The 121,431-nt window shown below is 39.7% G+C and overlaps 1 protein-coding gene across 11 annotated transcripts; it reads left to right on the top strand.

Annotated features, from left to right (window-relative positions):
* Positions 1-774: 774 nt before the first annotated feature.
* Positions 775-119,250, top strand: INPP4A (inositol polyphosphate-4-phosphatase type I A). 11 transcript variants are annotated; one of them, XM_082278868.1, is made up of 30 exons: positions 775-822; positions 3,951-4,032; positions 6,988-7,126; positions 45,636-45,696; positions 67,814-67,898; positions 70,235-70,297; positions 72,626-72,844; positions 73,676-73,720; positions 75,182-75,300; positions 75,415-75,531; positions 76,520-76,599; positions 78,028-78,139; positions 79,079-79,169; positions 79,846-79,993; positions 82,828-82,958; positions 83,299-83,403; positions 84,176-84,284; positions 85,926-85,943; positions 88,451-88,634; positions 90,120-90,338; positions 91,458-91,728; positions 94,480-94,512; positions 97,416-97,588; positions 99,330-99,453; positions 100,281-100,407; positions 100,788-100,928; positions 102,266-102,363; positions 105,906-106,018; positions 106,367-106,521; positions 116,330-119,250. In XM_082278868.1, the coding sequence occupies exons 7-30, from the start codon at positions 72,739-72,741 to the stop codon at positions 116,460-116,462; spliced, it is 2,952 nt and encodes a 983-aa protein (XP_082134994.1). In that variant the 5' UTR covers positions 775-822; positions 3,951-4,032; positions 6,988-7,126; positions 45,636-45,696; positions 67,814-67,898; positions 70,235-70,297; positions 72,626-72,738; the 3' UTR covers positions 116,463-119,250. The 11 variants fall into 11 exon arrangements, with proteins under 11 accessions (XP_082134994.1, XP_082135000.1, XP_082134991.1 ...); XM_082278874.1 differs by lacking the exon at positions 67,814-67,898 and adding an exon at positions 51,653-51,799 and having other exon boundaries at positions 91,458-91,596; XM_082278865.1 differs by lacking the exon at positions 67,814-67,898 and adding an exon at positions 51,653-51,799.
* The last annotated feature ends 2,181 nt before the right edge of the window (positions 119,251-121,431 follow it).

The raw sequence follows: 121,431 nt of genomic DNA, 5'->3' as shown, positions 1-121,431 counted from the left end.
CAGTGGAACTGGTGAATGGTCTGGAGCACATGTCCTACGAGGAGGAGCTGAGGGAGCTGGGGCTGTTTAGCCTGGAGGAGGCTCAGGCAGGACCTTAGTGCTCTCTACAACCACATGACAGGAGGTTGTAGCTGGGTGGGGGTTGGCCTCTTCCCCCAGGCAGCCAGCAACAGGACAAGAAGACACAGTGATAAGCTGTGCTAGGGGAAATTTAGGTTGGACATTAGGAAGAATTTCTTCACAGAAAGGACGGTTAGACATTGGAATGGGCTGCGCAGGGTGGTGTAGAGTCACCATCCCTCGACGTTCAAGGAAAGACTGGATGCAGCACTCAGTGCCATGGTCTAGTTGACATGGTCATAGGTTGGACTCGATCTAAGAGGCCTTTTCCAATATAATTGATTCAGTGATAAAATATTAGAAAACAAAACCAAATCTGGATTGTTGGCTCAAATAATTTGGCTCAAACATCATAGCCGTGGTGTGGGTGCTTTGCAGACCGGTGACATTTTCTTTCTCAAAACCTCCAGTGCTTGACTGCAGATGAACATACAAGAGAATCCTAGTTTCTATATTTTTTGGATCCTCCGGAGCCGGAGTTGACACCCTGGCTCGGGCGGCCGGCGAGGGCAGCCCGAAGCACTCCCGTTCCAGCCCCGGCGGACCGAGCGGGCGATGCCGGCCCGGCTGAGGCCGCAGGGGGCCGGGCCAGGGCCGGGGCGGGGCCGCCGCTCCCGGCGCCGTCAGAGCGGGCGGGCACCGACTGGGGCGCGGGGCCGGTGGCTGCCGCGGGGCGGTGCCCGGCGAGCCGCGGCTGCGGAGGTGAGCGATGGGGTCCGGCCGGGCGGCCGCGGAGCGGGGGGCAGCGGGGAGAAGGTGCGGGGCCGGGCGGGGGCGGTCGCCGAGCGCGGCGGGGTCGTGCGGCTGCGGCGGGAGGCGGCTCCGCGCCGGGCGCGCACGGCCGAGCCCCCATCTTGGGGAGGCCCTGCCCGCCGGGGTTCGGCCGCCGGCGCTGTCACGGGCAGCGCTGCCGGCTCTGTCGGTGCGCGCTCGGCGCTCACTGCGGCTCGTCCCGAGCCGTGCCGGGCTGCGGCGGTGCGTGTGAACAGCGTGTGTGGATGGTACAGCGCGTAAACAGCCGCGTCCGAGGGGGGACGCGGGAGCCAGACATCGAATACTGTGATGATGTTTAACCTCCCTAATTTATTACAGGCCGGGTTTCATGATTCCTTTCCTATGTTGAGAAGCCTTAAAAGGAAGCAGATTGTGTGTTTGGTTTGGTGCATATTTCAGATTTTTGTCCCTTTATTGAGCTGGAATATGGTTGTGAAATATGGTAGAAATGCCTTTGCAGTACGGATGCACCCTCATCCGTCTTATGTGGGTTTGGCGGAGCAGCGTTAAGAATGAACTTGAAGCTTTATCCCAGTGGCGTACATTCCCCCCGTACCATGAACAAAGTCAATATATGCTGATCAGAGCCCAGCGTGGACTGCAGAGACACTAGAGGGGCTTTTACCTGGGTGGTCCAGCACGGTGTTGACGGAAGCTCTCCATCCCCAGGCCGATATCATCCTTCTGCAGAAAGCCTCTGGTGTTGAGCTTGTCTAGGCCGGCAGCAGAGACCCAGCTGGGAAGGTCTTGCTGGGTTACTTAAGCAACAGAGGCAGAAACTCATCTTTGCCCTCAAACTCTAAAAAACCCTGTTGTGCTGAAAAAAAGATTACTTTGCAGTTTCCCACTGCAGAACAACTGTGTGCTGATGCTTTTCATAAAAGCTCTTAATTAAAAGCTTAAGTTTTTCTTCCTGCTTCTGAAGATCTTAATTCAGTGGGCTGCCTTGCTTCTAGGAACTCAGAGAATGCAATATCTTGCCAGTTTTTTCACAAGTCTCTGTGACTCTCTATGCAAATGTTAGGTGGGAGCAAATGGCAGGCGGGGGGGGCATATGTATTTTTGGCAGGAACTTGACATTCAGTGTTCTTAAATTTAGAAGTTCTGGCACTTTCAAAGTTTGAGGTGGATGTGACCTCTTTTACTCACTGTTCCCTGCTGCAGTACTAAGTTGATAGAAAAATATGATTTCAGGGCTGTTTTCAAGTATCTGTATCTAGGCTGTATGCATTTTGCTAGATACATGACAACTTTGCCTATGATTTAATTTATTTTTAATAAGCTAATTTTAACTTAATCTGTAGTGGGTGGTAGCTTGCAGGGAGCCATGGAGAAAGAAAGAACCCTGCCAAAGTGTGGCAAAAGAGCCATGTCATCTTCAGAGGGTGTTTGGCTCCCTTACTGAAGACAATGATGACACCTCTGAAGAAACTTGCTTACATCTGTCTCACTTGCTGTCAGCTGAGACTGAAGGCTGTACCCCTTCTCAGGTAGCAGAATTTTCAGTCTTAAGGTCTCAGATATATTGAGGATTGGATGTCATTAGTCATCTCTTAGACCTATTAAAGTCCAGTCTGATTGTACAGATGCTGTATTAAATGGAAGTTCTCCCTGTGGAGTGAATTGACTGCTAGGAGAAATGACTGCTTTGTTTCCTGTATGTTCTGGTTCCTCAGTCTCTGTATTATTTTACTAGAATTAGGAAGGAAAATGAGAAGGTCAAGGATCCCCTTTCACTTCTTGTTTCCTTGTTAAGATTTAATTCAGGTTTCTGGGCTGTGCTCTGCTACAGAAAATTTTAATTGCTCAGTTGCTAGTGTGTAAGATGCACCATTAGAGTATAATGATATCTCTTGGACCCCATTTGTAGATGTCTTTGTTGGAAAAACTTCCCCATTTCTTGACTGGATATGAAGAGAAATTGCCTTGCTTGGAGATGAAGTTTGAAACCTCTACCTGTTTTCTTTGGAGGTGGGAGATCAAATAACACAGGCACCACAGCTCAGAGCTCGGTCTTATGCGCTCTTTGCTTCTGCTTGCCACTTCCCTTCCTGTTTCTTGTCTGACAAACTGAATTTCCTCTCCATTGTTGGATTATCTACCTAAATCTCAAACAGACATCCTTTGCAGAAACACTGTTGGAAAGTGTTGACCTTGGAAGAAGAAAGCTTTAGGGTGTATCTGCTTCATTCACATCTGTTGGACAGAGAGGCATAGCCTCAAATGTGTTTAAATCACACCTATTGCTGCTTTATCTAATATGATAATCTCTTTACTACAGATGAAGTTGATTCTTCTGGCTCTCAGATAGAAGGAGGCATTTCCCTTTTCTGCGTCACAGGCAGTTCCTGCTACCACTGCCCTCCTTCCTTTGCTTCCCATGTTCTGTTCTCTGTAGAGCTTTGCTTATTGTGAGGGAAGCATCACCACAGACTGGTGGCATGTGAGGCAAAACCAAGGAACAACCAAGACAAAGCAGGTCGAGAATGAGGAGCAGATCAAGTGAAGTACAGAAAATAACAGGAGCATTGTAAATTAAGGACGTGACTGAGAATAGGGCATATGTCTTGATGGCACAGGGGAGTGGTAGGGTCATAGCCAGTGTTTGTGGTTTATGAGGTACGTGGTAAGGGAGGTGTACAGGAGAAAATGGAAGGCAAACACTCCAGGCTTTCCTGGCAGTTACTGCTCTGTTTTACCAGAAACTGGGGTTAATGATGTTCCATGAGCCAACACAGGTGGACATTGTGCTTCTGTCAGCCCATTGATCCACCCACTTCTCTGTCTTGCAGAGGAAAGACAGGTGCCAGTACTACAGAAATACGCTAGCACTTCCTGAAAACAGCAATTGAAGCCTTCAGTAAAGTATATTCACTCAGCAAGAAGGCTATTTCTGAACTTCTACTGAGTGTGAAATTATTGAATTTATGATAATTTTACCAAATATGCAATAAATAGTGAATTGGGAAATTGAAGTACCAAGCTACATCCTGACTTAGCTAAAACTGTCTTGATGATATATAAGAGAGTAACATGTTTTTTCCCCTAATTTCCAGGCAAGTTGAGATCTTGACCTTAGGTGAAGGAGACTTTCTGCCCAGCTTGTAGTATGTGACCAAGGATTTCTCTGCAACAGAGGTTTGTGAATGTGCATCAGTGTTCACTAAAAGTACTTATTATGTACAGCAGTGAGATGCTGCTTAGACCTTATATGAAACCAGCAAGATATTTTCAAAAAGACACTGACATTCTTGAGCTGTTAACGTTTAGACCTGCCCCACTCATGCAAGTATGAGCCCTTTGATGTGCTTGTGTATCTCATGAATGCCTGCATCTTGTTTGTGCATCTGTTACTGTGGTGTGCTCACAGAGAAGCGTGTTGTGGGTGAGTCGCTTCTCTCTAAATACAGCTGTGTTCTTCCAGTTTGTTGCAGACAGAACAGATCTTGTGAAGGAGGTAACTGACTGAGGTGAAAGGGCATAGCATAGGAGAAAAGGAATGAGGATGTAGAGGAAGGATGTGAAGGGAAATGAGTGTAGAGGATAAGAGAGTACAGGAAGGAGGATAGAAAGAGATACAGGACATAGTGATAGAAAACTTCATCCAGTATGCTTCTCATCGATGTTACGTAGCATTTGGCAGTGGAGCACTTTGGAGTTGTAATTTCTGAAAAAAATCTGGAAGTATTGCGAACCTGTAGCTCTAGCTGGAGTGGGCTTGGGGAGGATGCAGAAGCTGGGGCTGGGCTTTACAGCTGGACTTCCCTGGCAGATGCATCGTGAATCTGAGCATATGGGAAGCAAATGGGGCTGTGTCACTCTGAGTGAGAACCTGCAGACTAAGGCTTGGTACAAGGTTTGCATGCTGCTAACTCCCACTGCTAGGTAAGACGTTTTAGAGCTGTTGGGGTCATCAGCTCTCACAAGCATGGGTATTTTAGTCTTCCTTAACAAAATAATATGTTTTACCATGCATCTGAACTTTTAGAAGAATAATTTTTCTTCCCACCATATGACTAATTATAGGAAGCATATATGTACAGATGTTGCAAATCTTTGGAAACAGCACACGTCAATTCCTTGGGGCAGTTTATACCTAAGATACCCTTACTGCAGTGTTGCAAACTGTGCAGAATCCTGCAACTGCAATCAGTTCCTGGGAATGTCTCTGCACATGCTTGGTTCCCTCCTTTTATATGAGGCCAGGAAGTCCAGATTAACTCTATGCATGAAAAACTGCTTTACCTGGCTTTACCCTGTTGTATCCCTGAGTTTTCTCTAATTTCCTTCCAGCAAAATGAAATGTGATTAGAAAGAGTCTGATGCCTGGAATTTCTCTTTGCCATGAGTAGAACAAGTCTCTAAGGTGGAAATTACAGCTAGCAGTGGAGGCAGAGAGATTTGCTGAGAATTTGTTCTTCCACTGATACTGTCTTGTTAAATCTATTGTGTTGAAATGCAGTGCTGGGTTTACTGCTAAGGTTAGGCATTGGACCTTTCTATAATTGTGGTTTGTGTTTGCTTTAGGTCTTAACCCTTGGCAGTCTGAGGCTTGGATTCAGATTTAAGAAGAATTTTTAAACAATTGTTCAGTCTTTAAGAGTTATAATAAGACTTCAGAATGAAATGGCTTTGTATCAAGAATTTTAAAAATACTTGGCCTGCTTGGAGTCTCTTCTGTTCTTTTTCCAGATCTTTTTCTACATTTTCTCTGTGACGACCGGTGTTAAGGGAATAATTTTTCATAGTTTGCTGAGCCTCTAATTTTTCACAGTGCTTTTTCAAAAACCAACATGTGGGGGGTATTTTTTGTGTTGTGCTGAATATAGTAGGTATTGATCTCTAAAAATCTCTAAAGATTTAATTTTTTTTAGTTTTTTTCCATTACCCACTACATTTTGTCTTGCCCCTAACAATTCTTTCAATCCTGTAGCTACTTTTTACATTCTTTAGGCTGGAAACTACTGCCTCCCACAGCAGGGCAGGTGGAACGAAATGTGTCCCTATGCTTCAGCAACTTTAGTGCAAAGTTCAGCAGCTTAATTTAAACTGTTGGCTTGACATTTCTGAAGAGTGTTCACTTGATTTGGTCCATTGACTTTGCTTGGGAGGTCATAAACTTGAACAGCACTGTGGTAATATCTTCAGTCACCAGAGCTACTTGCCAAGCTCTTTGTGCCATTTTTATGTTAAATTTTTTACCATAAAGTGCTAAGTGCTAGTGCATTGTTAATTCAATAACAGTTCTGTAAATATTAAAACTTACTGAACATTGTGCAATTTCTTTTAAAAAGGGTTCTCAGGTATTTCTTGTGGAAGATGCTACACATAAAATGTAAAATCTGGGATACGTCTTCCTGTCCAGGTCCAGAAGTCTGTAGAGCATTTCTCAGCATTTCCATTTTTGAGAACAGACGTTATCTGCATAAGGAAATTATCTTATGGCTGTCTTACCCCTTCCAGGTTTTATGGGTCAGTTTTTAAAGTTCAAAATTATATGGTATCACACAGACAGTTACAGCAACAATTAACATAGTACCAGTAGATGATAATGTCAGTAGAAAAGTCTTGTATATATATATCTATGTTTAAAAGTTGGTGTCACAGCTAGAAGCTGGAAACTTTTGGCCTGTGACACTTAACTCCCTGTAGACTCAGGAACTTGCTTTGTTGTCCGGTCGCATATTTCTACGAACATGGATGATGAACATGGTCCTCGAGGTTTTCTGGTGATCTCATAACTTCTGCTCCGGAAGTGTGGGTGGACCATCCATCATTATTTCTGAGACTGGGAGAGGTGTTTGGAACTGGTTCCCTGCCGAATGGAAAGCAGTGCTGCTCCATATAACCATGACAGTTATAGGTATGAATACAGCATTTTAAACTGCAAATGACCTACACTGCTGTCAAAATAGCTCTCTTAAAAGAGCAATCTATGTAACCACAGTTCGGCCTCATGGATTCCAATTATGCTAAATCTTTAGTTAGATGATCTACTTTTCTCTTGTTATTTAGCGCACAGGAGGGGTCTAATCTGGGAATGAACTGTTCAGTAAGGAGCATGAGTGAGTGTAACAGCTTTATTTGTTGCAGAAATTGGAAGTTGTACAGCGATCAAAGCAGGAGATTAAAGGAAGAGGAGGACAAAGTTGTTTTTTTAATTGAGAGCTGCATCCTTCCAGAGGCCTGTGACACGACCTTACCACTCCCCAGAGTTTCTGTGTGGTGCAAGGCAAGTCTTTGAAAATTTTCCTTTTGCCTTTGGTCAGTACAATATTTCTCAGTTTTTGTGTGCCTGATTTAAGATCTGGTTTCAGTTTCATAGAAAAGGCTAAGCCCTCCTATCTATTACTGCATATATTATGTAAAAGCCCTCCCATCTATTACTGCATATATTATGTAAAAGGCTGTATACTTGCAAAGTTGAATTGTGAGTGTCTTGAGTTGGACACCCAAGTTAGTTGGTACTTTATTCTTTCTGCAGAAGCTGGCTGGTTCTCCCTTGAAATCTGTGTCCAGCACCTCTCCCCTTCCCAGAGATGGTTCCCAGTCTCCTTGCACCAGTTTAGATTTCTCCCCTTGGTTTTTCTCTTTATGCTGCTCATCCCACCTCTTGTCTGCCCATTCTTGGCAATTTCCCAGCTCTTCACTGCAATGTTTCTTCTCAGCCAAGTTGTTTCTGACCTTATTTCTACTTCCAGATGTCAGTCCTGGTCTTCTGACAACTTGCCAGTATTTCTCTTCAGTTACTTCTCCTGTTCCTTTGGTTTGACCATTTTTACTTATGTTATTGAATTTGATATTTCTTTCTTATTCCTGAAGACTTGTCATAGAAATACAGTTTCTGTTGTTCACGTTCAATATTCAGCCAAACTGACAAATGATTATTAAAAGGAACTGTCTTCTGCAGCCCTTGAGGTGTCTGTAAGGCAGTGTATGTGCAGCTATGTTACATGTGGAAATCAAGAGTACTCATTCTTCTGGCATCTCTGGAGATTTAGTTGTGAATTAGCCTCTACTGGATCTGTGTTTACTGTGACTTTTTAAAGGATTAGAGTAGAACAGAAAGGCTGACAGTTGTTTTGGGGGTTTTTTTCATATTATGCAAAACATTTTTTCTTTAGATCTTATTCTTGGTAGTAGCTGAACTGTTTGAGCTGAATCTGATGATTTTTCTTTAAAAACCAGTCTGAGACAAACACTCAGCATGAAAAATTTCTGGGCACACACTTTGGAAAAATGTAAGCAAATGAAAATAATAGTCTTTTAAGAAGTGGTGTTGAGCGGGCATAGTTACAGGTAGAGATGCTACTGGTCCCAGCTTCTGACTGCTCCTCCTTGCTGAACAATTAGGAAGTGCTTTACAAACTGTTCATTCACTTAATGGGAGCCCGTGTATCTCAGCTATCATTCAGTGGCACGGCAGCGTAATGTTTGACATGCAGTAGCATATAAGAGGTTTTTAAAATAATGTGGGACTAGTGATGGCATTTAAATGACTTGGCCATTAGAAAAATAGGGGAAATCTTGTGTTAACAAGGAACTGCTTTCACTGTAAATAGAGTTTTTCCTTCTCTTCCCCTTTTGGTAAGAATAGTGGAAATGTTGAAGTGCATCTTTGCTTTGCTGTATAGCAAAACCCTTTTCTTCCCAAGCAATGTACCTTTTCTCAAACAACTGTGAGGAAACATTGTTGAGCAATAACCCAAAGTGTATGGTTGCTGCCATCTAAGTTGTCAGCATGACTTAAAGGTTTTTTAATTCAAGTAATAGACAGACTTCATCTTACAAAGTTTATAAGACTTGAGAAAACTACATATGCTCTGACTGAATCTTTTTCACAGTATGTTTCTTTTGGCAAGAACAGATTACCCAAGAATAAGTGTTCCTGTTAGTTTGACCCAGTCTATATTTTAGTGAAATTACTCTTTCCAAGAAGTATCAGTAAGAACTGTATTTCTGCTGGAAATACTAGTGGCTGTGGTAGCACTGCTAGAGACACAGATATCCAACATGAGGTATGGATTTACAGCTTCACTTGATCTAGACATGGATATGGAAACAAGCCCTCTTAATTCTGTATCAGGTTCTCAGTTTGTGATTCCTGTGTTGTGGTGTTTTGAAATGTTCTGTACTTAATATATGAATGGCAGGTTACAGTTCTGTGTTCCCAAGAGGCTTTTAAGCTGGAAGCAAGCAATCTTTTATGACCAGAAGATTACTGACCACTCTATAAAAGGAAAATACAGCAAAATACAGTCAGTCAAGAAATCCGTGTGAAGGCCCCTGCAGAGAGTTTGCAATGAGAGTTTTGGATGTGTGCGCTCTATGCAATTTTGAGGAGATTTCAGATTAAATCTCACTAACATATCGAATGAACCTGCCTATGTAAAATATTTTGCAGTTCTGTTGTATAACATAGGTAGCCCAGTTACAGCAGAGCAATTAAGTGTCCAGGTGCTCTCAGAAACTGGGATCTTCAGCACCCTGCAGGCTTGGATGTGAACTGAGCAATTGTATTAAAATCTCATAGGTAGAATGAGCGTACTGCTAAAAATGGACTGGTGAGATGTAAATAAAGCCATTAGAAGTCATCACAGGGCCACTGTTTGCTCTTGGTGTACGTATTGGGCTGCTATATATCTGTATCTATATCTATATCTGTATTTCAGTGAGTGTATAATGTCTGTTACTTCCCAGCAGGATAATAGTGCCCTGGGAGAAGAGATGCTGTTGGAAAAGCAGCTCAGCAGTTAGACTGGCTGCTAAGCCCAGGGAGACTTTGAGAGCTGTTCTAAAAATACTGCTTTCCAGTCCTAGCAGAAAGCAGGTACTTGGGGCATCAATATGCGGGGAATGAATTGTGAGGATCGGTGTTTTTCTAGAGATTCCCCCTTCAGGAAGAGCAGCGAAAACTTCTAATGTTCTGTTACATAAATGTCACATCTCACATAGACCTGGCATAGGAATAGAAATTCTTTATTTCTGTGGTTAAGTTTCCTCCTTGTTCTCTTTCTGTCCTGTTGCTCTGTAGGGACAAAAGCATGTGTTCCCCCTCATTTCCCTTACCTAAGAGTTAACTCAGGGTTCTACAGCTTGGAAAGTAACATGTTAATTCTTACTCTTGGAACAGCAGAGTGCCATTGTATTACCATTCTGTTCTAGCAATCCAGGGTTGCTTTGAACATCTCCTGTTTAGGGCTGAAATGCTACCATTTCCAGAATGTGTTTGCTCCTGAGGCATCTGCTGCTGTATGAAGAAAGAAGGCAAACAACATAGTCCTCTCCACTGCTGTGCGTATATGAACAGGATAGTTCATCCCAGGAGTTTCCACTTGGATCTGTCTTCCACACCATGTCTGGCAGGTAGGGGCTGGAATACCTCTGCACCGTGGTAGAGTAGTTATTCTGCAAGGATGCCTGTGAGAGCTTTCAGTCTGAGAGTGGAGGTTTATAAATGCACCTTTTTACCCCTCCTATTTCCACTTCTTACTCTGTAAATTTGCGTTTGGCATGGGCACCTGGTGAGCTGTACTGGTGAGATTGATGTGAAGGAAAACAGTTCTTTGAAACTGGTTGTCAGAATCCAGTGGAAGTTTATTTTAGGAGAAGCCATAGTAGACATGTCTCAAGTAAAATAAGTCATGAGCCTAAGTTTTACATGCAGCATTTAAAAAAGGGTATCAAGAAACATAAGTGGCAGTGGTATTGTCAACTTTGGGCATTTGGAAATCACAGGAAGCCTTCGAAATTGTGAGGCTTGTTGAAATAATCTTTGCCATAAACTTTATATTTGTCTCCCAGCTTTGGGAGATTTTACATAGCTCTCCATTAAAAATAGTAAAATAGCATGCTGTGTGATCACCTGAAATTCTGCTCTTCTGAAACCCCTCATGTCTTCGATTTTTTTATGCCTGTGAATGATGCTGGCTCATGCTAATGTGTCCTGCCCTCTTAACAAGTTGACTTGGCAGGCATGTTTGCAAAGTTTATTCTGATACCAATAAGGTGAATGGTTTTGTCTTTCCTATGTGTAATACATGCTGCAAGAACCTGTGACTTTCAGGAGAAGGCTGAGGATTTTGAGACAGGTAAAATTATCAGAAGCACCAGTGAATCCTGAGTGAATATTTATTGCAAGTTCTACAAAAGTTCTGGATTTCTCTGAGGCCCTTCACAGTGGTTATGAGAATGGACAAACCCCACTTTTATATGGGCTTCTAAACATGTCTGGATTTGTTTCATTGTATGTGGTTCATTGTCTTAAGGATTCATGGTGCAAAATTATGCGAAGGATACTAGCTTGGTGCTGACATCAGTATCTGTATGTATTGCATCTCCCTGGAGTGCTTAGAAAGTGATGAGTTAGTGGAAAGGAGACAAGTCCATTTTGTGGTATTTCTGCAGCAGAGCAGAATCAGGAGCTATACAGTTTCTGAAATAAAGATTTTGAGACAGGTGTTTCATGGAAAAAATTTAGTTTCAGGCTGCTCTGATACCGTGACCCTTCCTGTCGAGTGCCCTCCCAGAAGCATTCCAAGGTTCTAAAATATGGTGTACTTCAGCCATTTGTGAGGCGGTGGTTCCAAGGAGAAAGGTGTGGAGAGAGCAATGTTGTGGCAGCCCCGTGTTCCCCTTGGCATGCCTTTTGTAGTTCCAGTGTCCCCGGAGCTCTAGGCTTTATGGTTTTCCCACGCCTAACCCTAAGCATAACCCTAACCCTAAGCGGAGTGTTAAAGCAGCCTTTTGCTGAGGCTGAGGTTCCCAGCACGTGGGTAGCGCCAAGGAGCAAGGTGCAGAGGGAGCAATGTTGTGGCAGTGCTGTGCTCCTCTTGGCCCAATACTTTCCACCTGAGACCTGCTGCTGAGATTTATAAATTAGCAGTTGTGAATAGTTGGTATAATTTAAACTGTGAGATCTAAGGATTGGAGGAAGGAAGAAGTGCTAAAAATCCATCTATTTTCTTGCCTTTATTTTTGTTTGTTTGTTTGTTTATTTTTAGCATCCAGGTTAGAGAGTCAGTGAAGTCACCCTCTGGGGAGGGTAATGGCTGTGTGGCTCTGGAAAGAGGAGAGCCTCAATTTACCTAAAATGTTGCAAGACTTTGGGAATAAAAAAAAGAAAATATGAGTGTTACGGGGCTTTATTTTCGATGGCTGATTTTTCCTCATTGCTGCAGTTATGATTCCAGATTGGGATTAGACTAGAATTTAGATAAATTGAAACAGGGAAGCCATGAAGGTGGAAAGAGATATATACCTGAACAGAAAGGGTACTTGCAGAGCCCAAGTTGAGAGGCATGGGCTGCCTGTGAACTGTTGACAGGATTATATATGGGTTCTAGGCATACAGACTTTAAAAGACCTTGACATTAATTTATGGAGAAGATAGGGAAAATATCTGTCATTTTGATGATATTGCTGGGAAGGAGATAATGGAAGACACTTTAGAACTGGGATTGAAGATCAGGAGAACATAAAGAACTGCAAGAAGGAAGATTTGAAAAAGCAAAAAAAAAAATCACCAAAACAACCCTCTAAAAAAGGGAAAATAAAAAAGAAACAGAAGGGGAACTGTGAACTCTGAGGGAATTTTGGTACTAGGGCGTTAACAGAATTAGCAGTCCAAAAGTGAAAGTACACAAAAGTTCAGAAGTTGGGAGATTTGCATTTCTCAGAAAGAAAATGAAAGGAGAAGCAGCCCTCTGCACAATAAATTTTCAAAATACTGAAGTAATGCTTGAAAGGAGTACCTTCAAGGTTCTGTGTGAACTGAAGGCCCAGTACAGAGGCTGTGTAGAATTTTAAGTGATAAGAATTTGCTCTACTTTCAAAATTAGCATGCTAAATTACAAAAGGAAGAAAGAAAGCTTTTTACTTTTTAGAAGTAAAGCATGATGTTCCCATGTTGACTACTGTAGATACCTAAATCAAAGAAAATCATTAATTGTAGCTGATGGGTATAGAAATAATATTTCAGTTTGCATGGTTATCCTAAAATACTTTCAGCTACTTTGATTTTAGTGATGAAGATTAGTAACATGAAAACTTCTTTAATGGCTACTCTGTGGGTAGAAAGAAGTATGCAAATGTAATTAATTTCCAGAGAGGAAGAAAGATGACTTAAAAATAAAGCTATAGTTGATAGTTGACTATGTCTTCAACAAGACATTGACACCAAGGAAATGGTTTGTTATATTGTCGGTAACTGCATTCTCAATCTCATCTTTCCTGTTTCCATCAGCTGCAAGATACTTACCACTTTTACTCTTTTGGTCCAAACAAACAGCGTTTTACTTCTGACAGGGTGTTTCGTTAGGCTGTTTGTCAAGGTGAAACTCTTGTGGCTGAAAGTTTGTGTTGAAGCTGGAAGTTTGATGCGTTACTAAAATGTTGGCTTGCAATCCTTCCTGTCAGGTGGCTCTGAGTACCATGGTATATGGGATATTAAGGGTGTTTTTGTTTCTTACTGAACTAAAATTAAGCAACATCCCACAGGTAATGAGCAGTTCTATCCTCCTGGAGACTAGGCAGCATGAGAGGTGGTTCTAGTCAGCCTCTGTCTCTGAAGAGCTGCTTCCTGACCTTCCCAAAGGGTAAGCCTTTCCAAGGTGTGGAATGGCAGTCAGTCCCCTTCCCCATCCCATCACTTGCCTCCCTGTTTGCTTTTGAACAGGTGTTGTACCCTTTTACAAGGTGAATGGGTGTTTGTGTAGGAAGGGTTTGGTTAACAGTGTTTAAATGCATTGTGCAGGTGGATAACTCTAGAGAAAAGTTAGGGGGTTTTTTTTGTTTGCTTTCTTTAGTGGAGATACTTTGTAATAGAGTCTTGCATTTATCTGAGATTAGTGTTTGCTGACGGGAGTGGAATGATAAAACGGTGCAGGGTGTATTTGTGCTCTCCTGTTGTGCTATGTGTGGTTGGAAATAATGTGGGTATAGGCCTGGTTTTCTCCTAAATGATGTGTTGCACACGGCTGAGAGCAGGCGCTGTGAGTAACATAATGGGGGAGTAGGTTGAAAGGGAGGTTGAAAAGGAAGATAAAGCTACATGTTTCCTTGTTGTCATTAAATAGTTTTGTTGGGTTGTTTTACATGTTTTTGGGCATTCATTTGAATATTCTTCAATATGATTTAGTAAAGCTTTCTGGGAGAAAAAGGGACTGCACCTCTATGTGTATATAGAATGTGCTTACATTTACCAAAGTACCAGCATAGTTGATAACTCTTCTCTTTTTCTGACGGCCCAGCTAAAGCCATTTTCCATGTTGCCTTTCAGGCGCATGTCCTGCTCTTTTCTGTCTGATTTTTACACAAAGAAACCCTGCCATATGCTGTTCAGACCTGTTATTCTGTGTCTGTGTGCTTCAAATGCTAAAAAAAGTTCCTTTCCAGAGACCTTCTGTCACATTCACATTTGAAAGTGATATTTTGGTACTGGTGAGTGTGTATGACATTGCATTTATCAGATATTGAATTCCTCTGCATCACTCAGCATTGGGTGCTACCAGGGATGGAAATGAAAGCAGAATTGAGGCTCAAGAGGTGTGTTCCTGGCAGTAATGATCAGTGTGGAAATCCTTAAAATTACAGACATAATGACTAAACTTGGTAACATGAGTAGTAGGGAAGTAGTAGGGCCTGAACAAGAAGGCCCTTAAGCTGGAGTGGGAGCTCTGTGATGTCCCCATAAAGATGATTTTTACTGCAAAACATGATGGTGGGTGATGAGAGGGACATGCAACACATTGGAAGGCTTTGGAAATGTGATACTGTCATTTGTTTGCGCTGTCAGGCTGACTGGCTTATTTTTCCTCTGGAAAGGATTTGCTAACAACTGTATGTGTGAAAATCCTCCAAACAAAGGCATAGCCCCTTATAGCAGCTGTAGTCGCTACCTGTTGAAATTGGAATTTCTCTCTTACATTTGCTTGAATCTAAAATCTCTTGCTGTTTGACCTCCAGGCTTTAACTGAATTTCCATATTCAGAGCACTAGATATTGGCTTTCAGGTGGAAGTGGAGGCAACTTCTCTCATAAAGAGTCACAGAAAATCTGCTGCTGTCTGCACATTCACTTTGCTGATAACACAGCTTTTAATATCATGCTCTTAATTAACTTGATACCCTGCTTCCATTTCTTGGTGTCAGAAGAATGCTTGAAGCAAAGTGTGTTTGCTCCTGTCATTGGAGAACAGATTTCAGGCAAAGTTGAAAGGAAAGAGGAGTTGTGGGGGAGAAACATTGTTGCAATTTGATAACATATTTAAATAATTAATGTGAGAAGGTGTGTTGTATCGAAACCAGCTATCTATATTTTTATAGAAGTCTTAGTTTTTAATTTGTTAATGTAAAATGCAACACTTGAGTTTTGCACAGAGTATCTATTTTTAATGCTGAGTTTTATCCTCTCTAGAACAGGGTATTTGCTTAATCATACCCTCTTGGATCTTATCTTCTTCTTTTCCAACCCATCTTTTTCAGCCACAGTTCAAATGGCTGGCTGAATATATGTTCTTTGGATGCATCAGCATGTAGTTTTGCAAATGACCACCTGTCTTAATACGCATGATGCTGTGATCACAGTTTTCTAAACAGTGCCAGGGATGCTGAATTATGTTTGCAGTATTGCCAAATCACTTTAATCAGTCTTGACTGAAAAAAAACCATGGCATAAATCCCAGATTACTAATGTGCTTCAGTGAGTCATTAGCAGTGGTTATATAGATGTGATTGTGAACACAAGTGGGCCAGGGCAGGGCAGTAGGGGAACTGCTATAGTGTAGCTTAGGTAGAGCCATTTTTATGTTTTTGGACATGTAGGAGGAGAAACTTCTCATGTAATTTGCTCAACATAGCACTTCGTAGCTGGGATCTGGACTACCATGCTCTCTGCTGAAAACAAGTTATAATTCAGTGGGAGCTGTTTTCCTGTTGTTGGACTGGAGCCGAGAGGAGAACAGTGGTTTAGCCCATCATCCTGGTGGGGTGTTAATTGCACAACCCTATGGTCCCACTAACCCCAGCTGAAAAAGCTGGCATCCAGTTTGCCATGGACTGCATGTGCACATACGTTTCAGGTGTAGGGGTCAGTGTGGGGGACCATCCTCCCTGTCCCTCCCTTGCCAAGAATAGGAGGGAAAGGGAAAGGGCTGTTTGTGCACTGCGGCAACACAGGATGCTACCTGCTCCGAGTGGAGAGCCCCTCTCTGCTGCTGACAGCATGAGCAGGCACCAGGGCAGTGTTGGGCCATAGCCATGGGGCACAGCAGAACTGCTTGATACTAAAGCAAAATAAAAATGCTCACCTGGAAGGACTTTCAGATCTGCAGTGTTATCTCCAAAATGAGCGTCTCAGGGGATGTTGTTTTCAGGCTGGCGATTAACTGTGTAAGAGAATTGTCCATTGGAGAAAGGCTTTTGTGCCAGCTCTGATTCTAGCTAGGTCTCCCTTGTGATCTTCAAGGTGTTTGTGAATGTCATCTTTTTCTTTTGATTGAAAGTTTGAACTGCTGAGAGGTCGTGTTTTGACAGCTCAGAGGAATTAAGTCTTCAATAACATATAAACCTTGAGCAATAACAGTGTGTTTTCCTTCACACTGCAGGCCTTGAACTGGAAGACCCATTTAATGAAAAAGTTGCCTATAGAGAAAAAAGGCCTCTTTGTTTAGATCACCTTGGTTTCATACCAACATTAGAAAAACAATTTTCAAAGCTCCTGTCAAAAATGTTTCATAAATGTGCAGGCTTAACTGTGCAAAATGATTAAACCTTTTCCTTTATTCAGATTAAGACCTTTGTTTGAAGAACGTGAAGCTTGTGTCTTCTGCTTGGACTTACTGCTTCAGCTTTTAAAGCAGTCATTCCTGCTCACTAAACAAGAAACAGGAAAGTGAAACATGCAGTGTTTAATTCTATTTGAAAACATTGGGATGAAAAAAAATTCTGTACATTTTCTTCTGGACTTGTACTGAAGTTGTAAGAGAAAGGAAAGAATAATAATTTTACTTTCAGTGGCAATGATGCATCACTTATTTGTCACATTGAATCTTGTCTGGAAACTTTGAATAATGTTAATTTTTCTGCATGCAGACATGTATTTTCTAGGATGTTTATTCAATGTTTCACTCTTCTGATAGCTAACAGATGTACTGCTAGAGAAAGAAAGTCAAAGCTTCAAGATCAATACTAATGAAATATCAATATTTCATTGAATGAAAGTTCCAGTGATACCTGTGCTCTCATACACTTTCCAAATTCTTTAGCAATTGTATGCTTCAGATCTTGAAAAAAAATTTTTTCTCAGCTAAAATTGCAGCAAAGCTAGAAATTGCTGATATGGATATTATCAATTCTGTTTTCTAACATACCTCATATAAATGAAATTTCACTAGTATTTTGCTTGTGTTACTTTAGTAAAAATCATCTATTTAGTATGCACTCTCTAAAATCACTGATTGTTAAGTCAAAGTAAGATGTCTTGGAGAGTAGAAATACTTGGAGATCTCAAGATGGAAATCTTTCTCTCTGGGGCTTTCTACAAAAGTAGATGTAAGAGACTCTGGGTTTTTTTGTTTTCATTCCTCAAATTTATAATTGGAAGACAAATAAATGTACCATAAATATGGCAGGATGCCTATTTATATTTTGTGAAGAAAATATTTTTCTGAAGACATTTCTTTTCATGATTTAAGTTACCATTTTCACAGATGTTTTTAGAAATTTGCAGAATCCTCATTTTTCTGGTAGCATTTTCAGATTTTCTTTGACTTTAGTTAGTGAAAAATAAATACTGAAGAAAAACATTCAGTTCCTGGGGTCTCTATAAAAATACATTTATCAAGATGTATTTGACTGTGGGATGTTTTCTTGATGAAAGAAAAGCAAATCATTTCAGACCAAGGCAACATCATCTATAAGGTAGTCAAATTCCTTTTAGTTCTGAGGGGCTGTAGATCAAAAAGAAGGGAAGAACTATGATATCTATTAATTAGGCATGACAGTGATGTCCATTATGTACAGTGATCATTTCTGCATAAAGTAAACATACATCCTGTACTCTGACTTTGGGAAAGTTCTGTATTTCTCTGTGTTTTTATTTTGGTGTGCTGTAAAACTCTGGATTTCGTTTCAGATGCTGAATTTGCTCAGATCATTCTTTTCCCTAGACAATTCTAAATGTAATTAAATATATTGCACTGTATGATTTGATTTTTTTTTCTTTCTTTCCAGCATCATCCCTTTTTAAGAAAAGAAAACAAATCCCATAAAATTAATTTCATATTTTTGGATTCTCACATCTATTTATGGCTACTTGCATCATGGGGGAAAAATGCAACGCGACTCATAGGAGGATGACATAAAAGGCTAAATGTGGCTGTTGACTGCTGAGATCCAGTCCTTTTAGAATATCCCAAGAAACAGTATAAGCAGAAACTTCACAAATAGTTCTTCGAGTTTTGGGGTGGTTTTGTTTATGTTTTGGTACAAGTTACCACCTGGTTTAGAATCTGCAGGCTTTGCTTTCCTTTGTTGTTGCTTGTTTTGTCCAAAGAATTGCTGATAGAGGGAGTGAGTGAGTGGCCATGGGTGGACAGAACCCAGAGAGATGTGAAGTGTGTTGCGGTTGCTGATAGTTGCCGTGCAATCAATAACGATGTTGCTTTGGAAAAAAGTGTGTGTTCTTTCCCAGGCAGGGTGAATGTAGGCTTTGAGACGGAGAGTTTTCTTAATGCTTGAGAAATTAAAATCAGTGCTTTCTTATTGCTCAAGGAAAACAAAGTCAAAAACCAGAAACAACTTGTGATTCTAAGTTATTATGATAATTTGTTTGCTGGACAGAGTTGTTGCTACCCTTGAAACTGGCTTTTAATTTCAGTGAAACAGAATACAATTGGTAGCTGTCTCTTATGTAGTGTGTTATTCAGGAGCTCTCCAAAAACAATGGAAAGGCCAATCAAAATATTATGTTTTTTTCTTTTGACCTACTGGCCACTTTCCTCTTTGAATTTGACCTAGTAATGACAGATTTGCTTAAGGTAAAATTATTTGAACATACATTTATTGTTTTTTTGGCTATGGGCACAGTGAGATAAGTGAGACGTCTGTAGATGGTTTTCTGCTCAGAAAAAGGTGTTTGTCTAAGTATCTGTAGGTGAGAAACATTTGCAAATATGCGATATTACATATGCATGTAAGTTCCATATACACAGAAGCTCTTAAATTTGGCTGTACAGAGTGTGTATTCAGGTAACTATGGTCAACAGAAACTTTTGTAGGTAACAGAAGATAGGATGAAATGATGTAATATTTTTCTGAGGTTTGGGGAGGGGTTTTCCCTTTTAAAAAAAGGATTTCAAGTTCTGTTCTGTAGCAGGAGCATAAGTAGGTTGCACTGTGCAAATGGAGTTCATGATAAGTACACAGAGAATGAAGACTACACAAACCCATTGTCTCTGCTTATGATACCTGCCAGGACTCCAGCTGAGGGAGTCTTTGTTCTTGGCACTTCTTGGTGTCATTAAAAACTGCAAAAGCCAGACATTAAATTGGTCAGAACAGACCTTTTACATTCTGGCTATTTCCCTCTCTTTATGGTCTGACTTGTCTCTTCCTCTGACATCAGTGGGTGTTGGATCAAACCTTTCCTTCTGTGGAAATCATCCAGACTGGAGTTACATTATAGAATCGTAGAAAGGAAAGAAACATCTGTTTGTTTTTATAGCAGGAGAAGTAGGACAAGCTGACATGAGGAAAGGTAAGAGGCAATATACAGAAAACAGAAATGCTACTAGAACTAATAGCTCTTTAGTTTTAGATGAAAAAAGTAATTCCTTTTAAATGAATGGTGTCATGTTCTGGTTCATCAACAAAACGTGAAAGGTTTAGCTCTTGCAGGTGGGAGTTCAGGTGGCTGCCTGTTGCTTCTTTGAGGAACAGAAAAGCACAGCTTTAACTTTGTTGTTTTCTTTCTACTTTGCAAACCTTTGGAAGTGAGAAATGATTAGGTAATGCAATTAAACATAGTTTAAGCAAGGTTAAGGGTTTTCTAGGTAACTGTTTGAAATGAGCTGAAACAGGATGTTCTTGCTTGCATCAGCACTACTGTTTTTGTAGAGGCTTTTGTAAGAGCGCTTGTGTTTGTTTGGGCTTCAGCCCAGTTGTCTGCATGCTGAGAGATGTGAGCCTGCTGTTGGAAGTAGGATGGGAGTGAAGGGCTGGCTCAGATTGTTTTTTCTGCAGGTTTTGCTGGTATAACCAACACCAGTCTGGCTTGAACTGACTTGCTGGGGCCTCTACAGGTAGACATGGTAGAATGTCTTGTAGCACAGAGGTGAAAAATTATATGACCTATTAGTGGCATGAATTCATTCTGTTGAAGGGTTATGGGGATAACAAGTGTGAGCCAGAGGCAGGATGAGGTCTAAAACACCAACAGACTTCATTTTGAACTTGGGGATTGCTATTTGAAAGCAGCAGATGTAGTCAGAGGAACCTGAGGTATCTGCAAAGTTAAATACTTTTGTTTTCTTAGTGCTTTTAACTTGTGTCACTGGAATACTTAAAGTGGTTTTCTGTTTTAAGCATGAAACAAGGAAACAGTTACTAAGAAGGATTTCTCAAGTAGTTTACATTTTAGAGTAGAGGTTCTCCAGTTTTGCTGTCACTTTTGCTTATACCTGTCAAAAAACCCCAGAAACGTGGATCACAGATGTGTTAGGTTTTGCTAGTCTCGCCTTTGGATGTGCCTTATGTCCTTACAGATTCCCTGACTTTTTTTTATTCATTGCCAGATGGATTACTTCAGCCTTACACAAAGTGAAGCAATTCAGGGTTACATATAGTTATTGATCAGTGCTTTCTAGCAGTTTTAGTTCTAAAGGGGACAGGTTTGCACAAGACATCTGCGACACTCATGACTGATAATGTATGGCTTTCTGCTCTTCCTGTGCTCAGAGGCACAAAACTCACGCCTTGGGAAACTGACTTCTTCCTGTTTGTCACCCAATCCTACATATTGAAAACAGCTTGAAGTCGAGCCGTGGTGTCTTTCTTGTGCTGAGTATAGTTGTACTGGCATTGGCGAAGTTACTTGCAGAACAGGAAGTTATTTGCCTGGAGTCAGTGTTTTAAATAAGTTCTGTGAAAGAAATTACCTGTAACCATAGGGAAAACTGCTTTGAGCATTTTTTAAAAACAAACTGAAAGGAGTTACTAGAGGGAGAAGGGGAGGTGGCTTTGCTGCTTTGCTTGTGGATGTATAGCTATGGAGGCATAGGGCAGGCATAATTGAGCAGAGAGCACCCTGCAATGTAGCGATGGACAGAAGCTGGCTTTGACTTTTTAGAGGGAAATCTCACATTGGTGAGATTTTGAGAGAAAAGCACTGTCCTTATGGAGGGAACCAGCTTACTTTTTTAGTGTTTTGTGCCAACATGCATCCTTCCTTTTGCTACTTGAACCTGGTCTAAATATTTCTGCAGTGTTCCAGTCCAAGTGACTGTGACTGGGTGCAGCTACCTTGCTGCCAGTGGTCAAAACTCACTGTTCAAGCTAGGTGTAAACATTGATGAGGTTTCAAATAACCCTAAGGTGGAGGTCCTTGTAATAGTGTTCTTGCACTTGAACTTTTGTGGTTCAGGTCTTCAAAATTCCCTCTGCTAAATCACAGAAGAGTAGAGATTAATTTTACTTAATTTTAGGAGTCAGATCTGAGACTTTTACCTAGTCTTGCAATGTTAGGAATTGGGCATTTGGGGAAAACATTGAATATCACACAGTTTATAACTCTGATACACTATGTATGTCCATAGGTGCTTTAAAACGTCTGACTCTGCCCCAGCCTTGGGGCAACATAATGACAGAGGGTATATCTTGTCTACGTAATGCTTCTCGCAGTACTTTCATCCTGAGATGTTTTTCTGCTTTAATTTTCTTTGCAAACATGCCTTTCCTTGGCTTGATCTTCAGTCTCTCCGTGCAGCATTGAGCCAGATGTGGATGAGTATGTGCAGTAAGATGGGTAGGCCCGTACCTCTGTACTGTCCTTTTGAAGTATTTGCTGAATGTATCCTAAAGAGATTCAAGTTTGATTGTCCATGTAGCTTCGTGTTCTAAGTGACATTTTTTGAGAAATATATTAAAGGCTTTCTCACAAATACAAGAGTAACTTCTTTGGCACAAATTTTACATTGCTTAAAAGCATACCAGGAAAAAACTGTTCTGCTTTAACTTTTTAAAGTTACACCTGTCTATAGGGATATTTTTCAAGCAGATACCTTGCTCTGAATGATTTTGTAGCAGCATTGTTTTAATAATTTGAAGGGTGACAAAGCAGACAGACTTGACAAAATAGAGCAAAATGACTAAAAAAACTGGCTGACTAATTTTGTGTTTTCACCTGCAAAGAAAGGTAAGTGCTTGATTATGGTGCATGTGTGCATAAGTGTTGACATTACCTTTAATTAGTCCCAAGTGTACAAGTCTCATCCTTTAGTACCCATGACGATTGTATAGTGCAAAAATAGATTATATTTTGTTTGTTCATACAGGCAACAGGATAAAAAATATCTAGGAGATGGAAAATTTTTTTGGATATTTAACTGGGTAATCTGTCTAAAATAAGCCCTACCAGTCTAATTACTTACCTAAAAAATGATTTTGTCTTTTTTTCTCCTTTTTCTTTCTTATTAGAGTTGTTAGCTTTCAGGCTTGAGAGACTGAGGGAAGAGAAAAAGGACTAACTGTAATTTCCTGAATTGCCTCATTTTTGTGCTTGCAGATGTTAGTAGGAGCACTCTAGGACTTGGTAACAGTTTAGAGATTAGCTTGGAGACATGCTGCTCTGCACCAGCTGCTCTTAGTGCTCTTCCAAATTGAATACTAAGGATGCTATCCAGTGGCTCATGTCTTGCTGGGATTAATTTTAGGCTATTTTGAAAAACTAGGGCTGGTCTGCTTTGGTACACAAATTGGGATATGTTGAGTGTTGTGTGAGCTAAAGACAGTTTTTCATTCTGTTGGTGCTGATATTCTCCACAGTGCTGCATTTAAGCCAGATTTGTCCTGTATTTCAGCTGGTAATGTCTTTAGTTTTTAGAAACTAGGCTGAGACTGGAGTACCATAGTACTGCTCCCTATTTATCTACCTTTTTCACACCTGCCTTCATCAGTGTTCTTTGTACTTAGAGAAAACTGAGGAGTAGCAGATTTTGGAGGAAAAAGGATGAGCAGCCCCCAAAACTTGCAAGATGTAAAAAAGCAATCCTGTTAGTTATCCTTTCCTCCTGTATTTGACGTCCAGCTCTTCAAGAAGACCCTGTACTAAGTAGCTGCTCAAAGTACAAAAACTAGTGTGTGGACTTAAAGAGGACAATAAAAGGTAACTGCTTCAGGTGGCTGTGTTACAAATTTCAGGGTGTTGATAACAGAGTATCATAAACTTGCAGTATCATTTTTCCTTTTTCTGTGTGGCTTCTGCAGTATTAGAGGCCACACCTGCCATGGTGCCTTTCCAGGCCTGAAGCCCATGCAGTAGAATATCCTGTGGAGGCTCTGCACAGCAGTTCTTCTGGAGGTACTGATATTTTTATTCTTATTATGTTGGCTTTTTTCTCGGTGCCACACAATTCTGAAAAATGGCACTGGTGCCAATTGGCAAAGCGACACTTGGAGAAAGCTGTACTGACAATAAAAGAGTATTTCTGTCACGAGCCAAAAGACCAGGAGTTTCAGGGATGAGTGGTCCAAAACAGCATCCAAGCTCAGCCTGTCATATGTTTTGTGTAACTGTGCTCCAGCATGGTCAGAAATCCTGGAGGATTTGCATAGCTCCGTATTGCAGCTTCAGGAGCCAAACCTTTGAGGACTGCTTAATGCCCAGCCAGGAGTTTCTGATTGAAGCACTGGAAACTTGCATGGTATTGCTTTCCCTTTATTCAGTATTATTGCCTTTATTGCATTAAAGAGGCTAAGCAGACCTTAAATACTTAACGTGAAGTAGCACTTGCTTTGATGTAAGAATTTATTGCCTCATAGTAAATGGTTAGTCCCTTGAACAAGGAAGGAAGTGACTTTCGAAGCCTCTGACTAAAAAGAGCTTTGTTGGTAGTGTCTCACTTGGGTTCCTGACAGTCAGACTCAAACTTTCAGGGAATGATATGTTCATCAGAAAATGCCGTTGGACCTTTTTCCGGACTGAAACCTACAGAGATCTTCATGGCTCTTCAGACAGCTGGGTCAGTGGAAAAGGCCTTGCTACTGTCAAGAAACATAGTTAACTACAGCAAAGTTTTATGTACAGCCTTAAAACTCTTCTGCCTAAATTCAAAATGGGAGACTCAGCTGGAAAATTTGGGTCTTTTCCCCCAGAGAATTAGCAAACATTGTTTTTATTGCCAAATAATACTTCTGTGAAACTTCCTAATGATCTCTTCCCAGGTCCTTTTGTCTCCTGTTTCTCCCTTTACTGTCACAGCTTTCCCAGGCATCTCTTTCCTTTTGTTCTGAGCAGTCTGTCAATCAGTCAGCTCACTCTTGCCCGGGGAAACGTATGCCTGTCTCTGCCTGAATTCCTCCTGTCCTGAATCCACCTCTTTGCATCTTTCTCCATCAGCGTTAACTGTGCTGTTTTTCCTGCCCTGCCACACTTTCCCCTAAGATGACTTGCTGTACACTTTTGCCATCGCGTCTCCATTTCCTCTTCTCTAAACCGGATTGCCACATTAGTGAGCCACCACAGTGCTATCAAGTTCTCTCCTTTCAAGACCATATGCTAAGAACTGCTCTCAGGTTGGTGTTTTAACTGAAACTTGTATCCTGTTGATGGTAACATTGATCTTTACCTTACTGAGAGTCTTGATTCCCCAGCTAGGACATTTCCTCCGTTTCTTATATTATCTTGTAAAAAATTTCATCAGAGATTCTTCCCATCTATGTTCTATTTTGAGCTCTGCTTCTGCTGGATGGCTGTTTGACTTAAGCCACTGCAGCATTTCTGTATATCTTCTGTGGAATTTTTTATTTGTTGGTAGGCCTGATTGGGGCATATTAGCACCAGCAGACTTCATTGCCTGTGTGGTTTTCAAGGGAAGCAATTGCCTTTATAGAAGTGATTCCTGATAGAATCTAAGTCAGCAACATATCTCCTGCTTAGCTTAGGTGCTCTGAATTGCACTCTTCCCATCTTCTTGCTGAGAAAGTAGAGAATACAGTGTATTTCCTGACTCTCCTGGACATTCTTGTTAATGTAGTCTATTCATCCTCCATTTTGCATGTAAGAGGTAGCGTGAATTGTAGTAATTTTCAACCTATTAAGATGGTAAGAGGCATTGCAGAATTTTAAGTCATGACTTTTTTAGCTCCTGTTCTTAAATATTCCTTTATTGCTGGTTAGCAGGCTGCATCTGTAGGAGGAATAAATAGATTTGTTTCTTTAATGAAGTACTTTAAGTTCCCACTTTTTATTTTCCTTTTTTTTTCCTTAATGGGACATTTGTCAATGAAAAACTTTACCTATTTCATCTTTTTAGTACCTAAATTACAGGAACTTGCACATTGGAATAATAGACCTGGAAAGGCTTCTCTTAAAAACAAACAAAAAGATCATAAGTAAGATACCAAAAATATGTTGCTTTCCTGTGTGGAATTATTTTCTATGTGAGTAAAAAATTATTATTTCCTTTTCACTCTCTTATAGGTGCTGATTGCTACCAGTTTCATGCAAAGTTTGTTACTGTCTGTAAAAGGGCTCATGTCTTAGTTATATTTTTAAACCTGCAATCAGTTGTTTTTTGGGAGGAAGGGCTTGGGGGGAAAGAGCAGGTAGAAGAAATATGCCCCATTTTTGTGCAAGAAAAAGGCTTGTGTTGTCTACCTATTGTAGTCTATAAAAATAAATTTTAAGCTTATTTATATAAAGATGACAAAGCGTCAAGTCCTTTTGAAATAGTGTTTAGGCAGTATTTGTGTGGTTTTAGCCTATTATTGGAATTCCTAAAAAAGGCAGGTTATTTAGAAACTCTGCCTAAAACAGGTGCTGCTTAAACCTTACCCTATTTTGGACCCACTTCATAAAAGAAGACACCCATACTTTTGAAACTGGTTTAGTGTGAGGATAGCTTTTACTTGTCTTTAATTTTAATATTTCTGTTTCCTTTTTCATCTTAACTACAGCTGTAATGCTGAATTACTGCCTGTGTATTTTAAGAGTCCTTCTACAGTTATGGGTGTGGATCACATCATTTCCATGCTCTGTGGTGTTCTTCTTTGCTCAGCTTGCTGTCTCTGTTCACTATTCATATAATCAGCAAATATTAATGTACTGTAGCCTATTTTGGAAGGCTTTGAATGGAGGATTACTAGAATTGTTTTTCCCAAGAAAAATTAACAGAGAATTAATGCTATTTTGAAATATATAGCAATTGATGAAGTATTTTTATACTACCTGTCTTTATGGCTCTTGCTGACTTGTACTGGTGGTTTTGTGTTTATAGCCAGCTCTTTCCTGTAAGTCTTCTTTATCTCTAAAATGATTTGATGAGTTTTTGAAATCCTCAACTTGCAAAAGTGAATGTAGTTTGGACTGCACCTTTCTAGGAATGTGACTATCATTTGTTAAATAGTCCTTTGAAGAGTTCTGCATTGACTAGAGTCAACCTCACAAGATTTGGATGGGAGATAAATGGATATCTTCCTTCCAAAACTAAGCTTTATCCCAGAATTATTTAATAATACCCTAAAGAAAGTATGTACAGTATTAAGTTCACTAATTAGAGCTTAAGATTCAGTTCCCAAGACTCTTTGCATAATGTCAGGCAAGTAATGAGTAAAATCATTACCAGCTAAATGAGGTGGGCCCTGGAAACTTGTGCCTCTGAGCCTCAGACTCAATCTGCTTCATTCTGTCATTTGAAAAGAAAACCAAAACAACAAAATATAGCCATCCAGGCCCACACCTTCCCCCCCAGAAAAACCCAAAACGCGGTGGGGAAGGAAAACCCGACTTCCTCTGGTCTGGGTTAAAAGCTCTGAGGTGATCAAGAGAACAGGTAATGAGGATAACCGTGACCTCATCTCCAGGTGCATTCTTTTTCTCTACCCTCGCTTTCTTTCAGATGCAAAATGCCTGCCAACAGACCTGTCCTTTTCACCAAACTAATCTCTGTGTGAAGGAAGCCTTGGTTCTGTGGCCCAGCCAGGCTGGAAAGGACAGCTGCAGCTCCCAGGGGCTGCAGTGGCAGGACCTGTGGGCTGTGACCACTGTGACCATCATCAGGCAGGTTCAGGAGCAGCCATCAATTCCAAACAGCTGAAGTACATCACAGAATTAGAAGAAGGTGGAAGTGGGAGAGAGCAGGTTGATAAAAAATACTCATTTTATTGTCTTCGTAATATAAAAAGACGATGCTAGTAATCTTACCAATTTAGATTGGTGCAGTATAATTATAAACAAGAGGTTGTGTGTTAACATAAAATTCAAGGACTCAAAGTCTTTTCCCTAAACACTGTATGATGCAAACATCTATAATCAGATGGTCTCACCCTAGTCATCCCAAGCCATCCCATGCCAAAAGCCTTTTACTCTACTAGAAGGTGCAAATAATCTAAACATACAGCAATATATTATTGCGTGCTTATGGATTATACATAAACAAGGAAAACTCATTGAAGAGAAAAACAGAAACCCATCACAGCACCTGCTCTTCCAAGAGATACATGGAAAAAAATGTCATAACTGGTGGGTCTCTTTGGGGTCTGTATTTTTATGTACCTGCCAGAAAAGAAAATGGTTTCATTAATAAGGAGATTCTGAATCTATTCTTTATTTTAATCATTATTACTTGCCTTCTTTTTCCATCTCTGTAGGCTTCCTGGTTGGAGGTAACTGTTCTTAGAATAAGATATGTAGCCTTTGACGTAAAGATTTTTTGAAATCCCATTAGAAACACCACAGTGCTACTTTTAGTGAACTTTTTCTGTGACCTAATTTTAGGAAAAATCCCAGATGATCTCAAGTCAATTAAGTTCTGAATGTCAAAATTTAGATTAATCATGAAAGAAACACTTCCATTATCAACACTTTTAATAAGCTTTTCCACCTTGGGCTCCCGCTGGATGCACAATTCAGTGTGTACAGTACCTTAGTCTTTGAGTGGTCCCATTGATTATTGGGTGGAACTAATCTGGAGAATAATTTGCAGTGCACCACAAATACATAATGACTTAAAAGTTGTGAGCTTGCAGATAACTTTATGATTGGATTGTTTTCTAATGTATTTTGAAAGAAGAAATAAAGAATTTTGAGAGAGATGAAAGATTGTTTAACTCCATGGCCTTTCATTTTATTAGGTTTCTACTGATCAGCTTACATTTGGGGATCCTCTTAGCATTTTGTGAAGTGCTGCACTGTACTGAGAGCAGGACTTTTTTTTTTTTTTTTTTGCACGATGGAGGCAAAGAATGCCAAAAGTAGGAATAAGAGAATGAGGCCTGTAAACATGTCTAGATAAGCAGTTACTTTTCATGGCCTTACTAATTAGGAACCTATCGAAAGATGACTTCCCTGCTGAAAATAGGGACCGGTTAACTTGCAAGGGACTACAGATGAGTTGGGAAGACAAAGCATTAGAAATCTGTTGTGCAACCACAGAACTCTCTCATTACAGCTGCTCTTTCTTTGTGGAAATGAGGAGTAAATTTTATAACAAATGCTGCAGGAGTAGTTATCAAAAATGTCCAACTTTGCATTCAGTGTTAGAGGGTTTTGATTTGGTTTGCCCAGTGCAGCAGATGGTACTGGGAAAACAATAAGTCTTTGCATCCACTTTCTCCAGCATTGACAATTGTTCTTTCTGAGGCATTTGAAGAACCTACCAGTCATAGGTCACCAGCATGAGACCTGCAAGTCATGCATTGTGAAGACAACAAGAAAAACTTCGGTTTGAAAATGTGTAGTGTATATTGAATGAGCAAAATGAGTGGATTTAGAGAATATCCATGAGAGTATAGAATTTTGTTTGACAATACGAAGAACCATGATGTATAAGTCAGACATGCTTGCCTCAAAATGAGTTTATGCCTGGGTTTGTTTGGGTGTCTCTTTTCTTAGGATTCACAGGATTCAATTGAAGTGATTGTATGAGTGCAGAAAATGGGCATGCTGCTTTGTAACAGAGTTACAAAGGTAGTTGTGCATTGTATAGAAAAACAAAGATTGTTTGGAATAAGAAATTTGTGTCTATATAGATAGAACAAATTTTAATGTTCTTGCAAGCCTGGTGCGACCAGGTATGTTCTGACATGCTTTCTCTGTTATCCAAACTGAACTCTGTGGCATATATGTCAGATTTGAGATTACAGATTCTTCTGCACTTGCCCTGTATTGGGATTTTTTTAGGAAAAAGCAGAGTTCTGAATATAAGGGGAATCGGAGCGGGCACACAAATTGTAAATGGTGCATTGCTTGATTATCAGGTTTAATGTGTCATTAGGGTCTTGCTGACCTTTTCTGTCAATGCAAAACATGGGCAGATGTTAGCATTAGAGAGACAAAGAGAGCAGAAGCGGATAGATGTGAGCAGGCCGGCTGCCAAAAGATCAGCTGACACTGCTGACATCAAGTGCAATCTGGAGAGTCCTTCTTACCCAAGCAAGCCTTTGCTATGTATTGTTGTCTATATATGCAGTGTCTGTAAACCAGTCTCTCATCTGGTCAGTACATCTTTCTTGCTATGAGATATATTGTCCTTGTCTTGTTTACCTCATTTATCTTAGTCTCTGCAGTTTGTTGTTTCATTTGCTGAGAACAGACAATAAAGAGGAAATGGGCATTTAGGTTGTCTTTTGCATTTTCACTGGATTTGCAGAACTACTTCCCTCCGAGATCTGCATGCAGTGTGTTACTGACAGCTTGTCACTTCGTTGTCTCTTCCCAGTGCAGTCTATGTAGCTCTGGATTGTTACGGAGTAATAAAAAATACATTTTACGTGGGTCATAGCTGTAGCAGTAACTTGAGGAGGTGGTCTCAGTGAAGAGATGTACTTGTGTGGTGGAAATGGTTTCCCACAGCCTCTTGTGGTTTGCTTTGCTAACTGCTTTTTAGAGAGGACTGCAAGATGCTACAGAGTGGTGCATGATGTAGTGAAGGTAAAAAGTTCAACTGCTACAGTGTGTCCTGTTACTTATCTTCAGAAACTTTGAGATAACTGTGGTAAGTGCATCATCCTCTCCCCTCCCCCCATACCCAATCACTAAAGATCTGCTTTCATGTGTGGCTTCCTCTGTTCACTGTCTATGCACGGTAAAGATTCTGGTTCTGACACTTTTCCCAGCAGGAGTCTTAATTTTCCTGAGAAGCAAACAGTGCTTTTGTCACGGCATATCAAAATACCCAAGAAAGGTAATTAGATGGAAGAAAGGGACCTGCTAGGGAGATGCACCAACAGAGATGCCTGACAGTCCAGTGAGCAAGACACTGAGATCTAGTTTCTGCATTTTGCTTTGCTGTGGACATGTGTCAAGTCAGTTAGCTGTGTTTGTAAGATAATGCAAAAAATATATATCTTCTCAACTTTTTGCCTATATATGTTTTCAAAATACATGCTCCTTTTGCAGTGGATGTCTTCTACTCTGTGTGTGCATAGTGCTCACTTCCATGTGCGGCTGCTCACTGGTACTTTGGAAAGTATTGTAATGCCCATATCAGTGGTAAAGGGAGTATGAGCCTGTTCAGGAAATTAGCTCTGCTTTTCATCTTTAAAATGTGTGTCAGTGCTTCTCAAAAATTATTATCTCTGAACTCCTACCTTTGCACAGGGGTCAGAAAAACAGGATTATAAAACATTAGGATGCAACAGAGTGTGTAGCTGTTGGAAAGATGACTGGAAAGCTAGGAGGTGAGGGTGGACGGAGGCACTGTGAATATTGGCAGTTGTCCTCAATCTGCTTCTGTTGCTGTACTGCATCAGGAGCCAGGTCTGTCTTTGAAGAAAATAAATGCTTTTTAAAAATGTTTTCCATTCCCTCCCCACCCCCATTCCCAGACAGTATAACCTAAGAAGAATAAGGCTCAGAAACAGGAGCAGAGATTCATGTTCTCAGTAAGGACAATCTTGAGATTTCATGAGAAAGCAGGTTAATAAGAAATTTGACAATCTGGAATAGGCTGTGGGAAACCATTTCCACCATTGCTGGCTTAATGATGACTTTTAAAAAAATTCCAAACAAATTCCTGGAGACAGGGAGGTGAGGAGGAGGAACAAGATTCTTGAGCCTAGTAGCATGTTGAATAGGTACTATAAGAAAAGCCTTTGCTTGTTTGTTACCTAATGGTGAAAAGGGAAAAAATATTGTCTGTAGACCTTAAAGAATATATAATAGTCTACCCTGCCTCTTAATGCAGAATCTCTTGCAGGAGTGTTTAGTTCAGCAGGCTGTCCTAAATTTCATCCACATCTGTGTACATTTACTTCTGCTGGGTTAAGAAGCTTCAGGTTTTCCCACTTTTCAACCCCTGACCCAGCCCCTTTCTACTGCAGAAGATCCAGCAAAAAAGACTGATCAATTAAACAACAGGAAACTGCTGCCTACAGCAGCTAAATCACATCTGATTTGTAGATGAGGTCTTTTGCAGCTCAGGCAAGTATATGCATTTTACACAGTGGGTGTTTGCTCTTGGTGTGCTTTATCTCTTTGAGGCCTTTAACAGCTCTTTTCTTTGAGTCAGCTTTGATCCAAATCTATGCTCTTAGCTGGACAGCAGCACAAAATTGAATGTAGATATACAATTGCATGCCATATATTTTAAAGCAGACAAACAGAAAACCACAACTCCCCACCTCCCAAAAGCAAGCAACCATCCTCCAAACCCCCAGACATGAGAAATATCATTCAGTTTTGTCTTCTTCTCTGCCTGTGTCATAGATGCCATTTGGACCATGTTAGTTTTCCTGATTAAAATCTCAGGGGTCTAGGTTTGTTTTTTTGTTGCTGCTGTTGTGTTTTTTGTTTTTTTCTTTTCCCTGACATGTCATGGTTCTTAGCATTCAGGCATTTAAAACACGAAAATGAAGCCTTGGAATCTTGACAGGAGCAAAGATTCACTGTCATCAGTAAATTGGGGGAAAGGATGGGATTCAACATGAGATTTTCCAAGCGATAGAATACTAGTGGTTTTAGGGGAAAGAGTTCAATTCAGTGTATCTTCATAGATACCAGCTATTCTTTATCCCCCTTGTTTATGCTGTCTCCATGACCATGTTTCAAAGATTGTTTTATTCAGCTTGGTTCCTTCTCATCTCTTGATCCCTGCCAAAGCAGTGTTCTTGGCTGCTTTGAGATACATGGAGCAATCACTTGCCACCAGTAGTACAGTTTGTTGAGCAGTTTTAACAACAAGATACCATACCGAAGAGTGCTGCACATACTTGGATTGAATGGGCAAGGGTACCTTTCATTTGACTGGGCTTTGAAAAAGAAGGAATTCTTTAAAATGACAAAACACGCAGACCCATGAAAGTCATGCTTTGATATTAGCCTTTCCATGAGAAATCTCAACACAAATCTGTTTATCTGGGTGATAGCCAACTGGACATTTGCTAAGCATGAGGAAAGATGTTCAGCTGTAAATGCTTTGACATAAACCAAGTGTTTTTTCCCCGAACTATCTGGGATGTTTATATGAGTGACTGTTAAGCAGGTCTACGCATTTTAATAGCATTGTTCCTTCAGCCAGCAGCTTCTTTTGACAATACTTGCTTGATTCATCCCACCGTAATTCGTTTCCATGTGCTTAACCTGATGGCTCAGTACTAGTTGGATTCATCTGCCTCTTTTGAAGGTTGGATCTGTTAAATACTGCAACTGCTTGGTATAATATATGAAAGGTATAACCTTTCAGAAATAAGTGGGATCAGTACAGCATTGCATATCAAAAGTGTCCAACATTAAGTACCTAACTTTGGATTCATGATGCCTGTTCTTGCCTTTTTTGTGGTGGGGAGTCTGGCAGGCCTGGGAAATAAATACATGATCAGAATGCTCCTTTGACTAGGTTATCAGTGCCTAGTGAGATGGATAGCTGTGGGGGAGGCTGCCAGATCAACTCAACCCTAAACCCAGATGCACTATTCCTGTTTATAATGCAGCTGTTCTCTTTTCCTATAGGCTCTTTTCCCTGCTAAACTGGTGTTTAGCACAGGTAAACTGGTGTTTACGACTGGTAAAAGGCCCACAACATTTCTACTCATGTGCATCCCTTCCTACAGTCATTCCCACAGTTCTTTCATCTCACTGCATTTAAGACCAAATTTGCCTTGCCCAGAGTACTTAATGAAATCAGAGACACTTTGCTATGAAGTCGTCACAAATAAATGGATGTTGCCCAGACTCAATACTTTTATTTTATGGTCTTTCCTGGGTTTTTTGAGTTCTGCCCCTAGTCTTGATGAGATACGTGAGCCCACAGGTATCTTGCAGTAGCACATCACCTGACGTACCATGGTGTTAACTTGGTCTGCAGAGCAAGCTTTTGCATTCACAATAAATATATTTGCAGCGAAGAAGCAGAATTGCTATTCTGGAGTAAAAAAAACCCAAACCCCCAAACAAACAAACAAACCAAAACCACCCAATTCTCCAAGATTATGCAGAGGATAAAATCCAACTTCTGCTGAAAGAACAAGCTGGGGTAGTGTGCAGGTACACAGAGACATGGGCAGGCAGTGAGTGCCTGTGTGACAGGGAGCTGGAGCAAGAGGAAGCCTTGAAACTTAAACTCCTCCTGCAGCTCTGCATCTGCTCTGAGTCACTGGTATGACTCACACTGACAGTATTCACGTTAGCTAGCGTTCAGATGGAGCAGCTCTGGCAACAGAAGAAGCAGGTTATATTATTGATTACCTGCTGCAGCAGACAGTTGCACCAAGATTTTTTTTTACGAGCACAGATGAAACAGAGGAGGCTCTACTGAGCACTGCTATTATTAGTAGCATTGTTTTCTTAAGGTAAGAATGCCTGCTTATTTATATACATACAAAAGGGAATTTGGAGCTTGTGAAGTCTGAATTTCTGTTGCTGTTGTTCTCAGAGGATGCTGATCTTTGGAGCTGTGTTACTGCACAGCTTTGTCTGGACTGTGTGCTGTGCCATATGGAGAATCATATGGCTAATGGGCAGTGCGTGTCCTAGGAAACAAAATAACTTTCTCATTCATTGGTGTTATGTAAGGCATGGCAGCCATGTTAAGGACAGAAGACCTCTTGAAGAAACAGTACTGCTAGATGGTAGGGCAAGGAAAACAAGTAGTTTTTAAGCAGCTCTGTTCTTTGGAGAGTGCTGCAGTTCTCTAGTTCTTGCTTACTGAATTCCTGTGTTAATAGAATAAAAAAAGCAGTTGCATTAGAAGTAGCAAAATAATTGTTTACCTTTAGAGTCGCTGTGTTGTTTTGCCTTCAGCATTCAGGCTGGGACTGTGCATGTGATTCTTCAAATACTATAAATGGTACTTTCAGATATTGGGGTGATTTTCATCTTGTGCCACTAAAAACACATAGATGTATATATATGTCCTGTTCTAACAATTAGTTATATGCAAAAAATGAGACGTATTCTAGTTAGTGTTGACATATTCAGAGTCGGTGTAACCTTTGTTTGTAATGGTTTTACTGCTATTTTACTCACTTTATTGCTATAATTTTAATGTAGGTTAGACTAGTATCACTTGTTAGGTTCACGTAGAATCCATTGAGTCTTGGGCATTTGCTGTATTCCCCACAGGAGATTTTATAAGCTAGGGATTCTGGTTTTGAACTGCAGTAGTGAATTTATCCTAATTTCTTTTTTTTTTTTTCTTTTCTCTTTTTTTTTTTCCCATTAATTTTGGATTTGCAGAGCAGTGTCCTTTTAAAGTGCATCTTACAGTGAGGTTGGCAGCTGCTTTCAGTAATAAGGGAGCCAGATCATTTGTGTTTGTTTTGCGAATGAGAGCATGAGGGTATTTTCAAAACCTGATAATTTACTAGGTTGCTTTCAGGTACTTCGAATTACCACTCATTTCCTTGTAGAATTTACATAAAAGGGACCACTGTCATCTTCTCTTGATGAAATACAGTGCTGTAGTAATAGCATTTAAAAATGACAGCATACTTTAGGTTCTGTCTTGGGGTGACTGCACAGGTTCTTCTGTTTGCTAGTTTATAGCATTTGCTGATGTACAGTGTTTTCATTGCTATGACTTAACCAGATTTGGTGTTACTCTCTCTTTTAAAACAGATTAGTTTTCGTAATAAAATGGAAAGTAAGGTCTCTTAGTGCATTTGTAGTATCTTTTTACTTCTGGTGATATCCAACTTGGAAAACTACAGTGTGAGAGGCGCTTCTAAAAACAGTGTCAGTCATGGATGCCCAACTCCCAGAGGAAAAATTTTGTTGACTAATTTTAATAACTTGTGTTTCTGATATTAAGTATTTCTCATGTTGCAGCATTATAAATGCAGTTTATACTACAGTAGTATAGTATAGTTTAAACAGTGTTAGGGTTGGTTTTGGGACTGTTCACTAACAAAGTTCTGGCGCCTGTCAGTCTCCTCTTCCCAAATCCAAAAAAGTAGAAATAAAACATTCTTTACAGTCTTAATTTTCCCACTGATTTGGATCTGAATTATTGTTTTTTAAGATTGTGTCGGAACTGTGTTTGCCTTCATGATTGCCATTAAGTATGCATTTAGATATGAATTCTGTATTGTCACAACAAATAATTTATTATAGTAAAACTCCATTATCTTCAGTTTAGTTTACATAATTTCTTTATTGTAATGCATTGTGGATGCAGTTAAATAATTAATGTTAAAGTTCATGTTTTCAAAAGACATTTCAAGAACATGCTTAACATCTGAAAAACAGGATGACAGCCTCTGAATCAACACAAACCAGAAGAGGTCCTCTCCACCCTGTTTGTCCATAGACTCTTTGTGTAAGAGCTGACCACCAGAGAGAACTCCCTCTGATTCACATCGTTCTTGTGCTGCCTGCTGTGTCCCTCTGTCTGCTACAGGGATGCCACTAAGGGAAAAAGAATGTCAGCTGAAAAAAGAACAAAAATTCCAGTCATGCAAGATAGCTAGACAGTTTGCGCTATGTGAATTGGAGAGCTTCTGGGAAGAACTAATGCAATTCTAGCACTGATTGTTGTGATACCATGTCAATAATTCCATGCCTTCTTTGGGATATATTAGCAAGTTACGACTGAAAACATAAATATCAAAGGTAGGAGAGATTTGTGCAGGGAAGTGAACATATCTATGTTAAGTGCAAAGGAACCAGCTGCATTTGATCCTTCCATGCAGGGATTTTGTAGTAAGTATAATAGGGTTTGTCAAAGCCTGCTCTCTAGGCACCCTGAAAGTTGGGGTTTATCACCTTAAGTTGGCTTTGCATTAGGCTGCAGAGGTAACAAGTGGCAGAAGCTATTGGGATTATTTCACTGGTACTTTTAGCAGGACTTGAATTGTGAGAATTCATTATCTCCTTGGCCTTTCATTTCTGTAAACCCAAACAGAAGATCCCAGCTCTCTGTTCTCCCCTCCTGTTCCTAACCTACAGGATATCACAGCTGTTTTTCTTGTCTTTGCATTGCTACAGAGCCATGCTTTGTTATGTTTACCCTCTTTAAAGCTTTTGTGAATGTCTTGCTGAAATTTAAGCCCCCTTTTTGATGCTCACTTGAGCTGCTCTGGTGTGGATTCTCTCCCTTTGGTAGGTTTTCCGCCTGGGAAAGCCTTGAGTGGCACAAAGCCACAAAGATGATGTAAGTTAGCACTTCCCTTTTGCTCCTTGTGCTGCTTGTGTTGCAAACAACAGGTGGGGGGTGTTCAACTGTCCTTTATCTGTTTCTTCCTTTGTAAAACCTCCTGCTTTTTTTCATGACTTCTTTTGCAGCCATGCTCTGTGTTACTCTGAGCCCTTTGTCAGCCTTCCTGGCCATCAGGGAGCAGTGCTGCTGGATTAAGTCTGATCTCTTGGGTGTTCTGTTCTCTCAGTCCTTGAGCAGAAGTTTCAGAACAGACAGTAGCATCATCCTTGGGCATATTCTACCTCTCCCTGCCATGACAGTGGGAAATGACTGCAGGAAACAGAGCTGTTGCTGTGGGTAGTAGGTGGAGAAATGAGGGCCCTAGAGAAAATAAAGCATTTCTCTGAAATTCTTTAGTGGGAGGAAGCACTCTCCTATTTTATGCAAAAGCTGCATCAGCAATGATTTATAACTAGCCTCACCTGAGGGAAATCTGATCCTGTCATTGCAATTAATTTATGTGAGTCATCTTTAATATGAGGGATAGTTTTTTACTGTATTACAGTTTTAATTAATGATCAACCCAGACTGGACCACTGCTGTATCAGAAGCTTTTACACAGAGCAAAAGATGGTTCATGCACTGAATAAGGATTTTTATCTTTTCCCCAGAAAAAATGGTTGCCATATTTTCTATAGCGACATGCTGTTTGACATTAGACTTCCTGAAAAAGGACTCTGCCGTGTATGAAAATGCAGCATATTGGTGTTTGTGTAGTGCATCTTTGTCACAGAACAGCACAGCATTTCTATTTTCAAATAGCAATTTGAAATGGAGGGAGGGAGGGAAAAAGTTTGTATGAGTTGGGGTTTTTTTACAAGTTTTCGTTTCTTTTTTTGCATGTTTGAAATAGGCCCATGTAAACTGGAGTTATATTGGAATAAAATCCTTGCATGTGAGCAGTATGAATAGCACCATTTGCAATACTGAACTATCTTGTTTGCCAGAGAACTCTTCTTTTTATTTGTGTAATTTTTAGAAATGACAATTTTTATGTCAGTTATTTATTAGTCAGTTATATTTCTATATGTGTAGGCATCTAGAGGGCATCACCTTGGCCCCTTTTCCTGTTTTCTGAAGAAGTCTTCTTGTAGTGATTAGATTTGTTGCCTTGTTTTTAAAGAGGTGGGGGAAAGAGCTGTTAAATCTTTGTTTATAGTGTGTCCTGAAAAGCTCTTCACCTAATCCTGGAGCAGTTCAAGCAGGGGGACACAGAGGGAGGCAGTGAGCATGTCCTGTTTGCCCTGGTAGGCCTGAACTGCTAAGAGGGGCTCCACCTCATTGTGTTGCACAAGCTTTTGCATCACACAGAAAAAGTCACGGTCTCATTTTTTGTCTGCTTAAACCTATGTGTATTTTTAGGCTTGTGCTAGTTTAAATAAACAGTGAGGGGTACAGCCTATGAGTATATAACAGTGGTGGTCCTTTCATTTGCCTTCAGGGTTGGAGTTTCCACTTGGCTTCATGACTACAGTCCCCCTGTCCTGCTCCGGAGTCAGAGCCAGTGTAAGGATGAGGATAGTTCATTTTGCTCTGGTTAAATGAGGTTATGGCCTAGATTACGATGGCATGTTATTTCTGTGCAGAATTCTCCTTGTATTTTATAGGGACGCAGAAATCTGGGATTAGCTCAGTTTTCATTTCAAATTGATGCTTAGCCTTTCAAAGCAGCAGAGTACCTTTGACTGCTGTGTGAGCTTAAATAAACAGCAGCTAATTGGTAGGTTTGATGTCTCGCGTAACTGTGAATTGACCTTCTATGTTCAGGTGAAACATAGTTTAAAGGGAGTGGGTTCATGATCCTTAATTCAAATTTACTTTTTAGATAAATACCTGATAGTGCCAGATGGCAAAGCAGCTACAGGCAGAGGTGAATAACAGAGCATGCAGGTTATTTGGGCAGTAAATATGCTGTTAAAAAAAAAAAAAAAAGACAGCACTGCAGTATTTTGGATTGCACTAAACGCCAGTAACTTCATCGGGTCTCCTGTGTGTGATAGGTGAATGTATTATAAGTCCCAGATTCCTGAAATACAAACTGCTATAAAAAATTTCTTCTGTCTCATTTCAGAAATAGACACAAGTGGTCTGACTTTACAGCATAAGATTTTTTTTTTTTCCTGGCTTCAGTCAAGCCAGGAAAAAAATTTTATGTCTCTCAAGCAATTGGGAGGGCTTCTCCTGAAGACATAAAGAGCAAAATGATAAAATGTTGATTTGTACAATACACATACAAGGACATGAAATAAATAGTACCATGTTGACAGTGTCCTTTGTTGTTTCAGGAAAACTTGGAAGAAGAGCTCTTTTGAGCTCTTTATGATAGTATGGTGGATTGGTATGAAAAGGATTGTGTCACAGGTATTACTATCACTAAACCTTAGTATCGTGGCTCTAAATACATGACATAAAAATGCATGCAACTGAGCTGGCTAGAGTGAGCTCTTTCTGTCATAAACTCTCTCAAATGTGGGTGTCTGGGAAAAGTTACTTAAATTATTCTCTGTTCCTGAGAGAAATAAATGGCTTTCAATTGTGTTTTGGTAAATAGGAGGTAGTGAGTAATAGGAAGAATGTGGCCTTTGTAGTTCTGCCTACATAAGAAAGATTTCTCATCATTGTCCCATAGCTTTGTAGATTCTGATGAGAACATGAAATTATAACTCTGATATGTCTACAGGACACTGATTTTACACAGAAAAGTTGCATGGAAAAGTGACTACTCTTTTGCTGGTACATGGTAAGAGAGGCAGATTTTGCTGGTACGTAGTAAGAGAGGCAGAGTGCATGGGGATATTGGAAAGAGATGAGCACCTTCAGGGTACAGAGAGCAGTGAGGGGGGGGCCTGGTTGGGCACATGGAAGGATAAACTTCCATTTGCACAGTGAGAGTGTGAAGGAAGCAGCTCCTTTTGTGTGTGGAAGTGAGGGAAGGCTGCCAGTGTCTGTGTGTGTGTGAACTGAGGAAGGGAGGGGTTTGGCTTCAACACCCACATCTCAATTTTGACTTCCTTGTAAATGCTTTGCCTTTTTGTGGGATGCAAATATTTCCTAATAGCTCAAGAAGAACTGCATGTTCTTTCCTGTGCTTGTTAGTGGGATTTATATTTCAGGTATGTAAACATCACCATAGTCTTTAATTTCATGGAAAATCAAAATGTCACAGGGGGCCACCAGTAAGATTTTATCGAGGGCTAGAAAAAATTTGGCACAGGTAAGAATTGTCTCTTTAAAAACCAAGGGTGTCTTTAAATAGCAATTTAATGTAAAATTTAGCAGAAAGACAAGTGGAGGACAGAACACTTACCAGTGAAGATCTGCTTAGCTGGTGTTATATTTGTGATAAGCAGGAGACAAGAGCTCTCCTACTCATTTGACTCAATTTGTGTGAAGATTTGATCCCCCTTCCGGTCATGAGCAAGGCATCCAGGATAAATGGGAAGAGCTGTTTCTTCCTAGCACAGTGCATTATTGTCACTAGCAACATTTGCAGACATCTAAAATTGATTGCTGAGAAGGTATGTGTCAAATAGGCATTTGGGAGGGCTGTGGTAGCTGATGAAGGAAGAATGTTACAGTGTGCAGCATTTATTTTTTGAAAGTATGACATCTTTCCCAACTTCCCTAGAATTTGCACTTTTTTCCCCCACTCCTTTGTGATTTATATTTCTGAGAAAAGAGCCTTCACAGTAAACATGACTATTTATCTGAAAAGTTAATAATGCAGCCTAGATTTCTCCATATTGTGCTGCATGTTTCATGGCTGAAGTACCCAATGTTCCCATTTACATGAGCTCTCAAGCTGCATTTGGGGGCTCATAAAATGAACATTACAAGGTCAGTGCGGTAAGGAAAACCCATTTTTATGTCTCAACATCTTGGGAATTTGTGTAAAACTGAACATCTTCAGAAAATGATCGGTTGGTTAAACTGCATGAATATAATTTCCAGCCATTGTTCCTTGGATGTTTAGTTTTACAGTGGAATATTACCTGGCTTGAAAACATTGCCTCCCATGATAAAAAAAAAAAAAAAAAAAGAGAGGCAATGTAGGCATTTGGTAGCTAACTAAAATGTGTTTAACTGTGACAATGATAGAATAAATGAGAGAAGAGAGTAAGAATTTTAGGTACTGGACACCATTCATTTACTGTCAATACTATTACAAAACTGTTCACGGTTGGTGCATCATGGTCCTGGGTGTCATCTCATCTTTTCTGCATAAACACATAGCAGATGGTTGGGTCCTTAATGCTTGCAAAATGGAACTATGTCTTCTCTTTAGTGAATAGAAATATGGAATAGAATATGTAAATTAGAATACGGAATAGTAAAATAGAATATGGAATACAGGATCCACTTGTGCAAACTGGTTTGACCTTGAGACTATCTTTTGTAATTTTCTCTTCCTGGCTTCCCATTTTGCAGGACTGCACTCTTTATCTAGACTGTGGAGGTGTGCATTTGACAATGTTGAGGAATGGACCTAATGCTCTGGGTTCTGACTCCATGTGTGTTCAACCTGGGGAGGTATTGCTGTGTGCTGTGATTTTCTTTTAATAAAAATCAGGTGCAGAGCAAGGTAAATTGTACCTGTGTTTCTGCCCAACTCATTCAAATTGTGAAGTTGTGACTCATTCAGGAGCATGGCCTAGCATGAGGAATGCTAAAGCACTGCTGCAACCAAGTGATATAGAGTTGCAGACGTGTGTTTTATTTCTTCACAACCAGGAGCTGAGAATAGATGAAATTTTAATGTTGTGTACATAATGCGCACAGTACAGGTTGCATACATAATGCAAGCAAATCTGAAATAATTCTGGGGAAGTCAATGAAGACAAGGCAAATTTCCTCTTTTTCTGGAGGGTGTATTTTGATGTAATGGTGATAGCATCTTGTCTAATTACTGCAAAAAGAGGTGCCACATTGATCACAATAATGATTTGCTCAGAATGAAGTGAGTTTATCTTCTTTATGTTCTTATGTTCCTGTAAACTGGTATTTCAAGATGGGGAATGAAGAAAGAGTTCAGGAAATCATATATAATTGCAAAAGAGTTCAGAGAATGCAGTATTTTATTTGCCACAAAGCAAAGGAGAAGATCAGAGCACAGCAGGACACACTGTATATTCTGCTTTCTCCACTAGGAATGGAACATGCTGCCTGTGTTTGTAGGCTGATTATTGGAACCTTGAGCCTTTAAAATATGTTTACAGGAAATATCTTCTGAGCTACACTGGATCTAACAACTTGTTTTGAATGAGTGTTAGTTTGCAGCTTTGCTGTCATGTGGTTCATCCTCAGCTTCTTGTCCACTGCAGAGGTTCTTGCTCCTTAAATTCGCCAGTGTAATCAGCAAACAGTTCTTCCCCGTCTCGATCCTGTCAGCTTTGGTTTTGCATTGTACCTTTCTGTTTTGCTTTTTTTCTGTCCAGTTATTCTGGGGAGAAGTGGGGTAGGGTGATGGAGTCATGTTTTTGTTTTGTTTGCTTTTGATGTGGTGTGCTTGGAGTTTTTTTTAGAAGAAGTTTAGGTTATAACCAACATGTGCCATTTTGCTGACAGATGGAAGGGAAAATTGAGGACAAGCAATGGGAGACAATAGTTTAGATTGGCAAAACTCTCGAGGGAATATCGCATCTGTTGGACTGTACCTGGATAAAAGCTATCAAGGCTAGCCTCCAGTCAAAGTGGCTGTTTTTCCCTGTTTAACTAATAGACAGAATTACACCTGCTGTCATGGGTTGCAGGTACCTTCAGAGGTGTTGACACCATATTTAATTGCAAAGGAAAAGTGTTAGTTGTGCCTTCCTTCCTGGAACGATTTAGCGGCTATTCAGTGAGTCAGAAAGAAGGAAGAAGGGAACATGGAGGAGAAAGTGAGGGATTTTCCAGTGGGAGCATGTATACTCCCTGTTATTTTTATGTTATTTTTATCACACTGATGTTTTTCTGCAGAAAATAGTGTCATGTGCTTCACTTTCTGCAGTACTTTGGAATAACAGTGTGGCAGATTTATTTGAGAACTGGTGTTCTCAGTTTGTGTAGTAACCCTGGATGCAAGTATAAGTGATTGGGGAGGAAAAAAGCCTCACTGCAGATAATTTCCTTATAGTGAAGGATCTCAATTGGTTTTAAAATCTGACAGCAAGCTCTCAGGTTTGAATTGCCATCAGCAGTCGATTGCAAAACAATTTCTATATGGTTTTAATTAAGTAAAACCGTGCTGCAGTCTTTAATAGAATCTTTTTTTTTTTCTGTCATGAAGATGTCTTAGTGCAAAAGGCCAGAGGCAGAACATGTCAAGAAGATGGTCCTATGGTGCGGTTTACAGTAGTACGTTACCACACTCTGCTATGGTTTTACGGCTATTATATGGCAATATAATTAAAAAGCTTTACAGTGTAGGGTGCAAAAGGGTGGCTGGAATTGGTGCACAGTTAGAATCGTTCATCTGCAAGTGCCACTGGCATCTCTGGGAATGTAATACCTGGGCATATGCTGCTGGTCTTCAGTTTAGTTGTTATAGCTAAAGCGGCACTTTGACAATTCTTAATCAGGTACCAAAGTGCAACAGAACTGGAATGCAGTGAAAAACTGTGGTTGTGTCAAAGAGGAGAATTTAAAGATGGACTCTAGAAATGTAGTTGAAAATCCAAAGTTCCTTTCAGAAGGGGGTGCAGAGCAGGAGGGCATCTGTGGAAGGTCAGAACTTGCAGAGACATTGGTATGTAGGTCTTGCCTTCTCTGCAGAAGTTGCAATATTTTTTAAAAAAATCTCACTGATGGGCTGATTTTAGTACACGTTGCTAATCTCAGTGTTGCTTTGCAAGATGGGTGTGACTTCCTGAAGGTAGTGAACAAGTTACGAATATAACTTGGCAGCAGAGAAGCTCGATGTAGTTACATCGTCTCTATTTTACAGATACATGAGCTAAGCCACAAAGTTGAAAAGGATTTTCCTGTCACCATAGAACTAATCTGTTTTTTGTCACAGTGTTGTAAATAGAATTTTTAGATTCCTTTATCATCTCTGCCATTTTAATTCCTTCATTTAAATGAAATGAATAATAACTGACCAGGTTTAAGTATTTATATTAGGTGTCCTGCAGGTGAATGGTGGTACAGTATATTACAGGATTATAATGTAGTAGGTCCATGGTATCAGCCCTTGATCTTGTAACTGTGACTGGCAATGACTTGACTTGGGAGTGGCTTTCATGGTATCTGGGAGCTTTCACAGTACTTGGCCTGCTTTTAGAGTGGAAAAAGAAAAAAATAACCATTCTAAATAAATACAGTTGAAGTTATAAAGGGTATTCAATTGGAACTTTGCAACTGAATTTGATGAAATAAAAATTATTTTAAATAGTGTGTGACTATTTTTTCCTGAAAACGTGCATATCACACTTACCCTGCACAGACCTCCAATATAATGTTAGATGTCTGTCCTCATGGAGGACAAAAAGCCAGGGTTACTTAAATGCTTTGTAACTTCTGAACTGACAGTCATAGAAGTGAACCTCGAGTTTGTTCTGCCTTCACCTTGGACAATGAAAAGAGAACAAAACCTAAGGTGCTTTACAGGCCACTTCTGTGAAGAGGTATAATTTTGTAAGAAATATTAGATGCTTTGCTGATGAGTCCATGAAAGCACAGGGCTGGATGGAATTTCCTGAGTTGTTAAGTCTCGTTTTAACAGGGGCATAACACTCCTATTATATGGGAAACAAGGTTATCCTTGGCTATTAGTCCTATAAATCAGGTTAGGTTTGTTACTTTGTTAACATCCTGTTTATCTTAACACTTTCTTCACCACAGTGGTGTGAGCCCTTGTCATGTATTTCTGAAGAGCAAATTGTAACTCAGCTGGGCTTCCACTTTGCTGAGTTTAACAGTATTTTTGCAGAAGGTGCCTCTTCCTTGTCTGCACAAACCTTTCTCTACAAGTTGCAGACTGAGCTGGACGGTGTTCAGCTTATTGTAGCAAGTGTTCCTGAATTAAGTTCATTGCTACTTCTTGTAGCAACAAGAGCACACTGCCTGCTACACCCTAGTGCAGCTCTCACCCTTTTTGTGGCTGTCTTATCTGACTCGAAGGTCTTCTTTCTTCTTGTTTTTTTTTTCAACTGATAAGGTCCCAGTTGGTAGCAGAAGTTCTTGTTAGTCTGCAGTGTACTGTTTTATCTTAGTACTCTTTAATGTCTTTCTTTTACTTCAGTCCTTGTTCTGCTTTGCTAGTTTTGCTGTAAACTGATGAATTGCATCTTGATTACTGCATCACAAATTTGAACATTGCTTTATGTATGAATCTTCCCTGAATTTAATGTTTTGAGGAGTGCTTTGCTTATGACTGATCAGTGCATTTTTCTGTGAAATGAAGATCTACCTTTCTTAATCTTAGTGTATATATTTCTGTGTTTGCTCCATCTGTACATTTTGATAGTGAAGCATCTTCTCCATACTGGAACCTGCTGACTTGCCACAGTTTTGTGGTACCACAGTCAAAGATTTCTAACATACTCTGTTGAAGCAAACTGGCAGATATTTCAGGTTAAAAATCACACTGGAAAGCATACTAGTTGAAAAAGCTTGTGTTTTGACCTTAAGATAAATAGTTCGATCCATAGAGTTATTTGCTACGTCCCAGTTATGCAGTTAATGACTTTGTTCTGTAATTCTGAGTGTAAATAGAGAGGTGAAGGTGTGAAACAGAATGAACAATTTTGTTTCAAATGGTAGAGAAGCTGTGTTATAAAATGTTAACAGTCTGCATTTTTTCACATGTTTTTAGTGGGGTTTTGTTCCTATATTTATTACTTATCCCCCCCCCCCCCAAAAAAAAAAAAAAAAGATTCAGTCAGAAGTAATTTGTCCTTTTTGTGTCTTTCAGACTTCATTAAAAAAAGAATTGGATACACATGCTGAATTTCATTTGTGAAAGGTGGAGTAAGGTAAGATAATTTTAGTGATTACTGCTGTAATGTGTGATGATCTGTTGACACTGAATGCAAGAGTTCAAAGATTCATCATAAATTAGGGGCAGACAAATCTGAAGTAGCTTCAGCCTGGGAAATAATGAAGCTGACAAGATCCTGTGTTCTGGTACCAGTGTCATGCTTTTACCCTATGGATTGTATTGGGGGTAGTTCATTATATTGGCCAGAGATTTTCTGCTCTTATTTGGGTGCATTGTCCACAGAAGGTGAGGTAGTTCAGTAGCTAGTGACAGTGTGATATGTTTGTATTTGAACCAATTTGTGTTTCTGGAAGTCTGTGAGATTTCAAGTACAGCCTGTGCTGAAAGGCCAATATTTGTCACCTGTTTCTACCATAGGAACAAACCAGTCATTCTTTAGTTTTCCTCCTTAAACATCCTGAGATGGAAGAAGGCAGGTCTGCCAGTCACTGAGCATTGCTGTAGCATACAGCAGTATCCTTCAGGATGGGGAGTGAACCCTGTTGGGCACTTCACAAACCTTTGTCAAGTATTTACTTCTCCACAGTGAAAGAGCTACTTTATGTCCTGTGGTGTGGCAGGGTGCAGAGGCTGTTGGTCACATTACTAGGACCTGAGAGAGAAATCTGTGTCCTGGTGGGGTTCCTGTTAGCAGAACTGAGAAGACTCTTGGCCACTTGTTTCTAACCAAAGTTCAGTCATAGGACTCCTCTTGCTTCCTGTGTGCAGAGCAGCTGTATGTTGAGCTGAACAGCTGCTTCTGGTATTCCTGAGAGTAAGAGAAGTTGGGCCACATGTCCTGATGAGATGGGGGATGTGGCCTGAACTGCAAGGCAGTATGAAGCAGACTAATAAAATGAGTCTTCTGGTAGAGGCAGGAGGTTTTTCTGGTCTGGGAGTAGGAGGTAGAGAGAGGTGAAACAGGATGCTCTTGGTCAAATGTGATGCTTATGGTTGCATGCAGAAATTAAGGGTGAACCTCAGTGGCCTTGTCCCTGATGTAGTGCCCTCAGTGCCCTTTTACAGAGTTCAGCAAATAATGAATGGTGGAGTAGAGTCAATGGTGAACAGTATTGACTTCTCAGAGATGTTATTCCCCTGCTCCTGCTAAGGGAGATCAAGTTCGTTCGTATGATCAAACAGACAAAGTCAGCAGATGCACTTTCTCCTGCAGCATTGCTTTTCTTGTGTCAAGTGTGTGTCTTAATGCAGACTGAGGATCAATTACTGAAAAGTCTAAAGAGGTGTGCTGCCATGATTGTGCCTACATCTGAAATTAAAGCAAATGGTCGATACCATGGACTCGGTTATTTAACTGGGGCAGAATGGAATAGAGTGCACAACAGGATGCTCTAGAGGCTTTTGTGTAATTTTTTTCCTTTCACCATCTTGAACTGTTCAGTGAAGATCAACTTGGGAGTCAGGCATGCACTTAGAGATCTTTCTCCATCCCAAGAAGGCCAGGATAAAGTTGCCAGCAGCAAATTAGCATTGCCAGCATTGTTTGCATTGGAAAAGAAATGCCTGAGGCAATCCTTCATCTCCATCCAATTCAGTGCAGCTTCTTGCTGAAGAAATTAAAAAAGAATTGTCATTCTGCCCCAAGACAGTTATGACTTCTCCCATGTGGGGTCTGTCTCCACACTTGCAAAGAAATCCATTACAACAGAGCTAAAAACCAGCATTTGGGGCTGCCCTACAGAGACAGCATATCATCCTAATTAAGTGTTTCTCAAATATGGCCCTGGCTGTGCAACCCGCTCCATATTTTGTCAGATCGCACTACCTGCTTGAAGCTTTGTGTTAGAGTAGGTCTGGAGAGAAAATAGGAGAGAAGGAAAAGAGAACGCCACCGCTTCTGTTTGCCTGCTCTCTTGCTATTTTGGTGCATACTTGCTTTCCACTGATGTAGATTTAGTGGCTTCTTTATTAGGAGTCAAACTCCGTGTTGCATATGTAAATCTCCACACAGTTGTTTTGATTGAGGCTCCTTAATATGTGTACGACAGGTTATTGTCACCCTTTTTAAGTAAGAGTCACAGCTTTCTCTTCAGTCAGTTCTCTGGGTGACATCTATAGAAAATGTGCCCTGCTAAATTATATGCTGCTGTAGATAATGAGTGGACAAACAGCATGGGTGACTAAGGAGAGGTGATCATTAATATAAGCACAGCAAGCTGCTTTATGATTGTTGCTGTTAGGTTTTACTGCAAGTTTACTATCTGCTTTTACAGTTTGGGCTTTTTTTTAACAAAAACCACCAGCATTTGCTAGTTTGTTCCTTTTTCCTTCTTGCCAGTTTCTAAAGTATAAATTCAGAGCAGGCCATGTGTGACTCTGTGGCTGTGTTAAATGTGCAGTGATCCTGTTTCTTAGAGCGTAATGTTCATCATCCTCTTGTTCATGCTAGATCAATTCATGCCCCATGCAGACACGGCATGTATAATTGCAGTAACTACACGTGCAGTCATTACATAATGTGTGGCACTTGGCCTTTCTGTAATATTCTGTATTCCATTAGGGGGTTTTCTGACTGCTGGCTTTGGTATACAGAGCTAACCATGACTTTTAACAGTGAAGAGAGGGATGGAGAACTGAGTTTGAGTAACATGTTAAACAAAAGCATGATGATATTGAATAGAGCCTGAATGCAGGGAGAGGGAAAGAAAGAAGAGTAAGAGGACATGATGTCACATAGCTAGTGAGAACAGCTGTCGAGGGCACATAGTCAGGGAGAAGGCAGAGGTAGAATTTCAAATGTTTGAAGTATCTGGAAACAACAGTGATCTGTGGGCTGTTACTTTGGTTCTTTCTTATGACTGCTGTCACTTTTTACAGATACTTTATTTATATTATGTTCTGTGCAAGCACAAAAATTAAGCTTTTTCTGGAATTAAATGTTACTCTTACATCAAGCCCTTTAAAGTGTTCAGAACTTTATCCTGTCCAACCTTGCAATCAATTCGATAACATTAATTTTACTCCTGTGTTTGCATTTTAATTATAAAGCTATTACAATGTTTAAATTACAAAATGTCCAGTACCTATTGTTAATAATCTCAGCATTATCCTTGGGAGATACATAGATGAACTACCACAGAATAATAATGAAGATTTCAGTAATAATTGTTTCACTAAAACTTACTGAGAGAATTAACACTTAATGTGAACCATCTAAACCAACTTTCAAAACCAGCTGCCTACCATGCTACTTTCCTTTTTGGAGACTCTGCATATGGATAATTTCCTACTTCCATTCGTATTTTCCATTTAGCTAGGAAGATAAGAGAGAAAGTGAGTGTGTAGGTCCTCAGGTACAGACTTCCATACATCAAAAGGTCTGGACTGTGCAGTACAAACACTTGCAAACGTTCTGTATGGTCCCCATACATACAGACTGCAATAGCTTGAAGCACTGCAATAAAAGACAAAAAATCTGCAGATTGCTTCAGACTGAGGCATTACTAGCATGCTATTCTCTGAAGAATAAGTAGCAGAATAGGCTTATAGTTATTTTTAACTTTAGTGCAGGATTTTTCATAACTTTGGGGAGGGCAGGGAAAATTTTCCAATTAGTATCTTTAATCTGAAGTCAGACATCTCGATAAAAGTCCTTTGTAGACACTGGGGAGCTGCAGCCCTTGGTAAAGTCAGGAGCAGTTGTCAGTGATCTGAGGTCTCCCAAAAAGTCAGGTCAGTCTTAAAATCTACACCAGGAGAAATCTTAAATTTTCTGCTTGCTTCAATGGAACTGAAGCTTATAGTTATGCATCTGCTCATGTGCTGCCCCTAAGCTGGGTTGCCTTGTGGAGCCAGAATTTATTTGATCATAGAATCTCCTGAGTTGGAAGGGACCCACGAGGATCATCAAGTCTTAACTCTTGGTCCTGCACAGGGCAGCCCCAAGAATCCCACCATGTGCCTGAGGGTATTGTCCAAATGCTTCTTGAACTCAGTCAGGCTTGGTGCTGTGACCACTTCCCTGGGGAGCCTGTTCCAATGCCCAGCCACTCTCTGGGTGAAGAACCTTTTCCTAATATCCAACCTAACCTTACCAACACAGCTTCATGCCATTCCCTTGGAATCCTGTCACTGGTCACCAAAGAGAAGAGATTGGTGCCTGCTCTCCCACTTCTACCCCTCCTATTGGATGCCCCATAGCTATTAATTTAGCACAATTAGACAATTTTAGCCATGATATTCAGAGGAAATCTTAACTGCTTACCTATTTTGACTATTGTGTGACATGTGCAGACAGCTGCAAACCTACTTCTAAAGCACCAAGATGCACAACTCACGCTTCTGCTGTTAGAAGAATGAATCAACAAGTAAGTATATTAAAATTCAGGCCAAATTTGTCTGAAGGAGGCAACATATACAAATACCACCTTTTAACAAGATGATTACTTTCAGCTCAAAGCGGAGAAATGCAAATGTGGGTCAGAAGAAGAGCTTAAAATTGCAGACTAAGGAAATGTTTTGTGCTTTTAAGGTTTTTTTTTTGCATTTGTATGTCAAGCTGGTAGAGATACCAAAACGTTAAAACAAGAAGAGGAAGAAAAACAAAAGACATATTTTTACAGCATGTTGAACCGTTTTCTTGAAATGAGTAGTGTATTTATTCTTTTAAAAAACCTTTGAATATTATCGAGAAAATCATCATGCCTTATAGCAGAAACATTTCCAGATGTTGCATGCTTGAGTGACCCAAGTAATTGAAAAGTCCACATGAACATATTCAACAGTTTGTGAATATAAGAAATTGTACTGCATAATGAGAGTTTAAGGTACTGTGCAACTCTTAGAGGCTTGTGTAACGGAATCCCGCAAACATTTCAGATTTGCGCTGGGATTTCCCATAGAATCATTAAGACTGGAAAAGATCTCCAAGATCTTTGAGTCCAACACATATAAAGGTATACAAGGGCTTTAGCTATATCCTGTATTTTTGTGGTCTCAGGAGGTTTCAGAAGGTCTTGGGTGTTTTACTCATGATTTTACATTTCTGAGAAGAAGCATCCAGTTTTTCCATGTCTCATATTTTAAAACCCATCAGACTTTCTGGCTGTCAGAATGACTTTTTAAGTTGCTCCATTGGGAGTTTCCAAATTGGGAATTTTTTAAAGGTACCTTTTTTTATATGTGATTGAAATATAGATCCATTACTAAGATTTTTTAGAGAATTTTTATTCTTCATACTATTGAATTTTATATTTATGGAAAATGTGATCTAGGCAACTTCAGGCTTGTTAATTTGACCCTAATAACCTTAAAATTTTTTTCTAAGGAATGAATAATTAAAGACATGGGAGTTGAGTGGAGGGAGGATGAAACACAATCTATTTCGCTAAGATAGGTCATGTCAAACTGGCCTAGTATCTTTTTTTAATAAGAAAGTAGGTTTTCTAGAAAAATAAATGGGCTAGATCTGGTCTCTCTGGATTCTACTGAGCCATTTAACATGGTGCTGCATCAAAATTATTGTTCAAGGTGGAGGAAGAACAGGTGCATGCATGTAAACACACCTGAAGAACTGGCACAGGAGAGACAGAAGGAGCTAGATATAAGTGATGAATTACTCTCTGGGAGTTGACTTGTTTAGTTTTCTTGAGGCTTTTTTGTTTGTTTTGTTTTTTCTCTGGTTGATATTGTTGGCATGCTTTATTGAAAGCAAGCTGTTGAAACTTGCAGATGCGAGGAGGACGTTGATTTCTAGTGTGCAGTTTTAGGTGGAATGACTATACAATTAATTGGACAATTAGATAATACTAAAGGGATGGAATTCAACCCAGCAAAGTGTCAGGCCACACATTGTCATGAATTCACTTACCCAGTTTAACCTTGATGTCAAAATTAGCAGTATGACAGTCTGAGCTCTTATGTAATCAGTGGAAAGAGGCAGATTTTTAATTAGGCACCCAACTCCTGCTTTCTGTCTTGACTGTTAACAGAGCCTGGGCACCTGACTCTGGCATCAGTGCTGAATGCCTGAAACTGGATGGTGCTACAGCCTCAGCTTAGGAAGTAATGCAACAACTTTTCCTATGAAGAGAGAGTTCAGCAATGGAAGACTTTGAAGGAGAAAGGCCTATATGAGGGTAAGTGGGTTCAAGTTTGTCTTTAGTCTGTCAGTTTGACACCATCATGAAAATGATGTATGGGTTACATGGAAGTGTCAAAAGAGGCATTTCCAGTTGAGGGAGGGCATCTCAGCTGGGTGCATCTGGGCTGGGACCTGATCTGGAATAAGTGTGCAACGCTTCTTTCAGTATCTGAGAAACTTCACCTCACTGTGTAGGAGAGGCAGAGAAAACTGAAAGAGGGTAGATTAGATACGAAGAAGTAATTCTTTACAGTGTGGGTGGTGAGACATTGGAACAGGTTGCCCAGAGAAACCGTGGATGCCCCATCCCTGGAAGTGTTCAAGGCCAGATTGGATGGGGCTTTGAACAGCCTGATCTACTGGAATGGCAGGGGGGTTGTAACTAATTGGTCTTTAAGGTCCCTTCCAACCCAAACCATTCTGTGAAAAGCTACAGTGAAGAAGTACTTATGTTACAAGAGGAGTCTGAGACAGCTGTGTTGGATATGTCAGGAAGACTGGTAAAATGGGAAATGCAATTGCTGCAACTCTGCTTCTGGAGTCATGGGGAGCTTTGAAATGTGGCTGATATCAGCTAGGTGATAGCCAACAAGCAGGATTTCTGCAGACCATTGGAGGACTAGTGCAGGTCTATGTGTCACAGTATGGTATTGTAGGAAGATTATGATACCAAAACAGAAGTGCCTACTTGTGTGATTTAGAGGTGATGTGAACTGAATATATGGCATGTCTTACTGATTGAATTTGTGTGTGCACCTAGCACATGGATAAAATATTTAACTTATGTAGAATGCATGGTGATAATTGCATAATACATGACAGTAGTCAGTAGGAGAATGCTTGATGTACAGTTAGGGACAAGCTTAAAGATTTATGAAGGGCAATGATTGCTTGGATTCTTTGGATTTAGGCTGTTTGGCAGCTTGTGCTTTTTGATCACTCCTACAGAGTGTGATGCTTACTGTCTGCTGTATTGCCCTGCAGTTGCCCTGCATTACACAGGGAATGCTATGTGATAAATCAGGCTTTGAGTGAATTTGTAGGGCTGGACAAAGGCATGTTAAGTTTAGCCTGTGACAAAGATACATTTAGAAGCTGACTGCTGGATAGCAAACTTATGACCACTGAGAGAAAAGCTTGCTCTGAAGTGGAAGTTGTGGTTGTAGATCTCTGATGTGCCTGTAGTGACAAATGATGGGTACAGCACTTACAGTCAGTGACAGCCCTTGTCCCAGATACCTCCTCAGTTTGATAAACACTGAAACTTAAAACTGTACATTAGTGAAGAGCTGTCCTTTGCCTGGATGCTGGTTTGTCCCAATACTGGGTTCAAAAAGGAGCTGAATCCTTTGACCAAGGGTGATTAATGTGCATTCTAATGTCTTGCAAATCCTTAGTTGCTCTAATTGACTTTGTCAGCTATTAAGATACTGATCAGGTTGCTCTTTACCCGAAATCTTCATAAAATAGCAGGAGGAAAATACCACAGCCACAAACATTTTTGATGTACTTCTGGCAGCACTGTGTTTAGTTCTCTAGTTATTTGTTTATTAATAAGTGCTCAGCGTGGGACTTGGAGGTTTTTAAGTGCCCAGAAGAATATCAGGAGAGAGTAGTATGGCTTCTCTTTTTGTTTCTTCTTCTTCCTAATTAATTATTGTGTGGTAGTACTAAGTTGTTATTGTTCTGTGATAAAAACAACTGTATGATGATCTCATAGTCCTTACTTGGAAAGTTGCCACAGTGAAGAAAAACTCTGTTTATGGACTGAATTGTCAGTAGTTTGGAAGGGGGTTGTTCTTTTGGAAACACAGTGCTTTGAGTGACAGTCCAAGAGGAGGGATGACAAGGAGGGGAGGATTCAGAAGATAAGTGTGAAAATGTGTCAGGGCTTTTTCAGGTTTATTTTTTATTAGAGTCATGGTCAACTACCTTAGATTTAGAATCTGTCCCAGTTTAGATATGGCTTTTCTTCCCTCTGTATTCTAGGTTTTATTTAGCTCCAAGTCATGTTTTTCTGGCTAGTAAACTGGGGGTTTATTTTGAAAATCTGTCTAAGCCTCTTCCTGAGAGACAGCACTTGGAGCATCTCAGGCCTGCATGGCTGTCACTTATAAGGATGCCCAGAAAAACTGGAACAACATCACTTGAAGACGTTTCTGTAAAAGATTATAAGGTCTGAGGGAACCCACCTCTAAATTTCAGGAAAAAGACATCTCACAGTCATATTGGGGAAGAAAAAGAAACAGAAAAATTTCCAGCAAACCCAGATTCTTTGTGTGTGGGGAGGGAATGAGGGGTGAGGGGGATGGTGGTGGATCAAATAAGCACAATCTACTGTTGCAGATCATTACTAAACATGAGATGTTGGAATGCAAATTTAATCTTGTTTCATAGTCTCTTAAGATAGCTGTTTGCAAGTCAGAAAAAATGACCTTTTGAAGATTCCTATCCCTCCCTATGCAGTTCTATCCAGTTGCCTATTTTGCTTAACTTCAATACAGTTCAGTGAAGTAAATCCCATCCAAAGACTGTGCACCTTGCTTAACCTTTTCATAGCATGGTGTTTAATCAAGGTAAACACTGTCCTCATGCTTTGTTCACGCAGATTCTTAAACAGTAATAAAAACCTAAATATTTTTATACAATACAACGGGATCTACGTGAACTCTATCTCTGCTGAACTGTGCGCAGTACAAGAGAGAAGGTTGTTCCAACTTATTTGCATATGATGTTTTTAATAGTATGTTTGCTGTTAGGATAGAATATATGCTATAAGAACTAAAAATAAATTTTGCCAAGGTATTTGGGGGGTTTGTAGTCAAGCATGACAGAGATGATTTATTCTTGAAATGTGTTTATGTTGATTCTGTTTTGAAACAAGAATATATTCCTTGTGGAATATTTATGTTCAAGATCATTCTGTAATTTCTGTATTAGAAAAACCTTACACTTAATGCAGTTCCTGCTAAATTTTAACCCCGGAAATGTCTAGAATGCAAAGATAAGATAGTCTGAAAGACGTATTATAGCACAGGCCCTTATAAGAGCATAGTCTTTGAAAACGTTTTAGTAATAAGCTGTCTGAAATGGTAGTTTTGCCTTTTGTCAATTTTACATGAGCAAAGAAAGAAAAAGAAGAAAAAAAGTGCTGCTCGGCTTTTAACACCGAGCTATTTTTAGTGGGACTTTTGAACATTGATCTGGTGTTTCTAAGTGAAGGCATTTTCACTTGTGGTTGTGCATGTTCACTGTGGAGACTTTCCTTCAGTCAAATCTGCTGTGGTCTGAGATAAGGTGATTTTTGGAGCTGTCCCGGGTAGCTGCCAAATACCATCAAACATTCAAACTGCAGGTGTAGAGAAAAAGAGTTGTGTGGAGGAAACTCCAGTTATGTACATATAAAATTTTGGCATAGTGTCCTGGAAGCATCTTGGGATAGTGGGGTTTTGACCAAGGCCTAAAGTCTGAGGTTCAACGAGGTGAAGTGCTGCCTGCCTGCACTTGGGTCACAACAACCCCAGGCAGTGCTGCAGGCTGGGAACAGAGTGGCTGGGAAGCTTCCAGTAGAAAAGGACGTGGGGGTGCTGGTCCACAGCAGCTGAACATGAGCCAGTGTGTGACCACGTGGCCAAGAAGGCCAATGGCAACCTGGCCTGTGTCAGCAATAGTGTGGCCAGCAGGATGAGGGTAGTGATCGTCCTCTGTACTTGGCAGTGGTCCGGCCACACCTCAAATCCTGTGTCTAATTCTGGGCCCCTCAATTCAGGAGGAACACTGAGGTGCTGGATTGGGTCTGGAGAAGGACAATGGAGCTGGTGAGGGGTCTAAAGCACAAGTCCCACGAGAAGCAGCTGACGGAGCTGGAGTTGTTTAGCCTGGAGAAAAGGAGGCTCAGGGGAGACCTTGTTACTCTCTACACCACTTGAAAGGAGGTTGTGGCCAGGTGGGGTTGGCCTCTCCTGCCAAGTAACGAGTGACAGGACAAGAGGAAACAGCCTTGATCAAGTTGTGCCAGGGAAGGTTTATATTGGATATTTGGAAAAATTTCTTCACTGAAAGGATTGTCAAGCACTGGAACAAACAGCCCAGAGAAGTGGTTGAGTCACCATCCCTGAAGGTATTTAAAAGACGTGTAGATGTGGCACTTGGGGGACATGGTTTAGTAGTGGACTTGGCACTGCTGGGTTAGTGGTTGGACTTGATCTTAGTAGTCTTTTCCAACCTACTCTTAGCAGTCTTTTTCAACCTATTCCAATGATTCTGTGATTTTTCAGAAACTTGTAGATCTCCACCTTGAGGTGTTTTTCATGTTATTCAGCTGGCACTCTTAATGTTTGTTAATCCCATCCCATAAGGTGACCCACGCTCTACCTAATAAACATGACGGGTCCCTTAGTCTTCAGTGAAGACTGTTAGTACTAGATGAACAAGACCTGACTTTATAAACTAAACCTGTAAGGCACCAACTGTGATTTTTATGGGTGGTGGGAGGCAAAGCAGCCAGTGTGAGCTGCTTTTGATTTTCCTTTTTTTAAGGCTTTCATTTTGGTTTGAAGTGCAGAGTAAAGACTTTGTCTTCAGTTTAGAGAGAAGGGAAACTTTTTCCCTAGCTAAACTGCCACAGAAACTAAAGGAAAACACTCCTTTAAAATATTTTTCAACTGCTTTCTTTCTTAAATAAATAACTGGGAGTCTCCATGTATTCTGGTTTTTTTTAATGCATGAGCCCAGGTTAATACAGGAAGTCTATAATTCTACTGTGAAGGAGATTTAATAACCTTTAAGAACAGAAAAAAAAGTTAACAGCTTCCTCACAGAAATAAGGTAACAGCTTTTGGAAAGAAGATGTGAAAAACAAGTTGAAGGATGTCAAAGTAGTGATTGAAATGCCATGGTAGTAATCTGTTGGTAGTAGAAATACAGAAAAGATGGTAAACAATCAGACTGCAATCTGTTTTGTGCAATACCATATTTTGCAGTAAAATCTACTATCCACTGTTATTGGGAAAAAAGGTCTTACTTTCTAATTGTTTATATAAATAGTTTTGTTTGCTGCTCTGAAACTTTTTCATTATATTTTTGAACATTTTAGCAGAAGAGTTATGAGTATCTTCACATGCCAGTATAGCAAGGTTAAAACTTGGCATAGAATTACAGTTATTTATCAACATAGTGATTTTGATGTTTCCATTGTTACTGAAAAAAAGTTATCACTGTTTTATTTTGTTATTGTTTTGTAGTTCATAGGCCGTAGAAATATGAAGTAGGTAAAAATAGAAATTAGTGTTCAAGGGCATTTAAGTCAACAATGATGCACTATCAAACAGATGAGCTGTTTGCTAGTTCAAGGATGAGTTCTTTAACAGTGTACTTAAATGGCTGTTAAGGATAGATTCTGAAAAAAAGTCTTTTGTAAACATTTAAGACGTGGCACTTATCTATAGCTTGAAAAGTAGCATTTAGTTTCTGAATTACTTTAATAATAATAAAAAACTTCAGTAATTTCCTGTTATTTCTCCATGAATCATCTCTGAAAAACATATACTACCAGAAGAAAAGCTTTTTCTGTTTTGGACTCAAAGTATGACAAATCAGCATTGTTTTGTGTGGTGCCTGTTGGTGCATTTTATCCTCAAACAAAGGGTTATATGTGTTAACCCGTTTGCTTTGATGGGTTAAGTAATAGTTATGAAGTCAACCCTGCCACACAAGGTCTTCTATTTCATTGAGTAGGAATGATGGGAGATAAATGCTTTCAGATAGTATTTGATGTGGAAGGAGGAAAAACTTGAAAGAAAAAGTTGTTGAGGACTGGTTTTTTTGAGAGAGCTCTGCTAGGAGCAAAAGTGAAGCTGAGGGGCAGTGGTTATGGATACCAAGGACAAAACAGATGCCCAGAGCACTGGGAATGAGTGCTTTTAGTTGATTGTGTTTTACTATGTGTTTGTTGATATTTATTCTTGATTGTACTCCAGTTTGTCTGTAATTGAGTTTGGTTATCTTGCTATGCAGTGGAGGGAAGAGGCAAGTGCAGACAAATAATGTCTCATGATTTTTCTTCAAGTCTTAAAGCAGCTTGTAACTGTCCCAGTACAACTCCAGTCGTCTGGTGCCGCTCTTGTAGGTCTTGTTTAAAAACTGTCCTTTTTTCCCCTTCCCCAGGAGCACCAATAAGTACCAATAAGTACTTGGCATCCATTACAAAACATCTTTCATTAGACTAGACTAAATCCGTTTGCTAAATAGGAGCCTCACAGAATAGGAAAGGTCTTTTCTATGTCCAGCTGCATCCATCACAACAGAGATGACACTGGCATATTGTAACTTAATGTTTTGGCTTTGAAATCATTTAGCACTAAAGGAGTAAGATATCTTTTGTCCTGAGGTCAGTTTCCATATTAGTGATGAAAAAAGAAAATCTGAACATGAGAACTGAAGGGATTTTGGTTTGTAAAAGTGCCTGAAAAACAGAGCAATTACCACATGGTCACTGGTTTCCTAGAACTGAGGAGAAATTCACAGTGTATTTTGCCCAGTTGAATCCTGCCTTCCGAGTTTTAATCTTGGCAGGTTAAGGAGTCCTTGTATAATATGACAGAACACATTAGGAAAATCCATTTGGATAAGTGCTTGCAAATTCTATTCTTGCTTATGGAGGATGGGCCTGGGGACTCTCAGCGGGGAGAAAAACTGCATATGTTTTAACTCTAATTATTTGGATGCTGCTGTTGTCCACTCCCAGGCAACCTAATTTTATCTGCAGTTGTAAAAGGCAGATATAGCTGCAGTTTCATGATACATGCTTTTATGCAAATGTTAATAAATATGTTAACTTTTGCATCTTCTACCTGACTGTACAGTCAAACTTTTATACCTTCTCAACCCCCCTGGATCTCTGAAAGCATTCATCCATTTCTAAGATTGTAGTTTACAGTACCAATCATTTAAATTAGCTAAACAATTTATGGGGCTTAGGTCATACAATAACTTGTAGAGTGTAAATGAAGTATAGAGGACAGTATTTTAGTGACTTTCACAGTCTTTACTGTGAGCTGAGGCGGCATATCTGACGTTCTCTAGCACTCAGATAATTTCATAGCCAAAATAAGGATGCAATTTGGTAGCTTGTTGCCTGTAGAGTTCTTAAAATCTGGTCTGTTACCCCAGAGCCACCCCTCCTAAGGTACTTGGCCACAGAGATATTCAGAGTGGAAGAATTAACAAAGTCCTTGTTGGATGCACACTAATACCACTTTTTCTGCATCATCCTTTAGTAGCTGGGTTTTCACAAGGCTTTGACACTGTTGTTGCTTCAGTATTAAAAGGTCGAGGCTACTCTCCTGCGTTTCAGCCACTGGTCCCTGACTTCTCCCACATAGGTAATGCCAGGCTCTGATTTTTTTTCTAACTCACTTTTGTTTGAATTAGCAAATGTACAAATTATTTGTAACTGTATACTTTATAAAGAACTATTTGTTCTGTAGGGTTTCAGTTACACTTTGTTTTTGTTTTCTTGGTCGAAAAAAGTTTACATTATTGAAAAAAGATTGCTTTCTTTTTTTTCTTTCTTAGTTGCATAAAGAAAGTTATTAATAGACTTTCCCTTTTCAGAACTGGAAAATACCCAGAAAGACATTTGCTCACACTTTCCAAATACAAATTTGCTTCTAAATTAAGACCAAGCTTGGAAAAATTTAGAATATTAGGTGAATATTTTGTGTAGTTCTGAGCAGATGGAAACAACTGTTTATAATGTTTAAGTTGATGGTTATAAATTGTCCATGAACTATGCAAATAAAATTGGTGGGAAGTGACTGGGGAATACAACCCACGATCAGTAGCTTTAAATTAGCTTGTTCTTCCACTGGAAAATTTTCAGGGCGTTTTCAAATCAGAAAAGATTGAAAGCTATTGATAACTGAGTTTAATAATGTTCCATTTAGTTTTGTCAAGCAGTTCTAGTTTATTTCACTTCTAACAGTTAAAAAGCTGAGCTTTGTGACATTTGCTGTTTTAAAAAAAATTATTTGACAAAGATGTCCATGATTCACAGTAGTGTCTCTGTGGGCAGACAATCATGTTATGTTTTCAGTGGAAGCAAATATATTGTGCTTGTAACTTGGAAGTTATCCAAATGATCACAAACTGTCCTAACTAGCCTCTTATAGCTAGCTCTCATTCTTGCATCTTTATTCTGTAAAAGCTCTGTAAATGAAGCTGTAGAGTGGAGATGAGATCTGCAGGACCTGAAAAGTCTGGAAACAGTAAAATTAGTGCTCCTAACTGTTGAAGAAATTATCTCACAAAGCACGGGACTGCAGCATCTGCTGGTACATGTAAACAGTGAAGAATGGCACAAAATTCCACATAAGTGCTGTTATACTCAGAATCTTTTATTATATAAGTGAAAAGATGAAACCCACATTATATCTAAAGATAAGTAGTTGTTGTTATTATAATTAAAAGTCATTACAGCCTGATCCAGGAATCACTACTTGGCTGGATCCAGTAATTACTGTAAAAGAAATAATGCTTCTGTATAGGGGAAAGTCTCGACAAGTAACAATGCAGTTAAATTCATTGTACATGTAAAGTGTCTACCTTTATCACGCTGTAATGCTCACCTTTTTCCTCCTCCCCTGGACTGTAAGGTGGTTTCATTCTGATGGTGGGTATGTGGAGGTATTTCAGCAGTTGTCAGCATCCAAAGGACTTCAGATACTGAAGGATCTGAATATCTGAGGATTATGATGTTCACGTTGGTAGTTTCTTCTTCTCCACTCTAGGGTCCACTTGGGATCATTTTTATATTTGCTGACAAGCTTTGAAACCTCGCTCTTTTTTCGTTGGTCTGCAGCTCCAAGTTACATCTAGATTTACTGTATGTGATACCATACATACACTTGATCACTCTAAAACCAATTTTGTGCAGTTTTAAGTCTGCAGTTCTTTAAGTGACCATGAGTGAGCTATGGCCACAGTGCCTCCAAGTGCCAGCTCCGTACCCTCTTTTATGCTATCATACCAGGCCTGTATTTTTCTACACTACGTCATTGTGTTGAGTTGTAAAATGGTGATGGTACCATGCAAGTATAAACAAAAATAAGAACAAATCAGCCACAGACATCCGTGCAGTTGGAAAAATTGTTGTCACAGCTGAACCAAGTTTAATTGCAGGCTAAAACAAAGTTGCAAGCAGGTCAACAAAAGTTCAAACAAAGCAAGCCTGAAAAGCCTAAGTGCTCAGCATTTGCAAGCCCCACTGCAATGCTTCTGGCCAGTCACTGGTGATGGCAGTGTGGTATCTACAGGGCTACAGGGTAACAGAGCTGCAAGGGCCAGCGAGAGACACTGGTGACACATTGTCTGTCATGCTACCTCCAGACCTTAAGTACGGAGGTCTGGGTGTGATGCCTGGCTCAGAAGTTCTCAGGATGCTTGTCAGCTGAATATGGGAGTGGCACACAGAATACCAGTGCTTCTCATTATACTGTTTTTCTCAGTCTCTAGTATTGCCTGCTCTCAGAAAAGACTCCAGGCTTGATTAAGCTTTTGTTCTGACCCAGTCTTTGGCCAGAAGGTACTGCTTCTCCAGCAGAAAGAGTGGATGTAGGACCATGTGCCCACACTGTGACACAGTTCAGTATCTTAGTTTAACCTCTTGCTGAAGGGGGCTTTGATGAGGTGATGGACTGTAAATGCAGTGTGGCTGAAATGCAGCTGCTCTCACCAGGGCCTGAAGAGCAAGACAGGTAGCTGTGGGCAAAATTATCATTTCTGCTGTCTTGGTGTGGAGGTTTCACTGCTGAGATAGGCAGCATGCTTATGAATTTCTGATAAAGTGTGGTGGGAGGCAGCAGAAGTTAGCAAAAGTCGGCATCACTGTGGCTTGCCTTAACATGAAAAAATTGGAAGTCAAATATATCAGTCATGAGAGTGAGTTAGTCATGAACTTAAGAAAGGAAAGTAATTTGGGATACATCCTTCATATTTTCAGGCTTTTTTGTATTCATGCAAAATTTGCTTTTAAAATAAGTGAGATTCAGGTAAACTTGGCCTGTAGTATACCAGTTTTAGAATTCATGCAAGTGCTTAGAAAACTGATGAAACTCTGACATTTAAGTTCATATTTTTAAGCACTGAGTGCTGCAAGGAGCTCAGCATTAATATACTCCCTTTGGTCTTTGCATACCATTTATATATTTTTTTGTGATTGTTGCTATCATCCCTGCAGCACTTGTTATTTTTTTAAATAAATTTTTGAAGGCCACTAAACTGCGCCAGTTCTAAACATTGATCAGTACTAGCTGCTGAAAACAAACCAGTAGATTGTGGTTACAGTTACTTGAAAATTGTTTTTAAAAGCCCTGTACTTCAGAAATCCGTGGCCATACTCTATAGGAGCCTTAATTTTCTTTGAATTCTTGGAATTTTGGGCTGAAATGTTTATTACATCTGGTCTGTTAGTAGCTGAGAGTGAAAGAAAAGAATGTTATAGTGGAATAAAGTGTCGCACAACACATACTGCAGTTGCACAAGTACTTGCTACCTTCTCTGTATGAATGGAGCATTTTAATCCATAATATGTTGGAGTGAGGAGACACGAACCTCTGAAATAAGTACCTGCAACATTTTTATTTATCCTCAGGTGTTCATATGTTTGCTCATTTTGCACATGCAAACCGTCGGAGCAGTAGAAATACCTTTTGTTACTCTTACCAAACTTTACTTTTTGTCTTTTCTGTCTCAGAGCTAACATCATAATATCCAGCTGTTATTTTCTATAATCGCTCTTTTGCTCAATCATACCTCAACAATGAATATAGTATTTTGGTAAGGCTGAAAGTCAAAACTGGGAAACCTTACAGGAATTTTCACAAGTAGGGAACAATTGTTGAAATACAGTATTCTGATAGAAAGCTGTTGATCTTAGATACTGATTTGTAATAAAATTCATAGAAATATGTCAGTGACATTTGGTCTGATTTCCTCTTATGATGATGCTTCAAAGACAGGCACTTACCTATTCTCTTTGTAGGTTGTGTTCTTTATTCCAGTTCTGTGCTGCTGATTTAGGCTTTTTTAATTTAGCAGCCAAATACAGCCAATTTCGATATATTCCAGATATTATTCCAGTATGTTTTAAAGTGATTGATGATCACTAATGTCATGATTGGAAGCTCTACATGATTGGGTTTCTGTTGCTCTGCTACAAGTTAATCGCAGAGTCACAGAATGGATCAGGTTGGAAGGGACCACACTGGGTCATCTAGTCCAACCTCCTGCTCAAGCAAGATCATCCCAGAACACGTGGCACAGGATTGTGTCCAGATGGTTCTTGAATATCCCCGGTGAGGGAGACTCCACACCCTCTCTGGACAATCTGTTCCAGTGCCCAGTCACCCGAAGATTAAACAAATTCTTCCTCATATTCAAATGGGACTTCCTGTGCATCAGTTTCTGCCTGTTGTGTCTTGTTCTATTGCTTGGCACCACTGAGAAGGGCCTGGTTCTTCACACCCTGCCTTCAGATACTTGTATACACTGATGAGGTCCCCTCTCAGTCTCTTCTCAAGGCTGAACAGGTCCAGCCTTCTCAGCCTTTCCTCGTAAGAGAGATGCTCCAGTCTTTTAATCACCTTTATTGGCCTCCCTGGGCCTTCTCCAGGATCTCCATGTCTCTCTCGCACTGAGGAACCCAGAACTGGGCACAGCACTCCAGATGTGACCTCACCAGGGCTGAGCAGAGAGGCAGGATCACCTCCCTCCATCACCTCCCTGCTGCCAATCCTCTTCCTAATGCATCCCAGGACACCATTGGCCTTCTTGGCCCCAAGGGCACACTGCTTTCTTATGGACAGCTTGTTGTCCACTAGGACTCCCTGGTCCTTCTCTGCAGAGCTTCTTTCCAGCAGGTCAGCCTTCAACCTGTGCTGGTGCCCAGGTTTGTTCCTCACTAGGTGCAGGACTCTGCACTTGATTTTGTTAAATTTCGGGTGATTTCTCTGCCCATCTCTCCAACCTGTTGAGGTCTTTTCAAAGGGCTGCACAGCACTCTGTGGTATCAGCCACTTCTCCCAGCTTTGTGTCACTAAAACTTGCTAAGGAGGCATCTGCCCCTTCATCCAAGTCCTCGATGAATAAGTTGTACAGTAGTGGGCCCAGTTGAACCTTGGGGGACACCACTAGTGGCAGGCCTCCTGTAACTTGTCAAGGAAACTATTTTGAGAAATTGGCAGGAAACCAAAACAGCATACCTCCTCCATTCTGTGTTACAGGGTGATCTTACTGTTTACCCACAGGGTAGTACTGGCATTAAAAAGGATTCCTTTCACTGGGACAGCTGTTCCACTGAGGCATTGAAATGGGAACAGTGGTGGGAAGCATAGACTGTTGTTGGCCTCAGTGGAGTTAGATGCTTATGCTTGCAAACTGCCAGCATCCCACCACTTGTTCACATGACTTGAGAAAGAAATGCAGGAAAGAGCCATGCAGTCAGGAGCTTGGCCTGCAGCAACCCTCTCTCCCATTGACTTAGAAAGGTCAGTGTAAGCAAACAAATAATTTTATTTTCCAGGAAGATGAAATAGAAGAAATGAAAGTAGCACAAAGGAATCAGATACTGGAACAACATAAAATTATTTGAAAGGATATCCAGTACTGGAGCCACGAGGCATAGTTTAGGCATGCACTGTGTAAGAAAAAGAGTTACATCTATCAGAAATACATGCACAAAACACAGTTCAAGAGTACAAAACAAATGTTGATGGAGAACATCAGATTTGAATTAGTAGCTTAAGACTAATTAAGACGGTTTTGCTGTGCTGCCTAAATCTTAGTAATAACCTTTGTGGAATACAACTCCTACACTAACATTTATTTTTAATTTTCTAAATACTTGATACTGTTTCAAATCCTGAGTCAATTAGTTATATCTTATTGAAAACCCATATATTAGAGAAAGAATTCATGCATTGCTGGTTTGTCTTTGGGTGCTGTTGTTTATTTTTCATTTATATAAATGTTTAAAACAGTAAGTGTAGGAATCACAGTGAGTCCGAACAATGCCATGTGGAAAGGAAGAGTGCTTGGAAGATTTTTTTGTTGTGCCTGTGACCTAATGGGTCACTCCTTCCATGTGGGAAAATGTGGTGTCAGGAAAATAAAGTTTCAGCTGTGACTCTGAGGTGCAGTCCCATTGCACAGGTGAAGCTCAGTGATGGCAGTGCAGACAATCAGGTCCCATCACACACATAGAGGACAGTGCTGTCAGTACACTGTGATTCCTGGGCTGTTTTGCCCAGTATACACTAACTTTAATTAGTGCTATGTTAGTCTGTGGAATGGATGAATATTATAGGCAGAAAGGTCAGATAGTTCCCTAGACATTTGGTTGTAATCCAGACTTAACTAAAACTTCTGCTGACAGATAAGTTTCAGTGCTTTTATCCCTCTTTTTTTGTGTGTGGTGCCCTTCTCACTGCCTGTATGAGGGAGAATATGTTAATGCCATTGATCTGTTGTCAACAGCAGTATGAAATCTTTAGCAAATGTTATGTGTGTCTGGTTCATCTCCATTTTAGGTCATAAAGTGTTGGGGTTTGGATTTGTTTTTGGTTTCTGTTTTGTTGGAGGTTTTTTTAGAGTTTTTTGGGGGGTTTTTTGTTTTGGTTTTTTGTTTGTTTGCTTTGGTTTAGGTTTTTTTTGTTTGGTTTTTTGGGGTTTTATTTTGGTTCATTGGTTTGGTTTTTTTTTTTCTTTTTTTTTGTGTGTTTTGGGGAGATGGTTGGGGTTTTTTGTGGGTTTGTTTGGTTTTTGTTTGTCTTGTTTCATTGGGTTTTTTCCCTGCCTTTGTTCCCCTGCCTCATTCTTTCTTGCAGCAGGAGAAGCTCAGAGAGGGAGTCAAGCTCTTTGTTTTTTTCCAGCTGGAGCAGTGCATTTCTTCATTGTTAGCTTCATGGTTATGATGAAAGGCTGCTCTAGGAGAGGCAGGTGTTGGGAGGGCCATCAGATTCAGGGAAGTGTTTCCAGTCCAAAGTCCTCAACAGAAAATGTGCCCCCTGTTCTCATGGGCTTTTCCATGTCTCTGTAGGCAGTGTGAGAACCCCAGGTCATGAGGAGAGAAGTCATCCCGTGCACAGGAAACTTTACCACAAAGTGCCCAGCATGTTTCTTGTGAAGAGGATAAAGGTTAATTTGGAGTAAAGACCATTTGTAAGCTGTTTCAGTTTCTGCTGGTAAAGTGACAGAGGAGACTGAGAGGGTTGGACTTCAAACAGCCCTGTAGCAAAACTCAGCATTTTCCATCGCATTGGGCTGTGTTCAACTTGGTAAAAGCTGTTCTGCAAAGTGAAACAGAGCTGTGCTTTTTCCTTTTTAGCTAACAGACGTGTGTTACAAATGCTCGCTTCCACCTCTGGGTTCGCGTATTTTTGTGCTCACAGAAACACTAAAGGAATAAAAATACTGCAATGACAATTGAAATTAAAACAATATCTTGTTAAGAAAAATGCTAATTGTATTTCTGTTGTGAAATAGACAAATAGTTTTAATTTGCACAAAGAACTAAGTGGCCTAAATTGCAGTTTCCTATAAAAAGTACTCAAATATATTAAAGGGGTAAAATTAGGTTTTTAGATTATTTGAGTTTGCTGAAGTTTCATAGTGGGGAAGGATTAAGAAGAAATTTTGTGACTTACAAACGTACCTGCAACTAAGTTGGATCTGTGGACAGGAGAGCAAAAAGAAAGAAAGCCACTTCCTGGTGCTGAAATGTCTTTTTATCTAAATATCACTGAAAGGTTGCATTCGGGGATTTCCACATTGCACAAATACATTTGTTGTATCTTGTGTTAGTTGATTTCATTTTGTCATGGAAGACTTTTCCCTGTTCACATTGCAGTTACTCACTTACTCAGAATCCTCAGGTGAGCTTCAGAGAGTGACAAGAAGGTTCTTCAGGCCAAACATAATATTTTTGTCTTTTTTAATCAAGATTCTGGTGTGTGGGAGAAGGGGGCATTTAACCAGCTTGCGCGAGAAACCTAGGCTTAGGAAGCAGACTGAGGGGGGGAGATAGAGCCTTTTTGTGGAGCTGACAGATTAGCGCCTGCTGAGTATGGATTTGTGGGGAAGTAGTGTCAGTGGGAGGCAAAGGTTCATACTGGATGCTGGCATCACTTGCAGTCTTTTGCCTTCCCAAGGCCTAGACCATGGAATGAGTGGACTGAAACTGTTGTCAGCCTATGGATCTGCAGTAGACATACTCTGTGTTGCTGCCCCCATGAGTTTGGCTGGAAGAATATGACTCAAGGTGCCAAATTCATGGCTTTGACTTGTCCTGGTTTGATCTGTGCGAGATTCAGGACATTCAGTCTCATTAAATGAGACAGAAGAGTGAAATGCATTTCAGACTGTAAAGAAAATAGCTCTTAATTGAGTTTAGCAGGGTTTAGGTGGGAGCTGCTGTCCTTTGAGCTGATGTTCTGCTCTTGGGCTGCCTCTGCAGTCATGAGTGACAAGGTTGGTCCCGACCTTCGCCTCAGATCTTTGCATGGTTAATAAAGTTCCTTGTATCCTCTTTGAAACAGCTGTTGGAGGTGGGTTGCTGGAATTGCTGAAAGATTGGGTTTGAGCCAAAATGGCAAATCTTGTTTCACTACCAAGGTTTTCTATTGTTGGAGGTAATTAATAAATAATGAGACACTCCCTGCATGCTAGTTATACTAGAGATGGTGCTCTTACACAAAAGGCAACATATTCATAACTTAGCATAATCTGGCATTTCATCCTTTCCATTATTTTGTCCATATTGGTATAGTTAATAGAATGTTAGTTGGAAACCAGGCCATGCTGCAGATCCAAAATATAATTAGGCAATATTCACTTTCATAATTTTGTGTATTGTTAAAACATTTTCAATTGGAGAAACTATTTATGAAGATGATGTTTGAAGAATGCAGTTGGCTGAAGGAGCCATCTTGATGTTTCAAAATGTATTTTTTAGGAGCAGGGAGCCTAATTTGTAAGGTTCGGGGAATGGTTCCTTACAGTCTGGAGAGCCTTGAGACTCTAAAACTAATTGCAGTTCAGTAAGTAACCCACACCTACTTTCTCACACCCTCTTGGAGATGATGGTAAACTTTCAGTAGGATTACATCTGCTTTTTTTTTTTTTAAAGCATTAAGGAAACTGTCACAGTCTCCTATTTTGTCTGTTATTCTCTTTGTGTAGATGTATCAGTAACATTTAGCCTTCTACTGCTGTTGCATTTTTTGCTTTGGTATGCCTCTTTACCTGATCGAATGCCATAAGCCCAGAGCACTACGGCTGTAGCAAAGTACAGTCTCAAAGTAGACTTTGATTCAGTCAGTAATTGGAGTATCCTCTTTCTCCTGCTTATTGATGTGTGAAAAATCCTGTTTCCTGCAGTTGTGTAAGAAGTGTCAAAAAAGTAGATGTTAGGCTGAAATAAGGTTTGATCTTACCTCACACGTTTGTTTCAAGGGGTACTTTAGTAGGAGATTTTTTTTTTTTTTCAAGAAGGCAACAGACCAAAGCACTTTGCCAAACAATTGGTGAGATAAGGAGAGTGTTAGCTTGTAGTTGTACAAACTAATCATCAGGGGTTTATTCTAGGGCTGAGATGATTGATCATCATTTTTTCTTGAGATCTTGCAAGCAGAGTGAGACCAAATGTCCCAAAGTTTCAGTCCCAGAAGACATGAGGCCACATAGCTGAGCAGGATGGCATTTGCTTTTCACAGCTGACTGACAGGACTGAAGGTAGCAGGGCAGAAGTGAGATCAGATGAAGACCTTTTCTTCTGGTCATATGCTTTTGTACTAATAGAGTGCCAAATAAATATTCACATAACAGAAGGGAGGCTTGTTCAGAAGCCTTTTCTGAGCTGTGGACGTGGCCGTTACTGATACTGGAGGTGAACAACAGTTTCTCATGTGTCTGTTGAAAACTGGGCTTGCAGCAAAGCTTCATGAAGTGCAAAGCTGCACATCTTGCCAACATCCAGTGTCTGCAGTATTAGTAAGGGCAAAGCCAAAGACTAATGTGTAGATAAATCATGCCAACTTCAGAAGAGGTTGCCTCGACATGAATTACATTGCCCTTTGGCATTGCTGTCTGCTTGAGTGGTACCAGTCTTTGGAAACTATCCATTTAAGGATAGGTACCATCTAAGGAAACTATGTGATCTATTAATACTACCTTTAATTTGGTAAGAATGCTACCTCCGTTGGTTTTTATCAAAAACATGATTGTAAGGTTGAAATTGTTGAAACAATTGTCATTCAGAAGAGGAATCAGAGCAACTGTTGTTTGGCTATGAATTGAGTAGAGGGAACTCACCCCTGCCTGATCTAGCACAACAGTGGGAGGAATCCAGTTTGCCCAGCTGCAGCATCAGGACTAAGCTAGTAATCTAAATAATTTTTATAATTAGAGCGTGGTATCTCCATGGGGTGACTCATCCCACCTACCTTGGAAAATAGTGACTCGTTCTCCAAAAGTCCCTGTGTCTCACCATTGACTATACAGCGAACCTGAGCAGTGAGCTGAGATCAGATACCTGCCTCCTCTGTTATTTAGGTGAGATAAAATCTTTCTGTAAGTGATAAGAGCTCATATTAAATTCCTAAGCAGCCTTGGGTAATTGGTAGGGCTGGTGATTAAATCAAGAAACTGAGACTGGAATTCTGTGTTTCTTTTACTGTAATATGGGATAGATGGGAGGTCTTAAAACACATAGCTTTTTAATATAAATGTACTTGAATGAGATGGTAGCATTATCAAATACAAATCTTCATTTAACCTGTAGTAAGCTTAAAAATAATTCACTTTTACTGTATGCTCATTGCTAGCTGTTCATAGAAGCCTCCCTCACATAGTATTTTCACACAATGGAGTAAGAGACATACACCCTGATCTTTTGAACTTCTGTGTTTTGACACAGGATCTTTTCTTCTGACAGTAGCAGTTATAACTCTTCCAAACAACAACATTTTAAAAGTTTAGCTGTAGAAAAGCAAGTGTAGTAACAAATGCTGTCTTATTCTCAACATATCATATATATTCCTTTATCTTAATAGCACCAAACCTTTTGGTAAACATGTTAACATATGTTTCTTACAGCTGTTCTACCCACTCACCAAATGCTGACTTGAAGTCAGTTCTTTTCAGCATAAGCTAATTTCTTTGTGCTCCTACTCTGACTGGGTATTGCCATGACTAGTGCTGGGTGAGGTCCAGTAGAAGATACAGTTTTTCTATTTTCAGTCAACTTTATTGTGAGCACTGGTAATCAGAAGTTAAATTTACAGTTAATCTGAGAATGGTACCTGCCCACTGGTTGTTATTTATGCAGTATATAATGATTGTGCATTTATGATGATTATTTTCCTAATTCTTTTAGATGTGGATTTAACTGATATTATGATATACAAAATCCCTCCCCACATGAGGAAAAGAGCCCTCTGTAAGTATGATACTTGTAAGTAATGTAAAGATGTATCATTAGATGGTAAATTAATATTGCAATTTAAATGAATAGTTGAGATCTTAGCGAGCCTTGGAAAATTACTACATTCAGTAATATTTAAATAGGAATAGGTTCAAAACAAATTAGATACCTGGCCGTCTTTTAACTTATCAAGGATTGTCCGTTTTTAATGATGTCACCAACTGCAGAGATTTTAGCTGAAAAGCAGCTGGGCTGACCTGTACCTTGGTGAACATGATAGTTATTCTCTGATATATTATTTGTAGATTTTGGGGGAAGGGACTATGGGATCCTGTCTAAATCTCTGCAAGGACATTTTGTACATCTTTTCATCAGGCAGGTAGGTTTAAGAGACTTACATACTGTTAAACATCACATTATATAAAGAACAAACCAAGGAAAGCCTATTGCTGAAAGAAGGGAAAAAATAGGAGAATGGAAAGCCTTGGAAACTGTCAAAGAGTTTTGATGGAAGTTTTATTTGACTAAATACTAGGACATTCAGTACTATTTGAGAAAGGTTGGTTGTTCACTAGCCACTTAAACACTAATAAATACAACAAAGCTTTTTTACTGTGTGTGATCAAACCTTGGAACAACCAGGTTGGCCAGAGAAATACATTCTTGTCCAAAACCAATTGGATGCAGTCCTGAAAAGCTTCCTTTGAACAAGGGGATTGGATTAGATAAACTCCAGAATTTATCCTACCTCAACTATTAAATATGAATTGGAAAACTGCCTGCTTTTATTTTTGGCTGTCTGAAACTGTATCTATAGGCAGAGTGTTGTTTTGTATGTTGTCACTGAGTTTCAGAGCTTTTGGGGATGGGATGTTCAGAGATCTCAATTTCTGCTTCTTCCATTCAAGAATTTGTTTATTTTTCCTATGTGGAATTGACTTGTGACATATTATATAAACCTGACTTGAATAGAATTCTTAGTTCTGAGTGGCAACAGACTGGCCTGTCTTGGAGATACAGCCTGAATTCCTTCCTCCCTAGAATGAGGTACTAATTTAAAATCTAATTCCTAAGCTGATGTAGATGGCCAGGGCTGCATTCAATTCAGTTGTCTTAGATGCTTAAATTGCATCTTAGATGCTTAATTTGAATTTTTGATGTCCAGTGAAGCAGTGGTAGTTAAGAAGAAGCTTGGGTACCCCGTGGAGAGGGGAAGATTCTTTTGAAATCCTGCAGAGGGAGATGCTGATTAGTTAAATTCAGAGACTTAAGTTAAGCAGGTTGAACATTCCTTTGGAGGCCTTCAGACAGGTTTAAAGTGGCATTTTAGAACAGAATATAAGCTAGGTGTTTTATTTAATTAGAATGCATCTTGCTCATTGTTAGGTCCATCAACCTAAAAGGAAAATAAATATTCTTCCATTTTTGCAATGTGGTTCAAATGTTTTGTAGAATGAACAAGGGGCTGCTGTGAAGGTGTTAGTCACTCTATTAGTACCTTTCAGGTTTATCAGATTTTACTCCTCACTTCCTAAATTAATGGATTTTGTCACAATAGTATGAAACAAATAAAAAAGTTCCATAACTGCAGTGCTAGCACGGCTGAGTGAAGGAACATCCATATTTAAAATCATAACCAAATTTTCTGTAGGCTTTCTTTCCTACTGTAATTTTTCACTTCATAGGCATTGTGAGGGGAAGAACTGTCATGGATATCTGTGTAGTGGCAGAGGAAAAGCACCTGATGCCACACCACATCAGCAGGCATCCTTTTTTGCTTTTTCTTTCCACCACCATCCCAGAGTTTCAACCTCTCTCTGACCCAGTAGGCTTTATTTATAGTTTTCATTATCCCTTTCTCATGGCAGTAGAGCCTAGAACAACACAGTGTGCTGACACTAACAACATTTCCTGCCCTTTTGTTCTGCACTCTACAGACCTGTTGTCCCTTTGTCCTTATCCCTAGTCCTTCCTCTGCAGACAGAGGCCCCATCTGACAGATTTACTTGTGCTTACCAGGGATTATGAAAACCAGGAAACTTCATGGTTTAATAACTTAGACAAAGGAGAAGAGCAGCTGGTCTGTTAACATGTCTCTCTCAAGCCCCATTCTCTGACAGAAAAGCTTTCTTGCATGTGGTCCAGTTTTCTGCAATTTGCTGTAAAATGCTATAGATGTACAGTTCATGCAAATGGAGTTACTGTGCATTGGATCTGCCTTGAGCATTTTATTTGAATGACCTGAGGTGATTGTATGGCAGTAGGTTTGCTACTGTTGAAAAGAACATTAGCTGATAGTGACCTGAAATGTTGGTGTCTGTTTTTGCTTTCTCTGTTGCTTAGCATGGTAATGTTAGAGGAATAGCAGTTGGAGACAACCTGCTGCACTCTGCTACTCTGTGAGACAAACATCAGTAAAGGCAAGCAGCAAGAAAAGAAGGGCTCTTCATGAGAAAATGACAGCAAGAGAACACAGTCCCCGCCATGGCGCCAAATCCCGCACTGTGCAGAGGGCCTCCACCATTGATGTCACCTCTGACATGGTTGGCCTTTCTCTAACAGGTTTGTACCTTCCTATCATCTACTGCTCTGTTGCTGCTCCTTTCAGAATCTGCCTTGTACTAATGTGGGTTTTTTTCTTTTAATTGCTCGGAGATTTAGACGTGTCTGGTTATCTGGAGGTAATGAGATAAAGGAATTATACTAAAAAATTTTTAAAATCTTGAATTTACTACTTTTAAAATAGACAAATCATTAAAATCAGAGAAGGATTAAAAAAATAAGCTAGATTTTGTGTAGTTATGTATATCATTTAAAAATAAGCAATGGGGAGAAAATAACAAAATAATGTCAAGGTCTAGGAAGAGTCTTGGCAACCTCCTTGTTTGACATTGTATAAAATTTTCAAGAGAGTTCAGGGAGCTGAGGTTTATCTCCTTTATCTTTTATGGTTAGTAAATTAGGATTGTAACCCTCAGAGACTTTATTTCATTAGTGAGAGAGACAGGTACTTTCAAACTTCGTCCTCTTAATTACCAGTGAGTAGACATACCTGATTTAATAATTTGGAGTTAATAGTGGCTCAGGCTTTAATCCTATTGTTTTCTATTGAGATTAAGCATTTAATATTCCCATATTGCATATAATCTCACATAGCTTTACATATTTTAATATGTTTTATAAACTGAGATCATCCCAGGTTTTCCAAATAATTATTAGATACCAAGGATTACCAGATAAATTTTTTAGATACCAGCCATGGCTCACTTAATTAAAGAAAAATATTTTTTTGTATTAAATGTAATTTCTTTCTCTGCATGATTGCAACTTCAGGAAAGAATTCACGTGGCAGTGATGTTTGGCTAATCTTGTGTTAATTTTTCTGATTTACAGGAAACATTCAGGATCCAGATGAGCCGATTTTAGAGTTCAGTTTAGGTAGGCTTAGTGATTTTTATGCTAGCTTTAATGATGCATGATGTTGAATATGGGTGGGGTTTTTTAAGTGTTGATTTTGAAGTGCATTTCATATAGTAAGGTTTGCAGCTTTGCTCTGATTTTTATGGAGATGTGGTACAGTTTTCACACTGCCTGTACAGTATCTTTTGATAAGCAGCCAGCAGTTTCATTTCGTGGAGTTTCTAGGAGTCTATAAGTAAAACATCGGTTTTAAAAAATTTTAATGTTTACTATGTGAATATTGTTATTAAATGTTTACTTTTTTATGTGAAGATGCAGTGAAACTGTCTTCAGTGTCAGTATGTCAGCAGTTCAGGTCTTCAAGCAGACTGAAGATTTGCTGGAAACACCATTTTAGGGCAGAATGTTTTCTAAGAATTGTGAATTATGCATACCTTCTTTCTGGGGTCTTTGCTGTCAAGTGATAATGCAAGACACAAGTGACCTGAATCCTGAGATGGTTGAATTTGGACAAGAAGCTTGTGCATTGACTCACCTCACTTGAAGAACAAGTGAAAAATATTTTCTTCATGAAAATTCAGTCCACATTTTCAACTGCAGGATGGTTTTCTTGGCTTAATAATGGACTACTATTTGGAAGGTTATGCTCATAACAGTGTGCTAATGAAAAGTTAGAAAATTTCTGTAGATGTGTGTAATTGCATTATGAATAATAATCTTAACAAGCACTCTCAGAGCTGAATGAGGTACTTCAATTATTTTCAGATAAATCAAAAATATCTAGAATTACAGAGCTGTTTAGGTAAATTTCAGAATTAACTTCCTGCACATAGCTGAAGCAGAGTTGGACCACACTGTGGTTAACTGTATCTATCTAGATTGAATTTGGCTCTGAAGTTTAATGTAGTTGTGTAGAGTCACTCACTGAAATTTTTGAAAGTTGTTTCCTACTCACCACAGTCCTTTCCCAGCAATTAAACTCACAGTAACATTTCAGAGGAAATAAATTGCTGTCATTTTACAATTACAAGCTGGTTTTCCTCAGTAGTGTTTGCTGCTTGATCAGTGTTCAGGTGCTTCTGTTGGTTCTCCCTGGGCAAATGCCGTTTGATAATGGGCTTAATGGAGCGTGACTTCGAATCAAATGCAGCCACGCTCGTGAGATTCCCAGGGGAAAACCTATGCATGTAGGCTGTTAGAACGAGCTTGCCAGGGAGTGGATAGGCATGTATTAGAAGAGAACAAGTTTAAATTGCAGCTCTAGAGCTTGGAGCCAGACTGATCTGATTGCATGTTTACTGTTTGCATGCACAAAGGTGAGTCATGTCTGCTTTTACGGTGTGGTGGTAGAATGAATTTTAAGCCCTTTGTGGCTTGATTGCTCAGAGTATATAATGTAGTTTTATAAAAATGTGGAGTCTTACAGCAATGTGAAAAAGATCCTGAATCTAAATTTATTTATCTGTTGCATACCTAAAGCTTGCAGTGAGCTGCTAACTCCATCGCTAGATCGAAAACCAAATAGTTTTGTAGCAGTGAGTGTAACTACACCTCCCCAGGCATTCTGGACGAAGCATGCACAGACAGAAATTATTGAGGTAAGTGCTGAGGTACTTCTAGATTAGATTTAAAATTGAAGGTAGCACAGAAATCATTTCTTCCTAACAAATATCACCTTACATTAACTTTTGGCTTTTTGTTTATGATTACAGGGAACGAGTAATCCTATCTTTCTAAGCAGCATTGCCTTTTTCCAAGACTCTCTTATCAATCAAATGACACAAATCAAACTCTCCGTGTATGATGTCAAAGACAGATCTCAGGGAACAGTAAGTTTTCTTTATTCTGTTGCCTGCCTAGTCAGTGTGGAGCAAGGAAATGAGAGGCAAAGGGATAAAATTAGTAACTTCTGCGGAAGAAAACAAAGGGATAGCAGTACTGATTATACAGAAAACAAGATGGGTAGGAAAGGAGGATCAAATGAGATTGATTTGGCAGAGTGAGAAGCATTGCCAGTTTTCTCAAATAAGGCTTGTCTGCAGCAAGTTTGGAAACCATGGATTTAAATTAAAAAGGTCCTGTCACTTGTGCTCTTATATTGTGGACATCTTTAGTGAACTAAGTCATGAATAGGATTCAGCACCCCTAACCAAGGCTTCTAGCCTGTGCCAAAATGCCATAATGAAACTGTCCTTTGGAACAGAGCAGCTAGATTTCAGAAATCACCCTGCCCTGATACATTAGATTTTGTTCAGGTGTATGGCTTGTTCCTGTACTGAAAAAAATTTCAGTGTCAGTGCTCCCATGTTGCTACTTGGATCTGTTGGCAATACAGGCCATTTATTCTCAGACTGTTGTCCAGAATACTGTTACAGGCCCCATGTGTCTTCTCTTCCATGGGTCCCTCAGGGGCAGCAGAGCTATCCCTCTCTCTTCAGTGCTTCATAGGGAAGCTCTAGGGAAAAATGAATACCTCCAGAGGAGGTAAGTTCTTCAGGAGGAGACAAGTTTGGGTCAAGGATCCAGTGTCAGCCCTGTTCAGTCATTGCTTCCAATGTTCCTGTATTGCTTGGCCTAAGCTCATATATACTGATGTGCCTCCACTCATATCCTAGAGAAACAAAAATGCATATGTCCTCCAGAAAAAAAAAAATTATAGATTACCAAATATATTAAATTTTAAGAGGTTTTAATTAGTTATGTATGGCATATTTAGTTATGCTTTTGCTCTTGGACTTTTATGCATAATAATTATATTTTAGACTTCAATGCTGTGGTCAGAGCCTTTGCTCACTGTAAAGGTGAATTTTCTTTCAGATGTATTTGTTGGGTTCTGGGACGTTCACTGTAAAGGATCTTCTTCAGGAGAAGTACCACAGATTGCACATAACACTAAGGTTTGTAATATTTTCCTTCATTTAAGTGTTAGTTCTTCAAAACATGCTTAAGATGTGATGAAAACCTCTTATTTCATGACTAAGTTGAAAATGGACTTAATTAAACTCTCTTGTTTTGGTATCAAGTATATTCTGGTTATCAAAGTGTGTTAATACATGTGTTTCTTCTCATCGTCATGTAACCTTTAACTATATGTAAGCTGAGGACAGAGCACTGTCTATAAGTATGCTCTATGATTTTTAAACCTTTTCTTGTTGTCACCCTGTGTGCATATTTCTTTTGCCTCCCCAGCAGCCTGTTCCAGCAACTTTTTTTTTTGTCTTAGTTGTCTCAGCGTATTTTTACATGTAAACAGCTATCTTAAAATACCATGTAGACTCCATCTTAAAATAATAACATGATGTCTCTGCCAAAATTACTGTGTCATGGATGAGACAGAATAAATGACACTCATGATAGATCTGGGTACCTGTGTGTATTTTAAACCCAGCAGGAGAGTGGCTTTTGCCCTACTTTTCTCTGTCTCTGACTCACTCACTTTATTTGCTACCCTTTCTGTCATGTGTGCATACGGTGCTGGCTTCCCTCCCCAGCAGGGAGATGGCTGCTGCTCTGGGAAGGTGGGGTAGAAAGTTGTGTTAGTTCCTGCTTTGCAGCTGCCCAGCTGTTCGTGTCCTGTCTCAGGTGCTGGTGCCCAGATTCCTGAAGATCTCTTGTAATTGCACACAACTCCCTTATGTCCAGGATTTTTCTCTGCCTCAGGGGTCTTACCTCCATTGAAAGTGTTGATCTTCTTCTTTTCTAGACCACTTCTTTTCAGGATCCTTCCTTTTAGCATCAGTTTTTCTTTATGGAATGTCAGGTCCCCAGTTTTCCCAATCTAAATAGTCTGTCTGCAGAAACACAAGGTGTGATCACCTTGATAACTGGTGACCTTGACTGACTTCTCTGTTGAGAAGATTTGGTGGTACTTCTGCTTGGTCCACATATTATCAAAATCTGCTAGTTGCAACTGTACCAGTTGGAGTTAAACTGCCCCAATGAGAGTTAAAAGTTTGGTTTCAGACACTGAAATGCACAGGCAGCCCACACACATGTGCATGTACATTCAAATATCTCCCCCAGTAATGTTCACAATGTAAGTTGCTTTTGCCTAATTGTAAAATGTGGACTCTTTCTGGTTTTACAGAAGCATGGAAACAATGTGTGGTTTTAGGCTGCCTTCAATTCCGTACAGCATCCCTACAGAATAAGGGGAATGTTCTCCTGTTGGACTAAACTGTAATAAAATTATTCCAAATGAAGTTGAAAAGCTTCCTATTTAAAATGTTCTTTAAGTTTGAAGATCAATAGCCTTTTATAAGTGTTTCCTTGTTGATGAACAGGTCCTCCTCCAAAAAAATCTCAACGCAGAGTATTTGTTGCAGGTCGGCTGAAAGTGACCGTGTAGGTAACATCACAGTTATTGGATGGCAGATGGAGGAAAAATCTGACCAAAGGCCTCCAGTCACAAGGTCACCTGATACAATTAATGGAAGGGTGAGTATGAACATTATATCAAATTTAGAAGGGTGCAGACTTATTGCCAGCATTAAAACAAGCTAGGTTGACATCTGCGGGCAACTTTCCTGTCCATCTTGATATTTAGTAGTGCTTTACATTTTCAAAATGCTGTAAGGAGGAGCAGCCTAATGGTGATGAAGCCATTTTGAGTTTTGTAGAGCTCTTGGTGCTCATGTGTGGGGTTAAAATTCTTGGGAAAAGTTTTAATATCAAGTGATTAAGCTTTAGTATCAAGTAGTCATGTTCTTCATTGGAAGAGGCTTCTGATACTAGTCATTGGTGTACATTGTGCATGGATAACCAGTTTCAGAGAGATGTGGTATTTCATTTCACACTGTGAATTGGAAAGTGCTATTAAGCAAACCTGTGATGAGGTTGCTAGGGAATTCCCAGAATTTTAGTAAAACTGAAGAGGTTACTTTACTACTGGATTTTTTTTTCCCTGATCCCCAAATAATTGTTTGAGAGCAGATGTTTGCAGCACTTTGTCAGCCTAGACATATTTAATTCTGTAAGCCTTATGTTTTGAATATCTTGGTGATCATTGCACTTTTATGTGTGTATTAGATTCACAGTGTGCATTAGAATCCCTTTTTATCCTCCAGATCTGTTCATGCCTATTGATGCAGTACCTTTAAGGACTCTGGAACTGTGCTAACATAAGTAATTGACAGGCTGGGTGAAAATTTTTGTGACATTTTGAACTGTGCAGTAGAAGTTAATAGAAATGCTTAGGATTTATTATTTCAGCCTGCAATACTTTTTGTCCACAGTAAAAATATTTGAAATATTTATTTAAAGCATGTGTTGAGTTGAATATTTCTTTGAAGTCTGTGTGATAGGTCATCACTGCATATTGCTCGGGCACTGAGGTTTCATTCTTTACTGTTTCTGGTTTTTTTTGTTTTTGTTCAGACTGTGTTGCCAGTTGATGAAAGTTTAACAGAATCTTTAGGAATCAGATCCAAATATGCTTCATTGCGGAAGGATGCACTGCTGAAATCTGGTAAGCTGTCCTGGGCTGTAACAAGTAAGCTTTAGGCATCAATAAAAGCTAATCTCTCCCTGTGTGCCTGTGGCCCCAGGGCATTTCAGCAGATGTTTCACTTGAATAGGGACAGGCTGCTGACTGAGCAGTCCTTTGAGGGTTATACCAGAATAAATCATTTTATCATATGCACTATTTTGTATTGTAAAAACAGCAGAAGCAAACTTTTGCCATTAAGTTGACTGTAATGTAACATTTTCTATGCAATTTAATGGTCTGTTCCTAAGCAATTGTTGCAGGCTGAGGAGAGGGACAAGTTGCTTTAAAAAAAGAATCTTGCAGAAAGGTTAGTTTTCCAGGAAAAGATTGCATGAGAGGAAAATGCACGGTACATAGACAAATAAAAAAAAGAAAAGAAAAAGCGTTTTAAAAGTTAAATATGTATTCCATTTAATTTCCTTAGTAGCGTTTTAAGTGATTTGGGGCGGAGTTGTTTCCCACAAACACTTGAAGAATGGTCCTTGCAGAATGACCATGCTTGGAAAAGGAAGACTGATGCCTGGTTAAACCAGATCTTTACAGCAGGGTGTTTCAGCATGTTAATGAACTGAAGCCATTCACTTTAAGAAAGAAGATACTTTGTATACTTTTAAATCAAACCCTAGTCTTAAATAATATAGTTTTTATTCTCTAGTGTTTGGTGGTGCCATTTGCCGAATGTATCGTTTCCCAACCACTGATGGAAACCACTTGAGAATCTTGGAGCAGATGGCAGAGAGCATCCTGTCACTGCACATCCCCAGACAATTTGTGAAGCTGCTTCTAGAAGAAGATGCAGCAAGGTGAGTTTTGGGATGGTTTACATGTGCAGTAGTACAGCAGTGATGTGGCTGTTACTGAGTTACAAAGGAATGAATATATTTGTGTTAATGCACTGACTACTCAGAAATGGCTTTGAGAGTCAGAAGAGTGGTTTTGAATGGAAAACAAAGCAGAATAAAAGCAAGTAAAATGCTGTAGTACAGTAATGACATTGTCTCATTTTAGAAGGTGGGAGGGAGAAGGAAATCTGTTAAGCAATTTGTAGGTTTGTTATGAATTTGCTTCTTTCTGAAGCAATTAACTCTCTTCCAGGCAACATACTCCTTTATGAGTGTTTCTTCCCTACATTTGTAGGCTGTGTTTTGCCAATCTAATGGTTTATGTATTCTTTATAAAGGCCAAGATTGGAATGTTAAAGAATTTTAGCTGTGTTTTTTGAGTATTGGGCTTTTATTTTATTTTGACTCTGTTTGAATTCAATCCTATAGACTTTAACTAAATCTGACCTTAATTAAAAGTAAAACTAACTAATGCTCTTACTATTGTATATTAGGACATTTCAGTTCCTTTGGGATATTGTGGAATAAAATCATGGGTTAATCCATTCATTTTCATATTTTGTGAAAATGATAAATTCTCACAGGAAGATGGCAGACTTCTTGTAATGCATGGGAAAACTAATTGAGATTCTCAACTTCACATTGATTCTTTTTTCTGATGTTATGTTTTTAGTGATGTGCACTTAGATTCTAGAGATTGAATGCTGTATCTTGTTCAGGTGTCCTGCTACAACCTTGATGGAGCAGGCTAGGGATATGCCATTGCACATTAGTCAAGGGTTATTTATTTTTTATTTTTTGTCTTTGTTTCTCTACAGCTTTCTCACAGTAGGTTTAAAAGCACCTATTCATTATGAGGTACAACCATAATAATAAAGAGTTGGCAAGCTTATCCATTAGGTTCCATGTATGATGGATGTAGTCTAAGGACTTGAAGATAGGAGAATTTAGGGTGAATGAGGGAAAAGATGTGTCTTTCTGTAAGATCTGTAAGATTCAGTGAAGTTGGAGGCTTAGCCTTGAAATGTGACTGTTCAGAGGCTCTTGCTAAAATCATGCAGAGATCAGTGGATGCCTGTTGTAAACAGGTACAGGTTAATAACAGCCCAGGTGATTATTAATATGACCTTGTGTATGTACACTGGGTGGTGTGGCTCAAAGGTAAATAGGCCTTTGTGTAATTACTGGGAAAGGCTGCCTTGTCTCTGTTCTGTTGAGGTGACCCTCAGTAACGTGCACAATCACACTTTGTATTCAGAGTCACTCAGATTTGACCAAGCTCTCTGTTCTCCATTCTCAGTGCTGCAGCCCAGAGGAATGACAGACAGCTACAAAAGCACAGCTGCTTCTGTCTTCACATCCTGGTGACTTTTAAAATGTCCTTGGATAATCACAACTGCTGTCTCTTAGATAAAACTCCTCTGGGCCAGAGCCCTTTGAAAGGAAACATGTAACTGAGGGGTGTGATATTTTGACTGCCTCATTATTTATGGCATACATATTCCTTGCTGTCTTGGCTCTGTGGGACAAACAAGTAAACTTGAAGTGTTAAGCTGTGAATTTATTTCAGGAAGACCAGGGTTCAGGTGCATGGCTGGTTTGGAGCAGGGAGTTTGACAAGGTAATCATAATAGCATCTTACGGAGAAAGCATGTTTCAAGATGAAACTGGGAGTGTCTTTATCCAGGTCACTAATACATATACTATATGCTGTTGCCTGTTGGCAAATCAATCTGATGTTTTTCTTGGAAATTTAGTTCTTTTTGATAATATCCTAAGTACCGTGGAGTGGGAATTGCTCTGTGAAATGATGTCTTAAATTACACATACACAATTGGTTAAAACGATCAAATTAGAGATATTGAGAGAACTGCAAATAGAACTGCTGGATCCTTTTGACAGATGATTATTCTACCTTCCTGGGACAATGTGCTGTTGAATTGTGTCTGGTGTTGACTTGTTTATTTTTTACCCTTCTTTCTTTATTCCGAATAATGTATTAATCCAAGAAGACAGTAATACAAACGTGACATGAGTGTTTTCTCACCAGCACTGCTGGGAAACAGTATGTAACACAGGATTGCCATGTGTGACTGGAAACCTGGCAGTCAGGGTACAAGGGGAAAGCCAGGGGTTCTCCTGTTTGTATTTGGGGATATCCAGTCATCCTTTATTCTACCCTGAGTGCCCAAAATCCTGGATCTCAGATGAAGGTTTTGTTGGCTCATCTTCAGTCTCCAAACCCTTATTAATGCTTATGCTTCTTAGGCTTTCCCTGGCCTTGCAAACTGTTGTGTACGTACCTTACCGGTGAATTGAATCCTTGTACCTAACATCAGATAGGTGTTAATATCCCACCTAATCTGTGTCATAGTTCTTATTTAAAGAGCCACCACAATTCAGTAAGGTGTCTTTACAAGGTTCCCATTGTCCCGAGTCACCTGACATGATGACAGTTCCCATCATTTACAAATCCTCATATAGCTTGAGAGCTGCAGAAAGGTGGGAAGCTCTGCTTTTGACCAACACCTGAGGCTCCTGGGGGGAGCACAGTGTATTCTGCCTGTGAGGAAGCAATGTATCTCGGACTAGAGCTCAACCTGTGCTCTGGGCTGTGCTTTGGTATGTGTTTGGAAGCATTTCCAGTCTGGTGAGTAGCTCAGACCACCGTATGTTGAGAATGTGTCAGCTGAGGATGGTGCTCCATTGCTGCAATGTGAAAGCCATTCTTGGTCAAGTGGACTATGGATATAAACACCTGTCTTTCCCCCCTGTTTTCTCTTTTTTTGCCCCAGGGTTTGTGAACTAGAAGAGTTGGGAGAACTGTCTCCTTGTTGGGAAAGCCTTCGTCGACAAATAGTTACACAGTACCAAACGATTATTTTAACTTACCAGGAAAATCTAACTGACCTGCACCAGTATAAAGGTGATTTTTTTTGATAAAAATGTGATTCTTCTCTGCCTTATTATTAGTGCTTCTCTGAAATTGGGCACCCAGAATGTTTTATGATGAGTAAAAAATGCTATTATATTTCTTGTCTTTATTAATATTTATTGTGAGTTTGCTAATTACATGGGAATATTTACCTTCTCTATTCATTCTCTTATCTTACTCTGAAAGTAGAGGACAAGTGTGAACAGTAACAGAGAGATTTTGTTTCGTTTTTTTTTTAATTTTCTCTGCTTTACTTTCAGCACATAGCAAATGTTTTAGTATAGGCACAAGGAGAAGGGTTTTATGCTTACTTTTGTCTTGCATTTCTCAGGTCCTTCATTTAAAGCCAGTAGCTTGAAAGCTGATAAAAAATTGGAATTCGTTCCTACAAATTTACATATACAGAGGATGAGAGTCCAGGATGATGGAGGATCAGGTATCTGTTTCCCTTTCTTTGCTCATCTTACTACTTTTCTCTCCATTTTTTAAAATTTCCATCCTCAACCATACAGCCAAGTTTCTACAAATTACTTTAGTAGTGCTACTTGGCATTTTTATAGCACCTTCTATTCTCAGATTCCAAATCTCTTTGCGAAAGAAGAGATGTAAGTATAATTACTGCTGTTCTACAGGTGGCAAAACTAGGTTCTGGAGTTAACGGAATTCTAGGTGGCACAAGTTAGCCTTTGTACTAGGGTTGGGTTAAGTTGCTGTGTCCCTTCCAGACATTTTGTATTGCAGCAGAATAACAAAGGTTCTGACTGTTGTTTCTGATGAAGCTTGTGTGCTTTTTCTCTGGAATCATCATGTACAGTAATGCAAAGTAACATTTGTTCACATCAAGCTTGTTTCTTCATAAATAACCTGGGTTTTCCTTTCTTTTAACAGTAATTCCCCATGACACACTTGTGTCCATGTGAGGGATTCCAATAATGTCAGGCTTTGTATAAAGACCAGTGTTCAAGACTTCTTTTTCACTTTCAATAGATTAAGAAACAGAGGACCTGCATTCATGTATGGGTCTTTCACCTCAAAAAGTACTTGATGGATTTCCAGGGCCTCTAGAACAACTCAGTTTTCCATGTCTTTCAAAACACCAGCAAAGTTTTTCAAAAATTACTTTCAGAAAAGTTTTTGAACTTACACAATTGTTTGCCCACATTAAAGATGACAAGTTTTCATTTGTAAGTCCTTTTTGTCCATCCCAGATCAGAACTACGACATAGTCACCATAGGAGCACCAGCAGCTCATTGTCAAGGCTTTAAATCAGGTGGCTTGAGGAAAAAGCTGCATAAATTTGAAGAGGCAAAGAAACAGTAAGTAGAAATGCTATTGTGTCAGCTGTTATTGTGCCTTTTTTTCCTGGTCCATGCTCAGTTATTTGGAAAATCACTCCATTCTATGTTTTTATTTCATTCAATAGTACTACTATACAATATTTTGTATTGAAGATTTTTCTGTGGGGTTTTTTTTCCAAGGAAAGGAAGGGAAATAAGTTTCCTCCTTATATTACTGTATTTATTTGTTTAGTGATGGGCGCTTTCTAAGAGCCTTTTTATGAAAACTTCAATTTTTCTGAATGCTTGTTGATTCATTTAATTTAGTTATTTTAGGTGCTGGGTTTGGGTTCTGCCTATTTGTGGGTCAGAACATTTGTCTGCTGAACCTCCTCAGCTGCACTACATCATGCTTTCAACCCATTATTGTCAGGAGACTTTCACCCCTCTCATAGCTTCAAGGTCCTGTTGCTGAGCTCTCTTTAGTAGAAACCTGCTGTACCTGATCGGTAAATTCCTTCTTGACAGAATGGTTTTAGTCCTGAAACTATTGCTGGAGGTCTTCCTGCATTGCCTAAAGTTTATGCATAGTTTAGGCTTCTGAATCTGGCCTCTGCTGTATAGATGGGATACCTGACCCCCATGTTTTGTCTTCAGGGACTGCCTAGTGACCTCTGTAGAAGTGTAACTGTGTGAGCTAGAGGAAGGTGCAGAAGTTGGGAAGGTCACATCCGCTAACATGGCACCCACTCCAGCTCCCAGAGGAACCAGAGTGCTGCAGGGTCCGCATTGCTTCTGCTGCTGTATGGAGCATTGGAGAGAAAACAAGAGCAGCAGGACAAGGAGTCGTAGTCAGGGGAAAGGAGACCTTGACAGTGCCCTTCCAAAGAAAGGACTAGTAGGATTTGGAGCTGATAGAGAGGAGGGAATGACGTGGGAACCAACTGCAGAATTAATTTTGGCAGTAGAGAAATGAATAGCAGCATCCTGTGAATGTCAGTCAGATATGTACTGATACAAAATTGCTGCAAAAATACCTGGTGTAATTATTCAGTCTTAGAGAGTGCACTAGGATAGGCATAAAGGAAAATGTAAACCTGGGAACACTGGTATGCCAGGCTCACCCTTTCTGTTCTTTTGATACTACTATGGCTTTTTGAAATAGCCTCCTTCTGTCAGAGTAGCCACTGAAGTGGTCCTTACTTCTGCAATAGCTAATTTCCCATGTGGATTTGTTATTTTTCCCCTCACCCAATAATTAAGTTGATTGGAGAGTTTGATTTCTATCCAGTACTTTTCCTCTAAGCTTTTCAGAACTGTTCCTTCTGGGTCCATGAAAACTGCAGGTTCAACATTTGAAGAACAACTTTCATTTTAAGTACTTCTATGTTATCAAAAAAAACAGTGTAGTAGAACTGAGATCCATCTCCTCAGTTTCATTGTTACATTCAGTTCCTTCTCCTTTCTTTGGCATAACTGTGCTTGGTGCATTCACAGCATTTCCCCAGATCAACCCATGGTCATCTGGCAATCTGTGGGTTTTTGCTTCCAAGTTCATGTACCCACCTTGTTGAAAAAATGACTCAAATAAGTTATTTCCCCAAACATACTTTGTTTTGTTTCTGCTTTTGGTATTTGCTAACAATCTGCTAATTTTATTTTGGTTTTTTGTTTTTTTAGCAGTTATGAGGAGTGTTGGTGAGTTTTCTGTTTCTGAGGGTTCTACAGAGGGTTTCTGTTCTCTGGGTTGTTTTATTTTTCTTTTCTTTGGCAAAGATCTGGTGTGTTTTAAAGTGTGCAGGGCTTTTTAATGTCAAGCATCATGGCATCCCTAATTGTGCTCTAAGTAATTGTAGCTGCTTTGTAGAACATGATGTGTGAATGAATTTCATTTCATCTGCAATGTTTGTTTGCAATGAACAGCTAGTTTCCTGGCTCTCTCTGATCATAAGTTAAAAAACTGAAAATCAGAAGACAGGGATTTTATATCTTTTCCTTTGTTATTTCCAGTGAAAACTATCTGGAATGAGATGTGATGCCAGTGACGGAAGATAATTAAGATAATTCTATGTATTTTTAAATCTTAATAGTGATAGATTGGGCATGGTTTATATTTTTGTAATCCATGTCTTTATTTAAAACATTTTCACATAACTGTTGTTTATTTTTTCTCATGTTGTGGTGTTCAGTGCTATCAAAAGCAGACATTACTGGATGGTTCAAAAATGCAGAAGTTCTGCTCTAAATTACTCTTATTAAGGTTGAACCCCTAATTCACTGAGAATTTAAGTCTGTGTTACAGTTTGCTGTTATAATACAATGAGAGCTGTTCATTTGAAAAAGCAATTGCAGGTTGGAAAGTAAGTATATGTGAACTTCACACCATAAATTTTTTCCCCCAATCATCCTAGCAAATGTTTATGATTAAAAATATAATAATTCTAAATCAAATCTCAATATGCTGCATGGCCTTTTCTGCCAAATATGTCTTTATGCATGTTAACCACACTGTCGTGGAAAGAAATTGCTCAGAGGAATTGTCACTAAGATCACCAGTCACTAGAAAGCACAAATCAAGTACAGGGAAAGTCCTAAAAGCTGAGATTAATTTGCTGCATGGCATAGCAGTACTGGGGAGTGGTTGTTCTCTGCCCCACTTGGGTGGGCGACCAGAGCACAAACAGGGAAACTCTTTCAAGAATCAGTTCTGAGTTACGTCCTTTCAAAACAAATCCCTCATCTTTCCTTTGTAATGGAGCTCAGGCAGATACTGGCATTAAGCTTCTGCCTTGCCTTAATATCCTTTAAGGGACAAGAATTGGAATTGTGGCATGATTTTAAAGTGTGCCCCACGCAACCCTCCTGTCCTACCTCACAGATACGTTGCAGAAATTAACAGCATTGCTCTAAGGGTAGCAGAGGAGTTCACACTCCTTGGAGGTTGTGATCTGTGGTATCTGTGCCTGGAAAAGAAACTCCTCTCCATGTAGCTTCTTAGCATGGCTGCCTCCATTTAACAGTGCTGAGATTGGTGCAAACAGTAGGTTCTTCTGTGCTGTTACTATGCTGAAGCCATTCATGACTGTAAAAAAAAAAAAAATAAAATTAAGATAATACACAATTGGTGTCACCTCATGCTTGATGCCATGTCATGAATCATACTTGTCACAGCTGGAGATGATGTAAAGGCCTGGTTTTTGGGTACCTTTCCTACTGGGAAGGAAAACCCCAGCATTTTGCCTGACAAAGGGAGTAGTGGTCAGTTGGTTCCAAATAGTTCATACTTAATAAGAGCACAGCTTCAGCTTTGAGTAACTTTCTAAGCTAAAAGGCAGCTTTTGGGAATGACTTTTTCAGGTGGGATTAAATCAGCCTTTGGAAGTGCTGTTCTCTTTCCAGCAGTTGTAGAGCATCTGTTGAGGATTGGAAAAGCAACTTCTGCAGACAGTTAAACTTAAAAGGGCATAAACTATTCTCCACTGTCTAATAAGCCGTCTTAGTGTAGCTGCATTATCCCCATATAAAGATAGGTTTGTCCCTAGTTTAGTAAATTAAGTGTGTGTGAACAGACACTACACAAAGGACAGTGTCCTTGGATTAGCCTGAAGATGTGTGTTGGTTTTTTACCTATCACAAAATTGCTTGTGCTGGTGTAACTTGATCCTGGTCTGCAATAGAGGAAATTATATACTAGCAAAAGGACTTTTTTGTTAATACCGCAGTGTTTGTATTATGGATCTGGGTGGCATTTCACTGTTAGAAGGAGCACAGATTTTCTTTTCATGGTGTTAGTAGATATGTGATAAAGCATGTTTGTAAACCCGGCCTCAGTGAAGGCCTCAGTGAAGTATCTGTGTTGTAAGGAGAGGGAGAATGGAGCAAGATGTCTCTGCAAACAGTGGGTCTGTATCTGATGGCAAAATCTGTCACCCACGTTCTCCTCAGCAAAACTGTCCCTCTGGTGTACAAACTCTGCCCACAGCCCCTTGGTATTAGGGATTAGTAAATCTGCATCTGAATGCTTTCAGTAAAGGCAGAGAAGTCTCTAGGATCATGTTCCTGCTGTGCAATTGCCCACTGGACTTTCACTGTTGATCACTAGTTTAGGTAAATTTTTGTTGTCTGACATTAATTGCCCAGCATGCCACTGTAATGTGTGTACCTCTAGATCAATTTCCCCCCTAAAATCAGTCTTTCTTTTTCAGCACTTCAACAAGTTCCCAGTCTATAATATACATCCCACAGGACATCGTTAGAGCAAAGGAAATTATTGCACAAATCAACACCCTGAAAACACAAGTCAGTTACTATGCAGAAAGGCTCTCAAGAGCTGCCAAGGATAGATCAGCTAATGGCCTTGAAAGAACACTTGCCATCCTAGCAGATAAGGTAGGAGAATAATTCATTTCCCTGCTGAAGCACAGTGTATTTTTTTTTCTGTCTGTGCTTTTAGTAGGTTTTCTTGAAACATCTATTTTACCTTTTTCAGTAGTGTGTTGTAACATGCACAGTCCTAAAAAAAAATTGTATCAGCCTACAAAAGTTCCTGGTTTTATTTAGATTGTCTCCTACTTTCCACACTCTTGCCTTCACCTCCTGTTGAAAGTGCAGTGGAGAGCAATATCCTCTGATTCCCTCTATTCATCATATTGCAGTAATGTGCATTCTTCACTTTCTTTTATATCCTTTTCTCCATAATCACCTGGGATTTTTTAATGTTCTGAGTCATCTGTCAAGCAGCAGCAACTGTGTGAGAGTTAATGAAACAATTCTGTATTTTTCCACTGGTGAAATAAGGAATAATGGTGACACAGCCTTTGCTTGAATTATAGTGATGTAAACCAGTTATTTCTTGATGTGTGCTAAAAAAACCAGACTGGACCCACAGCTGAACACAACCTTAGAGGGAGAAAAAAACCCAAATACAGTTTTACTGACCCCTTCTGTCCTTGAAGCCAGAAGGTTCTAAACAGCAGTAGTGGCCAATCAGCTTGCTGTAAATTGTCCCAGTGGAAGGGATATGCATACAGTTTTGTATAATGTGACCTCGTATAAATGTATTATTTATTATAATACTCATTCTAAATGAGTACAGTGTATAACTGAGCTGTGGGATTTTCTACAACTGGATTATGTGTATATATAACATACTAATGTCTTGTTTATTGGTTTTTTAGTAGACACATAGGCCACATAGTTTTCATATTCATATGGCTTACAGAAATCCTATAATACAGCATGGCTAAATAAGACAGGGAACAAATTGCATTGATAGTGGGTTATACCTTCAGCCCTCCTCTTAAGTCTTGTTTTGATTTCGGACAGGATGATTGGGGTGAAGCTTGATCCTTCTGGTGTGGCAGCTGTTGTGTGGGGTAAAAAAATTATGTAATCATAGAATACAGTGAGTTGGAAGGGACCAGTCAGGACCATCCTGGTCCTGCACCCCCAGACTCACACCATGTGCCCGAGAGCATTGTCCACACACTTCTTGAACTTTGTCAGGCTTGGTGCTGCCACCGCTTCCCTGGGGAGCCCATTCCAGTGCTCAAGCACTGCACATGTGTCTGCACATTGTTCTAAGCTTTCATCAAATGGAGAATGAAGTGCAAATAAAGATGAATTGCACATTCCTTAGTGAAATTTTCAACAATTGCAAGTCTAATATGGTAGTACAGACTTTGGAAATATATCATTTGTGTTCTGGGATCCTATACTGTTTTTTAAGGTCATTCTGTAAAGGTATTCTAAAGGCGCCTTAAAGCAATAGTTTCTTTTACAGAATACTACTTCTTTCTTCCTTGAAAAACTACAGTGTAAATTGTGTATGAAATAATGAAACTTTTTAAAATGTGAGGCCTTATTGCTTTTTAGACCCGGCAACTTGTCACAGTCTGTGACTGCAAGCTGTTGGCAAATTCAATACATGGACTGAACGCTGCAAGGCCAGACTATATAGCTTCAAAAGCATCTCCAACCTCTGGAGAAGGAGAACAAGTGATGTTAAGGAATGACCAAGATACACTTGTGGCCAGATGGACAGGAAGAAATAGCCGATCTTCTCTGCAGGTGGACTGGCATGAAGAGGAATGGGTATGTTTGTGTAGTGGAGTGATGAATACTTTCTTCTTTTTACTTTCTTTTTTTAGTAATGCATAGGATGAGTATGTAGGAGGTATTGGTCAGCTAGCAAAGATGTTGTCTCTATCCTGCTGGCAGTTGCTCCTTGGCATGGGAATACAAGCAGGCTTTAATAAATATTTCTGGGTCTCCTAAACAGTGGAAATTGTTACAGTAGGTGCATAGCATTTTTAAGGTGAGGTCCAAGAGAAAGTAAATAGCTTTTAAAGTGAAAAACTGACCGTACTACAATGGGCTTTTGCACTTCTCCCAGATAAAGTGTATTTTGTGTGTGCTAGCTATGCAGTTTAGCCTTCCTCTTATAAAAATTCCCCTGTAACCATTTAGAACTTGCAGTTGATCACTTCTTTGATTATGAACAGCATTTTAAAACTGTTTGCACCATGTATTTAAATGATTTTCCTTACCACACTGCCAATCAAAATGAGAATTGGACTGTGTAAATTCTGTCACTGTGTTAAATAAACAGAAGTTAACTAAATCTCGCAAATAGTCAACATTAATTAAAGCAATTATTAACATTGTGAAATACCAATTTTTTAAAGAGATTCAATTCATTTTGGAAATGGACCCTTGCTAGTTGTAATTATTTTGGCATACTTTGACTTACAGTCAAAGTCACAGTAATAAGATACAAATAAAGCTTATTCAGTATTTAGACTACTATAATACAGTAATTTTATCTGTTGTTTACTGAGTTACGGAGAAAAAAAAGATGTGTGATTGTATACAATTATGTCAAACATTTCAAGAGTAAACAATAGTGCCATCTAGAAATTGGAATAATAGTGCAGGAAGAGGAACTTAAAATTGTTTGGCAAACTTACACAGAAAATAGCTTTGCTATTTACCACACAAGTCATGTCACTACATATTGCATATTGTTGACGTCCTGGTGTACATTACTTATATATCCATAATTTGTGTGTGCACACCTGTAACCACAATAGCCCAGAGGAAGCTTTGCAGAGGAGTTATGACTAGAAACCCAGGAAGAAATATATTGCCAAGGGATTTGTTACCCAACGTCTCTTTTGGTTTTAAACTGAAAAAGTAATGTTTTCTTTTAAGGAGAAAGTTTGGTTGAACGTCGACAAAAGTCTGGAGTGTATCATACAGAGAGTGGACAAACTTCTCCAGAAGGAGCGCTTGCAAAGTGACAGCTGTGAAGACGTTTTCCAGTGTGACGTCAGCAGTACTAGTAAGAAAGGTAATCGGGACAGTCGTGCCTACTGGATAAATCCAGAAGATTTAAATGAGACCTCATCATCCTCACCACCTTCATCATCCTCACCACCATCTTCATCCACACCATCCTGTGCATGCCATTCTCTCAAGACAAGTGCGTATGCCAGACACTGCTTCTCATTGCTGCTCTCTTCCTGTGTGCTGGCATCATTCCTAAGCCTCCCTTACAGCCCTCTGTGTGTTTTTAATTCAGTGGTGGTGTTAAGCAGTGATGTCAGGCAGAAGCAGCTGTTGGTGTACTGGGAGCTGCTAAGCCCATTACTTATTTTGAAATGCAGGTCCCACTGAAATCATTGCCAAATCCATTGATGACAGTGGCTCTTGGTTTTCACGCTGTGTGTTTTAAGCTGGTAAAGCAGTTGTATGGGTTATCACATGACACACCACCTCTGGTAGCTTTCCTGTTGGCTTCAGCTTCTTTGCAGCAATCAAAGCTTATTACAGATAATTAAATCATGAGACAAGTTCAGGCACTACTGAAAAACTGATGGTCCCAGCTGGACTGCTAAAGCACAGGAGAGGAGCCCAAGCAGTCCCATTAGATTGAGCTGAATGCAGAACCTAATGGAGTTCAAAGCAAATTTTAACCCAAACTGTGGTGCTGAGGCATTCCATTATTTAGACTTCTTGTAGCTGGAAGGTAGTAATTGGCAGTGCAAGCTCTTAGTTGAATAATCCATTCAAAATTTAAGGTCAACTGGATGTTGTATTGAACCCAGTGTAAAGTTGTGAGCATGTGAATGAAATATATCCTTATCAGTTTAGATTGACAGTTTGGCAGCTGTGCATTAAATTTCAGAATTATTTCATTTACTTATGTACTTATTTGACATATTCTCACATTCTTTACATGTGGTCACTATGATTTGGCCACTTAATAGCGCAGGTGGGTGAAGTGAAGCTCTAAAAAGACTGATCTGTGTTCTCATTTCCTTTGTCCTGTTCTGTGTTATCATTTGATGGCCCTTTGTCCCTTACGTGTGTCTGTGACTTCATGTCCATCACATTGTTAGTGTTGCAGTGGAAGGCAGTGCCTTAAGAAAAAAAAAGCAAAAAGGACGTGAAAATAAATGTTAATATTTTTTTGTGTAGCTTTGCATGTTACATGTAGTTTATTTAGTATCTTAGACAACCGTGTTCTAGATTAGACTGATATTTTTGTGTATTATTGAAAAATAGGAGAGTAGGTTCTTGTTTCAGAATATGTATGCTATTAATCTTTGACTAAATTTCTTCTACCACTTTGATACCTATAAATATTTTTTTTGCTAGCTAGTTTACATGAAGTTTTATATGTATTTACATCTAAGTTTAATCAGTAACCTTCAATGCACATTCACATGAATGATTAAATGTTGTGGATTTTTAATACTAAAAAGCCCAGGAAATATGTGTGATGAGTGATATCAGAAGCTTTTCCCAAGACAGTTTTATGCTGAAAACACCTTAGAACAATATTTTTCTTCCATTTTCAGTGGATCTTTTAAATCTGCTCTGTATCTTGACACTTGTGCCATGTAAAAGTGGAATTGGCTGCGTGACCCTACCAAAGATTTTGTTAGTGCAAAGAATTTTTTGTAACTTTTCCCTGTTCTTCCTCCAAAATAGGAAAAAAAAAATCTTTCTATTTAACTGACAGAACCTGGGGCAGAATTGAAGGTTCTCTAAGTTCAGAATCACAACTTTTTTTGTTGTTGTGTATTCAAAGAATTAATGTTTTTCTTGTTAGTAATTATGAATTTTGAATAAATGAGTAGAGAGCAGACAGAAATTATTTTGAAAGCAATGTCAAAACCAGTCAAGCAAGATAGTTCCAGAACTGGTAAGAGAGAGACAGTAAAATTTTATTGAAGGACTTTAGAGGATCTCTCTAGAAATGAATGTTTGTGAAAGAAAATACTGCCTGAAATAGTAGAAAGGAAACTTAAAAAATATATTTTCAAATGTACATATGCTATAGGCTTAGATATTCATTACTAAAATCACATGGGGACATATCGTTTCTTTAGTGAACATGATGAATTTTAATTTACTGAGAAGTTTTTTCTGATTATCTCACTGAGATGATTGTCCTGATGCACACTAGTTGAATTTTATATTGTATGTTGTTATGTTCAGATTTGTAATTAATTGACTAGTGACTCTAGATATAAACAACAGAAGCTTAAATCCTATTAGCTTAGTAAACTACTTTTCGTTGATGCAAGACTTGCTATAACAGGATATACATTATTTTTTTACTGTTGGCATTGTATATTTTCATCTGACAGCTTGATCCTCCCTCTGAAGTGAGTATGGAATACTCAGAGACTTCACTGGTGGGGTTTCAGCCCTTAATATACATTCTAATGTTTCTGTTAATTATCTCAGAAATTGTTAACAGATTTAACTAAGGTAGCAAGGTACTGGTTTTTTATCACTCTTGCATTGTGGGTGCCTTAATGTCATTTTCTGTTAAGTGCATTGAACTTACTGCTGGTCTTTTCTGTTTAGCAGCCTTACTGCCAGCATACTCTATAATTGCAGTAAACCAGTGGTTCTCAAATTGTGCCCTGTGGATCACTGGGGATTGACAGTGCGCTTGCTGGTAATCCACAGCGAGCCTCTGAGCTAGCAGGTACCGGCTTTCCTCCAAGTCCCCATCCCGGTGTTCCTGTGATCAGAACAATGGAGTGGAGGAGATGCCCATGCCCTCGGTACCTATGGGCAACAGAGTATTTCTGCTGAGCTCCTCTTCACTCAGTGAAAATGTTTGAGAACCCTGGCATTGAGCATTTGAGTTGCTTGTGTTTAGACTGTGTTGCTGCTCCTTAATCATGCATGTTGCCCCTCCATTTCTGTGCAGATTGCAGCCCTACTCCGGAAGAATCTGCCCCAGGTATGTGCATTCATGGCTTCTGCTTCTTCTGAAAACTGCAGGGGTTTGTTCATAGTTAACTGAACAAGTGCCTTGCTTTAAGATGGACCATTTTGAAATGGCAATGCTTTGCAACACCACGTGAGTTACCTAAGCTGTTGAGAAGTTATTATTTCCTAAGAGTGCAGGGGGTATCTGGTCATTTTGTATGTCCAGATATGGGAGAGCGAATGTTCATGGCCTCTTTGATTTCTCCAGCTGATGTGTTTTAGCAAACTGATGTAGGTGACAGTGGTTTGAGGCCTATTCCAAATGTCATTGAAGTCTGTGGGAGTGTGGCATTTCAGACATGCCCTTTCACACGGGCTGTTGAGCTGGTCTTTCTGGATGAGAAGTCGAGCAGAACATGGAGGAGTCAACAAGGCTGATGGAAAATTTCTGTTGTGGGTGCACACCAAGTAGTATTTGGGATTGCAAGTCTCATGTTTCAGGATACAGAATTTAGGAGTCTCATCCCAGTGTTAACCTTCTTTCTTCTGTCCTTGTCCTTCTGTACTTAATATGAAAAGACTCAAAATATCTTTTTAAGGCCCTGGAGAACAGCTGTTTTAATAATATTTTTAGTGCTCTGGAGAAGAGAGACCCTTAGGGTGAAAAATGCAAGGACTTTTCCCACCTGACATTATGTCCTACAAGCTTTATGTATTTGGTTCTCTTAATAAGACATTATTTTTTTATGAAATAATCAGTAGTATATAGTCAGCAAAAGTTTGCTATGCAAACTTATAGGCCTTCCCAACATCCCTACCTTGTTCCAGCCTAATTTGAGACTGGGAGTGCAATTCCTTTTATTCCAGTTTGCTGTTGATAACAACTACCATTGACTAAAAAATAAAAGAACACAGGTGACACCTCTGTGAAGTAAGTAGCAAAAATAATTTAGAACTTTGTAGACTGACAAGGGTTTGTTCTTTCATGGCAAGAATTTTAAACCAAGAGAATACAAAGCACAGAGGATTTTTGCTCACCACCCTAGATGAGCCTCTGCATTGTATGTGAATGTTGGGAGAAGAAACCCCATCTGCTAATTGCATTATCTTCAGCAGTGTACTTTTTGATTACCAGAGATAACCATATCTTTCAAATGAAGTGCTGTCAGACACACTACAGTTTTAAATCCTCACTGAGTTAGTAACTATATACATGTGTGTACAACCAGACAATGAGATGATGTGCTGGAAGATACTTTCAGTTCTCTTTCTCATTCTCATTTGTTTATGGAAAAGCTCTTAAATGCAGTAAGAGAAACACTGTTAGTGTCATCTGTATTTTGCTTTCTAAGTGTTCACAAGGCCATGTTATGGCATCTGACTAATATTGAGATAAAGTATTGAATAGAATTTAAGCTGTGAATCCTTGCCTGTTCTTTTGACATTTCCTGCTTTTTTTTAAGGCAATGGAACAGAGTCAAACAACTTTCCCTTTGTGTAGTTTGTTAGGTTATCTATCTACTGCATAGAACAAAAGCCAAAAGGATAGTTCTGTTAATCTTGCCAGATATGTTTCTGTTAGCAGACTTCCAGAGCTCCCCTCTTTGGCTGGTTATCAAAGGAACACTTATTATTACTGACTCTTAGTTCTGCCTTTGAGTCAAAATCCCAAACAATTTCCTTTCAGGGGCTTCAAGTGTCTCATTCATGCAGGTTCTGGTTTGTACGTTGCCTTGTTCCTGCAGCCAGCTGGGGTGGGAGTTGTGTGTGAGCTGTTTGTGAGCTCTGGTGCTTCTAAAAAATAAAACATATTGTCCTTCCCTTTAAAAAGAGAAGTGTTCTTCTGTTTCAACCTTACATTAAGGAGGGCAAAACCAAAGCCCTGCTCTGTATTCTTTTTATGTTGCAGAGAGAATGAGTTTTGGTATGGCATCTGAATAATTTTTTGTAAACTCATGGAAATGCTTTTTTTTTTTTTAATTGGTGATTGATTAAGATGAAAGATGAAATAAGGAAAGAAAAGGAACTGAGCATGTGGGATATTTTAAGGCTGAGTAGTCTCTTAAGGAAAAGGAATGGCACAATATTTGGGGTACCAAAATAGGACTTGGACAATTCAGTTTCATTTCTGTGCTTCCTGTGCAGGACCTTGAACAGAATCCCTCTGGGTCATATCTTCTGTATTTCAGTGGAAGAAAAGCTCCAAACTACTTCCAAGAATCTGTATGACTCCCATCTAAATCACTATATTTAGTATTTCTTGTTAGCTAGGTTAAAGCCTTTAAAACCACTCAGGAGACAGAAAACACTTAAAAGAGTACCTACATTAATTTCTCACCTCTCCGCCTTATTATTCTTAGCTGCAAATAGGAGATGAGCATCATCTTGCCTCACTGAGGTGCAATAAGGATCAATAAGGTGGTGGGGCAGTTGAATGATACACTTACGAGCCTAGAGATTCAAAAGGCAAGATACTTGGGAGAATCTCATTGACAGAAATGGTTAAGCAGATGGTCCCTATTTCTGTAATACAATAGGCTCCTTACTGTCTGTCCATGTACGTGCAGTGAAAGGGTTTGTTTGAACATGAACATGCAGTTATATACACTTCTGTATATAGTTATTCATGTTTCTGTTATGATTTCCTAATCAGCTATTGTATAGCTTGTTGTGTGGGCACAAATTCTGCTAACTTTTACATGGAAAGTCATAACAGCCTTACAGATTATTCTCCATATTTTCCTCATGCAATAACTACACTGTAAGATTACTTAATTATTACAAAGCAGGGAGTAACCATCCTGCCAAAATAGAGCGAGTTCTAAATGGGAATTATCAACAACTTTGACTTGAAACAGGAAGTTTCTTCTTAATGTGTGTTTGTTTCAAATAAAGTGCTTCCACTGCTGCTAATTCTTTTTTTCTTTTAACCAGGTGAATGGAGCGAAGCTCTTTATCCCTTGCTGACCACACTCACTGACTGCGTAGCCATGATGAGTGACAAGGCAAAGAAAGCCATGGTCTTTTTATTAATGCAGGACAGTGCCCCGACAATAGGGCTCTGCCTGAGCCTTCAGTATCGCAGGGATGTTGTCTTCTGCCAGACTGTAAGCAAGCAAATATGCATGATTTGATTTCACTTCCACATTTGGTGGGGTTTCTATGAAATATGAAAGATTACTCTTTCCAGAATTTATCAGAACTCTTCCCAGGTTTGACACTGATTTCCCCTCACAAGCTGTGCTATCCTGTCTTTACTGGTTACTTACATGCATTTGACAATACATAAATTAGGTGTCCCCTTGGATACACACTTGCTATTGAAGACAAAAATTATCCCAGAACTAGTGAAAATATACTGCTGTATACAGAAACAACCTTTGCCTTCCAATGTCTCCAAGCTAAAGCAGAAGTAAGATGTGAAAGAGGGGAGCAGAAAGGTCTGTGAGTAGCAAGTGTACTCCCTCAGTTACCTTTTGTTGTTTTCTGCATTGAGAAACCCAACAGGACGTATGGTATCTAAGGAGAGAAGCCCAGCTATGGGAAGAGAAATTAGTTCTGGGATGTTTTTCTTAGAAGTTCTGTTTCTGCACCTGCTGGCATCTCTTGTGTCAGACACTGACTACAGGTGCAGACACTGCACTAAAAAAATTTCCACTGCCCAGAGAAAAAAATTTCTTCTGCCCTCTATACTTCTGTAGTGTGAAATCACTTTCCTGTGAAATCACTATCCTGTTCATTTATTTCAAACAGTTTATTTCCTGGACATCATTTGGCAGGGCTTTTGTCCCAAAATGTAATATCAAAAATGTAAAACAAGTGACAGGATGAGAGGAAATGTCCTCAGGTTGTGCCAGGGGAGATTTACATTAGATACTAGGAAAAACTTCTCATGGATGGGGTTGTTAAGATCTGGAGTGGGCTGCCCAGGAAAGTAGTGGAGTCACATCCCTGGCAGTGTTTAAAAAATGTGTGGATATGGCAGTTGTGGACATGGTTTAGCAGTGTACATGGTGGTGGTGCTGGGTTGGACTTGGTGACCTTAGAGGTCTTTTCCAACCTTAATGATTCTTTGAATCTGTGATCTCATCGGGATAAAATGAGGGAATTTTCCTATATAAAACACACCTCATATTGCAGATAATTTTTAAACTCAATACTTTGAGTATGTTTACCTATCATGATCAGAACTTTATTCTCTTCTGTTTAATTCTATAACAAAGTCATACACCTGTGTGCATAGTGTAGGGCAATAACCTGGGAAATACCTTTGCTGACAGTGAATTAAGACTAGAATTAATCTTAGATCATAGTACTGCCCTTAGTACTAGATGTTCAGGATCTTGTGCTGAATAACTTGTAACACCAGAGTTTGAATCTGCATAATGCAAACAGATACTGCATTTTTAAGCTTTCTCAAATGCCATTTTTGAAAAGCAGTAATTTATTCATACTATCAAAATTCTTGGCTTGGAACTAGCTGTGTTGCTTTTCTGTCTAAAACTAAAACAATTCTCTAAGGAGAAATTTTTGTAATTCCTAAGTTGTAGACCCTACCACAAGTGATCGTGTTCAGAAAACAAAAAGGTGTGAGATCCACAGCAGCCCCATTTTCAGACAGCTTGCCAGATGAAGGCAGCATGCCCTGAATCTGATTTTTTTAATGTTTTGGGTTTTCATTGGTTGGTTGTCTCTCTTCAGCTGCAAGGAAGAGTGATGTTTAAGGGAAAAGAGCATCTGTTTGACAGATTTTATGGCACCTCTTATACATGCTATCATTTTTGTTTGGGGCTGAAGAACCTCTTTTATCTTGAATCATTTCATTCTTGTCTGTTTCCTCTCTCACAGCTGACAGCACTCATTTGTGGTTTCATTATCAAGCTGAGGAACTGCCTGCATGATGACGGATTTCTAAGACAACTCTACACCATTGGCTTGCTGGCACAGTTTGAGAGCCTGCTGAGCACTTATGGTAAGGGCACGAGGCCAGTGGGTGGGATTAGCTGTTGAGTCAGCAAATTCTGCATTTGATTGGCTACAATGGGATCTGAGTGTTTTGCAGCTCAGCTATAAAATTATTTTGAAAACTAAAATGCAAAGATAGATTATAGCTGAAGTACTTAATATCTAACAACTCTGAATTTATTTGCTCTTACTTGAATATCTAAAAGATAAAGTGTATTTGTTTTATAATAGAATGTCAAAGGTTTAAGAAAGGCTAAAACGTATCACAGTGGTCTTTGGGTTTTTTCAGAAAATAAATGGATTAAAGTTTTGGTAAGCTGGGAGAAACTTTGCCCAAAATTCACTTTTTGAATTTTCTTGAAACTTGTGTAGTCTTGCAGCACAATGTGAGATTGAAGAGAGAATATAAAAAGGGAAAGTACTTCACTCAGGAGTGTTTCACTCCTGTGTCTCAAAAGCTGTCTGGATGTTGGTTAGGGAATGCTTTTCCAGACAAATCCAGAATACCTTGTAGCTTCTCCAGTACAAAGGGTATCATGGCTCTGACAATGCTGAAAAGTACTTACTAGCATCATCTAACTTGGAAAATCAGCATATAAACTACTTGAAGGACAGTAGTCTGGACTGTTCTAGATAAATGGTATTTTCTAAACTTGCTGAACTCAAAAAATCAGTCATGGCATTGTCTCTAGGTCAAAGGGGAGGCCTGAGCTGCAGGACCTCTTCATCTGTGGAACTTCTTCATGGAGTGATGATCTACTATTGTCATCAAATTGACAAAGGAAAGTTGTGCATAACAAGTAATTACAATTCACTTTTTCCTCTTGGATTTAGGTGAGGAGTTGGCAATGCTGGAGGACATGAGTTTGGGAATCATGGACTTGAGGAATGTAACCTTTAAAGTAACTCAGGCTACATCAAATACATCTACTGACATGCTGCCAGTCATCACTGGAAATCGGTAAAAAACAATAAATATACTTTATTCTTGATGAGATGGGGACATGCCAAAACTTTGCTTTTTCTACCCAAGTTGTAGAAGAACTGCAGTACTAATGAGCAGAGCAAAATCAGCTATTGTCAGGATACTGGCAGATCTTATTTGAATGTCCATGAGGATATAAATGCAACATTACAGGTTGCTGCGGGTTTGTTTTTGAACTAGAATAGATTTTCTGACTAGAAGCAAGTTGTGGCAGTTCTTTAAAGTCAGTTTTGACTGATAGTTGCTTTTTAATGGATATGTTATATTCTAGGTGTTATCCCTCTTTAGATAAATAACATATTCTTGGAACGTAGCTTTTTGATCCCCATGTCTAACAGCTGTTTATCTGTTCTCAGTGATGGATTTAATGTGAGGATCCCCCTGCCAAGCGCCTTGTTTGATTTGTTGCCGCGTGAGATTCAAAGTGGAATGTTACTGAGGGTTCAGCCTGTTCTTTTCAACGTGGGAATCAATGAGCAGCAAACCCTAGCAGAGAAGTAGGTATCCAGTCAGTCAAGCTCAGCCTTACTGGCAGTTCAGCAGTGGAACTACGTTGCTGTGGAATTGCACTCTTGCATAACTAACAGCGATTCAGTTTCTCCAGTACACAAACAAGAGTACTCTGTTCTAAATGAATCCGTCAAATGCCAAACAAAAGGAGGTCCTTTATACACCACGTAACTGTGAAGCTCCTTACCTCATGGGTTGGAGACTAGTGCGGGTTTATGTGGTTCAGAAGTGAATTTACACTGAGGAGATCTATCAAGGGCTATTTAGCACACAGGTGCTCTTTGTGACTTAAGACCTCTCTGAGTGACAGATCACTAGAGGCTGAGAGGTCATTCTGAGTATTGCTGCGTATTTGCTGTCTTGGTTTTGCACTCTCCCTGAGACTCCCTCTCCTGGTCACTGTCAAAATCCAGGATAATTGGCAAGGTGTACGTCTGTTTTAACATAGCCTTGCAGTATTTATGTAATGCAACAATGCTATTGTAAAGCTGAAAAGCATAATTATGTAATTATATTTTCTAGTGAAACTGTTTGGTTCTGGAAGAGCTAGCAGATTCCCTCTATTGTGGCCATATCCTGTAAAGAGTACATTGACAGAGCACTGCTCTACTGGAGAACTCCAGCAACGTCAGGCACATGCATGTTGTGACAGCAGCCTCAGTACCAGGCTGAAGTGTGCACTGTGGTGGTGGACAACAAGAAAAAGTCTAACAAAAGCATTCCAGAAATTACTGTTGTCCTGTGTTTCCTACAAAGCAAGCCCAAGATGACTAGCACAGTTACAGATGTCAGCACTCTGTGTGTACATCTGTGTATGTAGATATTTAGATGAGATATATCAGGGCATTGTTGACAATATTTATTCATGGTTTATTACTCCTGGATCCATATTTTTTATTTACATACATGAAGTCAACATTCTCAGTCCTACCTACTGATGTTGTGGTTGTTATTATTGGTTTATGAACTAACTAGTAAATTCATTATTAAAAGTTTAAATTTAGGTAAAACAATTTGCCAGGTAGGAATTTAATATTGAAAGAGAGACATGAAAGCCAAAGAATTTAAAATACTATTTTCCACAAGATTTTTCGTATACCTTCCTTCCCTTTTTCCCCCTCACATTCATATATTTCCTTTCTCTGTAATGAGTCATTACAACAGTTCTCTGTTACATTTCACCTGGCATTTGAATGGTTAGGGAACTCCTGGGATTGATCTTTAAACTGTTTTTTGGTTTACATATTGCCAAGAGCAGTTGTTTCAAAGAAGAAGAGAAACATTTTACCCTGGGCTTAATTGTTCCTTCCTTCTCCTTTTACAGGTTTGGAGACACCTCACTGCAAGAAATAATTAACATGGAAAGCTTAGTGCGGTTGAATTCATATTTTGAGCAGTTCAAGGAAGTTTTGCCTGATGATTGTAAGTATTTTGTAATTAATGATAAATTTGGTTGAACAGCACAATTCAGGCTGATTTTTTCATTTGTTTGCTTTACGTTGGTTTTGTAAATGTCGATGATACAGCAGCATTAGTAACCTCCAAGAAATGATGCAACTCTTTTTTAATACTTTAGTACTAAGTAGAGCGAATTCAAGAGGTTTAAAGGTCAGACTGATTAACTTTCCTTTTTAAGGTTACTTTTACATCTTTTTCTAAGTGGCAGTGTGTACTGTGTAATCATCCAGCTAGGCAGTGAGATTGTTGTAAGGTAAAGGTGTAAACGTGACAGGTTCTAGCAGCAGCACTTTTATGTGCAGTTTTTGATGATGTTCCCTGCACTTAAGATAAAACCTGTGCAGAGAGCAACTGCCAGTTTTTAGGAAATCAATGACTTTCCCTCTGTTTTTCCTTTGGCACTTTCCTATAATTGTTGCATCCGCAGCCAACAGCAGAGAGCCTGGAAGAGAGACAATAGCTACAAGCTTTGATTTTACTGGGGTTTTTTTTACTGGTTAATTTGCTTGTTACTGCTTGGGGTTTTTTTGAGAAGGCAGTGGCATAAGTGTTATTTACATGTGACCACAAAAAAATGGTGAAAATTCATCAATTCATTATTCTTGCTATCAAATCTCTTGTAAGGTTATTTCATGTGTCCTACAATTTGTTGCAATTTTATTCCAGAAATTCAAATGCAACATCATGCAGCAGGATAGTTAAGAAGTCTATCTGTAGAGTGTGTTACTGCACGTCCAGTTACTCTGAATGTTCTTGATATAGCTGAGAGCAGAACCTGCTTCCCTCCATCCAGGCATTCATAATCCTGCATAATTAATACTCTGGATTGTTAGCTGCAAAATTTAATTTTTTTATTGTATAGAAGTCTAGGATCAGATTTTCTTGTAAGATTCAAAAATTAATCAGTTTAAAATGAATTTTGTTCATGTCTCTGCCTAGTCTTTCATAATAATAATTCCCATTCAGCTCCTTCCTCTCCTCTTTAATTTTGCTTGTCTCTTCCCCAAACCTCTTATGTTTGATCCAGTCATCTTTTAGCTTTTGCCTTTTTTTTTTCTCCTGAAGTTGTGGTGATATTGAGGATATACGAAGTGACATCTACTTTTCTCTGAACCCTTGTCAACAGAGAATAGCATTTACATTTAACTGCAAACCAGGTGATTATGCCCAGTGATGCAGTCTGTGGTAGGCAAAAGGAAAACCCTACAGATCATTCTAGGGGACAAAGGGCCCAGTGAGGTATCTGTTGGCAGATTGTAGGAAATGTTCCCTTCAAGAACAGTCCACAAGAAAAGTTGATTCTTTATTCACTGTCCTTGTCCCTGTGTTCTTAATTCTAAGATCTGCAGAATTTCTAAGAAATTAATTAGTCTTTGCTTCACTAGCTCCTTGTCCTTGTTGTATTAGCTCTCCTTGTCTTTAGAAAGAGGAGATGGCCTGTGCCCTCTTTTTGTTTACAGGTATTACTTACTTTCTAGGTGTAGAGTTTAAGCAGACAAGACCAGGACAAATACAAAATTGTTAATTATAGAATATAAATGTAGAATTTTTAGGTTGGAAAAGATCTTTAAGATCATGAAGTCCAACTGTTTCCCCAGCACTGCCGAGTCCACCCCTAAACTGTCTCCCCAGCTGCCACATCTACACATTTTTTAAATACCTTCAGGGATGGTGACTCAGCCACTTACCTGAGCAGCCTATTCCAGTGCTTGACCACTCTTTCAGTGAAGAAATTTTTCCCAACATCCAATCTAAAACTCCCTGGTGCAGCTTAGGCTATATTCTCTTGTCCTGTTGCTGATTGCCAGGAGAAGAGCCCCCCTGGCTTTCATGTGGTTGTAGAGAACAATAAGGTCCCCTCTGAGCCTCCTTTTCTCCAGGCTAAACAGCCCCAGCTCCCTCAGCTGCTTCTCATAAGACTTGTGCTCCACACCCTTCACCAGTTCAGTTTCCCTTCTCTGAACACCACTGAGGTTCCAGCACCTCAGTGCCCTTCTTACAGGGAGAGGCCCAGAACTGAACACAGGATTTGAGGTGCAGCCTCACCAGTGCTGAGTACAGGGGGACAATCCCTGCCCTGGTCCTGCTGGCCACACTATTGCTGACCCAGGCCACGGTGCCATTGGCCTTCTAGGCCACCTGGTCACACCCTGGCTCATGTTCAGATGCTGTGGACCAGCACCCCCAGGTCCTTTTCCACCAGGCAGCTTCCCAGCCACTCTGTCCCCAGCCTGTAGCGCTGCCTGGGATTGTTGTGACCCAAGTGCAGGACCTGACACTTGGTCATGCTAAACCCTATGAAAGTGGCCTTGGCTTATTGATCCATCCTGTCCAGATCCCTCTGTAGAGCCTTCCTGCCCTCCAGCAGATCAGCATTCCTGCCCAGCTTGGTGCCATCTCCCACTGAGTGAGGCTGCACTTGATTCCCTCCTCCAGATCATTGATAGAGATATTAAACAGGACTGGCTGCAGAACTGAGCCCTGGGGACCCACACCAGCTGGATGTAGCACCATTCACCAGCACTCTGTGGGCCTGGCCATCCAGGTGGTGGTTTTTACCCAGTGAGCAGGATGTCCTACCAAGCCATGAGCAGCCAGTTAGTCCAGGAGACTGCTGTGGGAAGCAGCGTTAAACACTTTGCTAAAGTCCAGGTAAACAATGTCCACAGCCTTCCCTCATCTACTCACCACGTCACATTCTTGTAGGAGGAGATCAGGTTAGTCTAACATACTATTTGCTGTGAGAAGTAGGCCTAAAATAAAACCTCATTTGTCACTCAGGTAGGATTTTTTTTGTCACAGTGTCATCTCTTGCAGTGCATACCTCCTTATTTATTCAGTCACAGCTTTAGTTGGTGTTCTCTGTGGTTACGCCTTTAAAAAAAAAGAAACCATAAAAAAGACATCCTGTTGAATACTTGTAACTGATTGTCTGGAGTATCTTGCTACATATGTAAGAGATGGTGTGCAACAATTTGAACACAGAAGATGAGTACTGAAAGTGCACTGAAAAATTTCCACTACTTTATTTCCACTTAGTGAAATATTAACAAACAGATCATGAAAATGAGGCGTCCTGTCAAAGAGGGTGTTCCTTGTAACTGAAAGCTGACCAGCTTGCAAATTTAAAATAAAAAATGTGAGCAGTATATACAATAGCTTCAGAGTTTCTCTGAAGACATGCATGTTCTGCTGTCACCTCTGTGACACACAAACCAAAATACTATACCAATCTTACTCCCTTTGTTCATTCTCTTATTATATTGCTATTAGATTCTGAGTTCCTGAAGTTTTAAATAACTGGGGTTTATATTTCCAGTTGAGTTTAATTAAGCTTGAATTTGTTTTGTTGATGGTACTAAGTAATTCAGAACTTGAATAATTGTTCTAAGCTTTGATAGTTTCAAGAAAACGCAAGTGTGTTTGCAACAGGCATATATAAACACTTTGTAAAAGATCTGTTGAATACAGAAGAATAAGTGGAGTCGGTTTTATTTGTTTTATAGGTCTACCTCGATCTCGTAGTCAGACGTGCCTGCCTGAACTGTTAAGATTTCTGGGACAAAATGTACATGCAAGGAAAAACAAGAATGTTGATATCCTTTGGCAAGCTGCTGAGGTATTTATTCATCTAAGTGTCTGAATAGTTTAGCTGATTTTCTGTATGCATATGTATTTTCCACTTTTTTATTACTGATATGTTTGAATTTCTTCATTTGCTGGCATGTAGCTTGGAAATGCTGCCAGGCTAGACCTCCTCTAGAATGGGACATGGGGAGATAAAATGTATTTTCCATATCAGAATTTTCCCTTCAATGCAGTGAAGTTCTGCTCTCTGAAAGATGACTAACTTTGACATCAAAGCCCTACACAACATTTGTGTCTCTCTAAGGGGAAGTACAGGTGTTCTCTCTGACAGAAGGTTATGCATGTAGAAGGAGTGATGGACTGTATATCCCATTTCTAGATATGCCGCAGACTTAATGGTGTTCGATTTACGAGCTGTAAAAGTGCCAAGGATAGGACTGCCATGTCGGTCACCCTGGAGCAGTGTTTGATCCTACAGCATGAACATGGAATGGCTCCACAGGTCTTCACTCAGGCTCTGGAGTGTATGAGGAGGTAAGAGTTTGACCGCATCACTTATTCCTAAATAAGGAACCATGCAAACTGCAGAGGAGTGGTGGTCTCTGTTTCCATCAAAAGAAAAAAAAAAAGTAAACTGAAGTCAAGAAACTGTAGAACTGACTGCTAGAATTCATCCCTCCTGTGCATGTGAGTTGCATATGCTAAAGCTGGTTCTTACCAGATTTGTGTCAGATGGGCTTGAGTTTTCAGTAGAAAATGAGGACTTTTCAGACAAGCATGTAAAAACATGTTTTCCATTTATGCTGAGCTTACAGAACAGGAAACTGGTGCTTCTTTGAAAGTTGTTTAATGATGACTTTACCTGAACTGTCATAGCACTATGTTTCTTAGTTCTAGATCAGGGAGATTACTCAGGGATGACCTGTCTTTTGTTCTTTGAAACACAGACACCTGCAGTTTGCACTGGTTTGCCACATGTATTCTTTAGCAGTGAAACACTGCTCACTGGGTGAAATGTCAGTATGAGTGTTTCACACTACAGCAACCAAATTTCATCACAACGTGTCAGTGTGCTGTTGTCATATCAATATAATGATGTTCTGTATTCTGAAGCAGCAGAGATGTTTGCAGAATTAAGTACTGTACTTAAAAAAAATAATAAAATCTGTTTACTGTTGTTCAATGCCTTGTTTCAAGCACTGCTGGAAAACTCCGTAAGTCACATACCAAAAGAAAGGATAAGAAATCTAGCTTTAGTCTTTATCAATGTAGTTCAACAATGCTGTTCAGTCCTGTTTTTCAACATTCACTCTTACCGAATGTACTGTACTGTGTGTCTTTTCACCAAATTCTCTAGAGTGTTCAATTCTCTTATCCTTTCTGTATGTTTTTGCTGTTTGACCCTTTCTTACTCTTCAGTTACCTTGAAGAAAAGTGTCTCATATAATAACACTTGCAGCCTCTTGCCCTAGTAATTTGGGGATTTATATCTACATCTAATTGGGTGGCACTGGACTTCCTTATTTTCAGTTTTTTGCTGCACTTTTTGCTACACTGTCACAGAATTAGGACAGTACATGAAGACTGCACTCAAGAACTAGTTAAACTTTGATATTAGAAACAAAACTTGAAACAGCTTTGTGAGGGAGAAACTACTAACATAAAATGGACTAAGTGGTTTTCAAACATTTTTATTTAAATTATGCGGCTTGCTGACATAGACATCTGAAACTGTTACACAGTTTCACAGTTTTGTATTTAATAAGAATAAAACCAACTAGGAGAAATAGTGGGCATCTTGTTACTTTCTTCAAATTCTTTACTGGGTCACTGGGGTTTTTTTAATGCAGTCATGGACATGAGAGAGAAAGGTTAATAATAACATTGTTTTGGTCCTTCAGTCTACCAATTTAATATAACAGGATCAGATAAAGTATTGACCTAAGAAAAATACTGCTTTGTGTTGACCTACACAGGGATATTGAAAGAGGGCCAATTTAATCAAAACCTATGGCTTGAGTGTTCTACCAGCATCAGGGACTTCCTCTGGCAGGTGAGGTACATGACTTTCTCTTCCGTTAAATCTTGGACTAGGAGAGATTGTGCAGAACAAATACTGACTAGTCCAGAAGGAAAACCAAGATTAGACCATTCTTCAAGCCTATCACTCTTTCTCACATCTCATTGCTCTTTGGGATAGGTGGTTGTGTTTTTAAAATCATTTGTCAACTCTACTCAGGAACAATGGCACAGAATTAATTAAAAGATTAATGGGAGATATAGGATTATGGAACAAATAGGTAGGAGTTCCACTCCACCAAATCCCATTCCAGCCTGGACAGGTTGGCCTGACCTAGATGACAGATACAGGATAAGAAAGGGTAGCAAATTGCTTCCAGAGTATTCAGAAAACATGGGTTTTGTTCTTTTACCTTGGATCTTTTATTTGTGTAACTGTACTGGAAAAGGAAGGTTTGGTTCATTCTTAAAGACTTTTGAAGTTTCTGAGGCAGTTTGAAGGACAAGGAAGAAGTACTAGTAATTTGTGAGACTCAAAGTATTTCATCTCTTCCCTACTGACAACTTCCCAGAGAAGAAAAGCATCCTTGCTTACACCATTCTTGAAAAAATTAAGAAAGCATCGTCTTCTATGTGATGTTGATCTTCAGAGGTGTTAGTTCCCAGTTACTTGTCCTCAAGGTCTTCCCTTCATTCCTAGTCTTATGATAATTATGTATCTGTGATAATTGTGTTCAGTGAGCAGGGACATCAGGGAGAGAACATGGAGTGTTCTTGTAGATTCTTGTAGAAATTCACCAATACAAGTTCGTGGCTGTCACCTTAGAAACAAATATCCTAGTAGAGTAAACTCATTTTCTGTAAAAAAGTTACAGCTTTTCCAGTCCTAAATCAAACACACAGTAATTCCCGGCCCACAAAAAGTAAAATCGTGATGATATGTCTGGAAGTTCAGGCTACAGAGGAAATAGCTACATCACCAGTAAAGGCAGAACAGGAGTCAAAGTCCAACTATAGCCTCTCCTATCTGCAGCCCACACTCTCCATCTTTGACTCCCTGCCCTCCTTCCCCCTGCCAGGTTTCTGTCCTGTCAGAAATGCCAGTGGAGCTGTTTGTGGGAATATGCTCTGAGGCAGTTTCAGTCAAAATCATCCTGGGCAGCAAAATCCTTTACATGTTTCAGGTAGCCCAGCGCATTTTCATTAAATGAATTAGGAAGTTGCAACACAAGCAGTTTAGCCAACAGAGAAGAGCTGTCTCTGACAGGGGCTCTTAAAAAGCAGCTGGAAATGAGGTGAGGAAAATCATGTCTTCTAGCTGCCATGATGGTGCTGACTAAAAGGATTACATAACAAAGTCCTAGGAGTCATGTTTGGGTATGACCACTCACTGCAATGAAACAGCTATGATTAAACCAGGCTTGGTTGGATTTTTTCACTGATTGACCTGCTTTAAGAATAAAATCATGTTGAGTTGAGCTAGACCACTTGCCAGATGCCCACCCAGCTGCTCACTACCTCCCCTCAACAGGACAGGGGGAACAAATACGTGAAAAAGCTCATGAGTTGAGGTAAAGACAGGGAGATCCCTTGCCAGTTACTGGTACAGGCAAAACAGAGAAAAAGTTTTTATTTATTGCCAATGGATTGGGGGTGTTAAGAAATAAAGACAAAAATTAAAAACGTTACCTCCACCACCCTTCTTGTCCCAGGCCAAAGTATTCCACTGCTTCTTTCTCAGCTCCTCTACCTCCTCCCCATGCTGAGCAATGCACAGAGGATGTGGAACAGGGATTTGCAATCAGTCCATAACAGCTCTCCTCTGCTCCTTCCCCCTTGCACTTCCTCCACTCCAGTGTGGGTCCTTTCCCATGGGCTGCGGTCCTTCAGGATGAACCTACTCCTGCATGGGCTCTCCATGGTCTCCAGTTTCCTTCAGTAAATATTCATCTGCTGCACTGTGGGTCCTCCATGGGCTGCAGTGTGGATAGTTCCTCTCCACAGCTGTGGGGGAAACTGCTTCAGCTCTTTGTCCTCTCCTTCCCTGACTTTGGTCCTCACAGGGCTCTTTCTCAGGTCTTTTCCTATCACTCTTCACTGCCATGCAGGGCTTTGCCTTTTCTCACACACTCTTTCCCTGAGGCACCAGCATGGCAGAGGGCTCAGCTGTGCCTTCAGTGGGTCACTGAAGCTGGCTGGGACCAGCAGTGTCCAGCATGGGGCAGCCCCAGCCTCTCCTAACAGAGAGGATTCCTATATGCAAGCTAAATTAGAAGGGAAATTGCTGTGTCTTAACCCCAGTCCTCTCCTAGAGGTAGTCTGCTGATGAATGTTTTGATTTAAGACACCGTACAATTTGGTATATTTGATATTTCCAAAAGCTGACTTTTCACCCCTCAGGGGGAAGCATCTACATGGGCCAACAGTGACAAGGAAAGCACTTTCCAGCTCTTGCCTCCGTTCCCACCATATGTGTCTGTGTATACGTATTTGTGTAAAATTGAGTAGCTTGATACTAATTTTTAATGGTGGAGATGTGGCATGTGATGTTCATAATGCCATCTTGTCATTTTTAACCTTCCTTCTTGCCCTCTCCCGTTGTTTTACATTTATCTATATTCTAAAACACTTCCTCCAGGATATTTGTTGAGCCTTTGTTGGCTGCTGTCCAGTAAGCACTAGGTTTCTACTGGCTGATTCTCCTGATCACACACACACACCCCCCTCCCCACTGTTACAAAGGTAGTTGGAATTTGTAGGCTCAATCTGCCCTTGTCCAGTGTAGGCAGCAGGAGTGAAAACATATCTTGATCACCAATTTGGATCAAATCCAGATCAGAAATACAGTTGTTTTCGTTCCCTGCCCACCTAATTCCATTTGACTTGATGTGTCACCAGCATCTGAATGCTCTTTTTCACCACCTCCAGGGTATGTCTGATTTCTTGCAGGCCACTGTCTGATGCTTACATAACCCCGCTACACAACCATCAAGGTTATGGATGGCTTGTTATGGATGGAGCAAGTGCACAAGTTCTAACAGCATCAGGCTTACAGGTTGCATCATAGAATTGTTTGAGTTGGAAGGAACCTTGAATGTGATCTAGTTCCAGCACCCCTGCCACGGACAGGGACACATTCAACTAGATCAGGTTTCTCAAAGCCCCATCTGGCCTGGCCTTGAATGCTCCCAGGGATGAGCATCCATGGCTGCCTCACCACCCTCAGAGTAAAGAATTTTTTCCTAGTATCTAATCTAACCTCTCTTTCCCTTTGAACCTATTCCCCCTTGTCCTGTCACTACATGCTCTTGTAAATAGTCTCTCTCCCTCTGTCTTGTTTGCTCCCTTCAGGTACTGGGAGGCTGCAATTCAGTCAGCCCTAAGCCATCTCATTTCTAGGCTGAACAAACCCAGTTCTCTGAGCCTTTCCTTGTAGGAGAGGTGCTCCATCCTTCTGTTCATTTTGGTTATTTAGTTGTTGCTTTGTAAACTAAAAATAGAGTTGGACTGCTCAGGGTATAAGAGTGATCCAAAATTAAAGACCACACAACAAAGCCTCAGATTATCTGAAGAGTTGTTCTCCACTGTAGCCTTTGGTGCTCAATGTAAGAAGTGGGTGCACACAGCATGTCTTCAGAAAAATGCCTATTGATATACACTTGAATTCATATCCAAGCAGAAAAATAGGTGGGTGGTTTGGTTTAATTACTGTGTTGGACAGGTAGTTAAGAGGTTAAATTAAATCACTGCAGCCCCCATGGAAAGATGTTTGAAAGGGTCAAATACTACAATGGTTATTCATGTTCAGCTTGCTTTTCAGAGCTCCACTTCTTTGCAGCATGCCAAAGCATGGCAGAGCAGCATGGGGTATTATTGCTTGGTAATCTGAAAGAATGAACATGGAAAACCATTAATGTTCAACCTACATGTGTTTATTTTCACTGGACTACAGTACTTCTTTCTTATTTTTCTCTTTTATTCTCTTTCCCTCTCCTTATTTCTGTAATTGTACTGGTACATATTTTTGAGATGTTTTTCCACTCTTTCTTTACTTCATCTTCTGGTTTTGTTGTGCGTTCTTCCATTTTTTTCATTTTCTTGACCACCTTGTGTTGCCATCTCTTGTTATCCATTCATTTGCATGTCCGTCTTCCTTTCTGTTTTATTTTCCCTCTTCCCAACCTTCTTCCTTTTCACAGCATTGGAACACGGGAGATAGTCACCCAGAAGAACTTGAGTGGCTTGGTGCCCATCCGAGATTTCAGACTAGATCCCAGCCTCCTCTACTCCATTCCTTTACTAGCTCTCAGCCCCAATTTACTGATTGTGTGGCTGTTTCTGAGCATAGCATACCTGGTGGCCAGATTACGTTGCAAGTGAAAATAGAATTTAAAAACAAAAAAGAAAAAAAAAAACAACAAAACAAAAAACACAAAAACAAAAAAGTGCTTGAATGTGTATTGCCACTTGGTACCTGCTGGACAAAGGAATGTGTCATAGCATTGTCTGCCAAGAATTATTATTATGCCTTACAATTTTCCGTTTCTATTGTACTAAACTGTAAATATACATCAAATTATTTTATCGAAAAGAATTGTATTGAAACTTTAAATTATTGTTCTGCTTTCAGTGCTTGTAACATAGTCTGACATTGGCCTGTTACCTCGTTACTTTACCCGGCCTGGAGATCTCTTACCAAATACAGTTTTGTGTTATTTGTTTCATGTATTCCAGAGAAAGGAACTCTGTCTGAAAAAAATTTGTATCTTTTTGTATATTTAAGGTGTATGCTAATCTTGCCTTTCATTTTTACGAGGTATGAAGAGAAAAATAAAAACATGGGTGGGGTTTATAAGAAATTGTAAGAAATTTATTTAAAGAAGTAACAAATTTATACCTTAATTTCAAAGCATAATATCCAAATTACATTACTGAACAGTTTGTAGAACCATAGTCTTGTTCCTTTCTCATGGTTAAATATATTATAATAGACTAGAAAACACTCAGAAAACAACTTGCAGTGTGCTGCATGCAGAATTATTTCATTCTATTTGTAGATCTGCATTTTGCAATGTATTAAAGACATGAGGAGAATGACTTGTGGTTAGGAAGGGGATGTGACTGGCATTAGCTAATGATCCATTATCTATTTTAGGTGCTCTGTTATAGAACTTATTGTAAAATAGGGTCATCCTAGAAGTTAAAGATAATGGCCTTTAATTTTCAGGCAAGAAGAGGGAGGTATCAGTTAACTCCTTTTGTAGGTGGGTTTCAGGTTTTCCACTCGGCTTTATTTTAATTACATTAGACTAAATATTAGTGTTACTTCCATTTTTAAGCGTTGCACAGCTTTAATAAATTATGATGCTGATAGGGACTTAGTGATAAGTGAGCAATGGTAAGTTAACATTTATTTAAGTGGTGAGACGAAAGTGGCTTCCTAGTTTAGTGATGGAGAGTAATTGCAGATGAAATTAGATTGTCATTTATATATAACGTCAAACTAAGGGAGGCCTGTTTAAACTGAAAGATTTTGTTGCTGCTGTGGTCTGGCAGAGCTTGTCAATAGCAATAGCTGATAAAAAAAACTAACCTCATTTAATGTAGTTTGATAAATTCATAAAGAGTTTTACTTCGCTTGGTGCCTGAGATGACATTGGGCTTCTGAGGAGAACTAGTACTGTGATTTGTATTTTCTACTATTATTAACTTGCTCAAAAGATATAGGTAGCTTTAGCTTTTATTATCAATTTTAATGGAATTGAGAGCTGCTGAGAGAAGTATGCTGAAATAAAAAACCAAAAAAGTACAGTTAGAATAAAAATCAGAATTAAATCCTAAATTTGGATTTAATAATTCTAACTTAAAAAAAAAAAAAAAAGCGTGTGGTTGTATTTGTGTCTTCATGAAATCAGACTGTACAGTACACTATCTCTTAATATTTTTCCTCACTATTCTTCCAATTTTGTTTTTAAAAGAAAAAACAAAACAAAAAAAACCCCACAAAGACTTATATGTTTATATATCTATATATATAAAGCACGTATCCTATTTATTTTTAGCTGCAATTAGTTTTGGTACATCCTTACTGCTGTTGAGGTTTATCAGGGTGTGGTGGTTTTGGACATATCCCTGTGCTGTGCTGATGCCTGATACTGCTGTGTCTCCATACCCATCATCTCTTCTTTCTGTTTAGCACTGGTTTGTTTGCTCTGGGTGCCCCAGGCTACCTGTTTACAAAGTGAGCAGTTGTCAGGTTGGACCGTGGCCTTGACCTTGCAATGTGGAGAGTGTCCTGGGTTCAGCCTAACCAGATGTGAAAGTAACTTTAGTAGAATCACAGAATATCCTGAGTTGGAAGGGACCCACGAGGATCAAGGGTCAGTTCCTGGCCTGGCTCAGCCATCCCCACATGTGCCTGAGAGCGTTGTCCAAACACTTCTTGCACTCTGGCAGACTTGGGGCCATAACCACTTCCCTGGGCAGCCTGTTCCAGTGTCCAGCCACCCTCTGGTAGTAAGGTGGCAGGCATATCCACTGAACTCCCTGAGATTATTAATCTGTTTGAAGGTGCTGCTTGTGATTACCACTAGCGTTGCAGTAAGGAAGGCCACCTTAAAACCATTTGGAATGAAAGCCTAGGCTTTGTGAAAACAATGTAGGTTTTTTATTTTCTTCTTGAACATAGGTGGGGACAAGTTTGGGGTTTTTTTCCTTTTGGAGCCTGGTCTGTGCTTTTGTTAAGGCATCCAGATTTCAGATGCAGTAGTGCATCCTGCTTATGTGCCTCCAAGAGAAGGAAGATGGCATGTGAAATGTGTGAAATACATCTTTGTCACTGCTCCATGAGGGACACGTGCAATAACCAGATGCTGTGAAATGTGTTATAAAGAGAATGATTCACTTTGGAGTTAAAATGCTCACCTAGCATCCCACTATTTGCTAGTTAAACTTACTGCTTTTATTAGTACTCCGAAGTATGACTTGTGCAAACTTTTGATGTAGCTCTTTGGCTGCAACAGCCGTCGGGGGAGCTTTGAAACACAAACCAGTGCCAGAAAAATAGTGTCATCACAGATGATCCATTCTATAAAAGGCAAGCACAGAATGTGCTCTGGAGACAAATTTCAAACTTAGTTAAACTGTTCCTTAAAGCAAAAAGAAAAAAAAAATGTACTATATTTTATGAAGTCAAACTAGGTGTTACATACAGAACAGTTACAGCCAGTTCCATGAACCAAAATTAGAAGAACGGTGAGGTCTGTAAGAGCACGAGAGCTTTCAAACTGAACCAGAATCCAAACCCTTCTTTTGAATCAGATGATCTCACCTTACCTGGTAGATGCTGGTAGTCCAAGACAGGACTAATGTGTCATTTCCACCATAAGATGCTGTACTGTACACTTTGCCATGAAGGTCTAGTATTCATTGTTTAGGTTCCAGTCCTCAATCAGGGAAAGACATTCTCCTGCAAGCCTAAATTGATTTATAATATGTGTTTAAAACATAGTGCTTCCTCTTTGTATGTCTGTTTTTTGGATATAATCAAAGGAACTCTGAATTAGATTTACAAGTGTAAAGAAGCCTTATAACTGGAGTAGTTTTCTATTGTAGCACAGAACCTCTTTGTAATGTGGGGCGGTTGCACCAAAACGTTGGGGGAAAATTAAATTCTGCACAGCTTTGTTTCTTTGGGGTGATGACTGTCAATACAGCCAGTCTTTTTTGCACTGCTATTTCATGATTAGGACTTCTTTTTAGACTGTTGGTTTTCAAGTCCATTTATGCATGCAGAGATAACTGGAAAGTCATACATTATTTTTGTATCAGCTCTAATCTTGAAGTAAGTACTTACAATACTGATATACAGGGAACAATAAAATTACTTTAAAGCTCTTACAGAGAGATCAGCAGGTTTTGGTTTTCAGCTTTATGTGTTAGTAAGTTAGCAGAACTGCTTATAAGCAATCCCTTGGGATCCCTTGTGCAGTGAATGGCATGTGAACTCCACAGCAGTGTACCTTGAAATACATGAAACCGGCACGAAAGAACCTTTTCGGTAGATGTGCTGCTGCTTTCTAGAAATGCAAAACTAGCGATCAGACATAGCTTGTGTCCATTCTGTGTGCTTCTTACCAGCATTGTATGATGAGTCATCTTTTTAATATTTGCAGTGGCAAATTAATTAAACGCTCATTAAATATAACCGACTTTATTTTAATGCTATAAAATAACCAGTTCATTTCATCTTAGTTTAAGTCTTTTTTCTTTTTTTTTTCCCCTTTTACTGCTGTCATTTTTTGTGCTTGTTTTTTTTCCCCAGTGAGGGTTGTCGCCGAGAAAATACAATGAAGAATGTTGGATGTCGCAAGTATGCATTTAATTCCCTGCAACTGAAGGCTTTCCCAAAGTATTACAGGCCTCCAGAAGGAACTTATGGAAAAGTTGAAACATAAGCATACTATGTCCTTTAATTGCTGTTCCATTAAAACATGTGGGTACACTCTAGATTAACACATGATTTCGTCATCCAGAAGACATAAATAACCTTTTTGTACGTTTCGCTAGGTCATACAGAGCATGTTACCAAATTGGAATCTATAGTAACAATTATTCTGACACCTTAGCTTGAGAATAGTGTGATGACTCTCTGCCCATTTAAATAGCCTTCAGTGTATGTAAGATGAGCAGATATTGTGCTACTTAATAATTACCTATATGCAAATAGCTAGGTACCTCCCGGATGGGCAAGGACTCTAGGAACGGCATTTAGGCAGCTGTTCCACAGAACATCTTTTTATACTGAGTTGATTTGAGATTGAGCTTTTCCTAAACTTTTTAAAACTGAGAGTAAAACTCAGAAGCTGTAAATAAAAAGGATCCTAGACAGTTTAGTAACTGTAGAATGCATTGTTACAATCGATAAATGGGGGGTTAATTAAAAAAAATATTGGCACAATAAGGGCCAGGAGAAATAATTGTTTTATTGTACATAGGATGCCATCTTCATGTGTCAAATTAACAACTTATAAAAGGCCAGACATGTGAGGTCTGGTTTATAATTCTATTCAAATAAAACAAATTCCTGTCACCTTTGGCAGATAAGGCCTTGGGCACACAGCTGATTTTAAAAAGTATTTCAGAAACATCATGACGCTTAACTATTAATGTCAGCAACAATTCCCCATGCCCTTCCCCACTCTAAGGCAAGTGCAACAAGCAAGTTGTTGATGTTGCACATGACATGTTCAGTATATTCCATGGTGTTGTACATTAATTAGCACATTTTTACCCATGGTTTTTTTATATCACTTCTGGATTGTAAGCATTAGTATCTCGGGGTGTTACATTATTTTGGTCAGCGTACGATTTTTCTGTATTGCTTTTGTATGTCATTACAAAAATGCTCAAAGTGCCCAATGCATTCCTCTTGCTCCAAAACCAAAATTGGTTTCTGTTTACCTTCGCATTTCACCTGTTGAGAATCCTGGTGGGGGGAAGTGTGACTGGTGTCAGGGTATTTCTGAGGAATGTAGCAATGCCCTGTGTTGATAGAAAGGAACTGCTCAGTGCTACTGCTTGTGCCTGAGAACCACAGGTGGGTTCTAGCTTATGAAAAAGGTGGTCAGTTAGATAGCATTTGATAAAAAATGTTCAACAGATCTCTTCAGAAATAATCTCCCAAAGAATGCCTTCGAAGCTAAGATAGCATTTTATAAAGCAGCTAAACATTCATTTCCAAATTTTAACAGGATCAAATAATTTCTAGCTAGTTTCATTCAGCACACTGTCCTTTCCTTCTTGGTTTCTAAGGATCTAAGTTTTAGAATAGAAAAAATCTGCCCATTTATTCTTGTGGGAGTAGCAACAGCCAGGTAAGTATATGGCTGTTTTCTGATTTCTTTCTCCCTCTCACTGGTGTTTGTCTGTGCTGTCACTGCTCTATCAATCAGCCATGTTCATTCTGCTCCCATGTAGTTTTGGGGGTTACAGGTCCAGCAGTTTTTGCATTTTGCTTTTTGCAGTTTATCACTGAGCAGCATGTCACAAAGCCAGGTCAGAGAGTTCTGCTGAACTAGGCTGTACCATTATTTCAGACTCTCTAGGACAGCAAAACATGGAATTCTGTACAAAAGCAATGTATTGTACCTACCCCAGTTCTGAACAAATCATCTACAGTAGATCAGTCCCTGGGAAATGTTGCAAATCCTGTTTGCCAATTAATAAATGTTAATTTTGTTTCATTTTTTGCTAATAAGTAAACAAATGTAGGATAAAAAAAATTTCAGTGGGATCTCTTTAGACATGTTATTCCATTAGTTCTGCTCAGCCTTCAGTCCCTGGCCCATTATTAAATGCTACTTTATTTTTGTATAAACTGTGCTCTTTGTATCCCTTAGTTTTTATGAGTTGTTGATTTTTTTTTTTGTATATTTCAAACGTGGTTAATTTTAAGTCCTGTATTGTTACACTAAAAATCTTCCAATGTTCAGCTTCAGAAGGAAGTAACAAGATGTCTCTTGTAACCATTAGCAGCGCCACTCTCTTAGGTGGTGGCCAACAATCATTAGACCTGCTCTAGAGCTTAGCAATCCTTTATTTATTTTGTATGCTTATGTAATCTGAAAAAGTTGCTGAATTTTGTCTGCGTGTGGTGGAGGTGCAGCCCCAGGTGCCGCGGGGCCGTGCTCGGGGAGCTGTGCTGCCTGTGCCGACGCGCCGAGCGCGGTGGCCCCGTGGCGCATCCTGGACACGGCGCTGCCGGGACGCACAGCTCGGGGTCCTCCCAAGGGCAGCACCGACAGCGAGGGCTCCCGCGGTTCCTCCAGGAAAGCTGTGACTCATGAAATCCACATGGGACCTTCACAAGGGGGAAGGGAGCTTTTCTGTTGCACAGGAGAGGCGAATCTAAGGATTACTGTAAAATGAAGTTCTATCTAATGTTCTTTTTTTGAGTACGTTTTTTAAATTATAAAACATACAAAGGTAAAAGAAGAAAACTGTTGCCAAGTATGTTCTGTGTATGTTCTGTGAAAGTACCTACAGCACAGTTGCCTTTCGTTTCATTTATACGTGTAAAATTATTGTATAATATGACACAGTTTTGTCCCAACACGACTGTATTTGCCAAGCTTTGTGCATTGAAATATTTTTATTTATTTGGTTTTGGGCAGTATTAATATATCATAAACATATGGCTACTGTTTTATATATTCTAGTTCATCCAATCCATGTATGCTGTAAATGTGCTAGTCTTTAGGATGAAAACCAATAAAGAACTGACAAGAGTAACAGTGGTTTGCTTCTAATGTGTTCATGGTAAGTGAAAATAAACACTTTCAGGCTCTTTGACTTGATACACTTTTACCTGTTGGAGAGTATATAAAGCCAAGTTGTGTAGGGAGACATTTCACACAGATGTACAAGTCCGGAAGTAGTTACTTCTAACCCCTGCTAAAGAACAGCTGCTACCAATTTTCTGTAGTTAAGTGAGGCACCAGCTTGTCCCACATGCCACACGTTGTGCAGCAGCAGTTAAATGAAGAAGTTCTGTAAGAACTTCCTGAGTTTTGTTCTCGGTTCTTTCACTTTTCCTTCCATTAGAATTTTTTCTCTACTGTTGCTTCCCATTGAGCCAACTCATCCTTCCAGCAGCTTAAGCAGTTGGGCTGCTTTTCAGCAGGGTTAGGTTGTCCTTGTTGATTGTCATTTTGATTTCAAATTAAATAAAGTCTCTGTCTCTGTCTCTCTCTCTCTCTAAATTTCAAAATTTCTAATTGGTGTCAAAAAAGTATCTACCAGTATTATTCTTAAATTAAAAAGGTGGGGTGTTTAAAAAATGGTTGAAAATCTAACATCTTTAAAAGGCATTCTGAGCTATCAGAAGATGTTGTGTGTTTGAAGGTGGTGAATGTGCCTCCATAATGATTGCTCTGTGCAGAACCCGTGGTGGCCGTGAGTCTGGGTTGCCTGTGAACTTGTGGCTGTGTGAAGGGCCTGTGTGTGCCCATGGGCTGTGAATGATCCCACAGGGAGCTGCTGGGAGCAGCAATGACCAAGTGCTTTGCTGTGGAGCAGAACTCCATCTTTTTCCCATGACTTTTGCTGTAGTCTTCAGGCAGGGCTTGAAGTGCTGATACAGGCATCTGTGTAGAGGCACCAGCAGCACTTCAGAAGGGATTACCTGATGCCACAAATGTATCAGCCTAAAGTCTGAAATGTGTACTCTGACAAAGGAGAGGAAATACTAATAGATGAAACACAAAAATGCAACAGAGAATAGAAAACCAAGAAGGGTACAACAAAAAATAGCAAACCACGTTTAAAACAGAGAAAGAGTCCTCATCAGAAGAAACTGTAGACAATTTTGGTGACCAAGAGTGAACTTTTTCAGCCTTCTTCAGTTTATGAATTCCTAAATATTTCAAAGACCCACCTCAGAAACTCTGGATCTGTATATTGTTGCTGACTGCATGTGGGTTTGTTTAAAATAGCTCTTCCCAATGAACTACAAGACTTATAGGCAGTGAAGGGGAAAACATAACTAACCTCTTTTTCTCACATTGCTTTAAATAGGCACACTTTCTCTCCCAATTCATAAAATATTTTGCCCTTCACAATTCGGGATGGATGCAGTTTATCCATTTATTCACAACGTGATTTGAAGAGGGGTAAGCAAATAACGGGTAAGTAACGAGAATGACCAACGTGGACACAGGGGTCACCTGGGGCTGGAGGCCTTTCAGCCTGTGCCCCAGGACCAGACATCAGGAATGGCCACAACCTTGGTTACCACAGGAAACTCCCAGGAGCGTGGTGTCAATAACACCAAGGCTGTGGGTTTGATCCCTGTATGGGCCATTCACTGAAGAGTTGGACTCGATGGTCTTTGTGGGTGCCTTCTAACTCACAATGCTCTGATTCTGTGTGACAGGCGCATGGGGGAGGTTTGGGAGCACCATGACGTGGCCAGGATTCCTACTCGCCCTCTTCCACCTGCAGCCACCTCCATATTCCCACCTACACTGGGTGTGCTGGCCAGCCAGAGTGGCCCCACAGCAGTGGCCACTGCCTTCCTCTGGGCAGAGAGTGGTGGGAGGGAGGGAGGTGTATTGGGTTGACCCTGAGTTGATGGACAGTCTTTAAGACCAATTACGCTTCTCACAATTTACATATTTAAACCGCACAGAAAGGCGGGACTTCCCCTTTGGTCGGAGCTCGCTTGCTGGGAGGTGGGGGCTCCGGAGCCTCCCGGCCCCGCCGGGCCGGGCCGGGGCCACTGCCCCTTTCCCCCTTTCCCAACGCTGTGGCACGGACCCTGGGTGGCTGGGGGGGACTGTCCCAGAGCCGCAGGCAGCTAAACCCAGCCATGGACTGCTCACAGCTAAACCCATCCAGCGCGGCTTCTGGGGACCGGCGGGTCCC

This window comes from Coloeus monedula (assembly GCF_965178545.1).
Source record: "Coloeus monedula genome assembly, chromosome: 3".
Classification (NCBI taxonomy): Eukaryota; Metazoa; Chordata; class Aves; order Passeriformes; family Corvidae; genus Coloeus; species Coloeus monedula.
This window is presented reverse-complemented; position numbering and strand designations above follow the sequence as displayed.

Bases quoted from the DNA above. Each gene is read 5' to 3' on its own strand.
- INPP4A (XM_082278869.1), top strand. From the start codon at position 72,739: ATGACAGCAAGAGAACACAGTCCCCGCCATGGCGCCAAATCCCGCACT. The intron at 72,845-73,675 runs GTTTGTACCTTC...TCTGATTTACAG, and splicing joins GGTTGGCCTTTCTCTAACAG to GAAACATTCAGGATCCAGAT. The intron at 100,408-100,787 runs GTAAAAAACAAT...ATCTGTTCTCAG, and splicing joins CCAGTCATCACTGGAAATCG to TGATGGATTTAATGTGAGGA.